Source organism: Anopheles gambiae, chromosome 3 (genome assembly GCF_943734735.2).
Source record: "Anopheles gambiae chromosome 3, idAnoGambNW_F1_1, whole genome shotgun sequence".
In the NCBI taxonomy this organism is placed as follows: Eukaryota; Metazoa; Arthropoda; class Insecta; order Diptera; family Culicidae; genus Anopheles; species Anopheles gambiae.
In genome coordinates this window covers 3644263-3787710 of record NC_064602.1, presented here as the reverse complement: position 1 = coordinate 3787710, position 143448 = coordinate 3644263, and the positions used below count along the sequence as shown (strand labels likewise).

Below are 143448 nucleotides of genomic sequence, written 5' to 3'. Positions count from 1 at the left end.
GCACGGCGGAAATGGCACCTGGTTTTATGTGCGAGCGGGCGCGCACGCGCACAAACACACACACAGCCACACATGCGGGCACCTGGGAAGCTGGAGGGGGGGGGGGGTGTGGTAAGGCAAGGGGAGGAAAAATACGTTGACTCGAAAAAACTGAAGGCCACCGGTTAGACCGGTTGCATGGCTGGTCGGCAGCAGGCTGCCCCGGCTGAGCGCGCTCGATTCGGGCGCTCGGGACTGCTGCCCGAGTGGATTGCCTGCCGTCCGTGCCCCACTGGGGCTGACACTGTGGCCGGCCCCCTCGAGGTAAGAGGACTGAGGGGGGGGGGGGGGGGGGGAGGGACACAAAACACGTTCTTATTAGTAGGAGCGGATTGGTCGTAGTAATGTTGTTTCAAGTTGTTTAAGATGTTGTGTTGTGGCTCGTTTTTTCTCTGCTGCTGCTGCTGCCGCTGCTGCCTTCAATTTGCTCGCGATGTCATCGATGTCGTCGTAGTCGTGGTCGTCGGAGGGGCCTGATAGAACCTGCCCGCGTCACATGATGCTGTATGCCCGCGTGGATAAAGGATGAATTTGCATTGCAGGCCGCCAAGCCAAGCTGCTGGCTAAAGGGCCGCTCGAAGCAGTAAATACCTTTTGGAATAGAAATAAATTGTTAAAAAGGGGAAACAAATTGCTTACCTTGCTGCTCCAATGACATCCAGAAGCCACCGGAGCTGCTGTGGCCCGGTGGCAAGAAATTCCTTGACCGACTCGCGAGGGGGCGCCCGAAGCAACTGCAGCTCTCCGGATTTATGGACCGCTTTCTTGGGTGCGAGCGTGAGGTCGCCTCTTTTCTCTTCTGCCCTATGCAACCAACGCGTACGGAGAGGAGATGCAAATTATAAAATTGAGTATCATGTAACAAGTGGGGTGGTATTTTCACCATTCCCCGTTCCGCACCGGGTCGATCACCGTTCATGTGTTGGGGCGGCTCTGGTCCGTTCTCTGGCGGGACGGGGTAAAAGGGCAGCATTAAAAAGGGCACCAACAGCGACTAGCCGAAGGTGCTTTAGCAGTTGTAGTAGTAGTAGTAGTAGTAGCAGCAGTATTAGTGGCCTCTCCACAGTGAGGTTAGGTTTCGTTTTCTATGCCCGATTCCTAACGATGCAAATCGAAGTTCTCGGCGAGTCGGGTTTTTAGGTTGGAAACTCGAAAAGCAGCTTCCTCTTACCCCAGCAGAGGAGTGGCCCGGTAGCGAGGGGACCAGGTTAAGAAGCAAAAAAAAAATGTTGAAAAATAAATAAAAATAGCAGCGATCGAATCGCCGCAGCCATCGCGGCACAAAACGCGACTCAACCTTGTCGCGCTCGCTCGCGTGTGATTTAAGCCCCGCGGCAGCCGCAGAAGCGGCTTGATCCACCTGTTGCGCAGGTTCGCTGCTTCATCTACATACGAGTCCCCGCTCTTTGGGGTAGAGGTAGAAGCAACAACAACAAAAAAACTCGTCGATGACTGCTTGCTGGTGGTTGCTGCTGGCACACAGTGTGGCAATATCGTATGCTTCCAGCCCGCGATCATGATCATCATCGCAGCTCCACACAACACGACTACCACCACCAGCATCAGCATCGGCGGGGTGAGCTGGCGGTGTGCTCATGATAATCATCATCGTCGTAATCATTTCGATTTTCTTCCTGTCGCTCGGTGGCCGTGGCGGTTTTGGAAGGCTCGCAGCGAAACCGTGTGGGGTGGTTCGGCGGCGACGGCGGCGGACTGTCATCTGCAGGCAAAAGCAGCTCGGCTAAAGCTTGGGCTGCGCGGCACACGGTCTACACGGCAGCCGGAGAGCCTCGCGATGCGGCTCGCAAAGCCCTCCGCTCCCCACCCGGGAGCAGTTCGGTGGAGGGGGGGCTGACGGAGTTTTAAAATAATCACGGATAGATTTAACCAGTAGAGAGTTGAGCGCAGACATAACAGCATGTCGAGACGACTCGGTGCGGGAATTTCGTATTTTTCGGGCCTGAACTAGCCGTTTTCTCTTGCTGTGCAGGGCGTTTTGGAGGGTTCGTGGTTCATTTGTGGTGAGTTTGAAATGAGTAAACAACACAACCCCAGTGTGGGGCTGTAGGGAAGTGATCCACTGATCCCACTACAAAAAGGGATCGAATTACATTCGATGTGTGAACGTGTGCGCTAGATCTAGCTGCTGCTGCTGCTGGTGAAGCAAATCGAACGACTTGCGCTGTGCCCAGTGGCATACGCGACGAACCCGTTTGAGCCGCTTCGCGCTTCGGTGGTGGCAACCGACCAACGTTCTGTTTGTGTGACGCGCAGTACATCGCAAAGAACGCAAGATTCCGCCAGTCGGGTCGGAAACGAGTTTAGAAGTCGGATCCAATCAACCGCACTGAGCTAGCGACGATCGTCCTCGGGGACGGAATTTGAGGTGGTTAGTAAAGGTGTGAAAATAGTGTGAAATCCTGGTGATATTGAACATTGCCTGGGGAGCGATTGCTTAAGAGGTCAACGGTGCTGGGCATCCACAACAGGGGGGAAAAGGGGTGGGATATTTCTTAGCCCGTTGGCCCTGAACGAACGCAACATCGCACTCGCCCAACGGTGCAACAGAATCGCACGTTGCGAGAGGTTAAAAATATAAATAAAATGTACAAAAAGGCATCCGGTGTGGAGGGAGACGCGGGGACACAAGCACGCTCGTACATACCAACTGGCCGTACCAGGAGAGAAAGGAAAATTGTTACAAATTCACCCAGCAGCGCAAAAGTCGGACCGGGCGCGCGCGCGCGCGCCTCCATGCTGCCATCGCCTTGGTGCGCACGGGGTGAAAGTACGTGAAGGTGAGCGACAGGTGAAGAAGAAAGCCGGCGCGGGTGCAAACGGGATGGCGCTACAGGGAAAGAGCTGGTGCGTGCGTGTGAAGGAGTGGGACAGGGAGTTCGCAGTGTGTGTGTGTGTGTTTGCGTGTGGAGCTCGGGCGAATCCGTTCCGAGGCCCGCTCGTTCGCGCGATCGTTTGCGCGGATCGCTGAAGAAGAAAAGCGTTATCGGCTGCGTGTGAAAGGGGGTGAAGGCAACGTCTGTGAATGTATGTGTGTGAATCTGTGTGAGTGGATGGTGAGTGCGTGTGTGAGCAAAAGGCCCCAAACAGCAAGGAAACGTGCAAGGAGCTCAAGGAAGGCAATGGTGGTGAATTAATCGAAGCTATTATAAAAAAAAGATCACGGTGGAGTGAATGTGTGTCTGTGTGAGTGCATGCAAGAGTGTGAAACCAGCATAAGAAAAGGAAAGAGCGAAAAATAGAAGTGAAAAATAGAAGTGAAAGAAAACGTAGTCAAACCGGTGACAAAATGCATCAAAAAAGTGTATCAACACTAGCGAACGAATATGATCGAAGCAGGTGTCGTGGGATGGAATAGATCCTTGAAGCACAGTGTCAACAGAGATTGCCGAGCTAAATGACATACCAAACGTACAGAGTGCCGAGAAGAGGATCCAGGAATTTTGGATGGATCATCTCCATAAAATAACTATTTTTCACTTTCCAAATCTATCATAACCAAACTATCAATTGTAGTCGTTGTTTCAATCATGTCCCTTAGAAAGTGATTCTGACAGTGAAAGCTTAGCCTAGGAGGGCAGACAACTTCAGCCTCTACGGGCTGGTCATCATAAACGCCGGAAGGTCTTTGTGAAAGTATAGAAACGGCCTACAAGGTCACTGTGTGGCGCTTCATCAGCTTGTTTTTTGTGTGTATCCAAACATGAGCTATAGTTACTGTTCCACTCGTCAGACTTGGATGGAACGAGGCTAGAAATATAGGGAAGAAATCAACCCGCTTGGTTGATCGAGTATCGCCTGTTTGGATACCCTGGAGGGAGAATTAACCTGTATTGTATGATGGAAAAGTTCCAAGCTACCTCCTAATCCATGGAAGCGTTTGCAATATTTCCCTTTAACGAATCAAAACTGCCCCCTGGATGATGTCAACCTGAGCAAAACAATGCAAAACACACAAAGCCAGTCTTTAACGATCGTAATTCATTTCTCCCGTCAATCGTGGGCAATGTAGCAACAGCTCGAGACGACGGCAAACGACGACGACGACGAGATGCCTCAGAACGCAGGTGGAAGCCATGGGCGTGCAGCGCTCAGATCAAACTGCTTCGATCCAGCCATTTCTTTGCTATGATTAGTTGCGGTTTGCGTGCAGTCAAGCCTGTTTATAATACAAATGCGCAGAATGTGTGTTTTCCATTCGCGAAACGGCCCGGTTGGCGACGGTTTGCCTACACCCTAACCGCACAACCGAGCGAACGGGTGGCAATGATCGTGCTGCTGGTGACGGTGGAGGACCAGCATTGTCGTACGGGGGTTTGTGGATTTGGTTACGAGATCGATGCCTGGAATGTCACTGTATCCGCTTACATGTCACACTATTTTAGATGCAGCAGAGAGCCTCCGCGAGCTGTGCGCGAGACGGGCGCGGGAGTTTGGTGCAAGAATAGGCTGGTGTGTGAGGAAATAGAGACCGCAGCCGAGTCGAGTGGGTACGAATGTTTGGATTGAAGCTTTACACGACCTCCACCATCCACTGTTTGAACACGATCGTTACATCTGTTTGTTCAAAACGTTCTTTAACAAATGTGTGTGCTGCGGCCACACCGTCCAACTATCTGCCGAAACAGGTTCAATATTGATATTGTAGTTGTCATCCGGAGAGGCGCCAGCAGAGAAAGCTTATTTCTGTCAAGATATCTTGCGAAACGGAAGTTAGAGTGGAGCTCCTGAGTCGATCTCTGTGCTGAATTCTATCATTGAGCCATGTTGGAGTTGTCTAAAGTCTATATGATCAGGCTTTGAGCTCGCTAAAATGGACAAACTATCACGGTGGCGCAAAGAGCTTCTACTTGAACAGCATTACATTGCAGCCTAGGGACGTAAAGTCCCCTACGATAAGTAATCTTTCCAAGAGTGCATGTCAAACAGCTACAGAAAGATATCGCATTAAGATACCTTTCCAACATGTCATTTGGTGGAGGAATTTGTAGAGATCTTTCATTGTTGACATCTCCGATAGCATTACAGCTCGTTCGGGCTGGAGGCTTTCCAATCGCTGGGGTTATTATGGATTCTGTTCATGTTTTGCTGACACTTCGTGCAAACAGTTCCAAACCAGCTATCCGGTCAAGAATGTCCCGGTGTTCATTATTCCGAGCGCACCTCCAGGACAACTCACCAGGAGCAACCTGAAACCTGAAGGGTGGGCTCTGCAGAATCGTGCAGAACGGAAGCTAACGAAACGGCGTTCCAGAAATCCGACCATGCAACCGTGGTCACTGAAACCTGATTGGTGTCCCTGGACCGGTTTCACTGTCCCCGGCCGAGCACTGCCCGGACAACGGCGAGGCACGAGTGCTGGCATATTCTATCACGGGAGGTGCGGGAGGGAGGAGGGGGGGTTGGTTTGGCCCGTGGCGATCCGGTTTCCTTCCCCCTTCCGTGTTGTGGCGGGACGTGCGATCGATTTGAAAATCGGCGTATCGATTGCAGATGTGCACGTCATGGCGCACTGGTGAACCCGACCCCGGCTGTGGGCATCGCACGAGCCCCGGCCACGAGCGTGCCCCAGCGCGAAAGCCATGTGGACACACCGGAGAGAACATAGAGGGGGGAAGAAACGAAAATCAATTAAAAACAAATTTTCCTATAAAAGGAGATAACTCCATTCCAATTAAGAGGAATGTTTTTGCTCACACAAATAAATAAAACATAAGCAAGCGGAAACCAGTCCAGCGCTGTTCGGTCGGGCGAGCCGCATCCAAACGAATTGGATGGAACCTGCGCTTAGGTCTGCCTATTTGTTCCACAGGGGCACCAGATGGGCACCAGGAGGCACACTGGAACCAGCGCCATCGGGCCAGCACGTTTCAAGCGAGGTGAAGAGATAGGGACAAACAGAGAGATCTAGAGAGAGAGAGAGAGATGCTCACACAAATAACAACAACAAAAAAATGGATAAATGTATAAAACGACAACAGCGGCAGATGAAATTAACATTGACATACCCGTCACAGCATCCGTCAACGGGATGGAAGGGGCCGTTTGCATTCCGCCGACGGCAATGGGTCAGCAGCATGCCTCGGTTGCTGCGCTGCTGTGTTTGTTGTGTTTTGCCGGGGCCATTTTCTCGTTTTGTGAACTGCAAAGCAGGACGGAAAGCGGGATCGGGATCCCGTGATCTGCAATTCATTGAGGAACGCGCAATGCGTGTATCAATTAAAGCGTTCCTCGCTTTCCTCGCTGCTCGAGCTTGACGTATTGTTCCCCCGAGTCCAAACACCGGCAACGGTCCCGGACGACGGGACAGGGACAGTCGGTCCGAACCCCCAAAGGGAGAAAGAAACGTGTACCAGGGGCCAGATTGTTTGACGTGCTTGACGTGATCGAACTGATGCTGATGGGATGAGAAGGAGGAGAAGGACACTGTGAGGGGGGACTGCTTTTGCTGACACCGATCGAATGTTCAATGATGGATTCGATTATTATCGACAGACTCTGTGTGCGTGTTTGCCGATCGGAATCTTACCATCAGCTACCGGAAGCGAGCAGGTTTGTGAGGTCGGTCCCAACTACTGATGATGACGATGGAGCAAGGACCCATCGGGCGTCGTTTCGTTCCATTTGCCATCCACCTTTTTTAACTGAGCCCGGATTGTCCGGGCCCGTTTTATGAATGAAATGCACGAAAAAGGCAATGTCCGGTTGCTGGTCAACGGGTATAGCGCGACTTTGTCTTTAGGGCTTGCCGGGATGAATGAGCCTCTTGCAGGATATCAAGAGATTGTATTTTTGAAGCTACAATTATTACGAAACAAAACGAAAGCAGTATCTCTACGTTATAGCTCCTGGAATTATTGTTCAAATTGAATATCTTGATCTTGTTACAATTGTTTGTTGGAAGATCTTCGAATTTCCAATACCGAATCCACTATGTAACATGATAATCCCTAGGCCCAAAATGGGAAACTATCTTCTACTTTTCGAAAGAATGCAGCACACCGCCAGTACCGCACCATACCGTTTCCAAAAAGTCTATTTTCTGTGAAGTCATCGTAGCAGCCAAATACTGGGAAATCGGAGTCAAAACGGCACTGCACTCTCTCTTGCTCACCGTGCTCAAGTGGCGAAAAGGAATGTGTGCGCTTGAAGTAAGGCTTGGCGGGGCCGTCGAGCGATAGGATTGGATGTGGTGCATATGGCAACCGGACCACAGTTCGTGGAATGCCGGCCAGCACAAACTTCTCGAGATGCTCACACACACAATCCTTGGAAAGACTGGCTTGTCTGGGACATTGGACGCATCACCACCCTTCAGGCAGAGAGAGGGAGAGGCAAGCCGATAAGCCATTGAACGGGCTAGCCGGGTCCGGTGACACGGGGTGGTGATGTGGTTTGGGAGAGGCAGGAGGAGGTGATCGTGAAGAGATCTCGAATTACAGCACGGCAAAAAAACTGAACTGCACTGGCCAATCGGTTTATGGTTCTGCGAGATCTACAGCTCAGTTCTGGTTGCGTGCAAAAGGTTGGGAATCGCAGGAACCTTCGAAAGCAATTCTTCGGCTTCGTTTGTTTCGTAGGTTCTGTATGGGCCTGAACCGTTGCTGTGTGTGTTTTTTTTTTTGTGTGTGCTGTTGGCATTTTACAGCCCTCTTCCAGCCGAAAAGCCTGGAGTCAAGCTGTCTGGCAGAGTCTCTGGGACGGGGTTTCGGTTTGGTTGGGATTGTCGAGAAATTCAGCACCTCCCGCCAGCTTCACAAGAGGCATGTGTGCAAAGACCACAGGGATGCCGCTTTTCCACACTTCAGTGTGTGTGTGTGAGAGAGCGAGAGAGGCAGACATGGAAATGTGCAAGCGGGCGTGAGATCTGGCAGACGTCCCTTCTGCCAGGGGCATTACAATCTTATTAGGTCGTCTATTGTCTATTGCGCAGCATCCCTCGGGCGCAGAAGCTTTCCCCCGGGTTCCCGGACAACCCTGCGCAGGCTATCGACAGGCACTGATGCACATCACAGGCTTGGTGCGGCGCATTATCAGCGTTTACGAGTGGGCAAGGGCCTCTCGAGCTGCGGCACCTTTGCTTCCCGAAGATCACGCTCCCATTGTATGGAGTACGGCTGTCCCGGGGCACAGGGTAGATCGCTTCAGTGAGTCCGAGTGTGTTCGGTCTTAGGTGTGTCTATCTGCCTCTATACACCCATTTGACAAGCATCCTTCTGCTACGGTGGCGTTGATTATCGTTCGATCGCTGGGATCGTTCGCTTACGAAAGCAACGAAAGGTGCGCTTCTATTGTTGGGTCGGCCAGTTGGTCAGCCAGCCACAACACAAGCACACACGCACACACAGTGAGACTGGTGGTGCGGTCCGTCCGTATAATTTATTTACATTTAACGAATCATTTGTGAGGCTGTCGGCAGGCGCAGCCCGAACGCAAATGCGCCAACGCGTACAGCATCTCTGTTGGGCTGCTGGGAGCGGTAAGCACGCGTGTGTGTGTGTGTGTGTTGCTTTTTTCGTGCCTTGTGTTCCTTTAATGGGCCGCTCAAGGTTGTGCCGGGGCCGGGGATCGGACCAGACAGCCTGTCGCTGGTCGTGCTGCCGAACCGTCACATCTCGGGTGCTGTGTCTTGTGTCATCGCGCGATGCCGTGTAGCGAAAAAAAAGGGCGCCAACAGTGTGCGTGGGCTATGATGGGCCCTTTCATTTCTTGCTTCTTTCAGAGCCGTCGAGAGGGAAGGAAGGTCTTGGACGGGGAGCTTTTGAGAGACTTTTGAAAGTCGCACGCGCATGCATACGTAAGTGAGCATTTGTGACCCAGGCGCGGGCCAGAAGACACTAGCATAATGGCTTTGCTGCTGGAGAGACGCTTTCGGTGGCCTCAAAAGTAGTCCAAGTTTAAAGATCCAACACTCTTGTGGTGCATAAGTATGTTTATAAAATTTCTCGTTTTTTCACCCTACGAAGGAAGCAATTGAAAGCAAAACGACGTTGTCGCTGATTATCTCCCTTACATAAGAGGCCATTCGAGCATTCATTGAGGTCAGAGAGAGAGAGAGAGAGAGAGAGAGAGAGAGAGAGAGCGAGAGAGAGAGAGAGAGAGAGAGAGAGAGCGAAATTTGAAACTTTCATAATTAAAAGAAATAAGCAAAGGGCACGAACATTATGTTTCTCGATCGCGCAAATAGGTGTTCCACTACACTACAGCGTACGAAACTGTGCGTGTGTCTTGGCGATTGGTAAAACACGGGGCTCAACACAAAAAAGAGCATAAAATTGCTACACATTGGAGAAAAATGTTTACTTTCGTTCGAAGGATTTTTGGGTAATTTCAAACATACGTAGCCGCCAGCCATTGCGCAGGTTGTCGGCTGTCGGGAAGGTTGATTATATATTTAGCCGTCAAGTGCGCAACCATCAACACACACACACACACGTTGGTTGGAATATTTGCACGTTCCGTTTCAGTCGCTCTTTCACTGCGTGCGCCCCCCCGCGTGAGATGTAAAATTGATTGAACTTCTGGGTCGATAATGTCTACCAACACCCGACCTCCTTCCGCTCCCTTTGGCGATTATTGACGATAATGATTGCCGACAAAGGAACGGTGCGCGTTCCGCAACAACAGCGGCAGCGGCCGGACGCGTTCGGCCCAGACGTTCTGGCGGCTCTCGAAAAGATCACAGTCGGCGGTTCGGTTTCGGTCGGCGAACTGACGGATCGGATCGATCGATCGCGAATATCGTGCGAGGTGTCGACTGATGCTGCCCAGCCGATGACCGCGCGAGCATGCGGCCCCTTCCCGCTGCTACATTCGCCCGCAAACGATCGCCACACTGGTATTAATTCCACCAACCAACGCTCCCGGCGTATTTGGCTGGCAGCGAAGTTGTCCTCGGACGGACGCATGGAAAATATCCCTGAACGGGGACAGAGCGGTGGATAAGAGTTTATTATTTTCATTCATTTGCGTATTGGCAGTCACTTTACTTGAAGTCTGCGGTGGACGGTGTGGTGGAATGGGGAGTCTGGGCTTCAAAGTGATGTTGATAGATATCGTAGAATCGCCTCTATCACCTTTTGGACAGGTCGAACCTCAACCCAACAGAGTGCCAGAGTGTCTGGTCATTATGCTCTGCGTACGGCCTTCGGCCGCTTACCGCGAAGGTTGCGTTCCTGGCTCGGGTACGTTCACACGGCTGCTGGGTCCGCTCACTATGAGTGTTGGAAACAACAACACAACATGAAAACAACGTGAACAAAAAAAAAACGCTTTGGTAATAATAAAATACACACTGACCGGTGCGCACAAGACGCAAAGGCGGTCGGCGACGCAGTAATCAAGGAGGCTCAAGGAACGGAGTCATAAAAGCCTGTCAGATAACTCGTTTCGTACTATGCGTGTGTAGGGCAGGAGATGCGGGGAAACATGTTGATTGGGAGCGGTTGCCCCGCGGTCGTAGGTTTGGGGAATCGTCCATCAGCAAACCGTTTTGCTATCAGTGATCGTTAACTCCGGTTGTCCGGTTGTGCGAGGAGGTTACGGACATCGGGGGCTGTAACATGAAACCGATCCACAGTGTTGGGTAACCAGAAGGACGAAGCGCTAAATCATGCCCCGCTCGGGTTTGGAATGATTACAATGTATACCACCGCATGCGAAGCCCTGTTTTGCACATCGAGCCGAAAGTGTTGCTCGGGAGGTATGGGTTGCTGCGAACACACCGAACAGGACGGCATCTTTCCTTGGTGTTAGATTACTGACCTTTCGACGTACGGCGTTAGAATCATTTCCTCGTTGCGATCAACGTTGGTTGCTGACCTCCAGAGCACAGACAAAGTTCAACAGGCTGTTTAGTAAGTGTCATTTGCAAGATTTGGAGGAGTTGATCATGGTGGTCCAACGCAACAACCTTTAGGCAGTTTGGAAGCAGAAGAGATGTCTCTAAAGCTCACCAACGAAGCACATTGCAGTGTAAGGTAAAAATGGCACTGTTTGCCTGCAAAGCAAGAAAACATTCCAATCAAAATAGTTGGGGTTTTACCGAGCTTCTGTTTCTGTGGCTACAGTCGACACCACCACGTAGCAGCTCATTCATGTAGCGGTGGGAAATACCCGCCACCACCGGAAGCTAAACATCCTTTTGGGCTCGGCTGAACGCTTGCGAGAGGTGTGAAAAAATAATAACCTCATTTGGGCTTTGTTTTTCGTCCTAAGCCCGTGTAAAAACAAGAGCACCGATGCTGTCCAGGCAGCGTTCGTTCATTTACGAAGCTGGGGAATTCCCAGAGACCTCAGCGCTGGGCTCGCTATTTTCGCACGTCAGGGTAGAAGCAAGGGGGTAGAAACGGGCTGAACTCTCTTACCCTGGGCCGATCTGTGACGCGCGTTAGCATACAAAACGTAGCAAAGGGCATCTCCTACTCCGAAGCGGTCCAAGCCGAACGCAATCGGGGCCACGCACACGGTAGACGGTGGCCCACATTACACAATCGTAACGCGGTGGAGTGCATCTCTGCACACTCGCGGCAAGCTTTCCAAATGATCGGACTGGCCCGATCGGCAGAGGGCAGAGGGAAGGGGGAAATAAGGAACGTGCTTAGTGTAAACATGGCCTGGCCAGTGCCTGGCGCAGATTGCCGCGTGCGCCGCTCCGGTGATAATTTATTAATTGTTTGATTAAATATAATTCATTCGATCTAAATAACAGATAAATTTCACTTCACAGAGCATCAATCCCGAAGGTGCGCACGGGCCAAGAGCCAGAGCCGCACTTGTCAGAAGTCTGCGTGTCGGGTTCGTTAGCCAGCCGCATTTCCGTTGTTTGCGGAGTGTAATAAATAATTCGGAAGTGAAAATGACATGCAATTGCTTTCCTTTTGCTGTGCGCCTCGGCCTGCCAGCGAGAGGATAGAAAGCACTTCTCTCGTTTTTAGCATGAACCGTTCAAGTGTTGTGCCCCGTGCCATGGACCAGGCAGCGCCACGCAACGCAAAGCGGAACATACCGACAAGGCCAACGGGTGCGTGGATTGAGCGCTCGCGTCAATCAGTCTATCCCGAGCCAACGATCTCTCTAGCGGCAGCCGTTCATCTGCGCGGCCCGGTTCGGCCGCGCGCTCGCGTGCGTGTGTGTTTTGTACCCCCTCTTTGCGTACGACAAGTGCCCGCGACTCGCGTGCTACGTTGCGATGAAGCGGTTTTCTCCCGCGCCCGCGCGGTGTTTACAAATCGTTCTCATAAATATTCTCTCACTCTCCCTTGTGCAAGAGGCCCGCTGCCGGGGCGTGCGAGCGTGCGAGCGCGCGGAACGATCGGCCACAGGGGTGGGGGCGGTTAGATCGGATCGATCGATTGCTCCCGCGAGGGCAGAGATGAAAGTTTACACGCACAGTTTACATAAATCTTCACGATTTGTTGGAGTGTAAATAACTGTTAATGAAAATATGATTTCCTCAATATTTCTTAACCGATCGCCGACTGGCAGTGGCGTGGAAAGGAGTTGCGAGGTTGGTAATGGTGGTGCAGTAGTTCCGTGACGATCCGTGCTACCACTGTGGCAGTGGCAGCACTGTGCTTACAATCTCAAGGATAACCACAAATGACCGAGGCCCCGTATCGACTAGTATCGCGGTATGTGTGTACTACCTCCCAGCGAGTAAGACGATCAAATAGTGTTCTCTGGTGGAAAGACATCGTTTTACAGGAATTCATTTACAATGCAAAGCCAACCTCAAACCAACCAACAAAAAGCATAGTGATCACTTAATTCTCGGTATCATAACAGTCATTTCGAACCATCAAACGTCTGTCAAACGTCTTGATCCTCTCATGTTCGATGCACGCGCTCCTCTCATCCTTATACACGGAGCACGTACGCGGCTGGCCACGCCCACTTGCCGTTCATCGCACGTTCACTCGATCGTCGTTCACGCCGAGAGCTGATCGCACCGCATTCATGCGGCATCGTCTCTCGCGTTCATTCATTCGTGTTCGAGATGCTGTCGCGAGATGTTTAAAATTTGTGAAGCTGCCGCGTGAGTCGAGACGAGGTTTGAATTTTGAGCCGTTTGGAATGCCAGCCAGTGTCCGTGTGTGTGCGCGCGCGAGAGAGATTAGTGAGAGAAGCAATACACATTCTTAATATAACGTCCCGTTTGTCTACTTGATTTTGACCAGTGCACTGGGCAGTGCTAGAAATAGTGCAAACTGATAGTGATGTGCATGCCCGTATCAGAGCGCGAAGTGATCGAAGTGCATTTGTTTAATCTGTAATCTAGAGCAGCGGCCGCCGCAGCAGCAGCAGCGGTAGTAGCAGTAGTGTGTGGTGTTCCTCAAGTGCAGAAAAGAAAACGCAAAACAGCGACAACAAAACATAACAGCAAAAAAAAAAAAGGCGTACAAGTGTATAACTAGCGGCCCAACAAGAGATTGGAATGTAACGGGCACGACCGATTGGAACGCAAATATTTTAACCTTCTTTTTTTTTGCGTGCGCGCGCGCGCTCGCGCCCGATCGAAAGTGCAGCGCGAAGAAGTTGCGCGTGGGCGACGAAAAGTGAACGAGCAACTTTCGTGCAATCCAGCCAGTGGACCGCCAGTGGACAGATTTTGTGATTGCAACCTGCCTGCCGGTGTAGTGAGAAAGGAAGAAAGGAAAAGTGTGCACGAAAGCCGAGCCAACAAGGGTTTTTTTTGTGCTTCTCTCGGGCAGGTAGAGGTCCTTTGGACAAGCAAAGGCAACCAGAGGCCTAGGCAAGTGTGTGAGAGCCGAGCCAAGAGTGTAGAAAATTAAAACAAGAAAATACACAAACACACACACACACATCCATACGGAAACACATTAACACAAACATAAGTATACGCCGTATCGGGAAAGTGCAAGGAAGCGTTTGGGCGCAGGAGGCGAGAGCGAAGCAGAAGCGAAAAAAGGGGCCCGAGCGGCAGGAAACCCGGTTCGACGACGGCGTCCTGTCCTGTGGCTTGGTGAAGTGGTGCAGTGTGTTCGATGTGAAAGTCGAGTGACGCGGTAGCGCAGATTTGAGCGAGGATTTTCGTGAAATAATGCTCGGTGCCGGCGAGTGGCCAGTGAGCAGGAAACATTCAAACGGTCGTCCCGTGCTCGTCACGACGCAGTGTCATCGCGGCCAGCAGGGCCACCAGGACCACCATTGTAGTGAGCAATAGATTGGTTGTGCGAAGCAAGAGAATTAAACCAATTCCTGTGTAAAACGTAAACGAAAACGTTTCAAGGAAGCGTTCCCAAGCAGTGCGTATCCTTTTCAACCGAACGGAACCACATTGGTTGCCTCCCGGGTCCGTTCCGGCGGCTCGGTGTACATGACGCGGGAACGGCTGCGTGCCCATGCGGCTCCGTGTTCCCCTGGCTGCAGCGAAACGCGCGGCCTAGCCAGGCAACGACGGGCCGCAACCGGCACGAGGACACGATCGACAATGATCGGTCGGCAAACAAGTAGAAGGTAAGTGTATTTAGCCAGCAAAGCACAAGTAACATCAGCTTAGGATAACGATAAAAATCACTCACCATCACCACCACAAATGCAACATATTGCGATGGGTCTTAAACAGGGGGGGAATGGAGGAGACATCGAGGGAAGCATAATGCTGACCACGATCACTATCATGCCGAATGGTGCGTTTTGCTGGCAAGTCGGAGAATTTTGAGTACGACCCGACGGAACTCTGCATGCTTAATTGGTGTTGACCCCAGATCATGCACACAACAGGAGGGGTAGGGGTAGGGGAGGGGGGAGAGGACAACCAGACGGGCAACAGGCACATAACTCACCCATTATGAGTGGGCCCGCTCATTTACGTGAGGCCGTGAGAATTAAGCCGCCGATCGTTGGGCCAGCGACATAAATCAGAGCAAATGGAAGGACGTGGTTGACGTGGCTTTATCTGCACGCTCACTATCTACCCCGTTCCCACTACAACAACAGCTACAGCAGCAGCAGCAACAACAACAAAAACAACAGCGACGATGACAACGGGGTCAGCAAAGTGCAGCGATCACTGGTTCGCATATGCAGCACCACCGACACCATCACTTCGGAGTCGGGCAAGACTATGCATGTGAAAACTGCAGTGCAAACATTGTTTTGTTGTTGATTAATTAATTAAATGAGAGCCGAGAGCGGCTTAAAGGTTTGCTGGCAGGACTCTGGGACCTGGGCTGGAATCCTGGGAATTAAGAAACCGAAGGTACAGCGCCATGACAGACTGGCGTCTCAATATTCATGACAAGAACTCTTCTGACGCCTCATTTAATGGCTCACCTGGGGACTGTTAAAAGCCAGTGGCAGGGGTTTTTGGTTTTAGCACCCACCGGGAACGTGTTAGGCAATCAACACATAAAAACCCACACACTTGCGATGCGTTTATGCGTGCAACCTGCACTTTCAGAGGGTTAGAAGGGTCCTGGCGACAACTCGCAGGGCATGATCGCGCTGGCAAACAATGGCAATCCGGGGCGATTCTGTCTGTCTGGAGTGTGTGTGTGTGTGTAAAGTGCACCCTTAGGCACACACACACACACACACAGTGTAAGGGTACACTGGAAGGTGAGATTATAAAAATGGTAGGCGTCCTTTCCGGATCAAACCCCCGATTGTGCTGACAGCACCCGCGACCAGGCCGAGCTTCCTCGGGAGTGAGAAACAGACCCGTGTGCAGGCCGAATCCGCCCCTGTGTGTGTGTGTGTGTGCAGGCCTCGAGAATGCTGACAATTATTATTCAAATGCGATTAACAATTCTGCGTGTTACGTGAGCAGAGGGACACACACGAGGCGTGTGTTGTGGGATTCTGTTGAACGCTCTGGATTTATTTCTTTTTTTTTTTCGTTTGCGCCGATACTATGTGTCCGGGCTAAAAATAGCAAAACCAGTACCAAGACCCCCCCTTCTGTGTAGCCTCTTCTCCCTTTTTTCCCGGCGGCGGATGGATTGGCGCCAGGGCACCACAGCGTTTGGTGATCATGTCTCGTTGTGGGGTTTTTTTTTTACCTTCCCGACCGCAAAGTACACGGCAGAGGCGTTCAGGTGGAAATACAAAGCGTCGAAGGTGGCTGGTCCTGCTGCTGGAATTTGGTGTCGTTTGAAAACTGGAAACTGTTCGCCGAGCCGATCAAAACAGTGCAACTACAGACTCTACCATAGGCCTGGGCTGCTGTTGTGTTGACGCACTTGGCATTGCAGCGCCGTGAGATTAGTTGCAATTTCTTCCTCGCTCGCTGACCTACTTGGGTGGGGTGGGATGAGATCCGCGTGCACGACGCAGCGATAGGGGCGATCATGTGCATGATGTTTTGTGCCCTTAAGCGCCCCCTCCCACGTCGATCGGTCTAGCGAGCGCGTCGAACGAACGCACTCTCCTGTACCTCCGGCCGAGCGAGTGTTGTGGTACACCTACGGGTAAAAGAGGATGGGCGTTGTCGTGCTGTACAGGTGCTCCCCATTGATAAAGGGTATGGAAATTACCAAAAAACCCATCCCTTGCCCGCGTGATCGACATAAATGGACGGCGGGCCGGGGAAAACCCCATCCAGCTAACAGAGAACTGCTGTGTGTGATCGATCGTTCGAGCAATAGGTGTACCTCCCGTAACCAGGGCAGGCCGGGTCCTGCAGGCAACGAAAAACCAAGCCCGGTGCGGAGAAGAAGGTGTGGTAGCGCTCGAGCGCGGTAGCCCAAGGACAGAACGCAAGGGACGCGCACAACACAAATAACGAACACACATTCTTCACTTCTCCGCCCAGTATTGTGAGGAAACAATCGATTTGTTGTCCTCCGGTGCGTAAGCCCCGGGGCCGGCAACGGCAACAACCGGTTGTTGCCCACTCGAGAGTGCACTCGACGGGCCGCAAGGGGTAGTAAAACGCCCCGGGCCCAAAGGGGACCTGCAAAAGGGGATTCTTCCTGTAATCGCCTGCAACCGTCCGTGGGATGGGATGGGACCGTTCCTAGGGAGGGAACGGGAAAGCGAGGGAAGGCGTGCGAAAGCCATTTCTCGGGCGGAGATGCGAAAGAGAGAGAGAGAGAGAGGGAGGGAGGAGGAAGGAAAAAAAGGATCCTTTTGTGAGGACGAATGTATCGAGGAGGCCACTTGAGATTCACAGCTTGTGTCCTTTGTTTCTCATGCACACACACACACACACTGGTACAAGCATTGGGCAAACAGACGAGAACCTCCTTGTCTTGTCACTCCTGAAGAAGAGGTGTCTCTTTCTCACCTTCGAGCCCGCTGCATGATCCTTAGGATCCGTTGGCAGCACCTGACCTGTCAAAGTGTGGGCGACTGGAAGGTGTTTTTGTGCTGGCGAAGCTGTAAAACGTACGAATAGCTGTGCTACTCGAATGCTTCTGCGTACCTCGAACGACCTCGGCCGCTCGAACGGCCGGCTCCGTAAAGCCAACGAAAGAAAACAGGCGTTGGAACTGACACCGGGGAGTTTGCTTTTCGCAAAGGAGGAGAAACAAAAATCAACGCCGCGTGTGTGCCGTTTGCTTCGCGTGCTGATCCAAGCTAGTAGCCGACCAGTGTCGCCACCCGGTCTGGGCCCAATCTGTGACCGCGAATCTAAACTCTCATCTCTTCCGATGCCCCGCACACTCACCCGGGCAGTTCCAAGACACGGCGTTGTTTTTTGAAAACATTTACTTTAATTATCAGCTTCCTCTTGTGTGGCGGGCCTGGAAGCGCAACAAACAAACGTACCACACCACGACACGGTGTCTAGTGGTGACCGTTGACTAATCGCAATAGTTGCAATGTGGCGTTGTCCGGGCGGTTGGTAGATTTATTAGCGAGCAGTACGGCAAGCGATTGTCCCATTCCGGCACCGACCAGCGGGGCCAGCGAACGTGTTGACTGCAAAACATTCCTCTAATACGGTTCCGTTTTCCAATTGCAGACTACTACCAGCGACCATGCACGTATGGTTCTACGTGCTCGCTGTGCTGGCGATATCACACGGTGCAACGCGAGTCGCTAGCACAGACAGCAGCAGTCCAGCCCGAACGAAAGCCGCCAGCCTGCTCCATTCGGATCAATCACACATCAGCCATCCCTTCAATCTGCCTGCGTTACGGCAGGGCTCGGCCGACTCGACACCGCCCGTCACGGACGTCTCGCCGGAACCACGGATAGGTGGGACCGGGGCGCCGGAAGCGGCCAGCATAAAGAGCAGCGAGACGATCGAGTACGAAGAGTATGTGGCCGCTAAGGGTGCGGCGGTAGAGGTAGACCCCGAAGGTCCAGCCGAGGAGCCGGAGCTGGAGAACGAAATCAGTGACAGTGAGCCGGACACGGTGGACACGGTGGTGGTGGAGAGCAGGCCCGATCCTAAAACGCTAGTCGAGATAGAGAAGAACCTTCTGAGCCTGTTCGGGTTCCCCAATCGGCCAAAGATCGACCGGTCCAAGGTGGTGATACCGGAGGCGATGAAGCAGCTGTACGCCCAGATCATGGGCCACGATCTGGTCGACTCCGTCAGCGTACCAAAGGAAGGACTGAACACGCGCAACGCCAACACCGTGCGAAGTTTTACACACGAAGGTACGTACGACGGGGACGTGGGAAAGGGAATAGTAGTACAAGTAGTGCAATATCTAGGAAGCCATTCCGAAGGCTCCACGACAGCAACGACGACGTCAAAAACCGGTACACGGTTGCGCACGACATTAAAGAGTGTTTAGCGCATTGCCACACACACGCACACACACAGACCGATCGGTAACGATCGCTCGGTTAGGAGGCCAAGGGACCTGCTCTTCAAGGAGGTGTCGCAGTGCGACCGGCGCAAACTGGTGGAATCAAGTTGTTTTTATTTTCAATTAATTCCACGTCCTAACACTTGCGGCAAATGCAGCAGTTAATGTTGAGCTATAACGCTGTGCTTACGGACGATTTGAAAGTGGTTCCATTGCAATGTTCAGACACCTTGCCCAGATGACATTAAGGTTTGGGTTATGCAGTTGTAGACATTAGAAATGATAAAAAGGTTAATTATTGGAGAAGGTTTTGGCTAAAGATCACACAACGTGTACTGAAATACAAGAAGCAACCCAGCAAGTACACAGTTCAAATCTTTCCCAAGTTCTTGAATTCAAACCAGGATGTTGGATCGGCCGTACTCGAAAACTAATGACGGCTGGTGCACTTTGATTGCACACTACCTGGAAATGCGATTGCAATAAAGAAGCGATCGCGCGATCGATTGTTTGTGTAATACGGCGGGGGCACAACTTTGTTTACATAATCTCCCCCCGAAAAAACCGATTACCGAGCGCGCGCGCGCCCTCGTAGTATGGCGATCGTTTTGCTACGCATCTCCCCGTGCCAAAGAGCCGTGGAAGATGCTGCATCCGCGTGTCCGGGTGTGGCGTATCGTGCGTAAAATTATCGATAAATTTTGCACACGAGTAAAGCGAACGTAAACGTTCGGTTCGTTTTGCGCCCAGCTGTACGGTTCAAGGAGAGAAGCGTCTATCAACACCCCATTGCGGCAAAGCGAGGTTCCGAGGAGTCCGATATACTAGGTCCGGTTGACCTTTTCACCAACCCGCACTGCTTCCAACTACTTGCGAGATGCTACGGAGTACGGATCCAGTGTTTATGGTAAAATCGGACGAGCGCTGGAGAGAGGGAGTGCTGGGAGTGCGTTACGCAAAGTCGAAATTCTCCGCCAGGCAGCAGCACGCAGCCTTTGCTAGTAGTATCACGCCGCTTGTAAACAAACACCGGACTAGAAATATTAGTTCGCGCAGGGGCGCAGCAGCACAAAGAGCCGTGTTGCGCCGAACGCAATTAAAGTGAGTACCGCCGGGCAGGCGCAATTTTCGGCAAACCGCAAACAAACTCACCCAACACTTACGGAGACGATCGTCTGGGTCTTGGTCTGGATGATGCGTAGTTTGTTGCTTAGGAGAATTTTGACGCAGACTCCAGGGGGATGGTGCTGAAGAGGGTTAGAGTGTTGCTGATTGTCCAAATTCGCTAATGGGTTTGCCAAATCGATTAAAACACACGCTGGCCGCGCACATCCCGCCAGTTTCGGAGAAGTGTTATTGTTTGCCGCGTGTTGCCGGGCCGACTTCAGGATTCTGGTTTTCGTCTGGCAGAAATTAAGCAGTGGGGGATGTTGTTGGACTCGTTTTCGCTTTTAGGGGATGGGAAAGGAGGGGGGGGGGGGTGTTATTTCATGGTGTGAGCTCGTCCAGGTGGTTCATGACAGGTACGGCGGAGTTGTTTATTTATCCTTGCAAAGGGTTGAAGAAATTATGAGTCTCTGTGGCAAACCTGGAGATGGCGGTTTTGGTTGGATTGTATTTACCGTGAAACAAAGTATGGAAATATTGGCCCAGGTCTTGTACTTACCGGGAATGAAAAATATTGGAGGACAATTCAATTAAGTTGATTTAGTTTGATGTTTTACTCTTCTACACTACACACTTGCCACGACACAACAACTCATTTGACTCAACATTTTGATAACTGACGTTTCCTTGTTATGGCTACTTTGATGCATCTTCATCCTGATCGGTCTCATCCTTGCAATGAATTAACGTTCTCTCTCTCTCTTCAACTCTTTCCCTTGCTTACCTACAGAAAGTCACATAGACCAGCGGTTCCAGCATCATCATCGCTTCCGGTTACTGTTCAACGTAACAAGCATCCCGCGAGGCGAGAAGTTGCGTGCAGCGGAACTCACCCTAACCCGCGAGGGCATCGCCCACCGAAGCAGCCGGGCGCAGGCAAGGACACCGGTCCTGTATCAGGTGATGGTGTACGACATCGTGCGGCCCGGCGTCAAAGGCAAGCGCGCCCCGACCTTCCTGCTGGTCGACACGAAAACGCTCGCCATCAACGAGTCCGGCACGGCCAGCTTCGATGTGATGCCGGCCGTCGAGCGGTGGCTAAGGCAGCCGCGCAAAAACCACGGCCTGTTCGTGCAGGTGACGGGCCGGGGCCGTGGACCACCAGGCCATAGCCGCCAGAGGCGCAGCATAGTGCCGGCCGTCCCCGTCCACGAGCACGTCCGGTTGCGACGGAATGCGGCCGAGCGGCACGACAGCTGGGTGCAGAAGCAGCCGCTCCTGTTCACCTACACCGACGACGGGCGGCACAAGCAACGGCCGATCCGGGACGCGATCAGCAGCGCGAACCGGGCCCGGCGTGCCTCGGCCAAGCGCAGCAGCCGGCGGAAAAACGAACTCTGCCAGCGGAAGCCGCTGTACGTCGACTTCAGCGATGTCGGGTGGAACGATTGGATTGTGGCGCCGCCCGGGTACGAGGCGTACTACTGCCAGGGCGACTGCCGGTTCCCGATAGCGGACCATCTGAACACGACGAATCACGCGATCGTGCAGACGCTGGTCAACTCCTACAACCCGACGCTCGCACCGAAGGCGTGCTGCGTGCCGACCCAGCTGTCCTCCATCTCGATGCTGTATCTGAACGAGCAGAACAAGGTGGTGCTGAAGAACTACCAGGACATGACGGTCGTTGGCTGCGGCTGCCGGTGAAGTGTTGAAAGGGAAGACGGGGGGGGGGGGGGGAGTATTGAGGGGAAGGATACGTTTTCTGTGAGAAAACAAGGGGGGAGGGTAGGGGATTGAAACAAAACACGAAATTGGATGACCATAGGAATCGGCAGGGCCGCAACTGTTTTGTTTTATTATTACTTTAAATCTTTGTTTTGTGTATAACGATCGAACGTACTAAGAGCGAAGTGTGTAGAGAGTGTGAGTGAGTTTGTTTTGAGAGAAAAAGGGATCAGATAGGATAGTAGCAATAGTAGCAACGATCAAACTTGTGTACCATAGTGAAAAAAAGTCATGTAGATCAAGCCATAATCAACGTATGCATGCAAAAAATGGGGAAAAAGCAAACAAAATAAAACTAATACAAACAAGAAAGCTCAACTGTTGGGTGAAAAGCGTGTGAGGTGTGTGCGTGTCAAGTGGCACACTATTGTCCGTCCAGATGCGGTACAAGTCTTGTAAGGTGGCTTAGCGAGTTGGTAGGGCTGGGAAACTAGTGCTGTGGCATAGGTGTTAGTGACGGAGACTTCAGCTGAAAAAATGAGAGAAAAGTGAAGGACACAACGCGGGGGGGCTCATCATCTGTACATATTTATTGATAGGAAATGTTAACAGACAGTGAAGGAGGAATGGTTCCTCTCGGAAGCAGAGGACATTCCGAGTGCATGTGCGTGTATAAAGTAACAGGAACTACATAGTGAGATAGCTAGAGTGTTAAACTTACGGCAGCCCGCGAATAAGGGACGGACAACGATTCTGTAAACAGTCGACAGGGACGTGCAAGGCAGGCAAGTGGATGTTGCGTATGTGCTTTCAGTGAAGTCTTGCAGAAATCACGATCACACACACACACACATCTAAACAAGCAGCACTTCCTGCGTCTTGCGCGTCCGTGATGTGCGTACATTTTGTACTAGCAGCTTTTATAAAGTTCCGAAACCGCCGGACAGCTTTCCTGAGTGCGTCCTTACTGCGAAACACTATTACGTTTAGGGCACCGCTACAATGTGTTTGAATATGTTTTTTGTGTGTAAATTTTTGTATATTATTTGCTGTACCTGTGTAAACGGAAGGAAACGTATTTATTTTACGAAAAGCTGAAGCGTGTAATTGAGGAATAAATTTGTAAGGAAATTCAAACCGTAAAAATCGTGTATGTGTGTTTTTGGAGTTGTAATTTCATTTTACAGGTTTGGTTCCAGTGAGTGACTGAAAGAAATTGTGGAAATTGTATTGGAAACTGTACTTCAAATAGATGTTTCAGATCTTGAGGAATACGTTCTACAACATCTTTCATCTTCGAATAGGCTAACTTCTTGTAAAATGTTCAACATCAACCTCATCCCATCCAAGACTCTAGGGAGATATTGAATTCCAGAAGAATAGACATCACCACAAATCTGCTAGAAACCAGCAAATTAAACTTCCTTCACATGATACTTGCTTCAGGGGAAGATCTCTGCAGTTCAGGAGTAGCTTTAATGTCCCGTGGACCATTCGGCCCATGGTTGGGGTTTAGAACCTTAGCTCCTCGCAGTCTCGTGAGGAAAACGGGAATGCATTGCCGGGTTGCGGGCTACACGTACACGGGAATGCACACAAACGGCAGACCACCCAAATGGCTTGATTTTTGCACAAACCCGTAGCAACAAAAAATCCCACCACCGAAAAAAGGGCATCCATCCTCTTGACGCAGTGCCACAGGAAGGCAACGATAGCATATAAAAATACCCAGAGCCACACACACACACGAGCACAGAGAGCATTCAGACATATTTGTGAAAAATGTTCCCTTTGTTTGGATTCCGTTGAACTGGGCAAGGCATCGTGGGCAACCCTCAACGTCAAAGGCCACCTGTGAGCGGCCGGACCCTTCGGTCCTCCGGGCGCTCCTCGGGACGCCCATCATTATGTCCCGCGGGAAGACAAACGCGCCGGGAGGAACAAAACCGCATCGCCCCGGTATCATCTCTCAATCTGCAGTCGGACGGTGGACCACCAGCTCCACGAGAACAATGATTGTAATTTTTGCGATGGGGAAGGTTTTTTTTTGCGGCTGCTCTGGTATGTTCTTGGTTGGCTTTTCGGGAACGGCGGACAAAAAGAGGCAAAGCGATCGCCATTTGTTATGATGATCTTCAAATGGACCTGACACACATCTTTACACACATACAACCACTCATGCTCTTCACTTAGCGCAACCGGATAAACCTTTCTCCCTTTGCCGAAAAGCGTGTACGTGCTGGGAGTCGTTGTTGATGTTTTAATTTCCTTCTCTCGCGGTGTGCCTGTGTCTCCTAAATCCGCCAAATCGTTTCACGATTTGTGTGCCATTGCGCAATGACCCAGTGTGCGCTGGTTGATATTGCTGAAACTCGCACGCAGCCGTGGTGGCGCTTTGCGGATGTTAGACGCGCATACGAATTGCGTGATAAAATTGAACACATTTCAGCCGGGACGGCCAAGCGGCACGTACACTCTCTGGTACGTCAATCGGTTTTCCCTCTACGCGGTACAGTACAAAGAGTGTTTGGATTCCGTTTGCCAAAGCAGAACAGTTTAAGAGCCAATTTAAAGGGTTGTTGTTTTCTATTGACTGGTTCCACACTTTTCCTCCGTCCACTAGCAGCGGCTTGCCCACTGCCACAAAACGGCAACCTCTACTTGGGCAATCGATGTCAGCACGGCGATCTCAGCTTGCGTGCACGCGTTGCACTCTGGTGGGACTAGCGCTAGCTGCCCTTGCCTTTTCCAGGTGTGTATCGTACGCCGCGGAATCTATTAATCGAACAGCAATCAAATGCCCTGAAAGTTGTCTACCGAAGTGGCAAAATGTAATTGTCAGTATGCGCTTAATTACTCTCCGCTGGGCGGGTTGGTCGGCCGACTGGCCGGATTGGAGCTCGCGCGGTTACGCGCGTGCATATCTAATCCACGCCGTGAGCCTGGTTAAGATTGCTCGAGTTTTTCTTTCGTGCGCTCGGGTGCTCTAGCTTGCTGTTCTATAATTAACTCATTAAATGGTGAGGTACTAAAAATAACTGATATTTAAAATTCAAAATTACTGTGATTACAGCAGTGCGGTGCGGTGTTGTTATTTTGTTTTTGCTTTCGGTTCGGCTGCGAGCTAACGCGTGCGTATTATTTATTGATTGCTTCTCGCACATTGAATCCAGCGAGCGAGTGAGATGAGGGGATCGGGAGGATAATCGAGCAGATAAGCGTTTTGCCCGCACAAGCGGGTGCGAAGATCATCGATCACTTACGTACGGTACGCACACACTTGAGGCACACACACATCGATCGATGCTGGTGGCCGGTTGGCCTGGCCTGGAATAACACTGTTTGCACGCCAAATGAATCAGCAAGAGCGTGCCTTGGAGGGTGGCTTATCGGCGGCCTTCCCCGGATGTTGGAAAGTGGATAAGCAAAGTGCTCGGTTGTTGTTTGAATAATTAGGAATGCAGGAATGAACAACACACCTTGGCTGGGGGAGAGTTGAGAGGCAGAAGTTTGCTTATAATCCTGAGATTAGCGGCACAATCGCGAACCGCGTGCGCTCTTGGCAGGATAAATGACGGATTCAGCGGTGAAACGGTTTTGCGACGCGGATCGAGCCGAATGCGATGCGTTGGGCGCTGCACGGTGCGGCGGAACGTGACCCGCGAATGATTGAGACGGTCGGGCGTCTGTTGGGTGGTTGTTTTCGCAAACCGGGTGTGATCGATCGATCGTTCGCGGCCAGCGGTTCGCTTGTTGTGTGCGCTCACACCATCCGACTTGTTACTAGGAGGAAACTATCAGCTGGGTTCGTAATGGCAACGTTTAGCTGGTACGGAAGGATCGAACGCATGCCGATCTGTGTGTGTTTCAGATAGGTACTTTTTCTCAATAGTTGCTGATTATTTGCAATCGAACTTGGAACGGGTGACGCAGATGGCATGTATTTATTGTTATTCTGTGGAACGAGGAGAAACATTGACGTAGGACTTTTAGTTTCTCTTAAAGAGAAAGAAGACGGAATCAATTTGGAATAAAGATCAATTGTAGCACGAGTAATGTATGTTCTGTGGTCATTTGTTGATGTTGGAGGAGGAATGTTGTAAACTTGTTAAGGCATCTGTTGGATCATCTGAAAATTATAAATTCATATCAGCAATATTTTTTGGTAAACTCGTTGAATATGTGTTTGGTAGTTCGAAGATATATCTAAAAGTACATTTTAGAGCTCTTAATAAAAACAAATGAAACAATTTATACTTAACATCAATCGTAGTAATATTCTCAGAATCGTAGATGTGGTGAATATTTACATGTTTCTATTGGAATGATTCAATCTATTGGCTAACGACCTTATCAAAGGATACAAATCATCGATAACTCCTCTCTACAAGCTACAATAACATCAGTCAAATTCAAGCTTATTAAAATTAGGTTGTAAATTACAAGATATCTTCAAAATCCTCACCTAGATCGAGTTTATGGAAATCACTAGCGCTAGACTGCGTAGAAGGCTCTAGAGTTCCTCTAGAGATGTATTCTAGAGTTCTTTACATTCTTGTGGTTGTTGTACTTTTCCAATTCTTCAATATCATACTCTTGAGCAAACGTCCATAGAGATTAAAATAGAGACTCTTCTGTGGGATTCCACAGTCCATTGGCCAATACCACACACGATCTTAAATTGTTTACAGATAGAGATCTTAACTCACCTCCCTGAAGCTGAGCAGAAGGAATGATACAAAACGGGGAAAAATGCGATATCCAGATAAGAACAAAAGGTAACCTCAACACAACAAAAACAACCACAGCAAATGTTTCGTTTAGCGGTGGACCACTGCCCCAATCTGCACATTATACCGGTACTGGGTACAGCGTCCAGGAAGAAATTAATCGTTCCGATCACGCCAACCGCGCGGTGGGGAAAACGCACGCGGGAGCACATCGGGCCAGACGAGGCGCAGGCCAGTACGCCATTCAGTCTAACGATGCAAAACCGGTGGGGCCACCATCGTTGTGTACGGTGTTCGAAAATAACAAGCGCATCCGAGCACACAATGGGAGCCTGCGTTCACCTACCGCCGAAGCAACGCGACTCGCAATCACGCCAGAGTCTCTGCGTGGTCTGCGTCGAACAAGTGCTGGTGGTTCGTGTGCATTTCCTGGGAAATCCTCGTGTACGCGTTTTTTTGTTTGCTTCCTCCTCATCGTGCGCTGAGAATCCTTTGTCAAAAAGAAGACAACGCAGCCAGTGCGGCACATGTTGTGCGTCGTCGTCTTCTTGGCCACACCGACAGCGGAGGGTGGCTTTCGGTGGTGCATATGGTAGCTCACGATCAAAATATCAACGAATCGACATCGATGGAGCGTAATTTTCTGGCCGTCCGTTCTGGTGTAAGACCGTCCAACCTACCCGGCAATGGGTAGGGGAGGGCGCTACAAACTAACCGACCGTATCCTGCAAAAAGAAGGAAAATCGTGGCACTACGAAGCAAGAAAACGACGCAAGAGCGCACCAAACACGAGGCACACCGAACACCAAAACCTATCCAAACACGTTAATAAGATGATGTTATATGTTCTTGTGGATTGCGCGCGTTTTTTTTTTGTTCTTTTCCTGCGGCTTGTTTTCTTGCGCCTTACGCAGACGGGAATTTCTTAGTTTGTTGCACCACCGCCGCTTCTTCTTGAGCGAAATCCTCGCGTCCAGTTCACTTCGGGGCGGTTCCGCACAAGGAAAAATGTTCCACGGGAGGTCCTTTCGCAACGGCCCGGCACCAGCAGCAGCGGCGGTACGGTAATGGGCTCGTAAAGCGGGCGTTTTTTCTTTCCACCAATTTGAGCGAGTGCACTTGCTACGGAATGCACGACGGAGCAGTGAGTCGTGTACCGTGTACGATCGATACAGCGCTTCGGGCTAGGACTTGATGAAGATCGTAAGCGCTGCCGCAGCAGCAGTAGGCAAGTAGGCTTTGAAAGGCTGAAAGGATATGAATATCTAGAGTTTGAAGCAGGTTTCGAAATTGACGCAAAGTATCGAGAGATCACATAGAGATACCGCAACGATGTGGGTTTTCTGTAGCAGTTTCGTATCTGCCATCCTGGCTGCCCCGTGTTCTCATTCTCCTGGGCCATTCAGATAGCCATAAAGATGGACGACAGCGCTCTCCAGTTCGAAGGGGGGAAGTAAAAATAATTTATGATTTATCAACAGCTAAGCGGCGATTGTGGACGAAGAGTTTGAACCGTTTTAAAGAGGGTTAATTTATGCAATAAAAATTACGACCCGCGTGTCCGCGTGGCCGTTTAGTGGCATGGCGCGAGAGTTCGCAGCCATTTTCAACAGGTTTTTAGTACGTACGAACGAGGCAGAAGGCCCGAGTGTCCCGCTGGTTTCGCTGGAGCTCAGAGATGCCATCCTTTCAACGGCGGTGGTCTCCGCGGTTGATGGCTGGTTACTTCAGGATCGATAAATGAGAGGAGAATGAATGAATTGTCTTGAAGAAGTCGAGGAATTATTTACTTGTTTACATACAAAGTGTCATACATTGGAATTTGAACACTGTAGATCACATTTGATTGTTTAAATCTGATCGCTAATTTTAAAATGCAATGCAGCAATTTTCACTTGTTAGGACCTTCATTAAACCTATCAATCTATAAGATCGAGCGCAAACATTTTGTTTGAACAGCACTCCAGTTCCCGTTCCACAAGTCCACGCTCGACTTACGCTGAGCACTTATCGTGGCCACTTACCCAAAAAGGCATGTATTAGGGGCAGATTCGCCCGATAGTGAGCAATCGATTGTGGCGGTGAGTGTGCAAATACCCACTGCCGGCCCAGCGCCATGATTAAATGAGCCGTAGAAAACCCCTCCCGCCGCAAGCAGCAGATGCGCTTGGTCGTCGTCGTTCCCGAGATCCAAAAGTCGGCCCTCTCGTTGTCCCTTCGTCTGCCAACTAATGGATGTGAAACGTGCTGCAGCAGTGGCGGTCCGATTTTATGACGACGTAAAAGAATTCAGAAAATATAGTTATTTTATCGTTACCACCCGCTTGCCCCATGTCGCGCATTCCGCGCTTTGCTGCACCCCGAGGACGTCGTTCTGCTTCCAGCTCGTTTGGCTTTGGCCCGTTTGGTAAGGAACGGAATAAAGGGAAACGGGAATACCCTTTCGATCGAATGGGGCCTGTGCTCTCTTTTCTCGCTCACTCGCTCGCCTCAATCGATCGTAGCGCCGCAGAGAATCGCGCAATACATAAACATACACACACAATAATGGAGCCGCCTGGCGGTCTACCGCTGTGGAGGTTCTTTGATTCCGCGGTGCCTTCTGCTGTGCGGGGTTCGTCGCTTGCGCGGCGCAAGGTGAAATTGGTGTAGAATCGGAGGCTCGTGTTTTGTTTCATCCCGTTTTCGCTTCCTTCTCTCTCCTTCGTGGCGAGAAAGGGGAGAGCGGGGCATGAAAAAAGCTTCCTCGCTGTCTGTCTTGGTGCGGATCGTGCAAGCGAGACCGGTGGATCCACTCCACTTAGTTTGCTGCCTTCTGCTGCTCCTTCCCGTTTTGGCGAAACTGCGTCTCGTCCCCAGCGCGAGTTGTTTGCCCATAGCTCCCGGCAGTCTCCCGTGGTCCTCGTTCGCTTCCACTCGCTGGGCGACCTCACGCGGTTCTTGATCCCTTTTCCGTGCAACCCGTGCAAGGGATGGATGGTTCCTTCTTACCTGCCTCTCTCCCAGCCACCCTTTGCCATTCCCCTCATGCAGCTTGGCGGTGCTCTGGGGGACCGCACATACGCAACGACGATGTTCTCTCTCTCTCTCTCTCTCTTATTCATCAATTCCTCCATGCACCCCCTCACGGCCGGCAAACGGCCACATCATGCATCAGGCGCAGCATTTACCGGTCGGTTCGGTCCGGTCCAGTGTCTGCACGCCCCCTCCCCCTGGTCCATGGGTTGATCGCTCGCTTCATCAAACAAAACGCTGATACAACTTATAATGAGGCATTAAAAATCGTTGTTTTATGTTTCATTTTGCCTTCATCATCCAAATTAGATACTTACAATGTTTTGATTATTCGATTTTATTCGGTTGAAGTGGTTATTCGTTGTTCCTGTGCCGGGCCGTTCGCTTCCCATTCTTTCTTTCCCACACAGAACCATCGGCAAAGGGGAGTGGGGGGCTGGGTGGTTCTTTCTCTTTCTTTTCATTCCTCACTTTTCAACGTGCTTAGTGTGCATGGGGTGCAAGGCAGGGACGAAGGGGGGGATTTGTGTTCGAGCAACGATCGATCTCCGGTCTGGTGATGATTCTATTGCTTCGCTTGCCGCACACATCCAAGCGGCCGCGAAGATCGAGCGCCTCATCGTTGCTTAAGCATACAGAAACACTTCTCCTTTCCTATGTCCTCGGTCCTACCCGCCGTCCGCTCACCCTCAACGCGTCGTCTTTTGTCCCGTGCCGATGCTACCGAAGAGTCATGCCGAGGGCGCCCGACCGATCATCGCGTCCGAGACCAATTCACGGTTTTGATTTAAGTCTCCGTTGGTTTTTTTTTTTGGTTTCCTTGCCCAGCGTGCCGCAGGAGACCAAGCTTTTACGCATTTTTGGTAAAGGGGTTTATGTACCGGGGTGTAGTGTGTTTTTTTTTTGTTTTACGCTCCGAGAACCTTTAACAACCGGAGCTGCCCCCATCTCCTACCCCACTTTGTTTTGGAGCGGACGAGGGACGTCTTTTTGGAAGCCACCTAATTGATCCATCTTGAGCGTGAACAGGAAAGGGCCAGAGGAACGCAACTCGAAGACGATGATCGATCTGCGGCCAAAGGTCCGCTTTTGTTGGGGCTTAATTCTCTTAGTCGTTCAGTGTGTGTGTGTGTGTATGTTTTGTTCTGTGTGTTCCAAAGCCCATCAAAATGGTCCCGTTCAGCCGGAACGCACGAAGCCTATAATTTAATTGAACCTAATCTTCCGCAACTATTCATTGATTAACAACAACAGCAGCAGCACCAGCAGCGACGAGCAACGGCAGCACCCACTCTGGCAGGCTTTCCGCGGCCATTGGAAGGGTTTATTGATTTGATTTTAATTTTAATACCATTATAGGCGGCCTCCCCGGTCGGCTCTCCGCTTCGGGTTGCAGTCCGATTTCGGAAGAGAATGGTTATGCTTCTAGCGACGAGCCAAAACCATTAGAATGATTTGTCTTTTCTTTTCTGCGGTGCGTTCGGTGCGCGTTTGATAGTTCTGCGCGCGGCACAAACGATTTAAGGGGCTTAGGACCCCGCGGACCCCGAACAAAATTGGCCACATTTATAATGATTCGTAAAGCTGCTTTTTTTTGCAGAGCACTCGCATTGATTTCAAAGCCACTCATTGATCGTCGATAATTGATTTCCGGTATCCCAAAAGAAAAAAAAATCGGCCGCACGGGAAAGGCCGCACAGGGGAGTAATGACATGTAAATCGCCAATGATGGTGTCGGCTCTTGATGAGTTAACACACTGGCGAGATGTGTGCCATCGGAGGGACCGACGACTTCGAAGGGTTGGGTTTTAGGTTCTTGGGATGTGTGTGTGTGTTTCGGCTGAAGCTGCTTGCAATTAATGGTTTGATAGTAGGTTGATTTTATTTTGAATTCGGTAATGATACGTTTGATGCGCCTGGAATGTTGATTGCGGGTCAAATGTGTTGTGCTTTCCTGCTTTCGGGTGGGTACGCTTTTCGAGCAGCAGAAGTGTAACGGAACCATTTCATGGCGGTATCAAAACTATACGCTTTAGGTTCGAGGGCTTTGCATTAGAACTAATCAAGGTCTTTTTCTATCGCTTGCTCTACCAGCGAACATCTCTCTGGGTTTAGAGATTGAGCTCTCATAAAGAATATGTCCAATCTTTAATTGCTCCTTACACAGAGGCAAAGCAAATGCTAATAAATCATCAAGTCAACAGTCGAATAACACTGCGCTGGAATGTCTTTCCTCCAGGTTTTTGGAGGGATTGTGGACGCCACCTTGCACTGAAAATCCGAAATGCACATCTTATTTAGGAACTCTGGAAAAGCGTACAGCGTGGCCTGGAGAAGGTGAAGAGATCATAAAACATATAAAGCATGAACCAAGCGATGTACGAAACCAACAAACAGAAAAACCAAACGAAAAGGTAACGTTTACCAGCAACAACATCCGCCACGACGCGATTCGACGGAATCCGAAACATGGGATACTGAGGGGCAAACCGAAGAAAAAAAAAACGGAGGGAAAAACATTGAACAAGTTTTGCTTTTGTAAGTCTTGTGTGTCTCTGCTCGCTACCTTTCCACACTGCCCAGTATCTTTGCCCTGCTTTTTGACGTTATTCGCCATTAATGGACGCGCCTAAGACTCATCCCCGCCAAAAACCCGACCATTTAAGCGAAAATTGCAACGCGCGAAAGGTACAACATCAACAAAAAAACAAACTCCGGGACCGAGCCAGAAACGAGACGACCTGCAACGCTCGACGCGACTCGAGGTTGGAATTTAATTAACTCCTTGTTGTGCAACTGTTTTACGGAATATTTGTCTTGTTCCATCACGCGTTTCTGTAATTAAGCGAATGAATGAAACGGTTCCCCACTCTCCTGGCGTTGGTCAGGGTGTGGATGGGAGGAGTGGATGTTGGAAATGCTGAACATGGCATAGGAGCGTGGCTTTGGTACGCTGTTTACAGATTCCCTGTTCCTGTCACGGTGAACGCCGGATCGAATCATTCGTCGCTAGGGGGGAACGAAGCTTGTGAAATAGAAAATAATTAAAAAACATTATCATTTTGACTAGAGTACCGTGAAGAGATCATGTACCGATAAGGCGGACAACACGTTAAAGTCTTTTGTTTTTCGCTTTCGCTCGGTTATGTGCCACAGTTTGTGTATGTGTGTGTGTTGAATATGCATTAGATGCTTGTCCAAGATGTGCAGCGAAATTGAGCTCCTCGCACAACAGTGCCTTCGGAAAACAGGGGATTAGTGATCCCAAAAACACATCCAATGCCACCCATGGCTGCAGCGAAATGGAGAACTTCACAAATAGAGTTCTCACTTTAAGGCAGCAAAACCGGTCAAACGTAACGCAACCGTACTTGTGTGTGTGGTTGCGTTTGTCGGCATGTGCTGCTAAGCGTGATGCTTACTTACACACTAAGGGCTAAACCGTTTAGCCCACCTCAGGCCCTACAGGAAAAAACACCAACAAGTTCAACCAGAGCGGTCTGTGGAGTGCGGAGGGGGACGCAAGATGCGCAAGATTTCTCCGCGGGACACCCTGGCGGGACAGGAAGTGTGCACACCGCGTGGCCGCGCGTATTTACTCGTCTATGTGTCATTAACACTGTACCGATCTGTCAATAGACTGCAGCCGAGCTTGTTTGACCGAAAAACGCTTCTGGTATTTTTGGCTGCTTTACTTTTTTCTTAACCCTCGCACTCACGGAAAAGGGCTCACACGGGGAATCGGTGGTGGCTATGTATGGAGGTCGGTAAAGCCTTGAGCTAAGCGCTAAGCAGGGCAGGGATCAATATTTGCTCGTCGTGGCAGAGGGCCCACCAAAAACCCGACGAGCGCGCTAAGTGAACGGATTTAAATGTTTCGTGCCCGGTGCAACGAAAGCTGTCTGTTTGTCCACACTGGGTGATCCCGAGTGGAGCGCGGATCTCTCGCTGTGGATTTTGTGGACAGGCAAAACGGTCAAGAAGGGAGGGGAAACACACGATCGACGTCCTGATGTCTCTGGGTGTGTAAGGAATGCGACGATAAGCAAGACACGTTTTTCAAATGTTTAATGGCATCGATCGTGCCAACGGAAAGTGACACATCAAATACTGGACGAGGGAAGCACACTTGAAAATAAAAACGCGAAAAAGAATGCGCTCTCCCGCCCTCGAAATAAATAAAAAAAAGCCAACAGAAAAAAAAGATACCCAATTACCCGCCTGTTCTCGATTAAAACATTTGTTTCACGATGAACACGATGAGATAGTTCCCCGGGGGCTGATGAAAAATGCTCACCAACCGGGGCCATAATGCATACATAAAATTCCTAATCATGCTCTGCCGGGGCCCGCCAGCCTGCACGCCCCGAAGAGGACGGACCCACCAAGAACGCCCTGGTAGAGCGGAACAGGAATGTGCCCGAAATGGGTTGCCCACAGCACCTAGTTTGTCAAACGAAGGGAACGGAACTCGAAGAGGAAGCGGCAGTCGCCATGTCGAACCGTTGTGAATGGCAGCAAATTATGAGGCAGGCTGCTTGTTTGGTACGAGTTTAACAGTTCGGAACTAATTACTTCCCAAAACAAAACGTCTCACTCCCGCGGGGCTTTCGGGAAGTTGGACGGTTCGGGACGCGAGCATGGAGCAAGTTTCGGGTGCATCTGGGTCATTCTTTAAAGCGTAATGAAGTGAATGCAGTTTGGAAATGAAGCAAACGGGACGAGCTCATAAACGCGCGACCTCCAACTGGGCTGCGTAATGGCGCCTTGAGGTAAAAAACTATAAAGCGAATGTCTGCGCATGATGGAGTTTTGAAAAGTTTGGTTTGTTGTGAGTTCATTAAAAAATTGTTAGTTAAAATGTAATAAATAAAATAATTGGCCTGTAAAAGCGAACATTCAATTATATTTGGCATAACCTTGCATTTCCCGTTCTCGAACAAAAGGAAGAATTAAAATCTGCCCCGAAAAACTCCCAACACCACGACCAAGACGATCGTTTATGACTCATCCATGCTGCGATGCTGTGAAAAGGGGAGCGAAGGAAAAGCGGGCGCACCAGCTTTCCAAGGCAAAAGCGCTCAAAGTCCCATGCCCGAACGAACGATCTCTCCTCCAGAGCTCAAAAGTGCATTCCAGCGATAAGAAAATAATGAATGACTTGACAGGGCGAACATATCTTTTCGAGCCCAATCGAGCCGCTCAGGGAGGTGGCGGTGATGGCCGGTGGTAGTGGTGAATGATAAACTTCTTCCCAGGTAGCAAAAGGCACCTTTCCAGCCGCTTGGGCTGATGGTGATCAAATTAAAACAAATTAGAACAGCGTTAAACACAGCCAAGTGACACGACCCTTCCTTCTAGGCTTGATTTGAAAGAATTTGTTGAAACGCGTGTTGCTGTTTGATCGTTTCCCAGCGTTTTCCCTTGGGTTTGATATCGTGTTTAATGGATTGATTTTCGAGAACGATTCGACAGAGATTATTTGATGCGCTAGAAACACATTGCATTCCTTGGGAAAGGTTTGGGAGGAGTATAGTTAGGTAAAGCCTAAATACGAGCTAGTTCTTGTGAGTGATTCAAGGCTTTGGGATCGATATTTGTTTGCCCGTTCGTTTGCGCTGACTCGTGCCTCACGAGCCTGTGGATCTTTCAGACACTAACGATCACTTTCTTAGCCCCCGGTTAACCAGGGCACGATCTTTCCGGACCGCTTTGAGCCGTGCGCGATAAGATGTTCATTAAGCAGCGCATTAACATTTTTCCGCTTCGCTCCCATGAATTCAGCAGGAATTCAAATTCGTCGGATTTTGTGCAGCGATGACAGTTGAAAGCGAACGAGGTGGTCGGTCGGTTTGGCACAATGTCACACACACACAAGCTGGAATGCAACAAAGGGACCATCGAGTGTAGCAGAGCAAAAAAACAACAACATCAACCTACAAGGGAGGTTTTTGCTCACGTTTTTCTGGTACTTGTAACTGTCGCACCCGGGCGACGTCACGCAGCAAGGATCAACGCATTGCGCGCAACGGATTAGTGCGGCGGGCAACGGGCGACGGGCGGGAAGGCCGGCGTTGTCGCTCATTTTAGTATTTTTGTGTGCAGTGTACAAGGGGATAAAATGCCACGAATAAAACGAGCAATGGTCAAGTTCAAAAAAGGGGGGCTCGGGGAGGAAGAGAAGAAGGAAACGGAGAAGGAAAACGCCCCATTTGGCCCACCCATTCGGTGCCCCGAACCGCGCATGATATGAAGGCTCGAGGCCCTGTGAGTTGCTGCCGTTGCCGATGGCGTGCCAATTCCGGGATCTGTGCCGGTGTTCGGGATCAGTGCCCTCCTGCCCTCGTGTCCCACCAGCCCAGCCAGCGCGAGTGCAGATGGGACACTTAAGGTGAGCAATAAATAAACCACACACAATTGAATTGAAATTAAAATTCCATTAATTCCTCTGCGGGTGGTTTAGCCGGCCTCTGTGTGTGTGTGTGTGGACGCGACATTTGCCAATCGGTGATTGCCATTGCTGTCCTTTACCGTGTGTTGTTGTAAGCGATGTTGCTGTACGCCAAGGGCAAGAGCGACGGTACACGGTCCGTCTCCCGGAGGCAGCCCAGGTAAACGGTCAGGCAAGTCGTCAGGTTCCCATTGCTATCGCTACGCATGTCACCACGAAGCATGCGCTCGAAACCGAGAGAAACTAAGTAAAATGAATAGCTTGTCGTTGCCGCAATCGACAGCTTTAATGGGGTGATGAGTGTGTGTGCACTGCGTGTCTTCGCCCCGCGGCGCGACCTTACCCTCCCTGGCGCACCTGCCGGATCGACCGGTACTGCAGCAAACATCGCCCGGCAAACGGGGAAGATCTGCAAAATCGGCGAAAATTTGCAGCACCGGGCTATTGCTGTATGTGCCTGCCACGGCAGACAGCTTGTCACACACAGCACAGCACAACCCCGAGGACACAGAACACACTCCCGTTGGCGTGGCGTTCTCTGGGCCGGGGCCCCTTCTGAGTGCACAATAAATCCATGGGAAATAATAACTCCAAAGCGAAACGCGCCATCTCGACTCGCTGCGATGCGGAATAGCCCGCGTCCGCGTGTGTCCGGTGTATTCTTACCCAACTCAAGGCGAATATGTGCGTGTGGGTGTGTGTGTGTGTGTGTGCTCAGTAATCCGATCGGGCGCTTCGCCTTTCGCCCAGGAAACGATGCAGTGATAGATGGCTTGGTGGAGTATTAGCGCAATTAAGGATTATTTATTATGGGGTGACTTTTGTGTTGTTTTTCTTCCTTCAACCAGTCTGTCAGATGCTGATCCTGACCATCTGCCGTCGTGTGTTTTTGGGAGTGGATAGAAATGTGTACCAGCGAATGGATCACGTCCAGTTTACAAGGCAGCGGTGATGGAAAATTCCACGCCAAATGAAACCAGATGGAAGAATCAAAAGACTGTAAGCGACGAACCCGGGCACATGTTTTTGGAGTACGATAAAATAGTGAATTTTATTACATTAATGGCATTATAACATTAAGATTAGAGAAATTGATAGAATTTTTGGGGATCGATAAACTATAAACGATAACTTTATAAGCAATTTGTTTGTAGAGAGTATAATGTTTTTCAATGTAGTTTCCACCGAATGGCATTCATCGATGGTGGCCTTTGCCCGCTGGTGGAAGCTCCTAATGGACCCTTAAAACACGAAATAAGGTGTCCCGCTGGGCATTGAAAAAAAAAAGAAAGGAAACAGAAGATCCTACATAACGAAAGATAAACGATACAGTGTGAGCGGTGTAGCTGAGCTGGCTACCTGTCAGAAAATCAAATCTCAACCATACTGACTGGACATGATCGCTTTTACTGCTTTACCGCATCCGATAAAAAAAAATCATGCTTTTGCACAACACCAACACACCGACAAAAAAGAAAGAAGAAACATATGAAAAATGTACACACATGTACACGCTGGCAAAGGATAACAGCAGCAGCACAACAACAAACCTACTGAGAAGGTAAAACAAACCCCGAGTGAGCCAACAAGTGAATGAATTATCATCAATTATCTGCGAAAGCTTTGTGCTGTGTGTGCAGCATCATCGGTGGCAGCGGAGGGGTAACACTCCAAAGCGGAAACAATGTTTTGTGTGCCCTTCGGCAAGTTGGCTTATCGCGAAAAACGAAGAAGAAGAAACAAACGACCCGCACGAAACCACCGGTGAATATAAAAATAGCTTTTCAAGCGAGTACAATTCAGTTAATGGCAGCACAACAATCGAATTATTGTGAAGTGCACAAAAGTAATAACATCATCATCATCGCGGCCGCGGTCCCGGCTGGAGCAAAGAGCGCCTGCCTGCCCGCTCGGAATGGATGGGCTGGAGTGTGGGGTGGATCGGCAGGATAGTACGGGCCGCCGCTGGTACAATGTAGGATAATTAAACTTTTTTTTCTTCGATCGTCGCTCTCACCGAACTGCCGGACGGTCTGCCAAGCGTTTCGGTTGATCCCACTGAATGGGGTTCCTGGTGAGTTCATTCTTAAAAATTGTATGATTGATTTTCGGCGCACCGGGTGCTGGAAGGAACGAAAATCGTCCAAATCAAACAAGAACGGCCCCGGGCGCAGGCGGCATGATGGTGCACACCTACAAACGTAATGGGGTTGAGTCGTTTTCTCGATGATTGAATTAACTTAACCAACCGCGCAATCACCAGCCAGGGGTTGCAAGGGTGAAGGAGGAGGTTTATTTCTTCTTTTCTCTGTGATCAATCAATTTGCTTCGCTTCCTTTTGATCGATTGTTGATCGGAACGGATCATAGATCTCGATCACTGGCTGCCACATGGTAGAGCTGTATATATATCTCTCTCTTTCTCTTTGAAATCGATAAGCCTCGATGGCTGAATGTCAATGTTATGGCCAGTTAACTTCGAGAATGAGGCAATTGGACTTCGAAAATGAGCTTCTTTCAGCTCGGAACAGATTATCAGTTAAAAGGTTAGCTCTTTTTAGCAATTTTCCTCTTCACACGCCGCCGCCCCCTCCCCCTCAATCACAACGCAAGCAAAGAGCATAAGCCTTCGTGTCCGAAGTTTTTGGCGTTGTGTTTCTCACACTTGCACTTCTTCGGAGGGACCCCAAAAAAACCCATCTCTTCTCCGGAGAACGGAACCGCTTGAGGTGAGAGGGCGCTTAAAACAAAAAGAATTTTAATTAGATTTGAGCGTTTTGCCTTTGCCGTTTTCCGATGAGTCATGGTGGAAAATGATTTCTCATGGAGCTGAACGTACACTGGCACAAACACACACACACACACATTTGCTGCGATCGACATCAAATTGTATGATTGCCAAGATTTCGGTTCCGTTTCTGGCTGGCAATCGACACTGGGGTGGGAGGTATTTTGGCATTCCAGAACCGAACCCTGGCTCCCACCCTCCCTTTTTGGAGTGGCCCCGAAGTAGCCCCGAGCAGTGAGTGTAGTGAAGTGGCGAAGCCGTTTGAGCGCTTTCGGCGAAGGAATGACAAGAGATAAAGGAGTAAGGCTTGCTGCATCCGTGGTGTGCTCATCCCCGCTTGGAGTGGATGCTTCAGTGGATGGTTTTGGTGCTTTTCCCTTGGCCAACTCCTTCGGGATTCCGAGAAGTAGATTCCGAGGCACAACGCACACACACACACTAGCACTCACACACGCGGATGGCGATTAGAGTGAATGATTGGTAGGAATGAGAGGAGATGACACTTAATATTTCGGAGTGCGGCGTCTCGTCATCGTCGACGATGGCCGGAAACGGTAAAATTGATTGAATTGAATTTGGGAAAAACAATTACCGAAACAATGGTTTGCGGGTAGGTGCAAAAGGTTTGCATCGCCATGGTAGCTGCGTGGTTGAAATGGTTAAAACATGATGTTTTGTTAGCTTCGGAGCTCATTTTGTTTGTGCCGAAATGAAATACCTCAATTTCCGGTCTTTATGTCATATTTTAACAGCTTTAAACTCTTTTCTAAGCTTGGAAAATATTCCCAATTCCTGCATATTTAACCTCCAAAAACACAAAAAGATGCAGTAGACAGCGAACCCCAAACAAACAAACACGGTAGAAAACGGGGAAAACAGCGATAATAAAGTAATTTGAAAAACAAATAATATTTCCCCGAAACTGATTTTCTTCATGCCTTATTAACGTGATGACTATATAGGCATATAACGTGCGCTGCGGTTGGGCCCAGACCATTTCGTGCCGCGCAGTTTGAAAGCGCGGTCGGCAAATACCGTGTCATCATCATGATGCTGCTGCTGCTGCTGCGGCTGCGGCTGCTGCTGATCATCTCTGTGATCCTGTGAGAAGGGTTGAGCGCTTAAATGGTTTCGAACGAGCGAACGAGAAAGGAAACAGAATGCAATGGCGTGCCGGCGCGATCGCGCAACGTTCATTCCCTCCAGAACAAGGCGGACGATCGATCGAACTTCACAGTGTGTGCTGAAATTGAGCCGGACAGGTTAGGGGGGTTTGTGGTGGAAAGTTCCAACATGAATCATAATTCAATCGCAGCCCTGTTCACGTGTGTTAGTGTGTGTGTGGTCAATATTGAATAGGGGGGTAAGAAAAGGTAAGGTATTTCTCCACCGATCGCAAGGGGGGCCTTGCGTTCACTTGTTCCGAGATTACAAAGAACAAACACAGTCTCCTTCTCACTTCCTCTTCTCTCAAGGTGCCTTTTCCCCACAGCACACCAGGGGGGGGCAAGAAAAAATGCGTGAGAAAATTAACAAGATTCTTGTGCGCGCTCGGGCACTCTCGAAAGCTCGGACCGTTTCGGCTCCGCCCTCGAGATGGTCGAGAATTTCATTCAAACGTTCCTCTTCGCTCCCGGCACACATGCGCACAACCAATACATGCAGGCACAAAGGCAGGCAACCGTGGAGCTGGCAGCATCCCACCAGAACGAGCACCGCGTATCCTTTCGCTCGTACACGGTGCTCGTTTCCACGCGGAGCTGTAGGACTCGCTTGCTGCTCTTTGCGCCAAACGGCGTTGGTGGCCACCATCGTCGTGTGTTGCAGCCGTTTATGCTTGCCTTTTGTTTCACCCCAGCGCACCCGGGCTACATAAATAGATATTAATCATCTCTCCCCGCGTGCGCGTCTGTTTGTGTGTGTGTGTGTGTGTGCCGGGGCTACAAAATGTCCGTGCTACACGAACGCCCTCAGCGTGCACAGGGGAACTTGGAGGAAGATCGACCAAGAGACGACGAACCCGGTGGACAGGGGGCAGTGCACGCATTCGAATGCCACCCAAGTCAGTGAAACTGTGGCTCGAGATTCTTTGCTCGCTCTGTCTCGCTCCCTCTACCTACTGGGAGTGTTCTTGTGTTCATCTCGATCGTGTCTGCCCGCTGCCTGTGACTGACATCGACCGAGCGCTTGTCACGGAAATTGGCCATCAGCAATTTTCTCTCTCATCCAGCCCAAAAAATACAAGTAAGGATACGTCAGTGCCTAATCGATCGATGATAGATTTCCGGTCACCCCAAAAATTCCTCTGCCAACAAAAAAAACAACCCCGTTGCAGATGACGTACGAGGGACGTCCTTTGCCGGTGGAAGAAGCGGGACACTCGGCGGGAGAGCACAAAGCCGAGGTCGTGCTGGTGTTCTATTTTCCTAGAACCTTCTAAAACAAAACCCCTGACGGTCCTGTACGAGTCATCTTGTATGATTGCTTTCGATGCCAAACGCCAAAGCAGCCAACGTGTGCTTTTTGATTGCGTCGTTAGGCAACGCCATCATGGCTGCCAAAGTCCAAACCCAAGCCACACTGCAGGCAGGGAGCTCCGGCAGAAGGAAAAGAGCATTTCTTCCTCTTCACAGCCCTCCTCGCGCTTCTTCTCCGGTGGCCGAAAAAGTGACCGAAAGAAGTCGTTCCGACCCGTGTTCCTGAACTTCCTGAGCGCCGCCAACCGACCTGTGTCCGCCCTCTCCAGGGGCGTCCGGGGCGGTAAGATTCCACCGAAATTATAGACCACCGATCGGAGGTAAAAAGGTAGCCTTAATGTGATGGCGAAAACCCTCTTCGAAACGATCGCCCCGAGGGAGAGGCCAGAGTTGCGCTTTTGGTCGCCGTGGTCGTGGACGACGACCGCGTCGTCGCAGCTTTCACGTCCGAAGGTTAATCGAGAGCTACATTTCATCACTTAATTTTTACAAGTTCCGAGAATGGATCTCATTCTGTGCGCTGTGTGCGTCTGTGTGCGTGTGTGGGACAGCGGGAAGAGGGCGGACTCCAGACGGGCCCCGGGATCTCGAGGATATATCGAACGCTGATGCGCTTAATTGGGGTACCCGGGGCGGGCGATCTGACCCACGGGGTTTAGCGTTCTCGTCGGTTGCGTGGTGCGTGGTTATATTAGGGGCCTTCGCCGTCGTCATCGTCGTTGCTGTCTTGCGGTTCGCCCCGCTTCACGCAGCCCTAGGGTGGTTATGATCAGAGCAGCCCGTTCACCTTTTTTTCTGTGTTTTCACCATCGCCGATGCGCCGGCGTTTTATTGCGGCGTTCGATCCATTCTGCTTGGCGCGCTATGCTAGCCACCGCGACGGCAGATGACCGGATCCAGCTAGTCTGTGATGAAACGCCGGCTGTGTGCGCGGCCCGAACCGTTTGTGGTGCGGAAGTTGATAATTCGGGGACGAAATGAGTGTGTGTGAATACATAATGCTGGCCGATGATCGTGCGATGATCACGTTTTTTTTGTTGGTACAGTTTTAAATGCTTCTAGGAAAATGTTTAGAAATGGAATGAAAATGATGTGCAGGCAACTTTGAGTTGAGTTTAGAAAAGGAGTTCCTTACCAACAAAAACAAATCCCATTGAAAATCAATTACTGCACGATCGAACATGTTAAGCTTAAAAGGATCACGCTGAACATAAAATGAGATATCAATTTTAAAGTCGTTAATAAAGCATTCTAATTTATGATCGTGTTTTGCCTTCGTCGGCTCTTTTCAAACACATGCTCCGAAGTTTAGAATACAAGGAATAATACTTCCCTGCTTCCCTGCATCCTTTACAAAACGTGATATCTCATTTTATTGTTAGCTAACAATATCTCATTTGAGTGTCTTTTTTTTTTGGCACACACCTCCACACCCTGCTCCAAGCTCTTGCTCTCGATTAATTTGTTCTCGAGCGAATGTTTCCCTCGACACGCCATAAGATCCATGCCGAAAAACAAAAAAAAAAAAAAAGAACACAAATTCCACCAGTTGCCGCTTCATTTTTCTCCATTTGTACCACCCATGTCAAGCAGGGACTGCAAATAAATCATCTCTCCGCCATAGTATGTGTGTGTGTGCATTTTGTGCTTTTGGATTTACGCCCAAGAACGTACAGCCGATTCCTTTTTGCAAACGAACACAACGACGATGCGCATTCGGGTCGGCTAATTTTGTCGGCCTCCCAGAACCCAGAAAGAGGCAACCCAAAATCCGAACCCAAACGCACAGAACAAGCTGACGGATGCCCCGAAGGAATCGATGGTTGGTTGGAGAACTCCACCGTGGACCACCCTCAACGATATTGGGTTGGGGGGAGGGGACAGGGTGTGTGTTTTTCTCCTCCCCCCGGTAACCGTCGCTCTGTTCTTGTTTCAGCTTAACGATGCGCACGGTATGATTGTTATGGCATGAACACTGTTTGTATAAGCAGCAGCAGCAGCAGCAGCGTTCAAGCAATGGCAGCCGATCCATGGAACGGAATGTCCGCGGAAAGAATTGTTCTTGGTGTGTGGTGCGATGTGGGGGTGGAGTGCATTGAGGGTGGACTGTTTGAAGATCGGGAACCAGCCAACCAATGAAGGTGATCAGTTCCCAGCAGGGCAACTCTCCATTTTCTACCGATGAATCATGGCTGGATGGGAAGCGGGAGAGATGATAGCCTGGGACGTCGATTGGTTTGTGTGGTTTGAGCGAGGAAGAACGCGGAACGCTTCAGATATTGGTCGTCCATTTTTTTAAACTTTTGTTGAAGAAGACTTGGACTTTTTGAACGCAGATCTAGGCTCTTGCGTTTAGTTAGATCATACTGAAATGTAGAAACCCAAACATTGGAATTTTGACCACCTTACTGACTTTTCTATTCCTTTTCAGAACCTGTCAGATGCTCAAAACAATCGGCGTTCAAGCGGAATCGGAACATGCACACACATCTCCGTTAGTGCATCATAAATCTCAACCACTCCAGCGATCGGGCTAGCGTGGGCTATCTTCACCGACCGATCACTCTGTTGCAAACGGATCAAGTAAGCCGTAACTAAGTCCTTGCGCATGGCATGAGCGACAGCAACGTGCTACACACTCGAGCACCGACTTCGACACCTTTCGATTGTGTCCGCCGACCACGCCGACGGACACATTCCTGTTTGCCCGCTGTCTGCCCTCCCCCGCCTTTCCCGATTCCGATAAGCCCTTCCCAAGAGCCAAAAAAAGGATGATCGACCGGCCGACGACGACGGCACCGACGGTCCCGTGACCTGTGGATCAATTTCAAAGGAATGCGAAAACTTCCTGTTACACGGAGCAACGGAGCTTATCAGTTTTTTTTGGGAAGGTTGCGAGAACCCAACAACCGGGCGTGTTCTGGCGGTGTTGCATTTTTCGGCGCGCCCAGCGTGAACCCGACATGTGTCCTGATGGGAGGTTAAGTGAAAACTCATGTAATTGAGTGAGAGATGAGGATGCGCTACAAAACGGTCGAAACGCCGGCTGCCTGTGCGCCCCACACCACGCCATCAGGTTGCAGGTGGTCCGAATGGTGCTTTATTGATGTCTTTCGTTGTGCGTGTGTGTGTGTTTGTGGAAAGTGATCGGAAATAGAAACTCAATTTTCAGACTGCTGCAAATACGCATACAATCCAAAGCCAGACAAATGAGACTGAATTCATAAATATCAATGATCGTTCGCAGATAATGAGGAGGCTAATGTGTTTCCATGGCAGTTTTGGTCCGACTTTCTGCAAAGCCCGCAATGACCCGCTCTTATGCGAGCAGCCGACATGAGCCAGAGGGCAAGGGAAACTGAGAAAAAGCAGCACATCATCCTGTCCTCTGGTAGGACAAGCAGAACGCCAGCAATCAATCTTGAACCAATCGAACCGTTCGCCATCGCAACCTCAGGTTTTGGTACCGGTGCGGGAAGTATGAGGACCGACACGATTAGCTCTGGAGATCTTGGCTGGCCGGAACGTTTGTGGCCCCTTTTTTCTACCACAGCACAAAGTCGGTGCTCCGAGCGGGACCATTGCGGCTTATCTTGCCGGTCGCATCGGCGCAAAAGCGGAAAAAATACGAAACAAAGTCACTCATCCTCATTTCCTTTCGCCACTCTTTGACTTTGAGCCATCCTCGGCCGGCCTGTGAGGGGTGATCCTCGATCTTTAGATTATCCTTCGCATTCGCTCTCCCACACACACACACACGCACCGAAAGACACACAAACTGATTCCATTTCGGTTCCTGCTCTCAAGCGCCCGATAAGCTGTCCCGAAACACACGGCCAATTGACGTATCCTGGGGTATAATTTACTCTATCTTCTCGTTCTTTCTCTGCTTTCCCTCGTTGCCCTGGCCCTGCAGCCCAACGCCAGGGGATCGGACGCTCATTCATGGCTAACGCCACCTCCTTAGCGACCTTTTCTGCAACCTTTCCTTGTGTATGTTCCTGCCATACCAGCACTCCGGACGAATCGATCGTTAAGGGCTACAGCAGAATATAGCTAATAATAAATTAAGTGTATCGAACACACACACACACACACACACACGCGCACATCAGCACAGAGGGTTGCAGGTTGCAGGGAATTGATATTTTTATAGATCCTTCGCCCGTGGTGCCCCTTTGTGTATGGGTTGTGTTGTGTGCCGTTTTGTTGCCGCCGAGTACCGACTACCGGCCGGGCTTTGCGCACGACCCTTTGAAGCCTCTTCGCCTGGTATTTTTCCTGCTGCTGTGTGTGCGGTCATGTGCGGACCTCTGATGGTGCGCGGAGCGCCATTCGATTAAACACTCGCCGGCAAACACACCGGATGTGGCTCAGGAGAGGGTCCTTTGCAAGGCATTCTAGTGCGTACGTACACACTGGCTAAGGCCTATGAGGCAGGTGCGAAGAAGCAGGGAGCGTCAAATTGGAAGATAATTTTCGTTTGTGACGGGCGTGAGTCATCCGAGTAAGGCGCACACAGACACACGAACAAGCCCATGATCGTGGTTGGTGGGAAAGGGCAGCATTATCTTCGGCTTTGGGCTTTGGTTGCTTCCGCTATCGCAAATGTTTTCCTAGAACTTACTTGCATTCCAGCCGATTTTGTTTGAAGATGTCGGACTAGGTTCTCCGAGGTGTTCCAGAATGGTAGGTAACATGCTAGGTTAGGTGTAAGAATGAAGGAATTGGAGAGGGATAGCAGGTTAGGATCTAGACTAGCAACAGAATGATCATGAGCATGAGCGTTTAGACTTCGAACATCAAATATTTTCTAGATCATGTCGAATTCTTGATCAATAACTAAACACAGACGAAATTCATATATTGGTTTTAAGTTCTTTAAGGCATTTCAATAGACGGAATAACCTAGCATATTAGGTATAAGGAGCAAAGAAATCAGAACAAGATATCACCATGAACAGAATAATAAGTCTAGGATATAAACTAGTAATTCTTAGACATAGATATTTCAATCTTATGTAGATCAAGTTCAATGATGCTAGTCCTTATGTCTTTACTTAGCCTTGCTCAAAGGATGGATACTCGCCTCTACCTTTAAATAGCTTTCCAACATTTTTGATGACCAATTCCAATCCTTCGCTCAACAACGTCACGAATCATCTCACAATGCCCTCCCCGATCGATGACAATTCAATTGATCACATCATCAGACATCTCACGCGGCAGTACGTACCGCAATAAACTGCACCAAATGACTGTAATTACTGTGCACCCAGACTCGCATCAATCATTGCGAAAATTGAGTCATTACTGGGCGTCAGGCGTTGGAGCTCGGACATTCCCATAGTCAACCGCGCACACATCTCCCCTCACTTTCGTCTCTTCGTCGCTCGTCCCACACGATCGATTGATCGCGTCAGGTTAGTGGCTCGATGGCTTAATTTTGCAAATTGCTGTCAATACAATGTTCACACCTTTCAGCAGTTGTCCGGTGTGATTGTGTGTACTTTATTCGACGAGTAGCCCGCGGCCCGGGAGCAGGACGCATTGCAATCCCTTTATAAGGCTTCAGCAAGGCGCCTTCCCGGTGGTACGCTTCCTTATTGGTGTCCGCCGCTGCTCGTGCAACGCGGAGTGGTGATGACTCCAAGCGGTACCGAGCGGTGTGGGCTCTCCAAGCGCCTGCGCGAAGTTGCCCTCCGTTTTTGGGTATAACAGCTACTGCTGCTGCTCGTTGTCGCTATCAGATCGCATGCATCAATTGTGCCCGGGCCTTCCCTTTTTGGATCGTCAGGGCAGGGCTCGGTTCTTGCCGGACTCCGGATCGGGCCCCCGGACGCTCCAATTCTGTCTTTCCTGTCCAGTGAGCGGGGGAGAGAGAGAGAAGGTGCGGCCCAACACCTTTTCTTGTCCGATCCGGACCACATATTGCCATCGCTGGCATCGGTTTGGAGTGATTTCGTTTTCAATTAAACCGCAAAACAGGCAAGCAGGGAGCTTTTTTGTGTTGTTCCCCACACATCGCACACCACGAAGGAAGGAGCGGCAAGGGTGAGTTTTATTTATCTGTATCTTCGGTACTTCTTTATGCTCCCGTTTTGTTTCCCACTCACGTTACCGATTTGGGCACGTAAAACACATAAACACACACACACAGGCAGTCAGTACTTCTTCTGGTGGGCCCTTGATCGGTCGGTACTTATGTTCAATTATCACACCACATTCGTTGCGCCAAATTTGGCAGAACAAATCAATTTGATTACATTACGGAGCGGAACGGAAACGGTACGGCGATCGGCAAAAGGGGTTGTAGTGTTGCGTGTTGCCGGATAATTTGCACTCTTCCCATTTCCATCACATCGGCACCGCATTGGCAACGATTGGCGTGTGATTTATAGAGTGCGCGGGTGCTTTCGCTTCGCTGCTTCGGCCTCTTAATGATGGGATCGTAGCGAGGCGGCCGGAAGGGGGCGAGGATTATTGGATTTTGTTGCTCTTAAGTGGCACTGCTCGTGCAGCGTATTAAAAGCTCCGTGTAAGGATCTGTACAAAGAGGCAACCAAACTGTAGGATTGTTTTACTACATTGTAGCATGGGAGTGTATCGTTTTATAGCAAGCTGTGTGTGTGTGTGTGAATAATGGTGCTCATTAGGTTATGAAGTTGAGATTCTTTGCGGGGGAGCTTTGCGCCATAAACGGTGGAATGGTAGGTTTGATTTATTGCGATAAAGTAAGACACCGCTTGAAAAGTTGGTGAAGTTTTATTATCAACTACATTGAGGCTTTCTTATATTTTGTTCTAGAATATTTGGGTGATGTCTTACCGACATCTTACACAAAATCAATGTCAATTCTTGGGATTTTAGACTTGGAAAGCTGCCTAAAGCTGTCTATAGTTTTTTTTAGGTGTATCATGCTCTTCATGGTATCATGCGTATCCTGAACAGTAATTAATTTACGAAGTATATCAACACTGTTGTGATCTTTAGAGCTATAGGATATTTGTAGTGGTTCTTGAGTTCTAGAGTTACCATGCTTTAATAACTTAAATGATGCATCTTCAGATCTTACAGCAGACTTCGCGTCCTGGAGATACGATACCAAGATAGCAAGTCTTATCTATCGACTATAGGACGATTCAAGGTTTTGTCTTTGCAATTAACTGTTCAAGCAGACGGTTAGATAGTATTCTGGGTAGAAACTACATCCCCAACTAAGACTTATTTCACAACATCAATTTGAACTATATACAGAAGAACTCCTCACACTGAATCAGGCATACATTTCAAGAAATTTTTCGTTTGATTGAAAACTTTTCCATGTAATTGAATTGATAGTATCAGAATGTGGCTTTGCTTGTAATTTCGAAAACGCGTGCAATACTGTTGCGGAAGCGCAAACAGGATCTGCCATTCCATTGCGCAACAACCACTTGTGATTGCGTGGCGTGAACCACATGCACTCGCGCCACCGCATCTAGTAGGCTGCCACTGCAACGCATTAGCATCTTTCAACGCACGCCGGCAAAAGCTTAATTTGTTGTCGCATGCTTTTCGTCGCAGTGTGCATCCCGCTGCGTCACTGGACGTCGAGTGGCGAAGGTGTCTTTGCGAAAGAAATTCCACGAATTCCTCATCAGTGAGATAATTAGCGAAATCAAAGCCGCGGGCCCGGCGGTTTGTTTGTTTGTTTGCTGTGGTTTGTTTTATGTTTTGCCTTTTTGGCTCCCTCTCTCGCGTACGGGAAGCTCGATCGCTTTGTGTCAACACCACCGCGCGGTGGTGGCCGCCGATTGATTGGTTTGCACCGAGCAGGCTTGAAGATGCGCACCGTGCAAATGACATTAAAACGTGTGTGTGTGCGTCTTGATAAGACAGCGTGCTGAAGTTCGCGGAAGCTGGGAATCGGTTTTGGTTGTGCATCCGCAGATAGTAGGGTCACGCCATCTTTATTGAGCGTTGCGTGCGGTGTTGCCCGTTGTCGCCATTACTGAGGGAGTGTGGTTAAAGGCTTGGCCTAGAGGTCAAAAACAACACGCCGCATCTCCCCGTACACAACACCGGGCAGGGGAAACACTAGACAAAATGTCGCCGTAAAATTGTCTGATGTATTGCCATCCATTCACGTCATCCGCGTGGCTCCTTCCAGCCTTCGTCGTCTCCCACCTGCCATGCAAAATCAATAAAACGGGGCAAAACAAGCGCTTTGAAAGCAATCTCTTCCCTTTCTCACATGCGCATTCACAGCTTGTATCTGTGCGTGTGTGTGTGCGTGTGTGCCGTTTGTGTCAGCATCATCGGGCAATCAATTTATTTACCAATTAACAGGCCGCGGCGGCCGCGAACGGTTGTTCTGCAGAATCCACTTTGAATTCGAAATGAGGCACTGGGGCCTCGATCGCCCCGAACGACTAATCATCGCAATGTCACGCGGAAGTGGGTGGTGAAGGGATCGATCCTCAGTTGGGTAGGGATTAAGGTGATCTTGACACGTACGATCACTTTGGTTTGATTGAGTTAGAGGTAAGTGATCATTACAAGTTGTAATATTAAACCACATAAAAGCATTGCATTGAAATATCAAATTTCACGAACGAAAAATGCCCATTTTTAGAAGCTCATTTCCTACACAACTCAAGAAAGACAACTCACACACACACACCGGCCACAATAACACCACTCCCGACCGTTGGCATGCAGAACAGGTTTTTATCATTCGCAGTTAGCAGCATCCAGCACGAGTGACTCCTCCCGGTCTGGCTCGGTCTCTCGCGCGCCCAGTTGGGTTCGAAATTCGCCAACAAAACGGCCCAACCCCCTGTCCACCTGTGGTGTGTGTGTGTGTGTGTGTGTGGGAAGACACAACGGGTGCACACGTCCCTCCGGAGCACGAAGCGCTTGGGGATGTATTTGAATTGTAAATAAAAACCGATATGTTTGTTTTCTAATTTAAACGACAACGTGAAAATACGGTTCCCCGTTTCTTGGTCTGTGAGGGAGTGGGTTGATGGGGTGGCTTTTCGAGATGCCTTTCGCACAAGTCACCTCTCGGTCACGAACAGGTGGGGGGAATAAGCAACAGGAATGTCGCGGCGATCAACCAAGAAAAGAACCAATGGGAAACACAACCACAAACTGCGCTATTTGCGTTCATTCTGTCGAGGTCGAAAGCGGTGCCTCGGCACTTTTTGTGCGGTTTTCGATGGTTTCGAGCATGACGATGATGGGGATGATCGTGGCAGTGCGCAATCAATGGCACAAGTACAAGAAATGCTTGTAACAACACGCCCGGGTACAACCAGGGTGAAGCTTACCCCCACGAAACGTATTCCAACGCAACGAAGGGAAGCACTTACAAAAATACAGAAACATCTTCTCCCTATCTCTCTCTTCATCCTTCCCTCTCTAACGCAAATGTATCCAGTTTTGTAGCACATAGAACACAGACTCGCCGCTGGGTGGAAATGGTGGTGGTGGCGGTGGCCGGTGGTGTTGAAATGTGCGCCTGATTGAAGATTTATTGAAAATGCTAATTTTGCACTTAAAACTAACGATCCGTTGGGTTGGCGGAGGCGGAGCGGCAGCGGCGAGTCTTGAGCTCGCAGGGAAGAAATGATTTGCCGTTGCTTGTTAAAATCTAACATTTTAATGGGTGATTGTATAAGATATGTAAATATTGTCTTGTTCATTTGCCGAACACACAGTGCCGAACACACGGAGGGGGTGAAATGGGGTGGTGGACAAAGCCACCCCCTCGCTGCCGAGCATCGCCAGACAACGTGGAGACCGGGCGCACACACACACACAGACGAACGAGAGTGAGGTTCGTTCCCGGTGTGTATGCGCGCGCGCGGATTAGGTCGCGGATTTGTGTTGTGTGAAGGTTTTTTTTTTTGCTGTAGTTGCCCATATTCATATATGTGCAGGTGCAGAGACGTCGAGGCGTTTTTTTTCTCACCGACGAATGGCAAGGATCATTGGGGAGATGGGTTGGAAACGCGATAGGGGTTGATAGAATCGCATGTGGATAAATCGGTATTTGTCTTTCTGATGTAGCGACATTATGCACCTTCTCGGTGGAGCCTGTTTTGCCGAACAACAAGTCACGGTGCCAACGTGATGCGAATCGGTTAGCAGATGGCCTGAATATTGAAATTGGAGCTCCCACGGCAAGCTGTACGGGGGATGCTAAGGAGTGCTGACAGAAGAAGACTTTGTTCACACAGTCCTGCAGCTACAATTGTGAGCAAAGTAATATCATACGAAAGAATAATATTAATTTAGCAATTTATTGCGCTGTGGATGAGGTCATACGATATTCCTAAATATCTAACGAAAATACGATTTTAAATTGCCTGTACAAAATGTCACCCAACTGCAATAACGGCCTATTTCAATGTGTAATGCGTATTGCCTATGTTTTGGATACTTCACAATGAAATGCTTGCATACCTTCAGGTGAGTCTCACTTTCCAAGAGATTATGCAAACTGCAGCACATATTTTCGTCAAACTTTATGCACTTCAAAAGGTATGCAAAACACAGTACAAATATCCGTTCAGTTTTCTGTATCCTAAGAGATATGCAATTTGCAGTACAACACTTCGTCAAGCTTCGAGTACGCTGAAAGGTATGCAATAAGCAGTACATGGTTTCGTTAAATATTTCACACACGGGTTGTTATGCAATCCGCAGCACACTGTTCTAAATTATCTTCAACGTCTACCAGTATGCAATACGCATCTCAGCAAAAATGGGGAAAATATGCAACTGGTATAAAATATAGCGCCCGATGCTTATGCAATATATGTTAAAAAGCTTTTAGCTTCACATCTTGTCCCAAACGAAGCTTTCGCTTGCTTTCTCTTTCGCGGATCGGTTTTTTTTTGTCAAACACTTGTTCGTTTCAGAATTTAGAATGTTCAGCTACGGAAGGATAATTAGCAATTTGGAAATAAAGTTCCCTAATGAAACAAACTACGGATAATTTAAAAATTTCTTTAAAAGTCAACAAATTTAAGCTTTTTCAATGACAAATTGTTTCGCGAAATATGACATAAAACTCAATTCCGTTATCACTCCAGCAACAGCCAAATAAACAAAAGGCAACATTCGACCAACCAACCAACATCCCTTTCGCCCGTCGTCGTATGCAAATTTCACTTAATTTGATTTCCTTGTAAATGGCCACTAAATCAACGGCAGCCAAACGGGACGCGCACAGCTTTCGATGTGAAGCTGCGCACGATGCATCGAATATTAATGAATTTTTAATAAGTTAATTTTTGCTTCCGATGCATCCTCGAACGCTTCGCGCATCGTCCTCTCGGTCCCGGGCGACGCGCAAACCGTGGCAATAAATTAAAAATTAAATTACATTTTAATAAAAAATAAATTTACAAAATTCACAGCCCACTTGATGCACCGGTTCACTGAGGGGGGGGGGGGGGGGGATTTAAAGTGCTGCTTCGCTTCCAGCAATAATGGGTTGCATGGAAAGGGGAAATACCAATGGTTGCCATGATTGATCGTTTGCGTAACTCGGTACACTCCTTTTGCTTCCTCGGTGCTTGGGACATACCAAAGGCAAACGCTTTCCTATGTACAATGTAACCTGGCAAGGGACGCTTCTCAAGCAATAATAACAAGATGTATTTTTATGCTTCTGATCGAAGGGGTTTACCTTTCCGAGCGCTAATCGTATCTAATGCGAAAATTGTTAATCAAGATTAACATACATTGTAGTGTAGTGTGTGAAAGGCACCCGGTTCAACATGGCTTCCGATCCTTGTTGAAAGATTAGCCACCCATTAGAGCATCTAATTCACCCGAAAACCCCTAATCGAAACATCATCGGGTCAACCAGCGGGATCAATCGACCAGCGGGCAAAATCAACCAACCAACACACAACGCCCATTTTCATCCTTGCAAAGTTCGATTCGTTTCGTTGTGTGCGAGTGCGGCCCGATACGACCATAGCCACCAATTGGCGCGGTATCGAATGGCTTGTTATTATCCTAACTGTAACTAATGGCAAATGTCCTGTCCGAGTGGTGCGGCATCGTCTGCCGCGCGCAAGCAAACAAACGGTAATTTACGCGAGCTTCGGTTCGATTCGTTAGCTCAGGTGCACAGCACCAGAAAGGGAGCAGGAAGCATTTGGTGATAGACACGTGGCGTGGTGCGTATTGACCGTTTGACCCTTTTTATTCCGATCGAACGATCCGCGGCGCAAACGTTTCGATGTGTGCAGTGTAGATGACCTTTTGATCCCTTTTGCGGGGCTTTTTGTATGGTCGAAAAGGATACCGGTGAGTGATAAATTGCAACAGCAAGCGGTGTACACGATCGCCAGAGGTGTTGGTGAAAGTGAAACAAGCTTGGATGAACTTTGCATACAAATAATAAATGGTTTATTGATAAATTTTTCCAAAAAAACGGCTGAGTTACAAAGTAGCACAGTGTCACCTCAAAACCGGATGAGATCACATCGCATCGATCATCTCGCCGGGTGGCCTTGAACTGTTGACAGAACAAGATTATCATTACAGTGAGCATATAAATTAAATTGACACAAAAAAAAAACAACCCAAAGACCCTCATCCACAGCTGTTTCGCGTGAAAAATGGGCGTTCAATCGATCGAAATAAAGGGTTCAATTTCGCCCGTTTTAATTCAACACCTTCCAACACGTGGCTTTCCGCGCGCAATCCGCAATGCGCGCTCGCTCTTTGTTCTGCGCAACGCTGTTACGCGCAAAGCGACACGTGCCAGCTGCTCCCGGCAGGCATGGAAAAAGGCAGTCGCTGGATTATTCGTTGTTTTTGTGTAGCTTTAATGTGAAAAAGCAACTCACACAAACATCTGTTCCGCTTTTTTGTGTTTACTGTTGGATCCAATCCATCCCAAAGGATGTAATCTAATTGGAATTTTATTGGAGCTGTTTCGGTACATTCCTGTTGGAATCAAAATGGGAATGTACAGCCCAAGAAAAAGAAAAAAACGTGTGTGCACCCTCCACGTGTGAGGTGACTAATTGTACAGCATTACTTCACACATCAAAAATCACTTAGCGTCGTTCCAGCCGATCCACAAGGCAACCAAAGGGACCAAAATCAATCATTATCATTACGGGCGCGCATCAAGAACCTTATGGCTTTGGGGCATATTTGTGACAAACTTCCGAACATGTTGTCCCGTTGCGCTTACCCCGTGTTTTTTCCTCCCCCTTTCGTTTCTCGGCTGACTGATGTCGTATGCAAATTCCGACGACGACGTTGTCTGCCTGTCTGTTTTTGGAGATGCCCGCGGGTCGTATTTGCCTCGGCTAGTTGACAAGGCTGTGCTCGATTTGTGCAAAGGTGTGCACATAGTGTGTGAAGTCCTAAAAGCATGCAATTTATTACGTGTTTATCGGTGAGGAAGGATAGGGAGAAGTGTTTGTGTGTGTGTGTGTGTGTGTTGATTATTATCAATTTTTGTGGTGAAGAGAGTAAGCCTGTAATAATCAATAAGGTGACATGCTCGCCTGTAAACTGTCATTTACATATGGTTTTACAAAGTTACAGCAAAAAAGGAAGTTAAAAGTCTTCTCTTTAGCTGACTTTTCTACCTCATTTTAACCTTCTTCCGCTTTAAAGCGCACTTCTTCCAGCGATTGCAATAAAAAGGGAATTAATCAATCCCACAATTACACCGCCCCCCCTTGCCAGGGCAGCTTCAATTGATACGCAAATCACAGGATGTATTAGTCTTCTCTCCCCGGCTCCGCAACGCGACGGAAATAATTTAAGATTATTTAATTTGTTTACTTTGTATCCAGACGCCACACACATCCCGAGGGGCTCTAGAGTGGGGCTCCGGTCCGTTCGGGCTGCATTCCTTGCAGCATAAAATCACATTCAACTCCCTCCCTTTTGACTACCACGGCCACAGACGCACCACAGACGGCGTACGTGCAGGCGTCATCATTGCGAGCAGTAAAAATGGCCAAATCGTAACCTCGAGCTAACGAGCTCGGGACGACGAGCAACGCCCGAATGGAATGGACAGAGAGCATGTCCACCCTCTCTCTCTCTCTTCCACTTCTTCTTCCAACCGAGACGATATCGACAAATGCTCGTCCTCGCTTTTACTACCGACAATTGCCCCGTTGACGATCCATAACGATAACATATTGAACATGAATAAATTTGAAAAACAAACAAAAATCATTCGCGGTTTTGCCTGATTATTTACTGCCTCCACTGGCGTACTCTCGCTCGCGCCCTCGCACACACACACGCGCTCGTTGCGTACCCATTTTGGTGAGGCGCATTGTACATTGCGCACCCGCGCTACTCGCGCTACAGCGGTGCGCAAATGGGGAGTCCTTGCGGAAAGGCGTCGTAAAATCCGTTGCCCAACTGCCCAGCTGCCGGAGCATTTTCCAAGCCCTCGACGGGGCCAGCCAGGGCCAGTGGTGGTTTCGTTCTCTCTCTCTCTCTCTCTCTCTCTCTCTCACACACTCTTTCTCTCCTTCTTGCTTCTTGCAGACAACGATGATGACGCCTTCGGGATGCTGCCGGCGTTGCACTCTGGAGCGTTTGCAAAAGGTGAGCTCGCGCGCGCGAGCGATCGGACACATGCACACACACATGCACACAAACACACAGACAGTGTGTGAATAATAAATGATCGTAAAAGTGAAATATGCGTTATTGCAAATTGGATTTTCTGTTCCTCTTTGTAAACAAATTAATGAACTTTTTTTTTGTTCGTTGTATCGATTATATTTTGCATATTTTCGTTGCAGACCAATTTCCAGCCACTGCATGGGGGTGAGAAGAGAGAAAAGAAGGGAGTGCCTTATGGTGGTAGCTTTTAGGTGTTCGGGTTGGTGGTGGATTAAGGCAAAAGGCGGAGGGCTGAAGCGTAGTGAAGTGAATTAGTGGCAAAATGAACGCATCATGCGCAATGGAACGGAATTTCGGTGCGTGGAAATGCGCAATTTGAAATTGAAATGAAATCGTTGCGGGATTTGCGAGCTGAGCGGGAATAAATAAGCCGCAATTGGGCGCTTCATGCTTCAGCGCCACTACCGGGCGTGTGTTGTGGCAGGGGGGGAAGAGGGGATAGGACGGATAAGGACAAGCAATTACAGGAGAAGTATAAGGTAGGGGGTTTCCTTTAGGAGTTAACTTTTTAGGGATCCTTGACGTCTACGCATCGCCAACACAAACCTTTTTATCATACAAGGAATCATTTAAGCATAGTCGTTGGAATGTAAGCTAATGTAAGTGCAGCGTAATACAATCGAAATCATGGCGAATTCGCTTTCAGGAAGTTGCTATTTGTTAAAATTATTGCTGCATTTGCATTTTTCTTTGATTGCCATTCGATAACCACGAATCACTATCGTTTGCAACGATTCTGGTGAAACTTAACAGTCATAAAACAGCTCATTATATGTTGCCACAGGGTAAAAGAAGTCCTATTTAATCTTGATTTGACAGCTAAAGAATCCAAAGTTTCATACAAACACTTTAGCAGCCATAACTTCCTATCTGCCAATCTCCATAGAAATCTCCATCCATCATGGCTACCAACATCAGAGCTAAGAACCCATCTGTAGTGTATCCAGTTACCTAGCATAAAATCTGAATCTGGTTGCCTCATATTAATGTAATCTTAACAATTTGTTCGATTACCAAATGTCAATAAAGTAGACTTGTAAATTCTTCATAAATTATACTTTCATCGTACGAATTAGAGATGATCAAACAAACTGGATAGCTCTTCAGTCTTGGATAGTTTCGCGGAATCCGCTACTAATGTAGTGCCGTCCTATATCTATGTATATAAACGTCACGTATTAAGGTCAGTTAGGACACAAATTTAGGTCTGTATTAAGCACTTTACACGCTTAATCGGTTTGGGGCGGTCCCGTGGTACAGTCGTCAACTCGAACGACTCAAAAACATGCCCAACAAGGGTTCAAGCCTAGAATGGACCGTGCTCCCGTAGCAAGGATTGACTATCCGGCTGCGTGGTAATGAATAAAGTCTCGAAAGCCTGCATAGGCCGGCATGTCTGCGTAGGACGTTACGCCAAATAGAAGAAGAAGAAGAAGAAGAAGACACGCTTGATCATCTGGTTTCATACGTGTGACTTACTCAGTCCATTGTAGGACACCGCACGTCATGTTACAGGTGTTACAGGTATAATATAGACCAAGGTTTTTGCCTTGTTCTATATTATAAATATGAGGTTCATAAGTTTATCTCACAGACATTAATATGTGTATTGCGACTACAATTTAGGTTTTTTGGAATTACTAAAATGATGAGATAGCAGCTTTCAGGATAAGCTTTGCACCTTCAGATGATCGTTTTTCCCCAGAACAATCCACATTAATGATGTATCGAATGGATTCAAAGGTGTAGTCATCCTTTCCAAACATCTCTATGATATAGTGTAACGAGAATAACCTACAACGTATCCTTCCTCTGAGTTTTATGTACTTAAAAATGGACCCTAAAGTCTTTCACACACTTAACAACCGTGAGTGCTCGCATTACAAGAAATGTTTAAAACTTGCATTCCTCCCATTGATTGTCTGACTGCCGAAACCAAATAGCCCCCCTCCCCCCTTCCAATCGCTTCGTTTCGTTCGCTCATTACACTCGATACTAATAAGAGCAGACCGCTCCAAAAGCTACCTTCAGCCGTTTCAGTGCTCCACGCGCAAAAAAAACGCAATTTCACTCTCAATCAATCATTCGTCATCAGGCTCGTTGCTCGTGGTTTTTGGGGTCGTGTTTTATTATTATTTTTCCCTCCCTCCCCCCGGGGGTACCTCACCATTTGGCATTGGAGTGAAACAAATACAATTAAGAAAACTACAAAAAACACCCTTACGATGCATTCCTCGGTGCTGCTGCTGCCCGATGGTGTTGCAAATGCAGCCGCACAGAGTTCGTCATGCATCAAGGTGCATTTCGTCGAGCGCGGGTCCATCCTCCGGCACCACCGCTGGCCGCCATCGCTGCTGATGAATATTGCTATTTCATTCCGCGCTGCGGTAGGCAATTTAGAATGTAATAAATTGAAGTTCATTTATAACCGCGTCCGATAAATGCCATTCCGTGTGCCGTAAGCCACCAACCAGCCAGCACCATCGCGAGGGAGGGGGCGAAGGAATGAGGGGCGAAATTCGTCAAACGGTCGACTTCCTTATCTTTGCCAGCCAGGTGAAGAAAAACAAGGACTTGGTGCGTGGAGCGGGAATGGGAGGGATTAGCAGCGGATACCGCAGGGCGCAGGGCACGGAAGGGGAAAGGCAACACAGGGGGAGGTTGGTTTCGAAGGATCACGCTTCCCTTTTTCTCACAAGCTTCAATCATTATCGGCTGCTAAATTCAATTTGTTAGCATTGCAGTTGATGGGTCGTTCGGGACTCGGGCCCCGTGCTCGCGATGCAGAATTGACCGTTTCGTCCTGCTCCCCTTTCCCTCACCCCTTCTCCCCACCGGATGACGAAAGGAATTCCCATATTTCTTCTGAAGGACCGTTGAAAGGGATGGCGGCGGTGGGAGCAGCGCCGTTTAGCTTGATTGCCGGTAATGGATTTCTGTGTCGATGCAGTTCTGTGGACACTCCAGCGTCTGTGTGTGTGTTTGTGGATCGTGAAATTAAGCGAACGAAATAAAACACACAACAGTCGCGTCGACGCATCGTGTGACGCGGTTCATGGGGCGCAGTGGGAAGGGAGCAGCAGGTTTGACGCTGGCCCTGCTTTACGAGGATTGCATCGATAAATTTCCATACTAAATTAAACATGTTTTCTTTGGTGTGGTATGCATATTTTCTCGGTTATAGTTTTATTGTGGCCCGTTGTCATATTTTCACCCCAAGGGTTGTGGTGGTGTAGTGGGAAAAAGGGGTACTTTTTTACGATTTTACGTCGTAATGGACGTTTAACGATGGTTCGGATGGTGTGTTTCGGAACGTTCCATTAAACGGCCATAAGGAACAGGCCCGGGATGTAACTCGGTGAACGCGATGATGATGGAAATGGTGTTCCCACCGAAAGGTTGGGAGGGAAGAAAATGGGCAAGCGTTAATTACTGGAGCTTCTTGAGAGGGTTAGTGCAGTTGGAAAGGGTATGCAACATGAAGGAGCGAACGGTTATGTTTGAAGAGGCTCTTAGTCATGTATGGAAATGACAGGTGAACTATTGCACGATTGCGGAACGAATGTAACATTTTCTAACGGTCAAGCGGAATGGAAAATGTCAATTTAAGGTACAACATGTAGAAAAGATATCATACTACATTGATCATATAATTTTTATTTATTCAAAACATTCAAAGAAAAGCACCAAATACGACACAAAACATTTAACTGCTAATTAATGATGATCACATAACTCACCCATTTGCGTCTGACTCATCTGCCTTCTGAATTAATTCGTTTCTATGTCCAGAAAGCACTGTCCTGTGCCTTCCCCCACCCGGAAACGAAGCCCAACGTGTCCCATAAATCATGCCACAAACGACCCCGGATAATGTTTGTTTTTGCCCGTTTTAGCTCATAACGATCAGCCCAAAATTTACATCTCTTTAGTGTGCACATCGCCCCAAAACCAGACCACAGCTACGAAGCTACCAATAAATCTCCAAACAATTGTGATCGGTAAAAAAGCAATCAATCGAAGTCCAACGCCAAAACATGGTCCGCAAAAGGCCCAGTTTTAACACACCCGCAACACGCTCAGAATACCACAGGCACGAAGCTCGCTGTCCCGCTGTGATAAGTGCGTGTCATCCGGCACAGGACCGTGGTGGACCGTGTGGTGGGTTTCGGGAGGCCACCAGGCATGCCACCTATACGCGCGCCCTTTTCTCAGTGAGCAGTCAGTTCGTGTTACAGCAAACAGCGTTGGAGTCGATTTTTCGGTAACACCGTCGGATGACATTCCACACCTCATTTAACACCCAACTAGAGTCTATTAAAAGTCATCGGTAAGACGATTTAGTATTATTGATGGCTTTCTGTGATCTTCTGCTTCACCCTTCCCCCCCCGGGTCGGGTTCGTTAAGCTCGATCGGCCAGTTCGTCGCTTGCTCGAGCATCGATGTCACTCTGAGGCTTCTTTGAGGCTGCGAATATGGGGACGATTTTGATTGTATAATTTTATGAATTTTGTTATGCTAAGCATACCGGCCCCCGGCTGGAGTGGACCAATGGAATCGGTGAAATAAATCCTGTCCCCCTCTCAACGTCCTCTCCCCCTCCCTGCCTAACCCCGCAGTATACGGGAAAGCGGGAGTCACTCTCGATTAAAAAGCTTTTGTGTGACCGAACGAGTTCGAGATCGATCGCGGCCGCAGCCGCGCGTTGTTTCGTTTGTCCCGTGTAAACCCCACGCTATGATTGAATTAAATACTGCCGTTGACGAATAAAACCTGTGTCCTGTCCTTGGGTTTGGTGCTCCGAGTTCTAGCCCCAGCCTCCACAATAGAAGAGCACACAGCCCCCCCCCAGTACAATCTCCTCGTACCGGCTTAACGACTCCATCTCGCCGATCATTATTCGAATAATAATTTCTGTGTCTATCTAATTTCCTAAAATATCATAAATTATATTTTTATTATTTAATTTTATGTTCCGTTTCATAAAAAGTAAATAAATTTTTATTTTATTAGCTCTCACGGCTACAAATGATCGGCCGCCCCGATCGATGACGACGGTTTCACGGTCCGGCATGGCACGGTTTGGAGCCAGATTTCCCATCCTTCTCTCTTTCTCTCTTTCTCTCTCTCTCTCTCTCTCTCTCTCTTTTCCTCTTCCTCTGCTTCCACCTTCCATCTGCCGCCTCGTACGCCGCCTTTTGAACCTTTCTCCGACGGTTCACGGCAAGGGGTCCACCATTTAATCGCGCAATCTAATTTGATCCCAAAACCGTGCGGCCACGGCTGCGGCTGCTTTACGTCGGGCTTGCCCGCCGTTGTTCGTCTGGGTTGTTTTGCTCTATCGGGTCCTCTATCGGGTCTCCTATGATCGCGTTCGCAGCGCCCGCAGGCGAGCTTGCGTTTGTCAAAACACGTGAAAACAAATGTACCAAGCGGAGCGGCGGATGCGGCGATCTTCTCTTCCCCCGTTTCTTTTTTTGGTAGAGCCCTGACGCGACAGTGTATGGTCGTTTTATTAAAACATAAATTTTCATTAGATTGTTCCTAAGCGAAAGGTGAAAAATGGTTAATATGAAATTAGTGCGCACTGTTAATTTTAATGCGTTTGTCGGTCTCAGAGGCATCTCGTTGAAACAAGGATGCTCTCGTGCTGATTACAAGGACAGTCATAAAATTAAATTATTACTTTTTGCTCGCAAACACTCTGCGCTGCTGCGGTCGGTGGAATCGGTTAGCCGAAAGATGTATTGCAAAACCGCTTGTTTGATGGTTGATTGAAATCGTGATCGTTCGGCGGTGGGGGGAAGATTGGCATTTTGGCGAAGGAAGAGCAAGAGCTTCGCTGAAGCTAATTAAAATATGTTTTGATGAGCCGTCTCCCGAAAAGGTTTACCTTTTCCCTGGAAAACCATTCATCAATGGGGAATTGGGGGAAACCAAATTAATCATAAAACGCTCTAATTGCTCAAATTTATTATTTCAACAAATATTTTGAGCTCCGTTTTCCCATGATGGATGGATTTAGGTTTGTGCAGCTCAACAAGGAGCTCGACGGAGCGCCTGTTGGCCTTGGACCGCAAACCTAGTTTTGGCTGAGCTTGGGAAGAATTGAAGAATGTCGAAAACGAGACAACGATTAATATCTATTGATGAACTCGGCCGTTGATGGTTCGTATGGCGCGACTTGGCGTGGCGTGCCGGACTGGTGTGAACAGTTTTGGTGGTCCGGATGTACCGCTGTACCACGGATGTAGTTCAATTCATTAGCGATGATTATGGGGAATGTCAGGAGAACGAGAAGGTCATTAATTACTGTTCTAGCAGGTTGAGTTTAATATTTTCTCATGCTCTATTCGCTTTAAGCACACTTTCCTTAACATGAACTACATTGTCTCACTCTCGCTCGATCCACTCGATCAAGTGCAATTGGAAGTGAGCTTGTTAAAAGTACATTAACCATTATCATCGAATGATCGGAGAGGGATATGAAACTGGTTCCTCCATATCACAACAGTCCATTTCGGTGTCCTTTCATTGCACCAGCGAGCAGAGGAACAGCAGATACCAGCACCGAAACTCCCTCGGTGCTCGGAGCGAGCAAAGGCATTTAATAACTTTAATGAAATTAAATCCACCGCCTGCCGGGGTGTACGGGGCTTAGCGCATTCTTGTAGTTAAAAACCGATAATAATAACTCCACGCAACGGGTCCAAATTTATCGACATCTCGCAATAACGACTTTGTATGCATTGATGTGTTGGTGCGAGTTGGGCTCGGGCTAGAACCCGCAGCCTCGCGCGTTGCGCAGTTTGTTACGTACTGCGGCCGCCTCGATCAAGCGCTCGTAAAACTCGAGATTCCTCACTGGGGACACATGGGTTTTTATTTGTGTGTGTGGGGTTCTAAATCTCTGTCCGCTTTTTTAATCATATTTCCATATTTTCCCTCCGTCTCAAATCGAATCGCGCTTTTATGAAGCATTAAAAAGGCAAAGCAAATCCTTCGCTCCGCTTGGGTGTGTGTGTGTGTGCTCGCGCGCGCAGTGATTTAAGGAGGGAATAAAACCCGAAACGCTCTCTTCCACGCTGTTTACTCTCCTTTTATCCGCTGAAACTGTTGCTCTGAGTGTTTTTTTATGTATGTGTGTAGTTGATGAGTAAAGTTTCCTGGTGCGTGAGACTCAAAGTCCATGATTCCCAAGGACTGTGCTTGATGGTTGATGGGTCCACGAATCATGCCACGTATTGTGCCAACTCGTAAACCTGTGGGGCTGTGCCGAACACTGCAGCGGAACGGATGGACACGAGCGAGGGAGGAAGAGTAAAAGAAATTAAAACAAAATTAAATGTATTTCTCTTAATATGCTTGCCATAAACCCGTATTTAGGAGTGTGATTTACGGCAACGCTCAGCAGGTACACTTCCGTCGTGCGGTTGAGCTGATTTTGCTGGAGCTAAGTTCGGGTTTGGGGAGGGGGGTCCGCGAGAATGGCGATGCTCACGATCCACGAACTGTTACGAACTGGCGATCGTGAAATCAATATTTGCTATAAAATTTCATTCTTCAACAGTGTATTAAGTAAAAATTGAATTGATATGCTAGAATTTAGAATCGCTAGGTCGTAATAGTTAAAAAAACTTAATTGAACATTCCAATGATCTCTTCGTTCCTATTTGACATACACACAAATACCGAATATTCATCCATCTAATCTCATTTGTAACACTTTCCATCATAGTTTCTTCTTTTCTGTTTCCCAGCACATCACAGCATCAAGCAACAACCGAAAGGAGAAGCATTTCTGCCAGCATCGGCACAACAACATTCCACAGCCCCTAATGTGCAACGTCTAACGAAGTATGCTGGAACATTTGTTTATAATTAATTTTTTGACAGCTCCATGACTCCACTGTCTCGGGCGATCGGGTATGACAGGGACGGCAATGGTTGGACTGGTGGTATGGAAACATATTCCGGACCAACCGTTGCGCTTGTTATGTTGCATGAAACACGGCGCCCTCCCGACGTCGTCCCGGGTTCGTCGCCTGAAGCTCGTTGAAAGTTCAGCACAGCTTCTGCTGGCTTCCGCTACGCTTGTTAAGGAAAACATATAAATCCTTAAGAAACGCCTCAAACCGCTCCGTCTCTTTCTTTTTCTCGTGTGCTCCCGCTCGCTCTCTCTCTCTCTCTCTCTCTCTCTCTCTCTCCCTGTATCTGCGCAGACGTGCAGCGTGAGCGAAAATCGTGAGGTAGATGTCGACGGGTTTTAATTGATTTTAATGATAATTGTCTGAAATCTCAACAGCGTAGCTGCTTTTGTCTGCTCGCCACTCCCGCGCACTCCGCGGGCGTCAAGAAGGGGCTGTGTGTGTTTATGATTTATGAATCGAGAATGATTCCATCGGTCTGTTTCGATTCGGCGCGCTCGGCTCGGCTACAAATCTATGGCACAATGTATGTGAACGCGTTCAACTCTAGCTCAAGCACAGGCGTACATGTCTCTTCCGTGTTGCTATTAAACCGATCCTTCATGCCACTTCTGCGTCGGGTTTGATTCAATGATTGAACGCGCACAAGGGAAGCCGAGGAGCTGGAGCACGGAGGCTGGCCAGCATTAATTATGACGGTGGAAAATGGCAATCACGTATTATTGTTTTTGAAAAGTCACCCACCCACCGAAAACGCGCGCGCCACGCAAGGAAGCGCGATAGGACGTCAGCATGAAAAACGCTTCCTTGTGGAGCGATTGGGATGGATCTTGAAGAAATTCAATTAAGGGGTTAACCTTTTTTCGAGGATGGAGGGGGGGGGGGGTATCTGCGTGCCGTCCGGGGACCTTAACGATACAAGCGCAATATTTCTTTTTAATTGAATAACGTCCCCATTTTTCCTGGCTCGTTGTGGTCGGTTTCTTGTGCTTCTCGCGAAGGTTGTGCTGCTTTGCTTTTCATTAGAGCAAATGGAAACCCAGAGTCTGGGATGGACAGACGGACGGACGGACGGGCACAGAGGAAAAGTGTCAGCACCTCATCGACGCGGACTCAAAATTTGACATAACCCAGTGGCTGGAGGTTTCCAGAAATTCAATTAAAATGCTGCCCCTCGGGGCGATGCTGGGGAGCCGATTTGCTTGTTTAATTTACTGTTAATGGTCAGCATTAATCAACCGGGGCGAGTGGAGAATGGTTCGTGGTGGAGGGTTTGCTGCTTCATTTAACAAATAAGTTATCGTTTTCGGATACTCATTCAAGTACGCTTTCAGTAAGAAAAAACAGACACACACTCGGACTTGTGTTATACTTTTTTGTTTCTTTAAATAGTTTATTTTTTCAGCAATCAAAAACAACTTACCACTACTGTCCAACCAAATACGCGTACGCGCGTGATATTTCAATCTATTTACAATCTTTCTCGGAGTAAAAAAGGATGATAATAATAGTACGGCGCGCATTGGCTAACTGGCTACAATAAAAGCTAAGCACTGCTACTGCACTGGTACACTTTGTGGTCGTGTTCGATCGTCGACGATCGGCTCATCACGCTTTTATGTACACTTTTTAAGTACTCTCCATTACGCTTGCTTTTTCTACTATGCTTAATGCACTCAAATTGAGCTTTCTACTGCTACTGACACTATCGCGTAGGGTCTTGAAGTTAAGTAAGGAATTAAAGTATCAACACTTTTAGGTAAAGTACTATAAAACTAGAGCCAATTTGCTTTGTACACCATTCCACCTCTTCAAATTAGGGATCTTGTTTTCGTTTTTTATCTTCTTGTGCTGTGATTTATATGATTCTGCTAAAAGAGGAATTTGTATTTCAACCTTGAGTCCTTGAAACCGTCGTATTTTCGGGCTCCATTAATTAAGAAACTTTTGATTCGCTCTGCAACGATGAGTCCATCAGCAAAGGCATTTTTAGAATGAAAATGAAAATTAACTCCCCTGCCAGCCCACACTCTCCTGGGTTCCTATTTCGTGTGCCAGATTGCTTCCGGGCAGTCGGCCATCCCGAGCGCATCAGTGCGGAAAACCAGAAGCTGTTCCCCGGTTACCTCCATCTTTCAAGAAGACTCCATCTTTCATTAACGTTTCTGCCCTGCATCCCGGGTCCGAATCGCGCTCCATTCGGGATGCCCACTGCCGAATCGCATGGTGATAATGGTTATAATCATAACGTTGCGAATGCGAAAAATACGCTATCAAAAGACCGGCGGCAGCAGCGGTTGGCATTAAAACGTAAATGATTCGGCAGCGGAAGGTTTTTGGGTACTGGCGGAGTGGATTTCGTGGAGTGGAGTTTAGGAGTTTCATTCATGGACACGCTCGACTCGCCGACTCAGTCGGTGACGTGTCTAGATGACGTTTCATTGAAATCGAACTGGCTGGAAGGTCCCGAAATGTGTTGTGTAATTTGCGGCAATTTACAACGTTCGCTCACGGACACAGAAAGTGACCACTGTGCTGTTGACGTTTGTCACGCTAGCACGATGGCACGCAGCAATACAGAAGCCGTATCGCCCTCGGGGTGAGCGAGCGCCGGATTCCCTCTACTTCCCGGGAAACGAGTAATTATAGGAGTGTCTTACGAGAAATCTTGCCCAAAACGGGCAGGGAAGGAAGGTTGTATCATACGAGAAAGCGAGTTTTGATTGTCGGGGATCGGGTGTTCGGGAGGGAAGCCTGCCCGAAGACTTAATTTGGACCGTGCCACCCGATGCGTGTTTGCTGGTGGACCCCATTCCCCGTTCCAATTTGATTAATTGAGTGTCCTAATGATGTCGACCAGTGTTTGGCCGAAATGCAGGCCGGATCGGGTTGGAATGCATCGCTTATTCTATTGAGTACAGAGTTTCCAGGTTTGATTCTATTGCTTCTAGCTGTGTGGCTCGCGATCACTTACGATCGGCTTACTTTAAGTACAAAACAACTACACGTGATCTTTGTGCGTCTGCTCGCCCGGTGGGTTTAGTGCTGTTTTGCCTAGCTTAAGATATCACTGTGTCCGTTCTGGCGGAGCATCTCCAACCGCAGCTCGTGCTCCCGGGCCTTCAGCCTCAGCGCGGCGATCGACGAACTGCGCCGGTCGGCCTGCGGTGGTGACGCCGACCCCGGCGGTGGCTGCGGTGGAGCCGGCAGTGCGGCCTGAGGAACTGGCACGACGGGCGGCAGGGCGGTCGGCGAGATGGGCGGTGAGGCGGGCGACGTAGGCACCTGGGAACCGGGCGGCGGCGGTGGCGGTATGCCCGGCGGTCCCGGTGGCATATAGTCCACCCCGGACGTCGGTGGCTTCGAGGGCATGGCGGGGGGCGCTCGCTGGGCCGCGGAAATGTTCGCCAGCAGCGTCTGGAAGGAGGCGGACGGGGTGTAGAACGTACCGACGCCCGGTGGCAGCAGCGGTGGCGGTGGCGCTCTGCAAAATTCGTCAACGAAGGAAGATAACGGTGAGACACTTTGAACGGGAGAGAACGGGGGAATGAGAGAAGAAAATTTGGATCAGTGTTCGTCGGTAAGGGTAAAGGGTTCCGGGCGGAGAAGCGGACTCCGTGGATACTTACCGGTGGAACTGGTTGAAGTAGGCGGACGGCAGCATGTGACTGCCACCGAGCGATGGATAGCGGAACGCGGCCAAACTCGCCGCATCGAACGGTTTGCGCAGGTTGAAGCCAAGATGGCTGAACGGGTTCGGCGGCAGCGACGGGGCGACGACGGTCGCCGACGGGACCTGGCCCGCGCTCGCCAGGTACGGATTGTACGGATGTCCCTGCGGTCCAACCTTTTCCTGTTTGCGCCATTTTGCCCGCCGGTTCTGGAACCAAACCTGCAAAAGAGGGAAGAAAGACACAACACAGCGGAAGCGGTTAAAAGATGAGGCAAAATTGAATTACGCCAAATTACTACTCTCTTCTACGCAGAGGATGCTACACGCTTTCTGGGACAGGCCGGGCGCAAAGAGCGCACGCAATTTAAAGTAGGAAATCGTGCGCAACATTCGCAACAAACACGGGACTGGCGGTGGTTCTGCCCGACAGGGCCGCCATTAAGGAATTATCGTACAAACACTCGACAATCGTGGCACACAGAGACACACCGAGAGAGAGAGAGAGAAAGAGACTGTGAGCATTCGAATTGCGGACAAATCGAAAGACATACACAAACACAACATTTAGCGTGATGATAATTTAATAAAAGTCCGCAGCGCAAGCAAAAGGGATCGATGATTCACGGGGGATGAAGATGACGACTCGGTCCGGTACGAATGGTCGACGCTTCGAGATGCCACAAACGTGCCTCGGCCGTACTTTTCAATTACTTTAATGTCGTTCCCAGAATCGAACGGAATGGGCACTCTGGTGCATTTTTCGTGTCGCTGCTCGCCACGGTCACCACCTCGGGAGGGGTACGGTACCACGGTCTGTCTCTGTGTGCTTTTTTGATGCTTTGTTTTGTTTTTGTTTTTTTTGGGGCAATGCAATGGGGAGTTTATAATTTTGCGTCCGGAAACCATTTCTGGAACCGAGAAGGAGACCCGTTGCAGCAGGGAATAACAATGATCATATGCTACGGGGTTTGCACTGCACGCGATGATTATTCGATGATGGATTGGAAACCCTCCCGCCAAAACAGCAAAAAAAGGGAGACAAAAGCGACCTTCAGCATTGGATTTGGGATTGCATAAAAGACGAAATGGAGAAAATCACATTCACTTTGTGGATCGATACGGACCAACAAAAGGGCACAAACCAAAAGCCTCCAAGAAGAACCTTAACTTGGAGGGACATTTAAGGAAGACTCACGATTTTATTGGGTTAATTAAAGTGAAAACATCTCAACAATCGAAACCCTAAATTTCTTAAAAGATTCGGTAGAGTTATAAAACCTTCATGAGCAACTCATTCACTCTCGCTCTCTTAAAAACGAAGATCATTATCTCCATGGTGATGGCGTTGGTCACACTCCAAGGAAAGTGCTTCTTTTAGCATAAAGCAACCGAACAGCAAGCTGCTACAAGACCTGAGCTGTGGAAGCGTCTGGACAGGCTAGAATCTACTACTTTGTTGAAAGACCCTCTTTAAGATTCATTAAACAACGATAAAAAGCCTCAGCGTAAGTGTCCGCGCTCCATCAGGAAGCGCGTTCACTCGTTACCCGAGCGCAAATGACTCCCGGCGATGGTCGTTCTCGGTAAGAGGTCAGTCATATCTTTACTGGCGGTTGTGGTGGTGGTGATGGTAGTGCGCCTGGTAATTGACGTTCCTTCGCATTCAGGTGCCTTCAGGGCCTGGCAGCTGATTGGTGCAATTAACACGGTCGCCCCACCGGAGCCCTGGGAAAACTCGACTCGTACCGAGCGCGTGCGTCCTCAAACCGGTACGACGGCGTGTCCCAAAGTCCTTGCACTCCCTATCGGTGTGCCAAACTTTGCCCTCGAGTGGCTGCGCGAGGGAGTATCCAATTTACCACATCCTGATTTATGGTCCGTAAACACTTAAAACCAATATTATCATTATTGAATTCACATTCGCGCAAAGCCCTTGTAGCGTTCTCTCAACTAGCACCACGACCACGGAGAACGAAGGCGAAGGAATATCTGTATATAGGTATGCTCACTTTTATGTAAACACACTCTCACGCAGCGGGAGACTTGGTGTTGCAGTGGAGCACAAACCGCAAACGAGGATGGTGATGATGGCGTTGTTTTTCTCACCCCCCAAAAGCCAAAAGCAAGCAACAATGGCGACCGTCCGGCACAGCGACGCCTTCCAGCGCCTTTATGCACACGCAAGCGTGGGCAGCCGGACCGAGGGACCGAGGCTACAATTTGTGCCCAGCAATCGCTTGTTTATGGCTTCTTTTGGGGTGTACTTGTTGGTCGGCTGGTTAACTACTTGCAATAATTTTCCCCATTTTGAAACAGCACACACACACACACACGGACTCAAACAGAATGTGTTTATTTCTTTTCGCAAGGCAATTAGAAGGTGACACACGGGACAGTAAGTGTGGTACATGGGCCTCATTTGCACTCGAAATGAATGAGTTCTTCCGGGCGCGTCATTAGCTCCGAAAAATATCTTCCCCATTTTCGCCGCTCGGGGTGTGAATGGAATTCCCGCGCAGCTGCGTTGCATTCCCGGGTGTGTGTGTGTGTGTGTGTGTGTATTTGTCGTTGGCGATTTACAAATCAATTAATATTGCATATACGAGAGCCCCGTGCGCGGTCGGTTTTCACAGCTCGCCAGTCCCTAGATAAGAATCTAACGCAACGCACATCTTGTCGGCGGCCGATTAGCGGAGTGATACTGGGAATTTCGACCCCGAAGCTCGAATGCGGGGACTCGTTAGCAATAATTTTGAGGCTCGTTTTTTTTTCGTACCGGACCGGCTATGGGGCACCGGTCGCAAACGTGACCTGCATACAAGCGACTCTCGAAACCTCGAAAGAGACGCCGAACCCCCGAATCGAGTGCAACAGGTGATTAGCGGATCCATGGACATCGTTAGTCGGCCTGTGAGACCGACACACACACACACGCGCGCGCTCGAAGACCTGTGCAGAGGAAAAAAGGAAAAGGAAACAAAAAGGCCCAAACATCCTGGGCCAGCCAGCCAGCCAACCAGCCAGTCAGTGGACTCCCGGGGTGAATTAGATTAACAAAAGCACCATGCTGCGCTCAAAACACATAATTTTTATCGTTCCTCACACCGTGTGCCCTCTCTCTCTCGCTCTCTCCCTTTGTGGGACGTTTTCGATTTCATCCACCGAGCTTGTGTTTCGAGTTTGTGTGTGAGTGGTTCCATACAAACGGCACACACGTCGAGGCTCGATTTCTTTTGCGCCAGTAAAGACAATTCTTCGATCAATCGGCATTTTCGGCCGAAAGACGACGAACCCGACGGAGCAGGGAGAGGAGCATGGGGAGAGAATGCGACTCATAAATACATAATCGAAACTAATTCTCGCTCTATTCTTCCCCATTGTTTATGATGCGCGGCGCATCCGCCACCACCGGTGGAATGATATTCGGCATTCTTTTTGTCTTTCCGAGCTTCTGCCCACGGCGCACCGGATCGGTTTACATAAAGACGCCCGACCCGGCGTCCTGCTCGCGGAAAACCAATTACCCAGCCATACGGTGTGGAAGAAGGACTCCACGGCTCGAAAGAGCGCTTTGGTGGGTAATAACTTTAGCTACGCACGCTTAAAGTAATTCTCTGGATTGATTTTAAATTATTGATCGCCTTGCGATCGTCCGCTGTGTCCCCTTCGGGCCGCTGTTTCGGACGGGCTAATCGGGTTGTAAAGTATGCCGTTTCGGGGCGCCTATTAGCGGTTTATTTGCTCTGGGGCTGCTCGCTGTTGTGGAAGGTTGATTGCGAGCGCCGACAAACACGAGCTTCATGTTGGTTTAGCCGCAATTTGTCATCGAAATTGATTTTGGAGCTCGGCTAAGGTGATCATGTGGCCGATCTTCGTGAAGATTATGAACGAATCTCTCGCCCGTGCGTGTGTTCCAGACAAGAAAAAGGCAAAGGCATTCCTATTTTACAGGTTTAAGCACAATCAACCAGGTTTGAAATCCAGAATTCCAGAACAAAATATGGTTTTATCAGCATTTCATCAAACGTCAGCATGAATCCATCAATCACTCAGTCCAGCAACACTGTCTTCTCAAACTCCGTATAGCCTGAGAATGGGATAAGATCTTACTTTCAAGTCCCAACTCCCCAATCTGCAGCGAACAGTATTTGGGAGTTTCATTTGTTTAACTAAATGCGTATCTGTCAGCGCCACTCAAGCGAGACGTAAGGCCTCCAGTCGCACAACAAACGGCCCTCCAAAACACTCACACACGGCTCATTGAGTCGTTTACAGCCCACAGCACAAACGATCAAATGTTTACGATAAATAATGATATAAATTTGATTAGAACCTCTACCAGGGTGGTCCCCTTGGTGGCTGTGGGAAGAAGCAAAGGTCTAAACGTGATGCGTCTGAACCCTGCCCAACGTAGAGCTCGTACTTCGCACTCTGACACCGTTCCTACCGCCTGATTAGCAACGCTTTTCACGATGGCCCACCCCGATTACGATCGTGAGATGTTTGTTTCCGAGCTGTCTTCCAACTGGCGTCATCGGATTGATAGGACCGTGACCGAAAGGTTCGTTTCAGTAAAGCGTTTATGTCACTGTCTTGTGTGCAAATGAGTGTGTGTGTGTTTGCCTACAACTGATTCGAATGGAAATCCTGGTGGCTCTCCCGTTGCGAACACTCTTCCCCCTACACAAAAAAAAACATTCAGACAAGTAGCGTGAAAGCTTCAGTTTGCCCTTACTAGCACGATCGTGTTGCTTTTTTCCCCCCATGAGAGCCTTCCGTCCGACAGCGGAGGCGATTAATATCATGAGCAAACATTAAGCGCTTGTAATGGAACCATTAACGCGGTCCGATTCTGTAACGCGATGCGCGAGAGGTCGTGAGCAGAGATTCCGCCCCAACGCACGGCCTAATGAAGGCACGGATGGAGTGAATGGGCGCGATCGCCGAGATGAGTTGCACTGCACGCGTGCTGTCAAAACGTTTTCCCAATCCAAAGTGCGAAGCTGTCACGTTTGGCGAAATGCGAAAGTGGTATGAACCGTCTCCCGGGGTGATTAAGCTTGTTTGGGAGTGAATTTGTATAACGACCTCGCATACTTCACCACCTTTATCTTGTTCATCTCGGGCAACAACAGAAACTGCAACCACAAAACATGTATTTGTTACGCTTTCGGTCCAGAGCTGTATAACCAACACATACATACAATCCGCCCAATTCCAGGGTCGCTTGCCACGATCACACAGCAAGATCACGATCGGGAAGATGATGAAAACAGCAGGTTAGGTGCGCCATCGAGACGAAGATGCCCCTGCAGACATATAATTTAGTATTATTAGATTAGACCGTAATTAATGAGTGATAATGTTACCACCTACGTGATTTCCGGTCGAGCGGCGGTGGAATTCGTCTCGGCGACTTGGACGAACCGTACCTGCAGGCGACGGAGGCTTCTCTCAGTGGAGAGTAATTAGCAGGAAGCCGAATGTTGTGGGATTCGGCGATTGCCTTCAAACGTTCATGTCCGTGTTTGTTGCTCTCGCTCGGCAAGAAGGGAAATGATACACTGCCACAAAACCAGATCCAAACCGATCCCCTCGAGTGTTTACAATTAGAGATAATTTATCCGGCAAACTCCACCTTCGCAAATCGGAGTTGCTTTTGTGCTAAAATGGCCGTACATTTACCCACTTTTTGAGCGTTGCAATTCTTTGATACTTTGAGACATTTGATACCCATAAACGCACTCCCAGGACATGATTGAAGCTTCTTCTTATGCAACCGGACAGCGACGGTGTCTCATCGGTCAAAACAAAACGTTTCGCCCATAAACCCCATCCACCGGCCAGTGCAGGCGTGTCGAAATTGAACCGCTTGGTAGCCGTGGCAAAGTGGCTCGTGTCACCGATAAACGTGTTTAGTGTCATCTTATCGAACATCCAAATCTTGTCGTGTGGTTCGTAGAATCTCGGCAACTCAGTGCCGCCGACTGGCGCCCGGATTGAAAAGAGGCACATGCGGCGATAAGAAAAGAACCTGCTTGCCCTCTCCAGCCAGCGGTTCTGTCCGTTTCCGTTTTGGGTTCCATCTTTACCGCTCGATCGTCTGTGTCTGACTGTCCGTGGGTCCCACCTGTGTCCTGTCCCTTGTGTGCGCACGGAGTGTCTGAGCGCTTTCGCCTCGCCGCCGATGTTCCGGAACTTGTAACCCTCGGATTCTTGATTGCTTTCCGATCTCCCCTCGATAGCCACGATGTCATGTCAGACCGTGGGATTTTATGTCGCAAGCTGTCTCATCGCTGGATCAGATGCAGTCGAGGGAAGCAAGGGAGATGTAGCAGGGCCCAGAAGATAGCAAGTGTGTGAGATTCTGCTCCAATTGGATGATGATCACGTTTCCAATCATGATTATTAGGTTCCAGTCGAGGCAATCTGCTCGATCGATGCTCGATCGACGGTGTGCAAGGGACTGTCACAGATCTTTGTACTGTGGCTAACATTATCCACAGCCAACCACTTCACAATCAACGCAAAACAACATCGTTTACATTCTAACATGAGTGGCTAACAAAACAACAATTCGGCAAATGAAACCATTTGAGGATGCCTTACATTCCACCGCTATCTTAAATACTCTGACGCCACGCTCTATCTGTCTGGAGTCGCTGGAGCAACAGAAGTCGCCCCGGAGCCTCTTTATCTATACTCGCTATAAATCTGCACAGACTAGCAGCTTCCACATTCACCGCTGTTTGGTCGTCTTTACGATGTGAAATAATTAAATTTTCAGTTTTGATAAATGTGGCTCTCCCGCATGTCGTAGCTCCCAGACTTGCGGATTACTTTCTTGCGCGGCGACTGCTCTCGGTTGCGATCGGCCAGCGCTCTTTAGCGATGCGCACTGGAGCATCTTGAGCCGTGCCGAACGATCGCGCTCCCAAATACCCATTTATGTGCTGTCGTGCAACGAAAAAACTGTCCAAAATTCAGGGATAGCCGACTCGAGTAGTGCTGGTTCGGTTCTGACAGCTGATATGCGGTTGATACGCGTCGGAAGGCGTCGATCGCAGGCCCTCGAGTGCCGCGGTTGGATGCGAAGGAACGAACGAAAGAACGCGGGGAGAAGCGATCCGCGCCAACGGTGATGGCGTGGAGGGAACAGATTATCGTTAATTAAATATGCAAATATTTGACCCTCGCAAGATTAAATTAAGAGCATCGTTTGGCTTCGCCGGCCCCGTTGAGGTAGATCGGTGCCGACGGAGCGAAAAGTGGAGAGAAGCGAGACCAAACAGCAGAAACAAAAAAAAACAAACGACGACGACTAAAATCCTCAATGCCGCCGCCCGATTTGATTGTGCGCGGTCGCGCTGGGAGTGGACCACACCTCGCCGCCATCGCCGTCGTCGTCATCATCATCATCATCACCCTCGGCCCAATCGATTAGGACCGAAATTTATATGAACGACGGTAATTAAACTGTCAAAATAATTTAGAAAATTAATCAAAAAAACTGAAACGAAAAATTAGGTCTTGGACGACAACGCCGACAACGTCCTCCTGTGTGTGGCGCGACAGGAGAGAGTGTGGGAAGGAATGGTGGCTGAGTGGCTTGTTATATTCCTGGGCGAGCTGGCAGGGTGGATCGTGTGTGTGCTTGTGGAACAGAAAAAATGGTCACAATAATTTGCTCACGCCATAGTTGTTTGCTAACCAGCAACAACAGAAACAGAAACAGCGAGGCGCACACACAAACACACACAACACACTCGAAGAAAAATAATTTTATTTGTTGCTACATATTATAGAGCGTGAGTGTGTGTGTGTGTGGGGAGTAAAAAAAAGTGGGCAAAACATGAAACATAAATTATACTTTTTCACGAGCAAAAATCAAGAACGGGAACGCGGCTCAGATCGGATTGTAGCGGCAAGGCGGCAACGGTAATGGCGTTCCGGGGGCCGCGGGAAACGGTCATTTATATTCCGGGCCGGGGTGTTAACCGGCCAAATTTGGGGCCTATATTATGGTTCGGGCTTGGCGGGAGTTTTTCATTTAAATTGAACAGCAAGTTAAAAATACGCATCTCGCCAAGCACGAAGAAAGAGTTTCACAAAAAAGTGGTCATCCCCCACCCTTTTGATTCAGCTGGTTAGTATCGATCGCGCGACGGCAGGAAGAAACAAAACGACTTAAACGACGACGGAGACGACAACGCATCTAACGAATAGCCTTAAATCCTATTACGTGCTAAGAGGGACCTTTATGAAAACCCGATGCCGGCTGGGTCCGAATGAATTACAGTGACAAATGAGAGATTAACGAGTTGTTTCCTGAGTCACGTTGAAAGGTTATGTTAGTAGGGTGGGGTCGAGAGTAAGGTGGGATCGATTTTGGGTGGTTTTTTATACAACAGCTTCATACGACATTGACTTGAGTTGGAAAGTGAGTAGTGGCTGATTACTCCAAGCGACGATTAAACGGTATTTTTGAGTGTAAAGTTAACGATCCTCTTCGATCTATTTCTCAAGCAAACACATCTAGCACAACGCTTACCGCCGCTAGTCTTTCCGCAAGAACAACGTGCCAGATGGGGCATGTTCTTGGAAAAAAAAATACAGTTACTAGACCTTGCAGCAGCGCTGCCCTATTTCAATGCACGAGCGGCACATGTGCGAGGTCGGTGGTCACAATGGCCGGGTCACAACTTCCGCCCTTTCGATCGCTACATATAAGGTGCTGCACATCCGTTATCTTCAACTTGTGCAGCAAAAACGTCCATGTAAGACGCAGGCGCAGAACAACAGGCACACAGTTCCATTCCGCACTTTTTCGCTATTATTAGCGAAACCCCTCCTCGTCTGCTTGCAATTTGCATCGGAATCGAATCAATCAAATGTTCTGCATCATTTATTGGCTTAATGTGATATGATTATTTCTGCGCCCATGCGTAGCAACTGTATTGCCCTTGCGACCCTCCAAGTGCGGAGGGTTACACCACAATGGCCATTTTTACCCGAAATAAAGCAACACGAGCGATTGCATGAAATTGTTGCTTTGGTGTGTAGCTATCTGCCGGCCAAGCCAAAACAAAACTGATTTCACAATACGGGACGGGATTCGAAATTTAATTAAACCTCTCTTTAAATGTACTACCGAGGCACAATCCGGGTGTCCTTCAATTAAATTCATTAGTAGATCGAGTGAATGTGGACGGCGCTTTTGCTCTCATTTCCATTCCAAAATTCATTCCAAAAGCCAAAATGCCCATTTTTGAATTGCTTTCAAAATAAAGCACACAGGCAGCAGCAGACGAGGGAAATAAAAAACCCTCTCAACATAACCCACCATTCACTCCGCGTGTACGATTGCAGAATTACAGGACGGTGGGTCCCGATTGTTCCCACCCATCTGCCTCCTTCCCGATCACAGTACGATCAGCGCAGTTATGGACAGCATTTATGCTGAAACTGTTTGATTTCTCGCAACGTTATCATTTCCAATTCGAGCAATAATTGAACGATTCCCATCCGGTGGACGGCAGCTACCGGAGTTTGACCGTCCGCCGCAGTAAGGACCCCTATGTTATTTCTGCCGGATAAATGAAACGTTTAGAGAGATGGAACTGCCTGCCTGCCTGCCTGCCTGCTTGCCAAAAGCAAACGAATCCAAATTAAAGATAAACATTAACATATCGGCCCAATCACACTCTCTCTAGCCAATTTGCGTGAATGCCATTTGAGATCCCACCTCTGGAGGCTGGGGCCTGGGCCCGTCTTCCCACCACGGCTAAATGATTGTGTATGATTATATGCAATAAAATTAATTAGCAAACTATGGCGAGAGAGCGCAAACGCTGCCCTGCGATCGACGGGCCCCGGCCTAAAGGTGCGGAATTGCATGAAAAACTTCCAAATGGATGGGTTTGGGGTGCAGTTATTCTCGGTATGAATTTATGCAAATATCGGGCAGCGGGAAGGAGGCAAAGCGGTCTGGCAAATGGTGCGGTAAGCTAGTGAGGGCACACAAACAATCCCTGTTGCTCTTGCCCGGGATTGCATGCTCGTCCTGGTTCGTGCTCGTCGGTGCCATCGTCCGATGCCGATTGCAATGATATGCCCGCGGGATAAATTCGTGAGACCTGCTAATAACGATCTGCGGGCGCTCACTTTTCCTCTCTTTCGGGCGCTTCCGTTCGCCTCTTTTTTTATTCCTCCTCTTAAACATGAAGGAGACAGGCAGTAACTACCGGTTTTCCGACCTCAACACCTAAACTATCTCCCCCTTGTGTGTGTGTGAGTGTGGAGGGCGGGACACTGCCCACCAGCAACAGATCCCTCCGAGCCACGCCAATAACAGAGATTTGTCTAATAGAAAAATCGTGATTATCCTCGTAACGGGCTGTAAATTGTGCCGTTGTACAGTGTGTTTGTGGGGCTTTGATATGCTGCCATGAAATGGGTAAATCGTGAAATTGATAGCCCGCCCGGCACGAGGTGATGAGTGGGTACGGGATTGCGAAATTTCACAGTCCGTAATGGATAAGAACAAAACCCCGTCGGACCCGTCGGGAGGGGCCAAGCCTTTGCTGGCAAACAATCCACCCAAATGGGCTTTTGAATGTGCACTGTTTAAGGTTGTTTGTTCTCATCACCAACTACCGAACGGGGAGCCATTTTGGAATACAAGAATTGACCCTTTGCGCGTGAGGCAAACAAATGTCTTACTGCATGCGTTTATCTTCCTGCCAAGGTACATCATAATTCTTTTTATGTTTCGTTTACCTAATGGACGATAATTTCGGCCACCCTTAAGGAACACAGTACGCATTCGAAAAAAGGGCTTTCAGCTTCGAACAGGACCTCCTAAGGGCGGTATGCTCCATGCTTTGTCCCGTGCGCTGTCTTCCGTTATCCTGTTTCCTTGGGAAGACCGCCCAATCGCCCTCTGGCTAGATTAGCTAATTATCCTTAATTTCAAATGGCCTCGTTTAGTGACTACGCACACACACACATACACACTCATCGTTCCTTTTGCGTGTATGTTTCAGTCACCCGTAGGCTCATATCTATTTGCATAAATTAGGCCGCGCGATAAAAAGGAAACTAAAATTCAATTATACCATTTATTCCGCGGCACTAGGATATCGGCGGCCCAACACAACTAGCCACTAGCCTCCGCTCCCATCAGGTGGGGTAAGGTGTAAAATCATCGTCATAAAAAACAACTAATTAAAGCAATAAATTTCCGGACCAACGTTTCCCTTTTGCCTGACTGCATTCCACCCCACCCTTTTGTCCGTGTTCGCTCGCCACTCGCGACACAAATGCGTTGACTTGGCTCAACAACAAAAAAGCAACAGCACCCACCACTGGCCGGACCCTGCCGGACCGATTGGCCATTAGACGATATTATATCCATTAAATATTCCTTCACATGCACATTGCGAACAAGGCGGGGAAAATGGCTGCCCTGTCACCAGTCTAACACACACATACACAGCGAGCCGCAAAAAGTAACACCGGTAGGGTTGGTTAATCGTAGGTGACATTGCTTCAATTTAGTCCGTAATTAAATCAATCTAAATTTATCGCTCGACCACCTCTAGCAGCAGCGGAGACCACTCCCAGGAGCAGCTGCCTGGTCCGGTTGCTCTGTTACCACCAACCTGACCAGCAATGGGGCAACAATTATGGACACTTTTTCCATTCATCCACCCCCGTTTCCTTCCTGCGGTCCCCGTACGTGCCACAGTACACGATTTGCTCGAGATTCATTTCCCGCTTTATATACACTACTGGACGGTGGGGCCGAGCTAACACAACAACGATGTTTGCCAACACACAGCAGCGACAAATTAAGGCCGCTCACGAACACTACCAGCCACCAGACACTAGCACGGACCGCTGCGTATCCATGTTTGATGCGTGATTCAACATGCCGTGCCGTGGTGCGTCGTGATTCCATTGCTCCATTCGCTCAATCCAGCCCACCGAGCGACGGATGCGATGCATTAAAGATAAACGGCTTCGCCAGCCGGCCTCCCATTCCCGTTTCAACCCGCACTCCCTGCCCCCAGGCAGACTGCAGAAGGAAAACGGAATTAAGCCAACACCAACACACAACGGCGAGACCTCCTCGGGGGCCCGAGACCGGCGAGGCTCCAATCCAATTGGTCCGGGTGTGCCGTATGAAATTGCGTCGATTTATGTACCTATGCTACACGGCTTCCCGGCCCTGTGTGTGTGTGTGTGTGGTTCACTCCACCCATCGGCCACAGTCGGGAAGGGGAAACGCACTAGCCCCGGCCAGTGTGCCATGTACGCTGCACCCACTCCCTGTGGCTTTTCTCTGTAGCGGGGGCTTGTGTATCCAGCCCTCTCTCTCTCACACACACTCTCTAGCTGTATGTGTGTGTGTGTGTGTCCCGTGATCGAACGCAAACATGCATACGTGTGCACCAACCAGCAGCATAATAAATATGCTAATGAACGTGTTTATGCGCGCGAAGCATGTGGTTGCGGTTGAATGGTGGGACGGCGAATGCGTCGATCGACGATAATCTGTTTGTTTAACTAACCAGCGATTGGAGTTTTCCCTTGTCGCCGTGCCGTTGCCGTGCCGTGTCCGTGAGGGAGAGCAAACGCAATCGATGGCGGTTTTAGCGCGAAACGGACAAAGCAGAACCAAAAGCAATCGAACCGCGTATCCTTGTCGCCAGTGGGAGCGGATGGTTGGGCGTTTCAGCTTATAGCAATTTTTCATAAATTATACAAAAGAGTTTATGAGTGTTTTGAGAAATAAATAAGAGCTTTAAAGAACATTGTTTCAAGTAAATTTATGTTTTGTTTCCTTAAGCCACTCCAGAAGATGCAACTATTTACTCAAACTATGTCAATCGCAACTCTATTTTACTATCCATACATATCTTTTTTCCCTCTGCTTTCCCAACAATCAGCCCACAAGGCTCCCGAAACGCAAACTAATTTAATTTGCTTCCCCTCTTAACAAACCAATTGGTAGGAAAGTTGTCGGCTAATGATGTTGCGTGATTGCGCTTCCGTGCGCGTGAACCCAGCAGCCGACGATGTGTTGTCGCTGCAGCCATGCTTTGATTGGCAGAAACAAAAAAGGTGCCGAGTGGTGGCGCGAGAGGAGAAAAAAAGCTGAAACAACCTTTCTCAAATTCAGTGTTGCCTTTAGTTGTTTTGCATCAACATAAACTAAATAAAGAAACACTCACTCACGCCACAACATTTCTCACTCGTATGGATTCAGATAGAAAAAAGGGCATTGAAACAGAAAAAATAAATGAGGGGAGCCGGAGATGTTCTCAAGTTACGTTTTTTTTCTCTCCTCTGGACGCTTGCTTGCGTTTTGGACTGTTTTTCCGGTTGCGCCTAGCCACACTTCCTAGAACGAGCGCAGTCAAACGCAATGGTAGACATCATTATGACTCACCTGTATCCGAGCCTCGGTGAGCCCTATTTTCATCGCTAGCTCTTCCCTGGAAAGAAATTAAGAACGAAACAAAATGGGAAATTATATTAGCGATGGGAGTTATGTTTGCTTTTGCTGCATTCGTAACCCCACGAGCGATTGGAGCCCATTTTAGAAATAGCGTTAAGAAAAAAAAAGCGAATTTTTCGGATGTTTAACCTAGAAAGAACGGTTCCACGGTGCAACAAAACCACATGCTAATAACCTGCATTCCACCGCAACACCCCAAGGAGCTGCGCGGCACGGCAAAAGTGCAGCGATGATCGATAAGCGATGTGAGTAATTAAATTTTAATCAATATGCAAATTGTATTATGTTTTATGCAAATGCTGGCCGTGCTCGTCGCATCCTTTAGCCGCAGCGGCTGGGCATAGCGGCAGTTTATTATTTGTCGTGTCGTGTTGTAGCCATTTGTAGCCACCACTCACACACACGCCAGTCCGTCCGACAAACGAACCGGGCACGAACCCGAATGGAGCGACTAATAACGTTTTAAAAGGATTCCGGGGCGTTTCCTGATGACATTGTGGACCCAGTACAGTGGACCATTGCTCTGTGGTTGGGCGGTTGAAGAGATGATTATCGATAAGTCCATGTTTATTTATTATGTTGTATGCGACCTTTTCGGTCGTTGGAGAACGGCTAGGAGCCAAGCCAGCTCCCCCGATCCGTCAGTCAGTCTCTCGTCAAGCGTTATGATTAATTATGAGTACAACTGCCACGCGGTCTGTTAATGAGTCTGCGCCATGCCGCAAACATAACCCAAAGCCAGCCAACACACAGACGAGCACATACTGCCCAACGGATTGTATGTTTAACTTAAATTAAATTTAAACTCCTTTTCTGGTGCAGCAATTCCTACTTTTCGGCTCCAATAAATTGACAAGCGAACGGCACAAAAGCTCGACAGCCCCTTTTTCGATAATGCACTACTTGTGATGACACGGCGAACAGATCAACGTTTGTCTGTAGCTACAACGATAATTAATGTCAAAATGTCAACCGTGCTTATGAGGCTGCTCAATTAGCTGCGCGGTAACTGGCGCACATTGTGCCCCGGTCGGCCGCGATGGTTTGCCATGCAGCGCAAAACATGTTATCAGTGAATATTTTAAAACTCTACACACGCACCACTAATAATTGCCCCGTTCTTCTGCCAATGGAAGAGATATGATTTTATAATTCATATTAATTAAAATGTATGTACATTTTAATCTTGCGTGTGTGTGTTTGCGTCCTTCTACTGGTGCATGTGGTGGTTTGTGTTTTTGAATAGTAAAAAAAAGAACAACAAAACATTCCATTCGTTCAGACGAGCTTTATACTTGCGATCACGCCAACCCATCGCCAAATGATACAGTTTTCATCGTCGGCTTAGCAGTTTGCTTTCCGGGAGGCAGATGGGAGGGGGGGGCACATACACGGTGACAATGCGGTATCAGAAACAGCATGTTGGCAGCATGGTGCAGCAAACAAGCAGGGAAGCAAGGGAGCTTCTAGTCCAGAAGGGAGCAGGCTGTGCGGTGGTGCATAATTTGGTGCATTTCGCACCCGAGCATGAAATTATAATGCCATGCAAAACTTTTAAAGCACACACTCTCCGGTCGGTTCGTTTGTGAGTGTGTGTGTATGTGTGTGTATGGGTGGGAACGGGTGCAAGGAAATGGTACGGTGTGGCACCTGTTATTATTGTTAGTGAATTACTACTATGCAATGCCGCCCGAACACGAAACGGTACCGAGCGATGCCAAACTGGGGTGACTTGATGCACATTTGACACACACACACACACAAGCACGTACCGGTGCAATTGTGAGCACTGTGACCAAAGTGTTTGGTGGTAATGCTGAAGGGTAATGAAATGTTGATTAAATAATTGTCGTGGTCAAACACGGTGACGCTCGTGGTGGTGTCGTGGTCGTTTCCATCCTCCTCACCAGATTGCTATTTGTTTTGTACAAAGAGCAATAATTGGGTCCCATTACGTTGTCACTCACCGAAACGCGCGAAGTGATTGCAGTGATTGCAAAGTTACCGAGAGGTGAAGCAATAATTATGAGCAGAATCTAAACGTAATGCCGACGGGAAAACGCACCAAGCCTAGCGAGCAGGCCAAACGCTTTTTTTCAAAAACTCACTGTGAGATTGAGAACTCCCAACATGAAATCCCAAACATGCAAAACCACTCACCTCGTAAACACATCGGGATAGTGCGTGCGCGAGAACGCTTTCTCCAGCTCCTCCAGCTGAAAGCTCGTGAAGGTCGTCCGGTACCGGCGCTGCTTCCGCTTCGGCGCAAAATCGTCCCCGCCGTCGTCGCTGTGCGGATCGGACAGTGGGCTGTTCGGGTCGCCCCCGCTGCTCCCCATCAGTTGGCCGGTGCTAGCGCTGCGCTCCAGTGGGCTGCCCTGCGGTGGCCGCGCCTCATGGGGTTCGATATCCTCCAGCCGGCTGCCCTCGTCCGATATGCCCATTGGTCGACTGGGCTGATCTAGGTTCGCAAGCCGTGCGATGTTGTAAATTTTGAACCGGTATTACGCGCTCGCACCGTTGCGCGAGCGAGGCCTGTTTTTCTACACACACACACACACGCACGCACACGCGTTCAATTGCAGCAAATGGGATGGTGCTGGCCGATTGCGATCCTGTAAAGAGTAGAGAAACACAGCAAAATGTAATGAAAGAGTTGTTTTACCATTTTTTTTTATCTTATGAAAAAACCAAATCCCAAAAGCTCCAGCACGGGTACACCGGATGCCGGTTGGCATGAAAAAAAGGGAAGCTCAGGATAATGAGCATTAATTTTGCTAAATTTAATCAAATGATCGAAAACTTCATTTACAAGATAAACGATATGCGGTTTTTTTCTGTGTTGTACGGCGCGGGAAAGATTACAGACCGTTCGAGGGCCGACCCGGGGTGAGCGAAGGTAGGCTCTTACGCGTAATAAATGGATAAAATTGCCGGGTCCTGTACACACCCGGAAACCCGCCCGGGCTCATCGCGACTGATTGAAGTCGTTTCATGCTGATATGAGTTTAAGCGCTACCTATAAGCGATTTTTCTTTGTATTATGTTTTTCTTTCTCACTTTCGGAAGCAGCAGATCATTTATCACACCTCAGAGCACTTCGATGTACGTTATTATTGGGAGGAAAAAGGTTCATGTTATTGAATCGAGGTCGACTATTAACATGTTGGAGTCCTTTTTTTCATACCTTCGGATTTAATTGGAATTAAAACCCCCATGCAGTATAAATCCACGCTGCAAGTACGTTAAAAAACGCTACAATTTGCAACGAAAATTGTTAACTCGTCTACCGTGGAGTTTTCTCGTTCGCCCACTCGAGTTGTCAACTCCATCGATCGAAGGTGCTAGTGCCGATCGAGCCGGCGCACAACAAGTTAATTTTCTTTATGACCATAAGCTGTTTGCTCACTGCGGTGAGCACTTACGCTTGCGGATGCGGTTTTGATCTGCCACCCTGCCCTGCACTCCCTGGCAAATGCATTCCATCGTTCACCCAAGCCATACTCCAGCACTTGGGTAAGGTGTCCACGACGGAGACGTTGACGGGGACAGCAAAAAAAAAACAAAACGTCAATGAAACGCACTGGCAAAGGTACGGAGAAGGAATTCGCGCAAGGGCATTACAATTGGCATGCAACACGAGATGAATCTTTAAACAGTCAGACGCATCACGGGCAGGTAGTAGTGGGAAATCGATACCAAACAGGCTCATCTTCAAACTGCGAAAACAGCAACGATGCGGGGCAGAAAGATACAACAAAAAAACCGTATCAGCCAACCATTACGTCGTCCGCTGGAGGAAACACTTTTTTGTCCGGGTTACAACTCTATTTACCAATCATCCTTTATTGGATAGTCACAATCGAGCGCTGATCGATCGGGTCCGCGTAATGCCCACGGAAAACCACCGCCGATGCACTGCAAGGGAAATGTTCCTGCCCGTATGTGTGTGTGTGTGTGTGTGTAGGTCGTTACGAGAAGAGAAAGATAAAGAAACGGTGCAAAACATGCTCCCCGCAAGCCCGATCGCGTTGTGTTAAATGAGGAAAAATGGCTTGCGGACAGCGGACAGAAGTAGCGAGCAGACGTACAGCCACAAAAACTACCAACTTCGCGTAACAACAGTTCCCTAGAAGCGCCCGCCCGTACTTGTCAGTGCGCAGAGTGCAGTGTACGAGAAAGGATGCAGCGCAATTGAAATTACCGTGAAGATCGTTCTTACGCCCCATCGGCAGAACGAATCTCGAGCCCTACAGTTCATTTACAGACTTAATTATTTATGGAGTGTAGCAGTAATTGATGCTACCAACTGTAGAGTGGGCTAGTTTTTCTTCGCTGCCGGGTAGAAGGAAGAGCCGCTGTTTTTCTTCTATGGAAACCCCCTCTGCCATCTGCCAACTGCCTCAACCCTTCTGGTGTTGTTTTTCTACCACAAGCACCTTTTTCCCCCTTGGGATGTTTGAGATCGTACAGCACAGCTTCGATCGGGTTCGAACTTCGGTTTTGCTATAAAAGGATGGTTAAACTTTCTGGACCGATCGTTCGATGACCAAATGCTTTGGCGATGCACGTTAATTGCCACTCGCCAGGCAAGGGATCAATTCCCTTCAAGGTCACAAGGTCCAGCGCGGTACGCATCATAGAACATGATTTCACTTAAGTGCGGAGAGACTTCCTTGCCTCAAAACTTCCCGCCCGTCACTCAACAAGCTCTCGGTAGGAAAATGGTGCAAGCGCCAAAATGCATGTTTTTCCCTAAACTTCCCCCTCTTTGCTACGAAACGTATGCATGCGAACAAGTGTGAAACCAAATGATTATCATAATTGCGTTGATAATAATGATTATATTTATTAATATTGCGATTATGTTTGCTTCCTTCTCGTGCATCGGTTGGAAATCTCTTATCGGGCTCGTATCGTGCGATGAAACGAGATAGGCTCCGAGACGTGGGGGAAAATGGTTTCTCTTCTTTGTTTTTCCACCATCAACCCAAGAAGCCGCTTGAAATCGATTTTATTTAATAATGAAAATTAAATACTAATAATCATAATTTTCCGTAACGAACGTCATTAAAATGGATATTGAATTTTCGTACACCGGCTATCGATTCTCATCTCTGTGGGGACTCTCCACATCTGTGGTTGTAAGTAACGTTATAGGTTCTTGTATCGGGCGTTTGATACGGGCTACAACAAATTGCTCTCCAGGGCTGTTGTTGTGTTAATCGAATTTACTTTAATTTGCCAAGAGTGGAGACAGAGATAGAGAGAGAGAGAGTGTGTGTGTACAATTTGATGAAAATATTTCGAAATATACACACTGATCAAACAACACACATTCCACAACTGTATGAAGGATTAATTGATGCACTGACTACTTCAGCCCGTCAACAATGTCCAGCCGACATGCTCTCGATCCGTTCGATTTTATTTCTTAATTAAATCACTCCACTAGACAGGAACAGCATGCCTTCCGCACTCCGCTCCTGCTGCCTTCCAGCCTAAACCGAAGTGTTGCGTTCATTAGCTGTACATACATAAACTGAAAGCCGTGCCAATCCATCTTACAGCTTCAACGGCAACCTTGACCAGATTTTTTTATCGATCCGCTATCTTGTATTTGTTTTCTACTGGCTCCGGTTGCAGGTCCGCAAATGGGGTTTATTGAATCGGTCGAACGGATTGGATAAGATAAGTGCCATGTATGAATGCATGTCCGGTCAGCGAAGAGGTCATAAAATTGACCCTTTAAAGGCAATGGAATTTGCTAGCGAATGAAAGTGAGCTAACATGTTTTGTACTTCAGTGTTGAGGCTATTTCATTATATAAGCTTTTTTCGAGTTATCATACAAAAAGGTTTCAAATTGACAAGGTAGCGGTTCGGTGCGGTCAACAAACCATCGCTCATACAGCGAGTGATAATTTTAACGGACGCACCTTTTCCATTAACATCGTAATGCCTCTTAAGCGGAAACTTCATGAAACTTAAAGCCCGAAGGAAAAAACAACAGTTTTTTTCACGAAATTAAAGTTAAGTTATCGAAGAAATCGATCAGTGCAGTTGCAGCTCTCTCACCAATCTCACCGCAGCTCAGGGCGCGCCCGCGGGTTCGCTTCGTCGGCAAAGATGTGAGCGCGTGCGATCCCGAACACTCCCGCGTACGCACCAAAGACGCAAAGGGAACAGCCGAAGTGAGGAACTACATCTTGTTTATGAATTTTTAATTAAAATAAATTAACAAGATCACCGTTTGTCCTGCACGTCCTCGGCCCTCTCTCTATCTCGTTCCCAAGCTGCGCAGTATGCTGGTCCACTTGCGGATGCGCTTGCACGCCGATCATCACTGCTTCGTACGATCGTTTTTCATTCATTTTCACAGGATCTACGGCAACGCAATCGCAATTCCACAGCGAAACCCACCCCATCCGCGTGAGCCACCGAACGAGCCCAAACAAATTTAAAGGGGTGTGGAAAAAGTTTAATAACATTTAACTAGAACCGATAAAATCGGGCTCGGGCTGCTTTTTTGCCTGCCCCATACTTGTTCGAAATGCGAAACAAGACGTGGCGCAGATTTCTCAGCAAGTAACAGGCCTGGCCCGTTCGTGGCCTTTTGGAGGTCTTTTTTGTGCGTGTGTTTCTGCTGCTGCTCGTCTTGCTGTTTGAACGGAACCGTTGTGCTGTTATCGATAATTAAAAATTGAAGTATCATTATTGCTGCGCGCACTTCTGCGCAACGCATCGCACAGGACGAATGAACGCAGGAAAGCTTCTCCTTCTTGGGCGAGGATTGTTATGTCTGCTTCATCACGATAAGTTAGCGTTTAAAAAATGAGCAGAATACCGAATAGTATGGGATTTTAAGTTCTTCCCCCTTTTTCTCGTCTCAGTAGCCACATTTCCTTCTGCCTTTATGGGCTTTCTTTGTGCCGCAGCTACCTTAAGCGCACGGTAGGAGGTAATGAAATTAGTAATGCCGGACATTTCATATTACTTGCCGATAATCTTGCAATGGGTCCAGTTCCAGTGTCCTTGGCAAGCAAAGCATGGCTTCTTATGTGTTATAGAATCTCATCGTATGATTCATTTATGAGACAACATGCGCGAATTGTTCTACGTACCGGGTGCAAAATAACTCACTGTAAGCAGCCTCGATCGGTGGAATGCAACTTGAGTTAATGTAATTATTTCACTCACTTTTCTCGATTTTCTTGTTAAGATCAATATGGCATGATGAAGTTGCTAGCGAGGAAATAAGCCTTCAAAAGCACAAATCGAATCATGTTACGCCCGTAAATTGCTGCAGTACGCCCTCCGAGGGCACGGGAACCAATAGAGTTTAATATTTTATTCATTTACTAACTGCACTGCTTCCAGAGTTGATCGCTTCCAGATCGATCACGGGCACCTCAGCCCTCAGACAGCGTAAAGTGTGAACAAGCGATACAGAAGAGAGAAATAAAATTAGCCACAAGCAAGCGAGCAAAAACGCAATCGATAAAGTTTTGCCCCCAGGCAGCTCGTCGAACGAGAAGAAACAATCAAACGATGAAGCTCAATTAGACGGTAAGTGACGAACCCGCTTTTACACGGGCACACGACGCTGCATACGCACACGCTGAGTATTTTCATTTCAATGTTGTTCAAACTATTCCACTTCAAGCCAACTAATTCCAGGCCGATTATTTAGTGATTATGACGATTGACATTTGCTGCGAGATTCCTGGTGCGACTTCCTTACTGTCACTTCAGCGTAGTTAATAGAGTAGCATAAAAAATGAGTTTCTGTATTTTACAGAAACAAGTCGTATCGTATCATTATTTCATTACTAGCATGCCTCAACGTCCCATGCCTAAGTCAAGTACAACACCAACCACTTTGGTGCAAGGATGTCCGTCCCAACGGTGTGCTGGCATGTGCTGGCACGCTCTATCTGCGCAGTTATTTGCTCGGTAAATCTACCAAACCGTGCGATACACGGCATGTGGAATGTACGCTACCTGACAGTAGTCCATCAGCATCCTCTCGATCGATCGATCGGACGAGCTGCGCAGGTTGCCGGCTATTTCGAGCGAATGCAGCGTAAGCAGCGGAGCACGTGAAGGATTTCGTTGGACTCTTTTTTGCTGTTTTGCTATCGTCCTGCTGCGTGTATTGGTTGCACATGGCATGCGCATCTTAAGTTGAGGCGGGTATCGCCATACACCGAGACGCGAGTCGCGGCTGACAATGTGATTTTCCTGCATCGGGGAGCGAGATTCCGATGCGTACGATTCCGCTGCCAGTACGATACGTTTACGGCGTCCCGTGTCCCGTGGGGCCAATCTTGTCCGTTTTGCGAAATAGTTGCTGCACCCCAAATCCGTAACGCAGCGCAGTGGAGCGCGTTTTCGAAACTGCACTTGCAACTGAAACCGGATTGTCTGGCTGTCGCGAGAGAGCGAAAGGGAGCGATTTGATCGATCTATACTGCTTTGCCTGGGCTGTGTTTATTTACCCATATTTATAACACTCTAAGGACGTGGCACTAACGTAACAAATAGCTGCACACACTTGCAGAAAAGTCCAATCAACGAAAGCATTTGGCCCGCAACAAACCTTTTACAACTCCATCGCATGCAGGTCATCGTATTGGAGAAGGTTTTTATTCGTGCCAGCTTCTAGCTCACACCCCGAGGCAGAGGTTTCGTCTCGCGTTAAATCGGCAAAACGGCTTCCGCAAGCAAAATTACCCAACTACCATTACACATTACCCTGCCGCGAATGTGAATGAATGCACTCCTGACACCTCTTGAGACGAATGAGGCCAGACCGCGGGTGACAATGCACTTCCCATTGTGACCCACTTCAATCGACGAGTCACGCTCACCGGCTCAACAGCAGCAGCACCATTCATTATCGTCTTCCGTCGTCGATTTTTGCTGTTGTTCGTGTGCATGTGCAAGTGTGAAGTTAGGTTATTTTGCGCCTCTCTTTTTAATGAACCGATGTCCTTCGTTGTAACGTACGCCTACCTCCGTCGTTGGCAGCTACTGGCTAGGATTCTCATTTCCTTAATCATCGTCACGCGGCGATTGCCACGGATCAAACGACTAACGACTACATTTTACCGATCTATTCACCTGCTCGAGTGTAACAACAACACCAGCAACAGCAACAAAAAAACATGCACATGAATTTCCATCTCAATAAATCTAAATTCAAATTAACAATTATTTGTAGCCTTCTCGGCCGGCCAACCATCGCGCCAACCACTCGCACAATCCACCATACAAGGTGCAACGAGCCGTTGCACAATGAGTTGCATTTTTGCAACCATAAGTGAGATTCTCACCACACAATCCACCATCCGGTCGCTATTAGCCGCTATTGCACACACTCTAACGGATTGGCCGTAGCGGCACGGTATGTGTTTGTGTGTGTGTGAGTGTGTCTGTTGACGTGAGAGAGTGTTGGCGCAAAAAAAGCCTTGTGTCATGTAATTTAATTAATTGTGATTTAATTTTTCCCTCCACGAGATTGTTGTTGATTCCAAAAGGTGAATCATTCCAGCAGCAGGCGGGCGGAGCCGAGACGGGGATTAATCGAGCGGCGATGACGGTGATGGAACCGCGTCGCCGTGGCACAAATGCACGGCCGACCTGCACGGCACAATGCAATGGTCATCCGGTCGCCGGAGCCAGACACCCAGATGAAATGAACTTGTTAAATGTGCCTTCCGACCGGTCCGGAACGTAGGGTTGATGATGGTTAATGTCATAAATTCCGCTCATAACGTGAAATTGGAATTCCACCGTTGGGGTTTTTTTTATTTGCAACAGACGACAATTGGGTGTGTGCATCGGTCGCTAGATTACATTTAAACCGTACAATACAGACTGTCGTAATTCAATTGGAATAATGACGTTTTATTGAAGCTGATATCAAATTTGCAACCAATCAAATGCGAGAGATTAATCAATGTTCGCTGTAACTTCACGAACTGTAATAGAGCTTAATTAGCACCATTAACAAGTTGCTGTACAAAGGAAGAAAGCTTCCTTTATGGACAAACGAATAGCTCGCTTTTTATGGTAACCGATTTCTATGACCCTTTTGGACAGTTCCAGGCTGTGCAAACTCTCCAGAACGCAGCAGTTTGATTGAAAGTAATTGTGATCAACCATGGTGTGACATTCTGCGACGTAGTTTCGTCTGTCAATCTGTCACTACCGCACACCACTTACACGCATCTTGTCTTCTGCACGCGGAAACGGAAGAAACACTTCATTGCAGATGACATTATTGTTATCCCTTTGCACGAGTCGTCGGACGATCGATGAGCGAAGCAAAAGAAAAACACATCCCAACGACGCACAGTAATGCGACAAGTCATCGCGTCGTACATCGGACAATGACGGCGATGATTAAAATCACGCTAATGATGGTCACACTGGGCTGTAAAAGCCTGATTGAATTTTCCAATTCCGCTGCTGCTACGTGCTAGACACACGCCGCACAGACACACCAAAAATGGGAAAAAACGTCAATCGCGAGCGTCCTCTGTCGTCGTCATCATCCTCTCATCTGGTCTGGTTTGCCAATCAACCAAGTACTCGTATCGCTTGTCCGTCCACGATCAGCTGATGACGTCGAGCACAAATTAATTAATTTAATCATAGCATACACAAAATATGTTCCCTTTTGCCGATCGTTACGAAGGCAGTTTCTTGCGGTGTTGCAATGAGGTGCGCTTCAACTTCGAAAGGACCTGATTAGATTACTTAGTGCTGACGGTGCTGACCTTCCGGGCGCTGCGCACGCTGCAGAGTGACTGTCAGTAATTAGTACGGCAAACATTGTATCCGCTCACAACGAGCTCAAGATCGCGACCGCGTGCCCGTCCGTCCACGCTCACCTTCACCCGGGACCCGTGCGCGCCAGTGAAGGTGGGCTGAATAATTCAATTTTCAGCCAATTGAGCTGAGCCGTCGTAAATCATTCGATTTGCATCGAACGTCGATCGTCGGATCCGGCCAGCGTTTGAGCCTGCTCGATGTCACACACCGCTGATCGACGTCTAGCAGCGCAGATGGGAACGCTGGCGCGCGAGAACCCGCCCGAGAACGCTAATAGTAATCACGGTGCTAATCTTGATGGAAAATTTATGATTGCTAATCAAGAAATTGTGTGAGCCATTTTTATGAGTTTGTTTAGCGTTCGTGAGTGGCGATCGTGGTTCTGTTATCGGGCCTTTCTCGTTCTCCCTCTCGCGTTGCCGCGGCAGGTGATAATGTGGGTTCTTGTCGTGGTCCCTTGTTACGGACGGCGAAAGTCCGGGCGATGCGAGTGGGTGCGATAGGCGACATCAACTCCGAATGGAATGTCCGTCACCTCCGATCAGAGGGATTGTTCTGGCGGAGACGAGACGAGAGCTCGTAAATTGGCTTGATTTATGCTGATGAAAATTGAATTTGTCCCTCGCTCTTGAGCGACCGTAATGCCGATGAATCAACTCGGGGCGTGGGAGACTTCCCCAGCTGATTTGATGTATTGAAAGCGCCTGTTGGTTGTGGTGGTATAAATAAGCCGTTAGGTTAATTTAGTGGGTTGTATGTGTGTATGATTTTAATTAGAACATGTTTGAAAGATAAGATGATTAAGCTTATCTGCTCGTTAACATGTAAGTGGCATCTACGTCCGTTAATTTCTACCATCATGATGATCCTCCCCGAGGATCCATTATGATGTTAATCTTCATAAACATGAAATAGAGAAGCCTTGAAGGAAGCAGCTCCCCACATTCTCTAGGTACTAATTTAGTGTAATTTTCCCTGTTTTTTTCGTTGTTGTTGTTTAATTTCAGATCTTCCGCGCGTGATACAACTACTAAACGAAACGCAAACTATTCGCTTCCCCCAAAGGCAAAAGGCGCACAACATCTCTGTGCGAATGATCAACAGAACTAAAAGCAACATTAGTTACGTAGTCCAACCACGTACCACCGCTGCATCGAATAAAATACAGCGACTAGTTTGCCTTTTTACGATTCCTAATTATAGCGTTTAACCGATCGGACTCGCAAAATGATCATCAGCAGTTGAGCATATTCAAGGTTTCCGCTGAAAAAAAAACAATACCCCTTTCATGCGCAAAAACTTTCTCTGAGCACCCCGTACAGGTGGTGGTGCGATCGTTCTGCTGCATTACAAATAGAGTCTTTTGTGAATTGTGTAATGTTCCGAATGTGGTCAAACGAATGTTTACGATGATGAGTGGCCAGCGAACAACACCGAAATAAATACCGCCTATAATTGTGTTTATTTGACACATGAACATTTGCTAGCCCATTGTGTGTGTGGCATGGTAGCATGCGAGGTAGATTCGTCATCTGATAGATCCATGCGGTTGGAGCGTGTCTTCTTGCTCCACCGCCGGCCTTCGTTTATCCCTCCATAAACACACTGCGATAAGAAAGCTGCATCGCGTAAGATGGATATCATATCCCGTGCAACATGACAGCAACACAATGTTCACCGAAAGCCTCAAGCCCTCCTGTTCCTGTTCTTTCGGAACCCTCTCCCGGCTCCCCTCTACTCCACTGCAATGAAGCATTATTATCGGCCTATGCCCTGTTTCCACTGCTTCTGATCCGCCGGGGTGCGATCTCAGGGCAGTCGGCAAAACACAACCGATAATAACATTGGCTCCATCGGAGCCTCCGAGTTTGGTGTGTGGATTTCGCGACCTAACACGCACACCGGGGCCCCAGGTTCTGTGGTATTGGTGCACTGATGGATCGGTGTTTGCGCAGCGATGCAGCGGACGAGCGAACCTGCCTTCCTAGCTACCACCAGTGGTGCAGTTAATGTTGAATGTTAATTTAATTAGTTTTCAATATTCGCATACGCACGGAGCACTTGGCTGGAGGGAAGCGGACCGCACCGAGAGCGAGAGCGGCAACAAATATCATCGATGTGTTACAATGCGATGCCGTTTGCGCGTTTCCTGCAGCACTGCTGCTCCGCGAGTTGGAAGGGAACGCACCTTAATTACCACTGATTACAGGCTTAAGCCGTATGGTCGGGCTGAACGATGACGACGCTCTGCCAGGCTGCATCACGCTCACCCATATCCCGTAGGATAACGATATCCGATGGCAAAAAAAAGGCGAAGCAATTGAAATGTTTCCTGTAACCTGCCCCCTCAAATGCAACTGCGTTGGCTCAGGATCGAACTAACTAACTAAGCACTGCCTCCAGCAAATCCTTCCGATAGAAAGTACGCAACCGTGTGTCTCTAACACGATCCGCATACCGTCTGCTGGTGTAAGTTCGAAGTCGTGCAACTAATTGATAAGAAACTGGACTAATTGAGGATGCCTCGGGAGGGAGGCGTCTTCTCAAATATTTTGACGAGTCTACCATTTGCCTCTTTCTGAGCTACTTAAACTCTAACCATAATCCACTGACGCATGAGAGAAAGTGCTACAATGTTGCCTTGCACTGGCACTTACCACAACTGTTCGGGTAATCGCAGGCGATCGTAAATTAAAATGAATAGCTGTCACATTCAATTACACCTAACCTGCGACCATGCGATTCCGGTTGCGCGTTCCCGTCGCTCCGTCCGACGGCATGCACCTTCATCTCAATCATCCAGTGGGTCGTCGTTTTTTTCCTTTGCTCCACCACTTCCCCGAACGCTGGCTGCTCGGGATCACTTTGTGGTGCAATTGCTTTTTGCGAACGTCCGGCGAACGTTCCGGGGCCCGGGATGACTTATCCCGAGGGTCGTGCATGTGCATTTTCCATTACTCGCGTCCGTCGGATGGGGGATCACCTGTCCAAACGGTCGAGCGTCGGTCAATTTGTGAATCTTCTCATTCCTGCCTCGTTACGGACACGTTGCTTCGCACGCAATGCGATATGTTTGCTGCAGTTTTCCGACCGGCGAAGGCTTGGAAGATAACTCTCATATGTATCTTTCCGCACAAGTCGGGGCGAGAAACACTCCAAAGCATAATCATATTAAAGAAATAGCAAAAAGTTTAAATTGGTATTATAGAGCGTTTTAATTTAATATATTTGACACTTCCAGACTCATTCCCACTCCCATCTGGGTGGATTTGCAACAACAAATTGCACTCTTCACTGGCTACCGAAACCGGACGGAATGACTAAAAACACACATTAACAAACCATCCGTCCGTCCATACCATGCTGCTGCTCAATGCACTCACCCAGGCTTTATAATTACCTTTATTAGACCAACCTGCAAAAGGGTGCGTGGACGACTGCCATCGCTCCAGGGCAAACAATGCTCCGACCGGCACCGGCACAGGAAGCCAAAACCAAAACAGGCCAAACACACACTCGCACACTCGGCTCGGCATTGTGGAATGCGCATCGAAATTGTGTTACTTAGTTGCAGTTTAAACGCACGATGCTAATGACAGAACGAGATCAGTTTAACGAAAGGGAAATACACACTCGGGCAGATGAATCGGGTAAGGTTTTCTCGCCTGCCCGTATTTGTTCAGCAGGCTGTGGCGAAAGGCAATAAATATGCTCTGCGCACTGCGCAAAGAGCACCGTAACGATCGCAACCTTTTCGGCTGCGCATAATTTCGCCGTCCGCCGCCGCACAATCCACTCCCAGTTGGACGAGTTTTGTTGTTGTTGGCCATTCACACAGCTGTTATGTTTGCTTTGCTTGCGGTGGTGAATGGGGTTTTGTTTTTTTACTGAAAGCAACAGAAGGGCTTGTTCCTCTCAACAGCAAACAGTGATCAGTGCAGGTAGACAAGTGATTTATGAGACAAAGAAATGCTGTTACAGTCTACCACTTTTCCCCGGCTCTGCTTCTCCACGCGTCATAGACGTGAATTCATAATAATGTTATCCCGTCTGCTTATGATTAAGGAGTACCAGACCGCCCGGCTTGATAATAAAATATCTCCTTTTTTATCACCACAGCAATACGTAGCGGAGCAGACTGAGTTGAGAACTTCCGCGCAACCCATGGCAACCGGCGTTTGAGGTTTCATTAAACATTTCTTTCATTTCATATCGCAACCCACACACAAAGCATAAGAGAACGAGCCCGAGCTATCAAACGGAAATTGCAAATTACCGTTTACACAATTACGTATGCGGGTCATGGTTACAAGCTCACGGTAATTCCTGTCCCTCCCATTGGGGAGTTTTTTCTTCTTGGTCTCGTAGATGAGCTGCTGCACCTAGCCCTCGGGTTCCAGGAAGGGCAGGAAGGACTCATTACATCCCACTCACCGGGCGCAGGGCAGCCAGCAATCTCACTTTCAATCAGCACTTACCGCACCCCGTGTGCGCAAAAATTCTCATTAACGAGTGTAATAAAACAACAGCAGCGGAGGAAGAAAAAAACGGGAGCAAATTGAGCGGCATATCTCGGACATCCTCGGGTCTAAGCTTTGGATGATGTAGAAGCCTGAGCAATCGCGATGCGTCAGCGTGTGTGTGTGTGTGTCTTCTCCACCATGCCGGTTGCCGGTATACAATTTTCTTGCATAAACACGTTGAATTAGTAATTAAAACCCGGCAACAGCAGCAACAACAACAAAAACCAACGTCGAACCGACTCCAACTCAACCTCTTTTACAACCGATCATTACACCGTGGAAAGGATTTTTTGCTGCCAACTTTTCCTTCACTGCCAACATTTGGCGCCAAGCGCGAGGACGATGCAACAAGTGCGTTAGACCAAACGGAAACAAGATCATCAGCGGCAACTCCATCGCCAACACCAGACCACGGAACGCGTGCGATTGATGTTGCCAATTAAATGATTCGTACTGCTCGCGGAAATTGCTTATTCAAACACCCCTTTTTCCGAGGCACAGCTTGAGCTCTTTCAGCGGTCGCAAACTAATGTCTCAATTGAACAGCGTTGGTTCAAGAATGAAATTGATTAAAATTCACCTAAAGTCATCTCAGCAATGCACCAACGCATCGTTCGCTCAACTAAATTACAAACAAATTGCACGAATTCTTGCACCCAGCAGCAGTCAGTCTAGCGGTCGGTTGTGTCCTGCGGGGTAGGTATTTTTGGTGAATTAATCGAGCCCCAAATTTTCCAGACGTTGGCATGCCGGTCGTCTCACGTGAGAAGCGCCCGATCGGTCAGTTGACAAACACAAACAAGCGTGGCTGTTGGTTCATCTTTGCCTCGCCATTCTTTCTCAATCCAATCCACCTATCTCGGAGAGACACGGGTTTATCTGGTGGTCAAAAGGCAACGAAACAACCACGAAAACTGACGACACACGACATCGTCAAGCGACATCCATCAGAAGAAACAAGTCAACAAAAAAACGTTACCCCAAAAGGGTGTGATGAGACGAAACGAGCCGCTGGCCAAAAAGACATGTGTTCCATTTTGTGCTGATTCGATTTTAACTGTTTGTTTGTTGTTTCAGTTTTACGACACGATGGCGAAAGGGCATCGCCGTGCCGTGCGGTGTGCCGGACCCGTATTTACAACCCAGGGTCGTTACGGTTCCGCGCCGGGACAAAATGTTCAATTTTTAATCACTCAATTTAGATGCTTGTGGGCGATACATTAATGCCACCCTGCGGGATGCCGTGCACCGATGCCGATTGATTGACGCTGGTTGCCTCACAAAACCGTTCATTTTTGCGATTGAATAAGGAGCAAACAAGGCTGCTCACCAACAGCGATCCTGCAAACCACATCGGTGCTTGTTTTTTTACTCCTTCAGGCTGTTTGCTGCAGCCCACTTTATTGATTTTCGATTTTGGCGTCCGTCCCCAACCCAGGACCAGGTCGATGCGATCGAAACTAACTCATTGAACCAGTACGCTCGCCAGTGACTTGGTGGAGGTATACACAAAACATAAAACCAATAAACAGCATCATCATGGTGGCGCAAAAAATAAAGAAATACTGCTTGATCGCGGGCCAACTCTCTTCCAGAAACGGGGGAGAGAAGATTAATCATCGCCCAGCAGATATCGCTGACCACGCTGAGGCACGGCGCGGGCAATGGCGCGACTTCACGTATCAGTTTGATCGTTATTTTTACGCATTCGTTACGCGCGATCGTGATCGATACGCGGGGCCGACGGTTTTGCAATCTGGTGGCTTTAATGATCTACATGTTTTTCACTCTGTACTCGCAGCACCGGTAAAACTAATTAAACTTTTATCGCCAAACCATTGCAATCTTTCCGCTGGCAAATGAGGGTGATCTCGTTTGCCTGCTGTCCTACTCGCTCTCTCTCTCTTTCTTTCCAGATCCCTCTCCTTTTTCTGATCCACCGCCCCGAAGTGTGTTAAAAAATAAAACACTCCAATACGCCCGAGGCACTCGGCGCCTTGTCAAATTATCGCCACATTTATGTCACTCCTTCGGGACGTCGGATTCGGTCGCAGTCCCGAAACAAATCGTCAAGATCGCTCCACTCGATCACCCGGCCTTGTCAAAGCCAATCGCTATAATTTTGTTAATCATATTTCTTGCTCTCTTGCTTGCTCTCTCTCTCTCTCTCCTTCGCTTTGCTGCATTGTCATGCCGTCATAATGTCAAACAAGTTTCTTCCATTTGTTTCTTGCGAATGCATCTGCCCTTCTGGCTGCCAAGCCGATGCAGTAACAAATTAATCACGCCGATACGAGCAGCAAGCGCGCGAGCAGTTGAGCTTTATTGCAAGTCGCGCGTCTAAGCAATGGGACAGGAACGCGTCGGCGTGTTTGCGTTTCATTTCACATATGACGTCCAATTGCAACGGTGCTCGCGCACACACACACACACCAAGTGCAGCTTGCGCGACCAGATCAATGACAATTTGTACCTGCACATTCGGTGCTGGTGGCATTAATTGCACCCGACAGTTCGCTCTCTCGAGCAGTGCGAGCGCACTTTCCGGTCTGAGGCAACGGCTGTCTTATTCTTCGCTTAGACAGCCTGCCTTGGATGGGTCCCCGGGCCCCGAGAGGGGGAGACGTGATGCATTTATTATCACACAAGTTTGTAAAGCATAAAGACACTACATTCCCAGCCCTGGGCTGACGCCAGCAAATAGTGTGCTAAATTGTAGTTAAATTGTTACAATCGGACCCCTAATTGCTGTGCCCTTGGCAAACGACGCTTCTTCCTCAATTATCTTTACCCACACACACACACAGATACTCAAACACATTGAAGGTTTTTCATGAAACAATCGATCTGGAAGACGGGTCGGAGCACATACAAAAGGGCGACACGACTAGCCGGGCTGATGTCGCTTTTGGGGTGAAGCGATCGTTTTAGATGCGCAGTTTCTAAACGGTACAAACTCGACACAGTGTGGTGGGTAATTAATTACACGGCCCTTCCCTCGCTCGGTCCCTGAGATACATGCAAGCATGATGCCGTTTCCTGCTCCATTCCATAACGATAGTATTTGCCTTCTTCCTGGGCGCCTGGGCCTGCGTTAATTCAATTTTAATAATCTAATAATAATTAGCCCGCGCAAAAGGGCAACTACCAGCACCCAGCGCGGCCTGCGCTCGGCAACACGCACACAATACTTGCGCAATTACAGTGAGCGCGTTTAATTTGCCCACCTTCAGGGAAACGGCTTGCCGTCGCGTCACCGTCACCACCGAGTGGCGGCAGAGCGAGCGAGCGAGCGGGCGAGAGAAAGAGAGAAAAACAAAGTTTATTCATTTTTTGTTTCATTATCTATGATAACGATACGCGTGCATTCGATGCGTGTACAAGATTTCCGTCATTCCTGCACGAAAACAAAAGACCCGCATCGTCTAGACCCTGGGCGTAAGCAGAATGCACGCGAAACGCGAAAGACTTCAATACGCGGGCAGCAGCAAACCCTTCGTCACTTTTTTTCTGTTTGCAAACAGCAATTAGAAAGAATGCACTGTCGATGATGTTTACAATAAGCACGTCATATTTTATTTGATTAAGTTATGTTTTTGAAAAACAAAGTGTCACTAATGCCCTCCTGCTGTTGCGTAATGGCCATTTTCGAAAGTAAATTGCTCGCCCTTCCGGTCCGGATTCGTATCAAACCACAATCAGTCAGCTTAACGGGGAACCAATTCCAATTACCCCAATTCCTCAGGCACTTTGTTTCTATACTATTCCCGGAATTACCATCAGCTCAAATCTAATCTCGTGAACAAGACCCCTACGTGCGTCCCGTCACACTATCGCCCCGCAGTTCCGAGAATGTTGCGGGACAGCTGAAGCCGACATCGACGACCGATCACACAGCCCTCCGGCGCTGCACGCTGTACAGGTGGCTTTCGCACACGATCCCACTTGACAGCTCGAAGCCGTTAATTATTTTGTCGCTAAAACGAGCCAATTCAAATGATAATTAATAAACTGCAACGTGGGACACTGTCACTGCGCCGAACGGCCTCGCGCTGTGTCGCGTTGGAAGCGCCTCGGGCGGTAGAATGCTGTTCCGTTTGCGGCTACAATATCCGAGCTCTCATCACATTAGATGCTCAGTACGCAACCGCCTATCAATGTGACCCCGTGGTGCCGGTGTGGATGCTGGGGCGGCACACGGTTTACAGACGAAACATTGCGTGTATTAGTCAATATTTATTCAATTTCATCCCCAGCTGATGGCGAACTGATGTAATTATATAATGAGCTAATTGATCGTGCTCAATTATAGGCTCTAGTCAAACGGCTCTCCGGCAGCGGACAAGTGACCGGACCGGGTAGTACACGAGTTTAAAGTGTTGCTCATATTTGTCTCAACTCCCCGGTCTCAGCGAACTTTGTTCTTGCGTTACTTTTCTGTCGCTTCGTTGCTCGCACCGTGTGATTTGTTTTCCACGACAAGAGCATTCGTTTGTACGGCACATTCCATTCCTGAGGCACAAATGCCATTCCCAGGCGATGAGTGTTTTACATGAAAATCTACCTCAACCTTTACTCTAATTATCTTTCACTTCCAGCTTCCTTGCGCATGTAGGTAAATGTGACTACCGGTGACTGTTAAGCAGACAAAAGCCTCAAATACTAGCACAAAGACGCTAGACCATCTGTGTGTTACTTTCTCGTGCATAGTCTAATGAGCAAACCCACTGCCTTAGGAGTGGGAAAGCTATGCTCCATTTTTGCACTTTCCCACAGTTTGGATGTGTTGCCTATTGCGCAAGTCACTCGCGCTGAACAGGTGGACCTCTGCTTTGGTGGAAAACCGGGTGCAATAGAACTGTTTTACTCAAACGCTACCACTCCGGTACGTGATGAAAATTTGTAATTTTTTGCGTTACAACTTGGCGGCTCCGCGACTCAAGTTGTCAAAGAAAATTAATGACTAAATCGGTTTGGGCTTTTACCGTGCCCGAGGGTGCTCGCACAACTATTGCTCATCGATTGACAGCGACAATAATTGATGTTAAGGTGCCTTCTATAGATGTCTTGCAGCCTGCTCCCACGGAATCCCACGTCTGGAGGTACGTGATGGCACTGCCGATTGGAGCAGCTCATGTACTGCAAACGGCCATACGACCCGATCGATCGCGCCGGATCATTCTTAAATTAGTTAGCCCGGTTAGTTTTAATGAAAATTAAAACCAATTTAATTGTAATTTCTTCATCAATCCAAACAACTCGAAATATTTCCACTCTCCCGTTCATGGCCCTCTTCCACCCGGCCAGCAGCCTGGCCAGCCGCCCGACCAGCGCACCTTTCATCGCCCTTTTGCGCGATCACGCGATCCGCGCGTACGCGCATACAAAGTTTCGCCGTCCGAAACGGGAGATCATCACATTCCGAGTGCCCCTTTCCAAGTGCCGTGTGTCTCCCAAAATGCCTCCTGCGATCGTGGCGCGCTGTTTACGGAAGCCGCGGTGGAAGCGGCCACTGTCTCCGATTACGGCCAAGTGTGGTACCATTAATTTATACCATCACTAATTGAGATAAAAACATTTGTCGATCGATAAATAAGTATTTCTCCCGTTTCGTTCTATCCAGACTTCTTCCTTTCACTCTCTTTCGCTCGGTCCGCACGGGATGGTTCGTGTTCGAATGATGCCCGGTTTTTGTCTTATCTTGCCTCTGGTTCGTGTTACATTTTTCTGCTGCGTTTTTTCCCCTCCTCTCCACACAATGCAGCGCGCTGCTCCATTTCGTCCGCACGTTCTTGGGCTGCCCAGCAGCCTCAAATGGTACGAGCTTGCTCAGGTTGCTCGTTCTTCACAAACACACAAGTTCGCGTTGCTCGCTGCAGACAAGTCTCCGCGCGGTTCCTCCTGCTCGCTCGAGCCAAAGAGCTGAACGAGCGTACGGCCACGCCGCTCGCACAGACGCACAAAGTTCCGATTATAACATTTTAATGCAATTTAATGTATGATTATTTCATTTCCACCGATTCCGCGGCCTATTCCACGCCGCTCTTGGCATCGCCCGGCACCGGCACCAGCGAGGCTTTCGTTTCGCAAAAAGAGTGATCGGTCCCGTGTGCCCGAGTGTCAGCGTCGTGTTTGATTGCGAAACCACCACCGTGGAATGTGGTCGACGCATTTGTGTTCTTCATTTTTGGTAATTGCCAACCGCGTGCAACCGCGATCGCGACGGGGCAAAACGACGAAAGGAGGAACAGAGAGAACGAGCGAGTGAGAGATCGGGCGAGATGAGATGGATGGCTATCAGGTTACAGCGGTACGATCTGCCCATCCCGCACGGCCGAGTGCCCCCGGGGTGTTGATTATGGCTCGATTTAAACGCACCGGAGGCAACTTTTTCGCTCTACTGTTTGCCGGACACACATCCTTGACCGGCACGTCCGCGGGCTGGATGAGGATTGGAAAGCATTGCGCACTGCCCAAATTAGGGGATGACATTTTTCCGCGCTGTTGTCGGGAAAACGGATGCAATGAAATAGCACAACAACAACTGGACAAAAAACAACTGAAAAATGTTGCTGCTAACCTTACAGCAGCCGTGTGTGTGTGTGCGTTGTGGAGCTAATGAGTGGTCAAAACGGAAAAGGACTTCTCCGCCAAAAGGTTCAATCATTCTTGCAAAGGGTTGGGAAAGGACAAGGAGTGCATTCAATGCCGCAATGGTGAATCATTTAATTTAATTAAACGCACTCCACGTACTGAGTGGTAACTGTTTCCCGGTATCGAATGGCCAGGAAAGGTGCAATGGGATGAAAATATAATTTAATAAGCTCTTTACTACCGGCAGCTTCCTTTGTTTGAGGCATCCAAGGTGCAATTAAGTTTGGCATAGTTTTGAAAGCATTTCGGAATTGTTTCGCTTCGTGGATTCGGCGACACAGCAGAACGATCCAATAAGGCCAGATTGTAATTAAGCAATTTCAGGTCGAGCAATGTTGTGGCCAGAGAAATATATTTTTTAGAGTAATTAAAACTGCGTCCTAAGAATGCCAACTAAGTAACGGATGCTGATGTAGGAATAAAACTTAAATAGAAAATTCAAACAACACCTCCATATGCCACTCGTTAACAACGACCCAATGCTGCACATTAAAGCGAACGGCAGCGAGATCGGTTTTGCATATTATCAATGCGTCTGATCGCACACACACACACACACACTCGCCAATACACACTGGCTCGACTGACGCGCCATCAATCGTTCCCAATCGATCAAGATTGCCTATTGGTCGATAACGCCACATCTAATTAGCCCGACAGCGTCGTTACGTTGCGCGCCGAGCGAGATTGCTGCATCCATAATCTTTATTCAATTAGCCCGGCATCGGCAACAGGGGTGCAGCAGGTGCCGTACGGCCATTGTTGGTTCTATTAAACATTCGTCAAGTACCTCTGCGGGGGTGGTGGTAAGCGGATGGGTGGGTACTGTGGTCACTGTGCACGCTTTCACGCTTCCACGCATCAGGTTCACGCATCAGGTTTGTTCTCGCTTGCCGCACATAGGGGGAGAGCAATTTCAAACGGAAACCACACACACACACACACACACACACACACACACACACACACACACATACTCGCCACATGCAGTGCGATCTAGATAATCTAGCACAAATGATAATGCATTTGCGTTTTTTTGCTAATGATTTCGCCGCTGTTGCGATGCATGCCGTTGTCGCACTACGCTCTGCCTGGGCGTCCGGCAATGGTGTTAAAGTGTTTGCTAACAATGCAAAACAAATGCATAATACGCGCTCGTTCGCTCTCCGTTTCGTGTCGTTAAATTAGTGAACGGAAAGCGAGGAGAAGGGGGGGGGGGGAGCGAAAAATATAATTTCTTTTATCATCGACTAATAAAAGCTTACACAGGGTTGCTATCGCCGCCCTCGCAGCCGTCGCCATCGAACGCTTACTGGGAACTGTAAAAGTGAGCAATTTGCATTCTTTCTCCCCCTTCGGTTTAATTTTCATTAATTATGTTCACCTTAATTGCGAGTGGCTCTCGCACTGCGTTCGCTACAAATCGCTCACAAATGCAGTTTTGCCTGCGCAGGTGCTTGGTCGTTGGTGAGCGGCGGCCACACAAAAGCCCGAACGATTGCGCGTTCATTATTTGTTTCGATTGCGATCGAAACAAAGTTAGCTTTGAAGATGAAGCTACATACAAATATGAGCGTGGCGCGTGAGCAGGCTGGCAGTGCTGCAGCGAGAAAGAGTGCGCAAGGCAAGGCATTACATTTGGAGCGACTTGCACCGGAAAATGGCAGTCGAGTGTCAATAATTGATATTAAGATTGGCTGGCAAATGGCAAACTCGAGCACGGTGTCGATCTGGCCCCTGAGCATAGCGAGCACCTTTTGCCGCCTGCAATACTAATTACCTTGCCAATTACACCTTCTCCCCACCTTCGTCTCTGATTAGCCACTAAGTTCATTTAATCCCAGGATTTACACTCGATCGCCGGAGCGCTAGAGTGAGTGGAAACCCACCGTGAATGTCTTTCTTCCCGCGTCCTACATACCGCCTGACCGCACCGAAGGGGTTTGCGCAAATGCAAATGAAATGGAAACGAAACCGAATGCAACAACAACAACAACAACAAAAACAGGGAAAAATAAATAAATGCATGTACTTCATGAGCAAAATTAGCAATCGTTAAAAACAAATATTAATATTTATGAAGGAAGCGAGTCGGCGTTGGCGAATCATATGATGAGCGCTAGGAACGATGCTGATGATGGTGATTCGCAGAAACTACTGCCTAATAAAACTAACAAGCACACTTGGAGCAATCGAGAGACTTGGCGTTGAACGCCTCGGACCGCCACCGACGGTGAAATCCCTCAACGCAAAACACGCATTCAATTAAAACACTACAAATTGTTGCTCATCAGCGATTTGGTACAGTGGTGCACGTTACACGAACGCCCGACATTCCCAACCGAACTGGATGCTTGGTGGAATTGGCGTGAAATTATTGTGTGCCTAATTGCACAAACGATTGCAAACCAGTTACATTGTTGCCACTGTTGCCCTTGATGAGTGTGGAAACATATTTCCAAAATTCTAACCTTGTTTGCATTAGTTTCTTCCCAAAACAAGCAACAGCAACTGGCTTTCCATGTTTAGCAAGACGTTGGTCCACCTTTTAGTAATTCAAATATAGACAACGAATCGTGATGGATGGCAATAAACAAGCTCAAGTCGAGCCATCCCAAAAACATGTCCACACTGAGAGCCATACACTGCAACGCTCATCGGAAGCGACAACCGAAACCGAACAAATGAATCTAATTACAAGCCACATCGGTGTATGTGGTCGCCGACCGGCTGCAGCAGTCACACAGCCGCGCACTATCTGCGCCTTACACACTATCATCAGTACACATTTGTTCCGCTAGAGTACGCTTCACGCGCCTTTGCATGGCGGAACTACACGAGGATGCACTTATCACACAGAACGCCGCGCCATGCCCGCTCACTGTCACTGCTACTTTTTTCTGTGCATGTGTAGGCTCATCCTCAAAGTAGCTTTTTTATTTCCATTTCGTTTACCTTTTTACGCTGCATAACGCTGCTCGTTCATCGTTCGTAAAATTTGCCAGCAATAAAGATAAATTTTCGGCTTTTTGACCAACTTATCTTGTTGTTTCCTCTCTCTCTCTCTCTCTCTCTCTCTCTCTCTCTCTCTCTCTCTCTCTTTCTCGAAGTCTTCTGTGTGATGTCTGTGAGTGGACGGCGCTCTTCACGGAAAGTATGTCAAGAATGTGCTTCCTCTGTGAAACGAATCTACCGGCGTTTCCGACCAGCGCACCGAACCGACGGAAGAGAAGCAAGACACAACACGTCCCAGACGGTCATCGACGTCCTCGGGGATACGGTCACGTTCCGCGGTTGTTTTGCGGGATGTATTAATTCCACTCGCTTTATTTTCCCAGCTTTATTACGTGTTAGCGTTAATTCGTTCTGATGCAGTTTCCGACATGTTTGATGCATTCCGCCGCGTCGTCTTCCAGCAGCGGAAAACGCGAAGAGCAGTGGAGCGACACTTTTTTTTGTAAACGCAAGCATAGAAAACATGATTAATTTCTCTTTGTCTTTTGACCGATGAATTGATCTTGTCTGGTGCAACATTAATACGCACACCGCTTTGAGGAGTTCAAGCGAGAAAAGTAACTCTTTAAGTATTCGCGACAATGTTTCAAATCGGCTTGATTTGATTGAACTCGTTTCACAATTTATTGCCTTTACCGGTCGCATTGAATCGTAATGTGCCGGGTAGCGCGAGGTGAAAAATGAATGAAAAAACCTTTCCTATCAGTCCGAGGCTAACACACCACACCACCTCCATCATCCGGTTAGGCTGCACCTTCAGTAGGCTCGAGTCACTCTAACAAGAGCATCATTACCTTTCTTAATAACACTTCGTTTGACGCGAATGACTAATTTCTGATGTAAAATAATGCATCTATCGAACGGGTGCCGCCGCATTGAGTACGAGAGCGCTCAGTGGGCTCGTTAGCCTCTCGTATGCGACTATAAAACCCACACCACGATCCGGTTGCACCTTTCCGTAGGCAAATATCAACGCGGTGCACTTTGGAGTGATAGATGACTTAATTGCAATTTATTTTACCCTGCGCGTTGGCCGGTACAGCCCAGTACTGCCTACCGCGTGCACATGGTGCTCTCTTCCGTGGAAGAGGAAGAAAAGTGTGTATGCTTACACCACCTAGCCTGCCACCTAACAGTCGAACAGCGCTGTAATTAATGATGGCTTAATTATAAATTCAGATTCGGGCCACCTTCATGCTTCATACCAGTGTGACTGCTTAATGAGCGCAAAACGAGACCCAAAGAACAAAGAAACAGATGCTTGGCTTCCCGATTACGGTGATACAGCCGCTAGTAGCATAAGTTTTCAATTCTCCTCCTTCACTCAATGGGACATTTATATTTTAATCATGCTAGTTTTGGAACATGAAAGATACAATTTTCAAACAAATTGCCTACATTCCCCCGTAAATGGCCAAACTTGTGATTTATTCACTCATTGTTTATGACACACGTTTCCATGACAGCGATGATGTACGAACAAATTTAACGGATCATAAACCTCTTTTCAAAAAAGCTTTACCTTTTCAATCGTACTCTTGCAACGACGATGACATTGAGATAAACATTAATCTTGTTTATCTTGATTATTTGCTTTATTTATTGCAAATAAATTCTATCTTGTCTTCAAAGCTCGTTCCGTTTTCGCTGCCCATTAGCAAATCATTAAAGTGTTTTTTAAAATCTCTTAAGATTTTAAATCTGTTTAGAGAATCTTGTTGTCTCGTTCAACGTTACATGTTTTATCTACAGAATCAATTACTGTTTAAACCTAACAAACTGATAGCCTTCTCATAACAACCAAACACATAAATATGCTCCGTTGAGCAGCTCTTTTAACATCCTCCCGTCGCTCGTCCAAACACCATCCAACTTCACCCACTCAGCTCGATCTGCAAACCACTCGGCGCGTGATACATAAGTGTCGAGGTCGTAGTTCACAACGGCCGCACACTGCTGCACAATAAATCATTCCGCCGACATATTTATTGTAAGAAACCATACCATCCAAAACAAGCACAGAACACAGCCCAGGAAGACATCGCCACCGCTCATTGTGCGCAACCGAAGTAGCGCGCGAGTCTGCATGCGCGGTTGCGGGTTTGTTTGTGAACAATATCGCAAAAGCTTCTCCGTTACTCTTTCGCATCCGTCTGCGCATGGTTTGGCTCGTACGGACGGTAACGGACGGATCATCGCAGCGGGAGGGCACCGTTTCAGTTGTTTTGTTAATAAATTTTCACTTTTCCAAGCCAGAGCCCAGGGAAGCAACGCCGAGGGAGTGTTTGTAAGAAGCCACTTATTTGTCAGAAAGCATAAAGTATGAACACAAATTATTCGCATGAGATGAGGTTTTGCGTTGATTGGATGTTTCGATTTTTCATTGTTTGCGCTTGCCCGTTTGGTTAAATGATGTCCTAAGGCACACAGCATCGAATGACATCCCCCTTCACTGTACATGATTCATGTAAATCTTTATTATTTGGCTAACAGTACAAGCCATCGCTGGAGTGTGGAAAGCCTAGGAACTATGCAAGAATGAGGCAAACAACAACCACAAAACTTTACGATAACAGTTTCAAAATTAAAAGCGCCCATTTTTCATCGTTCCGCTTCTAGCGAGGCATTCGGGGCGAGATCCTGTTCAGTTAGTTTGGTTGGTGTCTTACATTCTAGTCTCTGTTTCGCCTTCCAACCGTGTGACTCATCAGTCTACGACGACTCTCGTGACTCTCATCGGTACGGAACTGACTGCAATAGCTCCCTCCAAAGATAAAGCGCAAAGCGGCTTTACATTCAAAAGTGTTTCGTTGGCGCTATGCCCTTGGTTCATACCGATAGCGGGGTAAGTAATTCGAAGCGCAAAGCATTAGAATAATCATAATGAACTTTGGCGTTTATCTTAATGCTATTTTTGATGAAAGTCACGGTGACTAAGACTAAGGATGAGTAACAGCTGGATACCAAACAGACCATTAGTCTATTGTTTGGAGTGCCATTCGTAGAAACACCCCAGTCGTGGATGCGGTACTCGGGCGTTGGCATGCTTTATCATCTTTATAAACTTAATTTAAAACACAATTAACATCAAATCAGCTTTCACTGATACGTTTACTGTCTTATTAAGTATTTGTAGTTTGTCATAACGGATGCTTTGTATTTATTTGTAGAGCAAAATGGACAACAAAAAAGGTATTCAAGAAACGCTTTCGACGTCATCAATGCTTAGGTATTTCTGAATCGATCCAATCACACAAAAAACCTCTCTCATTACGAACGCGTGCAGGTCAAGATCCCTGTCATCGTTAGTTAGTCCCTAGTTTTTACCTTCTGCAGACTTTTGACCTTCCAAACTACCTGACACCGTTGGTCCCGTGCCGTGTGCCTAACAATCTTCATCGCGAGATCCTACAAAACCGTAACATTTCGCTCTGATCTCCCGAACGTTCCGATTTGCCCATCATTAGAGACCCTCAAAACAAAGAGAAATCATACGAGGCACCATTACTGCTACATCTGCCGTCTCATGTTAATTTCGACGAATTTTCGACAAGCCACAGCGATCGGTGGTAATTAATCATCCTCCGAATGGTTTCGTAGCCACCGCAACCGCAACCGCACTCACCCTAAGCCCATGTTCACGCGCGTGCATCGCAATTCTTTGGGTTTCGGGTCATTTGCCATTTGCCAACAAGACACACTTTGAATCATCTTCGCAAAGCTTCTCTACCTGGTCTCTACTTCCAAAACCGGTTCTTCCCAAAGATATTGATTCCAAATCTGGGTGATTTGCCCTCGATTTGAAATATTTCGCACATCGAACACCGTAAGCCCACATGGGACGAAACGGAGCAGACCAGAAATTGGGTAAATAAATCATAGCTGTGAACTATCAACTCATCGCTCCCTTTTTGTATTACAGGCTAGGTTCTAACCTTACAAAACTACCATCTTCCATCAGCGAAGAAAACATTAACCGAAAATTAATAGGATAATTGTTTCAATCGTCAAAATAATAACTGAATGATAAATGATGCTCTGCTCTGCATGAAGCGCGGGTTTCTCAAGATCCCAAAAAAAAGTTGCTGAGCTGTGCTGGTTGAGCTGGTAACTGGAATCGGATTTTGAACCTTCGCTGGCAAGGAAGTATGGGCGATGCGACATGCTTAGCTTTCGTTGAACAAGACAACGAAACGACTGATGTATCCTCTCTCACGGATGATCGTCTCCTATGGGATCTTTGTTTTTGCTCTCATGATCACCTCCTACGGTTGTGCAATCCCAGCCGGTAATCTATCTCGCCACTTCTCATCGATTACCCCGCATCCGGTGTAGATAAATTAGTTTGCCTAATTGAATTTAGTGTTTCTCAACCCTTTTCTCAGCCCGTTACTCTGGTTCGTTCCGCTCCCGGTTCGACCGAGCGTTCACATCAAGCAACATTGTAAGCAGGACCCCTTGGTGGTCAGCCTTAATGCCTCAAACTCAAGCCTACCGATCCATCTTGCTAGGGGTGCTGATTTGTTTGGGCCTAATTCGAGCGGCAAACCGTAACCCAGCACTGAACTATCGTGTTTCCGATGATGATCCCTGCCGTTTGCGATAATCAGAATTAATGAGCAATTTATATTTTGTTAGCTCGTATTTTCTAGGATTTCGTTGATGTATTTTCAATCGCTCGGAGATGATTCTTGCCCAAAGAAAAGCACACCACATTGATTGATTAAATTTACTGGACCTTAAATCAACCGAAATGGCGCCATTCCGTGATGAAAACTCGACTCATCCGACTGCCAGGTCCATAATGTCGGAACCCCTGTGGTGAGACACTGATCAAGCGGTTTTGAGAGCAGAGCATGAATGCTAGTTTAACGAAGTGTTAACGAAGTTTAGGCGTTCACTAGTTGCTGTCGCCTGGCAGACAAACTCACCTGTTTTATAGCACCCGTGATGACAAATTCAATCTCAACCTTCACAACAATGATTGAATTGACAATAAACGCGTCATTTCCAATTCGGAGATAAATTCTAGGTTTAATTACAGCACATTAAACATTCAATCAAAAGCCTTTGTTTTACGAAAGCAAGAAAACTCCAACCACGATAATGCATATCAATGATGTTTTAGAACATACCTGTAAGAAAAGAGTAGAAAACAGTTAAAATCGATTGAAAAAATACATCATATTACAAAAACAAACAGACACAAACATTCTCATCCATGCCAAGCATACGTCTTATGAGCCTTTATATTCTTCACTTGTCCAAACAACAATTATAATCCTTCTTTTGTGCAGTATCATGATAGAGCTTGTTCAATAAAAGGTATTCGAACAAGATATTTAAACATCGACCCTTAAACCTACGAAAAAAAAATATTGTAACCGGACAGAGATAAGAAATAAAACCTCATTTCTCACGCACCTTCCTGATGCGAGTGAGGATCCTTTGCATGATTGGATTAAACACAATCAACTAGAACATCCTCTGCTCGTATTTTTTATTTCTTCTGCAGCATTTCACGATCTCGTTCCATTAGATTTCTTTTTCCTTGTTTACAGTGGAGTCGGTTCGATTTCATTGTACTGGTTCATCTTCATATCTGGTGATTATGAGCCCTACTTTAAGAACCGATTTAATATCTGTTTACTTTCTCCTCCTCTGATCAATCAACATTATTTGATTTCGTTTCATACCTGTGCAATCGAAAGAGTTGAAAGATTCCAAGGCGAGTTACATACCCAACATTGCCTAAAATCTTGATGTAGCTTACACAAAGAACATGGCTGGCTAAATATGTTTCACAAGGTGAAGCAGTCGACGAAGAAAAAAAACATGCTCCGCGCATTTAATCGCCCTCCCGTTCCGGTCATTAGTTTGAGCCAGACCCAACAGCGATACATCATTTATCAATCACCCTGTATTGACAGCTGCAATTGCATCTGTTTTCTTAGCTTTATTTTATGCCTGGCCGAGCTGGGTCAGAGCACGTACAAACACACACGCTACTGCTGTACGTCTTCGCAAGCTTAACTTTAGACTAAGTTTTTTTGGTATGGTTCAGTGGAACAAGAGAAAAAAAAAACAGTAAAAGCAGTTAAGATAGCAAACGTGATGAAGAAACTGATGCGAACTGCCGGCGTCAGAATGGAACGAATAGCGCAAACACACAATCAACAAACACTTCCGACGGAGAGCTTAACCCTCGGGTCGAAATTATTTTTTCTTCTTCCCCTGCAATTATGCTGAGGGTGTCCATGAAAATAGATAGAGTTTTATTTTTGCAAAAAAAACGGCTTCTTACCTACGATTGCAATTATACGCGTTGAATGTTAATAGTCAATTTATTGACCCAAAAAACAACAACCCTACGATATAAAAGATAGCCCCTAAAACTGCAACTGCAAAAAGGACGTCTCGGTGCAGTGTCTTTGGCACCAAACAGCGTTCGATGGTTTGGTTTGGTTGGTTAAGTTTCCGATGTCTTGCCGGTGAATGCAGTTTGACCTGTCAATTATCGATATTTTGGACAACCACCGTGTTGGGATCGCTGTGCGGCCATGGATTGCACTTGCGAGGCGTAGAAGCTCTGCCAAAACGGAGCAGGGCAAGGCTGAGGATCGAATCGCAAATGAAAAGCAATAAACAACGCCACCAAAATGCAATCAGGATGCATCGTAGGATTGTCGCTCGGAAGCGCAATGAGTCCTTCGCAATAAAAAAAGAGCGCTTCCACAATGCTTCCTTGAAGCTCAAGAAACTCGAGTACCCCTTCTGCAAGACGGTGCTACCCATTCCAACTGACGCCCGATATCGACCCCACTCGCTGGGTGCATATAGCACGCTTGCAGGAGCCATTGTCAAGCTGTCCGATATTGCTCTTTGGACAGTTCTAAGGAGCGCTTGAATTTAAACTCATTATTTTCAGCGACACAACATTGACGTGTTCGAACCGACTTTTAATGCAATAGTCGTAGCTGCACTGAGAGATGAATGCACTAGGGGAAGTGCATTCTTATTAGGTGTTAATTTGGAGGTGGTGCAGTTCGTTTGAATGAACGATTTGACCTTTTGCGCTATTTTCCTGTCAAACGTCAAGCGCCTCCTAAAGAAATAACAAACCCATCCGGCCGGGACACCAACACTGCAGACAAATTGCAGACAATGCAACCAATAACACGATGTCTTGCTGCTGCAGCTGTAGCTATGTTTGTACGCTCACAATATCACAATTTTCGCACCTTTTTTCCGTTCTACCAGACGTAAAACTCGCTCGACACTCAGCGGTTGGACAATGTATAAATGGCACGATTTATCGATTACTATAATCTAATAACCGTCCAGGAAGCTGACTCTCAAGCAGACAAGGCGTCTTTTTCATGCCCTCAATGCTGGCCATGTCGTAGCTGCCGTCAACTAGCAATAACCAGTTTGCTCGATACTTCCAACATGTCTCCAACATGCCCCCTTGGAACACGCGCTAATCCTAAACGATTGCGTTTAGCCGGCGCCCACGGTACGCGTCGGTATATCAGCATTGTCAGTATTTCTACGCCCTATCAGCGCTGTCACTGCGTGTAGTTACCTGCAATTGGACGCGTTAAAACACTCTCTTGTGCAGCGACATTACGCGTACACTTCCATTCCCGTGTTCGCTCGATCAAACTAGTTCTAGGCTCTCTAGGCTTCACCATCCGAACCACTTACAAGCCCGAAAGTTTCGTATGGACCTTAATCCTGCTCACGCAGCAAACCGCACATAAAGCTGGAGCAGCTTCTCCCTACACTAATCTTGCCACTCTGGTGCGTGTATAATTAGATTCCAATTGCATGCTACCAATCGGTGGCTGGCTGAGTGGAAAAACCGGGCCCAAAAAGTTGCTCCTCCATCCGTTCGTCCGTCCGTGTGCCCGGTGTGCATCTGCTGACGCTTTCGTAATGCATTGTTGCGAATACGGCAGGGATGCTGCACTGCACAAGGGACAGGGAAGAAATGGAGATGAAAAAACGACAATCGCCGATGGACGGCTTGCAGCTCCGTCACGACTTAACCGTCACCATGCCGGGGACATCAGCTCAGCTAGTCGTCCAATAAATAAAACAGTGCTACTTCATTATCAAACTTTATAATGCCTCTTAAAACGCATTTAAATTAATTTGCGTTATCTTTGCGACCATATTAACTACATTATGTGTATTCTACGCTGTTTGCTGCAGTGTTTTCGTTGTGTTTCGGGTTCTCTGTGAGCTCCTTGAAATACAATTCCGGAGTGTCCTTTGTCGGTGTGACAGTTTCTCCGTTTGTGCAACCTGCGCTACTGCACTTTGCTGTTTTTTTGGTTGTTTTGCCGCTGCAAAAAAAAAAACCTCCCAAAATTCAACAGCACGCTTGTCCTACATTTCGAGCCGCCGCGTTTATCGAAAGTGTTTTGTCGTCGAACGAAAATCAATTTCATCGAATTGCTAACCTCACCGAGAAGGACCAGGGACCAGCGGGACCCCTCCCGAGATGGGGAGAAAAGGTCTTAATCCTAAAAATGCACCGCAAATACTCACACTCTCGACGGGTTTGGCCTGGAGGCACTTTTGCACTACCCACCTATCTAAATTTCACGCTCTTTGCTGCACCGTACCAACCATTTCGACGATCCTCGCGACGTACATTAAGGGATATACGAGAGTATTGCGGACCCCAACGGTTCTGCTTTAATTGACGATTACCTTTTTAACTACTCTTTTTAAGCCTCACGAAGTAGTCGCGATTGCATTCAATGCTTAAGAGATCACCTTCGGGGTCGGGCCCATTAAAAAGATACTGCAACGCATAACGATTAGTCGGGATCTTTGGTGCGTGGTGCGCCGAAGGTGCTCCCAAGGTGCTAAAGGTCGGGATGTTTATTTTTGCTCGCTGCTTCGCTCAATTGCAGTACACATTCGCGCGCAGAGCTAATTGCAATCATGTTTTATTTCGGGGTCATTAATTATGGATTTTTACTTCAAATATTAAGTGTTTGCGCAAGTCATTAAAGCGGAGTGATCTAAAATAAATCTATCTTTTTTTTATATAATTTACATAGTTGTGCAATTTTAAAACCTTATATGTTTACAATGACACTGAACAAAGTTCAGCTAACTTCAGCAAGCCTACCTCACAGACACCGGACTTTAGTTTTTATTTCATTTCCATGCCATCCCCCATCAACCAACCGATACGACAATATCGCTCACCTTAAGTCAATAATGCTGGGGCAATAACAATATTTGGCGCCATTCGTATTATCGGAAGCGAGGAATGGCTCCAGCTCGGTCCGCAAACAAGCGCTAGCGCTGGCCCGATCCCTTTCCAAAAGCGCATGCGCCTCGGACCACGCACCGCCACACAAAAGGAGGCACCGTCAAACGCCGTCAAAGCATTCCTCAATACCGTCCGCTGCTTAAGCCTATGGAGAAGCGTCTTTTTTTCCTGTTCCTTTTTCGGTTTGCATTTGAAATGCTTGCTCTTCCTTTCGGTGGCCTGCTTCCAGGCCAGGCCAACAGATGCGTAGGGTAGTCGGCGGTCGGCGTCGGAAAAGGTCATCGGTGGCATTTAATTGGAAGGCGTTTTCGAGATTTCGGCGCGCCGCTCCTCGTCCCGAGCGCTTGCTGGAAGTGGAAGACGATCGTTCTCCACCAGAAACAGAAACCAAAAACAAATTCCAATGTTGTTTTACGACAACTGAACATCTTGTAAATAGTTCCGAAAATGTTTTTTTTTTCTCCCCTCCCCAAAACTGGCAGATAAGCTTCGGAGGGTGAGGATGCGTTCCCCGAGTGGAGGAGAGTAGGAATGCCGCTGGAGGACGGATGACTCACCCTCGAGTAGAGGTGATCGTGTACAGTGCGTTGTTTGAGACCGTGTGCTTCGATGAAAAGCAACGACGAGCCGGTAATGCTTCACTTCCGCTGCAGTTGTGGCGCGTAGCAATCGGTGACCAGCTGGTCCGAACGTCGTCTGGCAGTCATCGAGGGCACAAGTGTTCTGAAGGCCCAGGTTTTGGAAGCATTAGACGACAACATGTGAACAATTTGTCTACAATAGTTAATTGTTTTCTGCTTCCCAGTCCGATTCCCGATTTGCCCCAGTAATTGCCCCATGTTTTTTTTTCTAATATGCAAGAACACACAGGAACAGGGTTCCGAATGACAGTTAAATTTATTTAATTTCGCATTCAAAAAATGGCTCCTTTTCTTTGTTCTAAAACTGCAAACGCTTCGTTTGCAGGGTGATTGGATCATTTCATTAACAAATCGATAAATCATGCCCCCAAAACACCACCCGCAAAACAACCCATTCAGCGCGCTGCACGCACACAATCGAGCAGCGAAACATTCCCGCTACCCCGGGGCCCGCATCGTCCTGCCAAACGAAGCGTTTACTCCCTCACGCTATATCGCCCACGAAACAAGCACCCACAACCACAGAACTACACAAAGAAGTACAAAGTTCCAAATCTAATTATAGCGAAGCACTCGTTCTGTCCATCGTAATTCGTTTGGGCCACCTTCTAGCCCACCGCGACCCGCCACGTTCCGTTCTGCGTGTTACCCTGCGTGCCTGTTTGGCCGTCCCTGGAACACAGCTGGAACACCTGGAAGCGCCACCACCACGGTGAGGGAGGGTTTTTTTTGGAGCAGGTGCCGCTCTAAATTCACCACGATCCCGAGTAAGCCTGCCAAGTGCGAATGTGACGACGCGAAGATGGCAAACAACCTTTTTGCCCTCCGACACGCTTCTCCTTCGTACCCTTTGCTCATTTCAATTCGATTCGCGATTTCACGGATCTACTGAAACGGGGCAGAGGGGGACTGAAATTGGTATGTGGGAAGGGGCTCCAAAAATGGACTCTTCAATTTCCCAAACGCCTGCAACACACACACACACAAAGGCCAAACCGTTTAAGCGGCATCATTTACTCTTTGCGCCCGGCATTGTTAGAAGCTCGCACGCGGCAAAGGCAAAGGTTGGGTAAACAAAACCGATTAAATGAGTCGCTCTCGGTGCGCGGACTCGGTTTTTTTGTCGGTTGGTTGAAGCAATTATTTGCTCGTTTCTATTAACTCTAGATATCAACTAAATTGGATGCTTTCGGTGAAAGTTATCCTGCCGTTTCGGTTTGGTCGCCTGAAGCGTGCAGAATTCGTTTCGGAATAAACAAAACCCGGCCAGCGACGTGCAACTAACATCGATCGGTTACGCGCCCCGTGTCCGTCGGCGGCCTCGTCAGGCCGCATGGTCCCGTTTGATATTGTGTCTATTAAAATTTAATTCACATGTTCGTACGCAACAAAGGGCACAGGCACAAAGTGAAGGACTCCTCGCGTAAGAGAGCTTAAAGGGATCACCTTCGTGCAACTCATCGTGCGGTTACGATGGGATGTTTTTATTCTATTGTGGCTGTGAAAATCAACATACTTTGCTGGGCTGATGGCGTGAAACCGTGGCATCCGTGTGGCACCGGAGTGTGGATGTGAAGCTTTCCCATTTTATCAATAAAACGGTTTGTCATTCAATCGGTCCAGCCACTCAGCCCGTCCTGAGACTGATGGGCTCGTTGTGCGCCAATTGCCTGGCTCGGTGGATGGAGATGGATGGTGTGTGTGTGTGGGTGTGTGCAGGCACAAACACACACACACACACACACCGAAACATACTCAACCCGTCAGGAATAAGTATCCGCTCAAACTACATCCGCTTCAAATTCACGCTGACAACGGACGTGCCGAAGCGCGTCAAGAGTGGAGAGAGACCCCTTGCAACACTCCACCCTTTCGGTGGGCACCTGGAACACTAGGAAGGCGGTGTGAAAATTGATTAAACAATATTGCCAGCCCCGTGGCTACACTTCCGCTCGCTCCCGGGGCAACCAACCAACCAATCGGCAACCCCTAAAATATGCCGTTTACCGTTGAGCCGTTTGAAAAACTCACTTCCGTTCTGTGCGTTTTATGGATGGAGACGGTTGATGCATGAGCTGCAAGTGTTGGCAGCTTTTGCTAAATTCGATTTGATTTTAAATTTTATTATATTCATTAGGGGCCCCTTTTTGGGTGGTTAGGCCGCCAAGCATAGAGCATGCACGATCGACTGTAATTGAGAAGGCCATGTTGATGGAGCTGCACAGTGCTTGTATGGTGTACGGCGGCGTCAACGTTCGACACACAATTGACAGCAAAGCAGGCCAGTTTTCACGACATTTCAGCATTTGCTACAAAATCGTTTTGATGTATTTGATTGATAGAGCTGCTCTGACTGCTGCATGCGGGGTTTAAATTCAATAACGTATTACATTAACACGATTATCAAGTTGACACTTTATAAATTTCAATACTGATACTCCTCTTGAAAAGCCTCGTGTCGACTAAAGTGCTAAAGAAACACCACGTTCGCCTCCGTAACGAGCGCGATTTGCATTCGATTTCTCGCGCTGTAAATGTCAACAGCGTGATGAGCGGAAATAAAAAGATGGCGATGAAGGTGAGGGTGCCATTGAGCAAAGCTTCCAACTGTATGTGTGTGTGTGTGTTTCTGTGTGTGGGAAGAAGGCCCGCGAACTAATGATCGAACCATCCATTCGTTCCATTCCATCGGACATCGTAATCAATGATGTGTGTAATTGTATTTCGGTTCCTGGAAACCGGATTCTGAAGGAGAGCAGGGGAGCAAGAGGGGGGGGGGGGGATCTCGAACCGAAGCACATGGCACGGTGGCAGTTCGTGGTTCGCCCGGCGGGTGCTTGTCGACGGTTTGCCAGCCAAAACAATGACATCTATTTCGAATCGATTCCGAATGCGACAAACAGGAGACAAATGAAGGGGGGGGGGGGGGCTGTAAAAAAGAATAACATTCCATTTAGTTTTTTTTTCTTTTTACCTACACTGCCTAATGCTTCTGTAATGTATTATCACATACGCTCAAACAATAGGTACGAGAACACAATTACACCAGCCGAGCCTTTATCTTGTTCTCATTTCCGAACGCAATATTAGTCTTTTCAATCGCTTCTGTTGTTGTTGTTGTTGAAAATTTGTTTCCACTCAAGCAAATATTTAAATTCAATTATCACACGCACACTGACGTTAGCTTACGCTACCAGCACCACATCGATCCTTTCAACCAACGCAAAGAACACCTTCAGCTGAGTATGGACAAGTTTTTATTAATGTAATTACGATAACACACCATAATTGAGTCAGAATCTAATTCGCAACAAAAAAAAACAACAACACTCCACACAACACGAACACATGCGATCAAACGCAAAAGGGCAGGAAAACGCAACAATAATATATCGCGGCTTTATCTAACAGCTGTAGTGACGAGTTTCGTTAACACTTGGGAAACAACAGCATTATCCAGCGTGAGTGTGCACATGCACTTGACCCGCAACAGACAGCAAAGGTGTCGAAGGGAGAGAGCGAGAGAGTGTGAAAGAGGGGAGTTGCAAGGAGAACAGATGCACGCCCGTAAGCAGGATACGTGCAATTGCAACGTCTGCAAACAAACTGATTTTCTAACCCCTGCTTGTCGAAGTTCAGAGTGCAAATGTGCTCGGGGAAAGGTAAAACAAAGGAACACCGGGTCCTTGCAATTACCCTTGTCGAGCCAATTTTAACACCCGCTTCCTCCTGTTTCCTGGTGTGCTCGTACACCAAGAAGGACTGTACTCGCTCTATCGGCAGTCGGTGTGTAATATATTCTATTGAACCGGGCCATTCGGGGGAGGCAGGAGAGTTGCTTCCGCTTCCTTTTTCACGCTTGCCACGGGAGCCAACGGTACAAGGTGAGGAAAATTCAAATTATCCAATTGTTATCGTTATTGTAGGCATGCGAACCCCTTACTGTGGCTGTGCCAAACAGGGTGGGAGGGTTGGCTTCCCGTCAGGCATGAAGGTGTTTTTGTAAATTTAATTTTGTTTAGCTCCATTGCCCCTGGCGAGACCTTTCCACCATCGACAAGAGTGATGGGATGGTGTGAAGAGGTGCTTTGAACACGGTTGGGGAAAGTTGAGCCACAAGTACAAGTAACGATTTTATAACAAATATTGAGTAGTTCGTAAATCGTAATGAGTCAATTTATCTGATAACTGATAACACACTCGTTTGTTAGCTTTTATTTGCAAAGTCAACAACTGAAGCTTGCACAAATATTGCAACGATCACTGATACTTTTATAGCATTCCCACACTCATCACTTAGTAAAGCCCTCTTACTCTTACTAAACCGCTCGATTCAGTTAGCTTTGTCTATTTTATAGGCAGACGAGATAAGATAATTTCCTCAAACACTCATCATTCTAAACACTATCGAAGTAAGCAGTGCACCATAACGTTACTGCACCTTTTTCTATAGGAACATGTATGATGTCACAGAGACACCGTGACGTCATAGCCGGACTCTAGTGCCCTTCCCTATCATATAAGCCTATTGCAGGTTTTGGCTCTTATCGGAGTTAATGAAATAATCTGATTGGATAAATGTTTACACCTTCAGCGATAAGATCGTTTCCGTCACGCAAAACAAAACAAAAATCAGAAACACTGCAGTGCCGTATCGAAGAAATCGGATAACACGCGTTGATAGGGTTTACCGCTTGTATATCTGCAAACCAATATCAGGTCGTTTTAAATTTGGAAGCATTATTTAATCATACACGGTTGCACCGTTCCTACTACACTGTGAGGAGCAGCAGGCAGCAAGCCATCCGCCCAGTGCAGGTGAAGTGCAGTGTGCAGCGCAACCCGCTTTGACATATAATCCGCTTACCTGTTGGGTTTTTTATTGCACAAATCCAATCAATAGCTGCACCGTTTGCAATCCTCTTCCGAAATCATAATTTTCCACTGCTTGCGCAAAGGTTGTGTTTTTCGAGCAGCGTGTCTTACATGATCGACCGTTAGGTTTTTGCAGATGATCGCTTCCACCGCACGGTCGCTGCAGCTTAATGCAACCGAGAGAATAACGATTCAATTTATTGGCAACTTTGGGGTGTAAATCTTAATTGGCGGTATAAAAACTTGATCTTTACTGCCGCGGGTCTGGGGTCGCTGGTGCTCTTCACTTACGCCTCAAACGTACTGTTGAAATTGGCTTAATGTTTGTTAAATAATCGCTAAATATATGGGAAGCATTTCAAGGGGAGAAATAAAAACCATCCTCATCTTCGATCAATAGTGTAAGAGAATTTCGGAAGAGATAATTTACTTTGAGCAAAAACTTTCAACTAAGCTGATTAAAGCCTCTCATTTAAAAAAAGAAGCGAAAATCAAAGCGCATCGCTAAATGCGACGCAAAACATCAAGTTTCCGTCCCACACTCGACACTCGAAGCGTGTCAATCACACAGGCACACACAGGACAGGCGACCGATGGAGCGAGATCAATTAAATCGGTCAGCATTCCTGTTCCTAACTTAATTACCTATCGCAAACGTACACACACACGCGGGCATTGGTACCTTTACGCGCAGGAAGATAAACGAAATAACTTTCTGAGTTGCAGTGTACCCTGCTTCTCAGGCTTTTACCCTTTAAAACTCAATTCATTTATGTAGTCGCTTCATTTCGATCCGGCCTTTTTTGTGTCTGTTTGTCTGCCAATGTTTGGATCGTTCATTGCTCAATCGGTACCCCGATTGCCCAGGAAATGGGCACAAAAACAATTAAACTAATTGTCAAACGTTTCCTGTAATTAACCGATTGGAGGAATGGGCCAGGTTTAATTTCAAGCGTGCGTTGTTGTATTTTTTTTTTAAACAAATCGTTCATTCCTTGTTTACAATCAACATCGCACTTGCAATTTAGACCGGAGTGAAAAGCGACAATGCTTTACGAGCTGTGAAAGACTGTCAATACGGTTCTTTCCAAACGAGGTATTTGTGTAAGTAATATTCATTTAATTACTTACAAATTGCACTTTCATAAAACTTGCCCAACATTTGCGTGCTTTACTGCGTGATAATGTTGTTATCAGTATCTGCACTGCCAACCACAATCACTTACACTGTGTAAACAGCGTTGACAGGTGCAAGGTGTAATGCATTGTTTGTGTAGCACTGCACACACACCCATCGCTCGCTGCACCTTAAATGCACTTTTTACATCGATCGCCATGTGGCGCTTACCCCCGTTTCCATCCAAACAAATGCTGTACATGCACAGTAAAAAAGGAGGAAAAGATAGAGAACAATTAAAATAGCATTACCTCGCGCTCAAGCGACACGACAAAAAAAACCGATTCATATTCCATCGATGATCGCTTATCGCACTCAAAGACGGGCTTTTCTATTATAATTGACATTATCTTCAATTAGTGCATCGCGATAAGACACCGGGACAGTGCGCACGTTCCCCATTTAGCCCAGTCCCCGTCCCCTGCCCTCTCCGCAAACAAACACACATGGGAGTGACATGGTCCAAGCAGGGCAGCTCTTGTCATCGATATGTGTGTCAACACGGTCGATGATTGATACATTCTGCTTCCCTCGGTTGATCCGATGATTAACCTCCATTAGCCTCAACAAAACCGATGATGTGCAGCCGTGTCTTGGGGCGCTTGGCAGAATGATCGCTAAACACACACACAAACGCACACACGCCCGTGTTTTATGGTTTATCAGCACCTCATCGTTTAGCAGTTTAATCCATCACACCGTAATGTCTGCAAGATTGGGGTAACCGATTTGTCTGCTGCCAATCCCTATTTCTCGCTCGCGGGGCCACTGACCCACAGCGACACGCACCATTGTACTGTTGATCGATCGATCGATACTGGCTGGTGTCACTGTCTGGATGTTGAGCTTTGAGAGTTTGATTTTGCCAGCGATAATTTATCGCTCCACTAAGCTTAATCACAAATCGGTGCTCGACCAATACTCGATTGGGCAACAATCACGGCCAGCGGGCGCAAAACAATTAGACATCATCGATCTGGAAGGGAATGCGGTACGGCCTCCTCCAGATGGGCTGCCACAATTGACCATCGCCACGAGATATCTCTCCTTAACCTTCGCGAGCCGGTGTGAGGATTTAATCGATAAATTGGATTTTAATCGAGCCCCAAACAAAATACAATTAAGCCTCGTCACCCGGGACAACGATGGGAATTTACGCGTGATTAGCAATCGGATTGAGCGAAATTGATGAACAACATTGGGCGTTGATTAAGAGCAAATTGACTTTTTTAGCTTCGATTAGTTTAATTCCCGTTGCAGGGGTAATTGTGACCTTACAATGGTGTTTAATGCAGAGGCAAATAGGTAATTGTGATAGGAAGATTGATAGATTATTGAGCAAATAGAGATTCCCATAAGCACCATTCTATCACATAATTATGTTTGAAATGGTTTGTTTCAACAACACTCCAGTATTGATTATATTTTCAGTACCTCATATATTAGACACAAGCTTCCATTGATTTTTATCTCCAATCTGATCGCCACGCTTCACATTCCATCTTCAACAGCAAAAAACTTACAAGCTCAATAATAACATAAAAGAAATAACTGCACGCGTCACAATCGCCATCCATAAGAACCGATGCTCCTCATCGATGGTCGAAAACACCCCCATCAACCAGAACGCTGGTTTTTCGTCAGCACAGCCAAAAATTTACCGTTTTGTACCACCAGCTTCGGTACAGAAAAGGGCTTTTAATTTAATTACAAATCGAAGGGACCCGCGCTCATCACATCCTTACCACTGTGCATCCTTCGCCCAGTGCTGCGTGTGCAGCTGCATCCACCAACCCAAGTCCCTCGAGCGTACCCATTCCGCCGTGCTCGCGATCGCTTGTTAACGGTTCAAATTAGGCCGTTGTTTCGCTGTTCGTTCGATTGCGTGATAACCGCCCTCCCGCCTCCCGATTTGGAAAGCACACCCGCGGCGCCCCGTGTCGTGTTCAACTCGCCCCCCCCCCCCCTCCCCTCTGTTGTCTTATCGATGCGGAGGCACTGTTGTACGATGCTCCCGAAGTTAAACGTTAATTTGATTAAGCGATACCGCATGTTTTCCCCTGCCGCGTGGCGTTGCTCTGTGCGCTGTGTCCGCAACATGCAGCGCAAAAACGCAACTACCGTCGATGCTCCCGTTTCTGGGCGGGGGAGACGACCTAGGAGCGGAGGATGGCGGTCGAATCGGAAAACAGATCAAAGTTGTAAGCTGTCAAAAACGGTGCTCGTACAGTGCTTTCCACTTTCGGCGTCCCGAGCGGCGAATCTCGTACGCACAGCGGCCGCCGCCGTATCAATCTAGCTGCCACCGTCTATCAGTCGCAAGCAACCATCCCTCCCACCCATTCCATTCAATCAAACCGAACCGAACGTTGTGCACTGCACAGCGAACGAGGAGTAGCAAGAAGAAGCACTTCTCATTACTGAGTGGGTGTTGTAAATTAAGCAAACAAACTGCGATCCCGCGATACCGAGCCGGCGGTTCGCTACTGCGCACGGTCTGCCATGCTTGAATGCTTCTCTTCGTCCGTCCGTCCGTCCGGGTGTTGGTGAATTTATTGCTAATTGAGTTAGGAGTTGTGAGGGGGTAATGTTGTTACAGAAGCTTCTATAAAGTGCACAGGTAAGGTATAAGAATACTTGGCAGTGGGTAATAGAACTACTAAGCATGTATGGGTTAGCTTCGAACTTGGAGTGTTGAAGTGTTTTGCGAATCTTGCTGGATAACACTATAATTGCGTTGTTTGCAGATTTATCGCACCACGATAGCACTCCAATTGCATTGCATGATCCATGAATCATAAATTTTGTATCTAAATCTTGTGCAAACAGTGCACATCCCTATTTACCTGCCGCATTCAATCAAACTCCTCGTGTTGCCTTTAATCCAAAGCTCTCGCTGCTCGAAAGCTCACCAGCAAAGATTCGATCACAGCCGCCGCCGCCGCCACCGTCATCCCAACTACAGCGCCAGCACCATGAAAGGTGGCCTCGGGCAGTGGTAGCTGGTAGTGGTGGTAATTAATTAGTCGACCCCGTGTTTACAAGCTCATTAAGGACAAAACTTTATGGCCCTTGCTGACGCGATACTGTTGCGCTTCTGTCTTACGCCCCCGAACCGGTTGCGCCCGCCAAACTTCAGACGTCACGTTGCGGAAAGTCTATCTCAATGCTCTGGCCACCACTACACACCACCATCCCCACCATTCACCCAGCAACCTTCCCATTCAAGCTCCCATACCGTGCTCGGTAAACAAAATGGCCCCCAAACAAACAAACGTGGCGTACGCTGGGGGGAAGCTACCGCGAGCCTGCGCTTGCTACGATGTACAGGATAGTTACATTGGAGAAAAGCAGTGTTGTCAGTGTATGTGTGTTTGTGTGCGTATAATAAAGCTAGTCAGTTTTCGTTTATGTTTAATTAGAGTTTATTGTTTAGATGCCCTTTGGAGTTGCTTCATGCTTCGAAACTCCTAACATGCAATAGAAACGTGGAAGAACATGGAGAAAAGCTCACTGACTGAATTAATGTAAATAACTCCACGTTTCTTTGGATTAAAACTTATACTTTCGTCGCAATAATAAACTACACTTTATATCACTGTCCGACATCTTCGCCCACACTTACCATATACTCACTCAAGTGTGCCTGTGCTTATGTGCTGCCATACCGCACCCGTGAATGGCTATTCAAATATGTTCATTTTCTTTGACGGACATTTGACACGCAACGGCGCCGTCAGGTTTAGTGAAGCTAGGGGTTTTTTTTCTTTATTTAAATTAAATCGTAGCAAATTAAGAGCTGCTTACATGGAAACTGGCCCATAGCACGAACGCAACCGCGGTCAAATGCCCCAACCGCGATGGTGGTGGTGGTGTTAAATTTTAAAACTAGTTTCAAGAACTTTTCGAGACAAGCTGAGCGGCGCTGCTAAGAGGACAGAATGTCACGTATTAAAACGCTGCAAAGCTATCGACTTACTTTTTCAATTTATTTTCAGCAAATGAATACAGCTTTATTATGCAAACTAAGTCCTGCTAAGGTATCTCAAATTCCATTAGTCAAATCCTTTCTAATGAGTGCCGTATTAGAATACGATATTTAGCTCCAAAAAAGGTTTAGCTGCCCGCTGAAGCGACTCCTCAACTGGTGTAGGTGCTGGTTAGAAATTAATTTTGTTTTTCACCAGAAGCCTCACTCTCTAGATTTTAAAAGGGGGGGCGAAGGGAAGCTTTTTGGAGCTAATGCTAGCGCAACAAATAAAACACTTGCTTGTTATGTGCTTATCAACATATCACAAAAGACCTCCATAGTTTATGTTAAACTTTCCAGCCATGACATGCACACACACACACACACACGCACACATAACAGCACACCAAATGTCTTCATTGTCAAAAGCTGACGATGATTGAATGTTTTAAATTTACATCACAAGCTCACCTGGCGGTGGTGGTGGTGATGTTGGTATTTGTGCCTAGAAAAACAAACACCAAATCCATTTTACATGAAAACGTTATGTTCCGCCATCGCGAAGCGATCCAACAAAGAAATGGTTCGCCGGTTGATGGTTCGTTGATTTCACGCCATCCCCGCCGCCCCATTGCTGGTGGCCGGACGGACCCGTTGGCCGGCGCTGGCTGGGGTCCCATCAATCAAGCACCGTGTCAAAACTAGCCAACGCTCAGCCATTTTATGATCGTCATTAGGCTAATTCCTTGTTTTTCCGGGCAGCAAACATCCTGCCCCCGTTGGGAAGCGTCGGAAAAGCGTTACACAGCGCGCGAGAGCTTTTTTTGCTGTTGTTTGCTGTGCTGACGGCAAGGGATCTAAAATTGAAATGTGATCATTAAGTGTTTGCCTACTGTGCGCGACTCAGATGATAGGTAGAGCTAACTGGCTGGCTGGATAATTAGTTGGGTGGAACTGGACAATTAGTTTTATTTCTTTTACAAACAAAGGTCCTCAATAGTTTATGCATCGATAAAAAGTACAGGAAAATATGGTTTCGTGAGTTGAAAATGAAAAACAAAAAACGTTTCGTGTAAGCAACAAAACACATTCGTTCAATCGATGGCTTTTATATGATTTCAGGTTGATGCAGATACTCCTATCAAACTAATCTACCTTTCCGTTCTAATTGAATTCAACTAAATATGTTCAACCCCTCCTGATTGCGCTGACAAGCATGTGCAAACGTTTTACCCTTTGGCAGCTTCTAATGTGCTACAATTTAATTTCAAAATAAAGCTCCAATCTGAATCCACTGCGGTGCATCGCGTGTCTGTCAAAATGCTAAACAACGTATCTGCATCGCTGTACAATCTAATAACGTTCCCTATCTGCAGCATTAGCTGCATACGGCGCAAGGAATGAGTGCCTAAAATATCACATTTCAAAACAATTATTTCCAATTTTGAATAGAAACAAATTGTGCTTTCGATTTCTATTTTCAAAGCAGAATCATTCTTCCCACAGAGCTGCATTGCCAAATATAACGAAACAAGCACACAAAAGACACAACTTTTCCAACAGGGCTGCTTTTTCTGGACTTCTGAAATGCCTTTTCGAGCAGAATTATCCACAAACGGTCCGAACCAATTGAACCAATCATCATCCGCTGTCGACTGCCACTGCCATCGCTCGGGGGATTTGCAGTTCTCGAAAAAAAAAACGCACCAACTGGTTTGCGGTTGGCTGACCGGCCACTTGTGATTAAGGAAATTGCGTAATTGGAAGGATTTCCTGGGCTGATTAACTCGTTTGCCAGCCCGGACACAAACGCTAACCGCAGCCGGGACACCAAACTTTAAGAAAACCCACTGATCCCTGATGTTAAGCTGCTCGGCTCGCTTCCCGCGCCACGACCTGGGTGAGAATGGTTTCATTGGCATAGCAAAACGACTCGTTCGTTCTTACCTCGATTGCTGAAGCGACAAACTGGAACGTTTTGCTGCTACTTCAAACCTGCTGCTGGCTGGAATCCTGCGGGCTTGCAAGCGGCCGATAATTGTGCACAATTTCCTATCAAATGGCGTATCGGTTTTTGTGTTTGAGTGGCCGCTGTGTTTTTTTCTTCTGTTTCTTCTTTTTCTTCCTTTCGGCTGTTAGCGATAAGACTCGAAGCCTCCTCTCTCTCTCTCTCTCTCTCGCCGAGCGACTAATTGCGGCTAATTGAAAAAGCGGAGCACCGAGCCTGAGTGGATTGGAAAATATTTGCCCACAATATGTATATTTCTAGCACAGTTGCATAATTCACTCAAGCTCGCCCAATCCATACTTCACAGCACACTTGCCAACCGCACCTAGATGCACCTACACACACTGCACAGAGTAGAGCTATAGACACACAAACACACACACGTGAATATACACACAGGGTCACATACGCGAGGATACAGTGCGGTGCACGGATTGTTAATTGAACGCGAACGAGAGCAACGTTAATTTTAACACTTCACAATCTCGCTCCTTGACGCGTCGTTCGAACGCGGGGTACGCTCGTAACACTTCACCGGTGGGGTCTGAAGCTGAACACCGCTATTGCCGATACTGCACCGAGGAGCCCTGGAATGCACTTCACTCTGCAAGCAAGTCCGCGCGTGGGGTGCAAATTCAATTATCTATCAGTTTGCATTTGGTTTATTTCTTGCTCGTTCCTTCGTTGTGTTTAATGCAGCTAACAAACCGTTGCTCGGCTGTTACCTTTTGATCTTGTTGTTGACGTTTCTCAGCTGGGAGGTGATAATTCTACGATTTTCTAGCATACCAGCGTCACCAGACCTATTTTCTTCTGCCTATCCTTACACAGGCAGTGCTTTGTCAAGTAGTTTCCTTCGCGTTTCTCATACAATCACTTTTTGGTACTATTTTTGAACCTCTTAAATTGTAGAACCACTTCAAATGTAACCACTTTAGTATGATGAACGCGCTCATTCATCACCCGACGGTCAATTTGTGCACACCTTGCAGGCCAACGCGTGTCCGTCGCGAGCGCAAACCGAACCACAGCACGAACGATCGATGCGAGCGTAAACAAACGAATGAGCACGCGAACGACCCAACACTCCACGCAAAGCGAACGTACAACGGATACTGAACCAACGTGGAGCGGCAAACGTGCTATGAAAACTGATTCCAAGGTGCACGGGGCTGGAGATAAGTGCCCAACAAAAGCTTGTTACAGGGCTCTTCCGTATGGTGCTGTAAGGGAGGAAGTGTTCTAGCCTATTTTATGTTCAAATTATACTTGTTACTTACTTTAACTTAAATTAATGCCTTCAATGTCAAATCTTGATTAGTTTCAATAGTTTTTAATCGTTATTTAATCCAAATTAAACACTTTTCAAACTACAACTACAAAGCAACGAGCCCTGCATACATCACGCAACACGCAAGCTCCGCCTTGCTTCCACCATTGCGCCGCGCACACTATTGCAAAACGAACGCCATACTACACGCACACTATCGCATCTTCCCGCTTCAGCAGGGGCGGAGCCGTCGGCCTTATCCAATCAGCTTCGTTACCGTGGGGGGATGCAAAAGTTTCCCCTGTTTTCTACACACCCGAAAGGCCAATTAATTTTCCCTCACACACATCACACACATTTGATCGATTCCGAACGAAACAAACAAATTTGTGACAAATTGTGGTTAAAAATGGCTTCTTGCACTGTCTGTGCCAACAAATCATGCGTCAATCATTCATTCTAATGTGCTCGGAGGAGTGCTTCGGTGCACCTAAATCTGTGTTGAAAAACGTACCATGTGGATGGGAATTGAAATTGAATGTTGATGCATATGTGGACCGATTGAAATTGAATAGCAGATTTACGAAGTTTTGCAAGATGATTTGGATGAAAATTCGTTGCAAATTGCACGTAAAGCTGTTTTAGTCGTATTTCTCTTTCAAATCTAATCTAAAGGTTACCTGAAATTGATATAACAATGCAATAATTCGCACTGTTACACAAACCGACAGTCACGCCATTATTAAGTATAAAGTGCAATAAAACAACTCCCCCTAACGCCATCATACCACCAAAATAAGCATTAATGAGGTTTTAATTATTTTCTTTCTCCCCCCAATGTCAAACAGCCCATTCGCACGTGCTCAGTTCCCGAAATCATGCCTTTAAATCATTGGACAATATTCATCGGGCCTTTTGGGCTGTTTGCCCGTTTTGATCCGTCGTTTTTTATTACTGCGCTAGATTAATTACCCTCTAGTTAATGTCAACTGCATGCTTAAGCTTATTGCGTGCTTTTGATACTTTGCCACATGATAATTACCGCTCAGGTCCGCGTTTTATGACGATCATAAAGGTTGACAGCTCAGATGATGTCAACCGTGGCGATTACAGATTTTCCGCAACGAAATAGCTTTTATTTCGGAATAAATTCACAAAACCACAAACATTGCCTTCCCCTAAGCCGACTCTTCAAAGCTGGCCAATGTAATTCAGGCGTATGATTAATAGCTTTTGGCTTTACTTTATTAAAGCAGAAGCGTTGATGGTCCCACCCACCCGCTCGTTATCATTCCAAACTCAACCATTCCTTGCCCTTACACCGGGCCACGCAATGACCTTTTTCTTTCGTTTCGTTTTTTCCTCCAATCATGATCTAAGATCACAATCAATACCAAACGGATTTTGCCGCAAATTGGCCGTAGTCCACCGAGGGGTCATTGCTGGATGTCAAAGATATTAATGAGCCTGATAATGAAATTTGTACCTCAAGTCTGCTATAGCTTGATTATAGAGCTGCTCTAGGGTGACCTAAACTTTGAGTTGAATTTGAGGACCGGCTTATCGGTCCAAACAATCTTAATATCATTTTAATTGAATGAGAACTAATAAGTGCTCATCAAACCGGGGAAAAGCAAAGGTCATTCAGAAAATGGCTAAAACAATTGAATTCATTATGAGCACATTTTTTCGCTCTCTTGTTAATGGTTTCAACAGTTTGATTCGTTAGGTTTAGAATAATATAACGCGTTATTTTTGGAGCTCCGTTTTCACCCATAAATGTGTCACAGTAAATGGCTTCAAAATGGTTGGATCATTCCACGCCAACGAAATCACAAGTTTGCGTGGGCAATTTATACCTGTACAAGCGCTTAATGTCAAGCTTTTGGGGGGAAATAAACTTAACCTCACAGTACAAGATAAACGACCACACAGAAGAAAAATCGTTGAATATTCCAGCGACGAGTCGTAAACCACACACACACATACGAAACAAAATAATATATTTAATACGTTTACTGATGGCGGACCGTGTACATCGTGTATGAGAATCAAAATTTCATTTCATTTTTTTTATTAAAATTGACACGTTTTTAACTAATCATTAGGTCGTTTCGTCTCTGCATGAATACAGAGAACTGTTTCATCTCTTCCTTTTTGTCCTTAAAAACACACCTCTTTCTTGTGTGAACCAAAGCATACTAACAACAGCATCGTTTATTTACAGACAACCATCGAATGATATTGCACCTATTCCACAGGGCTGATACTGGCGCCGTCCTAACAGCAGGATGCATCCCCGAAAAAAAAACACCCTTTGCCAACACTCCTCAGAACCGTGAGCCGTATCGAATCAATGCTTGAGGTACCGACCGTCCCGAGCAACTACAAGAAGCGCCCGGTACAGCTCTTAATATAATTTAGATTAAAATTTGATTCGCTTTCCCTTCGCCCCTAAACCAATCAAATCATCATTCTAAAACATCGATATGTTTCTCAGCCACCACCGTCGGAGCCACGGAAGAAGACTCGAAGATCGAAGGAAACGCTAAAGCTTATCTGATCAGAACACGGTACCTTCTACCCGCCTGGCTCCTGCTTAGCGATCATTAGCGCAATGACGCAGCGTCTCACAAGATTTTCGGGAGCCGTGTCAGTATTTATACTCTCAACGTAGCACACTGTATTCCCCTAACCTAAATCAAACCATTTGTAAGCGAATCTGACGCTTTGAAAGGCACGGTATTGAGGAGTTGGAAATTTAACATACATACGCTCGTGCAACAGGGGCAACGATCTTCCCAAGCGGGGCATCCTTTTGGCCCGAGCCAAAGCATCTAATAATCCAATAAATTAACGATCAATCTGCGCACAGTCATGCAAACAATGGCGTCTCGTTTACGGCTGACTTTTGGATGTTAAGTAGCGTAGGTTTGAATCTGTTTGAGAAACAGATGCAAGAGCTGTTTTCAACTGTTGAGTTAATTTTATGATAACTTCTTATCATTTTCACAATTTTGCACTTGAAATCTATTACATTAAAGCTCTCTACCGACTCAAATTCACACTTACAAGTGCTAGAAATCCAAACAAAAAGCTCTTACATTCTTTCGAAGAGCCAGATGTATGAACACTTGATCACTGTAAACCTCTTGTTTCGTACGCTTTACACAGCGCTTTCGATACAGCCAGACATTCAAATTTTCTCTTTTAATTACCCTCATATACTGCTCCAGAATCGATTATGTAGAGGCTGCCCCATCGGTCCCCTCCTTTTCTCCCAATACACTCAATCTAATTCCCCAACATGAGATGCAAAAAATCTCATTCGATCCGCTTCGAACTTTTGTTTGCTTTTGGACCAGCACAGTGCAGCGGTGTTAGTGTGGTAAAAACGACAGTATCGAGAAGAAGGAAAGTAAAGAGGGGGAAGTAAATCCAATTAACATTATCTTATAATCTAATCAAAACAAAGCCCGGAGATTCAACGCTAAAAGAGGGGGGATAGAGGAAAACACACAAACACACACACACTCTCTCGTCCATCCCACCAATCGACAAGTCATTCGAAAAACGGGGGCAAGTCTTCCAGCTTCCCCCTTTACACCGACAAAACGGTCACCAGAAGGAAAGGTCGGTAAGAGAACAAACTTACAAACTCCTCCCAATGGCAGCGAGCACTACTGCCGAATTGATTACTCCCCACCGTGTAGTAGGTACGTACGGGAAGCCTTCGACACAAAGGATGCTTGCGGGAAGAAAACGAAGACAAACGCTAAACAGGCGGAATACAATCTCCGAAACGATTAAGCGTACGAAAAATCTAATAAAACCGAAATCTAATGTCTATCAAATCGCTTTAATGTGGTTTCGCTCGGCAGCGGTACAGTGGCAATGAGAGAAGGGGGCAATCAATCGATCGGGGTCGATCGTACGACGGCTACTGTTTTGAGGGCTTTGTTCAAACACAAACTGCCAATCCTTGCGTCCTGCATGGAAGAGGTAAGGAGGGGAGGGGGCTACGTTATGGTGGATTAAACCAGCAGCCCCCGGGCAGTTGGGGCCATTGTGGCGTGAATAAATAATAGAGCGGATTGGTAAATTAAAAAATTCCACCGCCAAATTAATTGCCCTCCAAGAATGGCGGGCCAGCAGCGAATGGACAGTTTGCCCAGTGGTTAGAAGAAGGCGGAGAGGGGGAGGGGGGCAAACTGGCCTCACGTTGAAACCAGCGCGACAGGCGTAGCAAAGTAGCCCGTTTGCTATCATTTGTCTTTCCCTTTTTTTCCTGCTTGGGTTTTGCTGCCGTTGATTTAGGCCTTCGGTTATGACATATCTTTGCTTTGATTAGCTTGTAATTTTATTCGCCTTAATTTAACGGACATTGCTCAGACTGCTACCGTAGCTGAAAGCTGCTCCAGCTTCACGGGGAAAAGTAAAAGCTACAAGTTGTATTACGTCGATCATTTTAATTATGAAAGGATAAAGTTGAGTCGAGACTCCACACAACGTATTCCGCAGAACATTAGAAGGAATGGCTGCAAAAGCATACATTATTTTCTTCTGACAACACTTTAAACACTTTTCACAAGATGATTTTTTCCTCTTTTACCTCCCAAAATGTCACCGAAACTTCGTTAATATAGCACATTATTTTGAGCGATTCATGATCGACCATAAAATGCACTCGACACGTTCACGTTTCTCGCCCCGTTCGCCATGTTCTTGGGGTCCTTTGCATCTCGATTCCGCTTCAGCTCCGAGACGCGTGGGCAGGCTCGGTACGATTAAAACTATTAAAATGCCATTAACCGTACGTCAACCATAGTGTCATCGTTCTGGTTCGAGAGCCCCCGTTGGTGTGAATATTCGTTTAAGTTTATGCGTTTCTTCGTGTGGTTGCACCATAATCCACCAAATAAAAGGAGGAATAAACCACGACTGGACGCCCAAAAACACATCCTACAGCTCTCTGTAGGTCTGGCAAAAGGGGTTATAAAATTAATCAATTCGTCACCAGTTTGTTCGAGGTCTGCAGTGCAGATATAAAATTTGTACCGGATGTACAACCCGTATGGGAAACGCTTTACGAGCCAGTTATAAACAATCCTCTTTGTGCGAATGAACCCACAACAGCCTGATTGAATTCAAATTCATTTCTTAAATCATTTAACGTAATGAATCTCTTCAAACAGTGCATTTCCTTCGCAAGCCTGTACTTACATTAAACACAACCATTAGAGCTTTAACCATTAGATCTGTTCACAACCACAGCCCATCACGAACATTGCTGCTACTACCGCTCTACCCGCTGGACAATTAACTAGCCAACAACTGGCAGCTTCAACCAGCGGGCAGCATCCAGCATTCCCTCCCTCCTCTCGCCCCTTCTCACTAACCGAAGCAAATCTCTACACTCGGCGCAATTACTCCGAACAATGGATAACCATATCCTTTCATGTTCACATAAAACATTATCATTTAGCCCGTTCAATCGCTTCCTTTCGTTAAATGGTTTGCTTTTGTTCGAGCTGAAGCCTGAGATGCGATCGGCACATTACGAACGGCAAACGGCAGGGGGGCTTTCGAAATTAGTTTTGCTTCTACAGCCAAACCGGACCGAACAAACCGATCGTTCCATTACCGGTTCATGAATTATACGTGCATAATTTCACATTCGTTCGCGGTTTTCTTCCTTCCTATTCAGCATAATGCACGGTGGTAGGCAGGCAGTTTGTGTGTGTTTTGGAAAGGATTTCGCGATGCAAAGAAGGTTTTCATTTACTGCGAGATGCAAATACTGTTTGATCAATGAAATATTGAGAGCGATCCTCAACTCAATTCCTGTCCACAAGAGGTATTACGAAACGTTTATCTTGCACACGAGCTGCTCTGGACTGTAGATGTACCATCTGTTACAATTACAGTTTTGTTTTCCAAACTCAACCATTAATCTCGAGCACAATCAGAGCTTGCTGGAGCTACTTTAGTTGTAAGGAAAGCCAGACATGGATATAACACACACACACACAACACATAACAATTGACCGCTCCAACAGCTGTCTCGGGGTATAAGTGGATTAGCAAAACAAATATTGCGGTTGCTAAAGACACATTTGGTTCCGGTTTGATTTTTTTTTACCAGGGTACAGTTAAATTGTATCAATTATGGTAATTTGCACCATATTGCAAGAAGGAAGTGAAGTCGAAGGAAAAGGTCTTTTTGGGGGTTTTTGTCTGATTATCGTTGAAGTCATATGTGCCATTATCTTGTAAGCAACGATTTCTTTGTAAACGGATACTGATTCGCATGACTGTTCTTCGTCTAGGTATTTTTATTTACATATTCTCACTCAAAAAATTGATGCGTGGCATTGAATCTACTACATTGAACCCGTACACCAACGCCTTGTATGGAAACGAAACCATTATCTAAGCATCTAAACACACCATCACCCAAATCGAATAACACCTCGTACCTACCCACCCTAGAAACAATGTCTGCTACACCTGGAAGGTTAAATTATGGAGCAATAATTTATGAATTTACCTTTCCAGTTCAATTGCTTCAGCCAGTCCCGACCCCTACCGCATTCTATATACGTTCCCCTTCTGCTCGATTAACGATGACAGATGAATGTGGTCGGAGGTACGCCAAAAACCACTGCCAGCCACTTAACCCATTTGAGGTCGATCGTACGAACGAGATCATTACGAGATCGCAAACATGGCCCTGTGGGGTGCACACATACACACACACACCCCAATCTAGAGCAACAAAACACACACACAATTCCCGCATAGCGGAAATAAACGGCCATCAGCTCCGGTTCCAGGTTGCACGGTGGGGTATGGTAATGGCGTACGGCACGTCCCGGCCGCAAACAAGATGAAAATCACTTATCGATGTTTTATTGCGAACGTTTGCCCAGTTGATCGTGTCGAGCAAACGAGTGTTCGCTAGCGCTCGGGAAATTTGATTATTTATCAAAACAAATGACGGAATTATCGCTCATTACCCCGATCGTCCGCTGATTGACCACGTCCACCACCGGGTACGTGGATCTCGTTTTGGCTAAATCGATTGCGGCGGGCCAGGTGAGAAACCGAATGCAATCTTCGTGCTCCTCTCATCTCTCGTCTAGATTTCCTTGCCGGAGATGAAAATGGGATGATCAAGGTACGGATTGAAGGAACAAAAAAATAAAAACAACCAACATCTCTTATTGATTCCAGTGACGCCTGAGGTGTACGCTGATGTACAACGAGAAGCTCGCTGGTAGATTCTTGTCTACTCGTTTTCCTTCCTTGTTGCCCCTTCCGAGCACGATCGATCGAAATCCAATGCCCTCCGACCAGAAGTTTGCACGAAGAAAAACGATCGTACTGATCTTCCAGCTAAGGGAAAATCAATTACGTGAGTTATGACAAGCGCACGATCCGGGAGGAAAGCAACAGCTCCCTCGCACACACTCTCGCGATCTCTGCCCCAAAAACAGCCCAATACGCGCCTTGCGACTTGCTTGCCGATGCGGACGACCCAAATGCAAATATGAAAATATTGTGATCAGCTTCATCAGCACAGAATCCCATTAAAGAGCCACCCATCAACGGCGCCCCCCTACGGTGTGAAAGTATAATCGATTTTTCGGTGCTTCGGACGGATTTCATGTTCTACCTTCTCTCTCTGGACGGCGTTCACGCTCGGGTCGTCGTGCGCATGATAAATGATGAATGCGCCCCATTAGGATTAATAAATGTCAAACTTCTCCTTTCCACCGGGAGGACTAGTGCGGGCATGCCAGCCCATCCACGAGCACTCCCATATGCACGGAGACACTGCTGTCAGCACGCCCGCCCGCTACTCGCGCCCGGAAAGGACGCGCTTTTCCACCGGTCGCGTACGCGGTGATCGCGGGGTGAAGATAATTTCCATATCGCTTTACTGTCCGCTGATCGGGAGACTCCGTTTTTGGGGTCGATTTCATGCGCCTGGCATCGTTTTTTTTAGATCGCAGGCTCGTTAACATACAACAACAGCAACGCGCCCGTGAAGGGGTTGAATTCCTAATCAAACACACGTGTTAACGAACGGGGCATGTCCAGTGGTTGTATGTGCGCGCGCGCGCTCGCGATCGCTGTCGGTGATGATGGCTGCCCGCTTGCTCCAAAGAGCACGTCATGCTGACGGGGTTAAAGCATTAGTCCAGCTTGGACCGGAATGAATGCGAATGAAATTCGAAAGTCATGCCCCATCACACACTCGTCCACGGGCTCACTCTTTGCCGTTTGCTTTCTTTAGGACGAAGCTTTCTTTCAGGACAATGTTTCGAAGGAATGTGTGAAATTTAAACTCCACTTAGCTAGATATTTGTTTGTTTTACAGCTCTACCAGATGATCAGACACGACCAGAGTCGTTCAAAATGGCGCGCTCGCGGAAGAAACTGTGGCCCACCCGGCACGATTTTGTTCCTTCTGTGTCGCTTGGTTCAAATTGCGCAATTGACTGTTTATAATTACAGTTTTGCTCCCTCTTGCGCTTACATCATAACAGCGCTCTGTCCACTAATCAACTGCTGCCCACCCGATTGTTTATTATGTGGCTTAAAATCGATCGACAACTCACACACACACACAAAACAAACAACCAACAAAAGGCGGCTCGCCGGCCTTTTAAACTGTACCCAGCACCCGGTTCGATATCTCATACCGCTCCGACCACGACCACCGGGCATTACTCATTTCCGTAATGATTTAATTTGGCCACCCGGAATCATAAGATCCACGCGTACCAAGTGGCACTGTGGCGGCCCTTTTGGTGACCGTTTGAGCCGGGGGGAAATATCAAAAGAAAGTCGGCATGACCTCTTGCGGTGTCTTTCGACCGTTCCGGATTGTGCCGAAAAGAGGAAGTGCACTATAATTGCCGAGGTGCCGAATCCAAAGGGGGCAATTCGGGGGAGGTGGGAAGCTAAACGGATTCTCCCACCCTCTGCCCGATCTCCTTCACGGCGCCGACAAAGCGGGATCGGCCGACTGTGAAGCACCTTAGATCTCGTGATCTCGTGTGGACGACCTTTCTTCCGACAAAAAAAAAAAACGATGGTATTGGCTTTCATGCTTTTTCCCTTTGTTTTTGGCTGCGCTTCCGGTAAGGGTTCCAATTATGTTGGACACTCCTATCTCGGGGCTGCGCTGCCCTGCTGCTGTGGTTCGTGTGCAGCATCTGGTTTAGGTTCGATTTGGAGAGTTTATTGACACGGCAAGGACTTGAGCAAGTCGTTGTAGCCAGATGGTCTTGGCGTAGTATTAGTAAAATGCAACTGGAGCTGGCAAATGACACATTTTGCAAAGGTAGCGTTTTAAACAGAAGGATCTTTAATAATAACGGGATCTTTTGTCCCCAAAATAAGGTCATTCAACTTAACCAACGAAATTTTGTTAGGAGTTTTTGAGTGTGTGATGTTGAAGTGTGCAATCCGTACACATGCATATCATTCAAACTCATAATTTTCTTTTCCAAATGGCTTTTTTGTCTCCTTGTGTTAATAAAAGATCGAAACCAGACTTGAACTAATTTTCCTCATCAAACTAACGCATAAAAATAGACAAGCCGATCGAATCTTGCATGCTTCTCATCGCAAACACACATTCATCAATTAGCTTATGAAAAGCAGTTAGTACTAGCTCGTGGAATGCATGAAATCAATCGCCTGCCAAACGTTGTTTTCGAGACTAATAACGCTTAAAACACAAATCCACACCCATTATAAAGGCAGCTCATTTCACGGCTCGCGCGCGGTGGGCAGTAGTGTTGGCCATGTCTGCTCGCGTTGGCAATCCTTACCATATTGCCCGCGCTCTGTTGCATTCATTGTTCACACACACAAACACATTCCTCTTTTGTTCACACATCGAAAGCACAATTTCACGACTCACGCCCGCTCCCTCGGCTTTCCCATTTAGTGCAGGAATGCAGGAATGCCTATTTAACGCTTCAGTCGTTAGATTTGTGGGGATCTTTGATCGAAGCTGTGGATTTTGTTTGTTCACAATTGGTCACAATGCTGTGTGAATAGAGCAATGCGTTTAAGTGAGCTGAGAAAGGGAACGATCGGCAAGGCACGATCATGTCTGGACGCGCGCAACGTGATGAAAGATCCGTGTCTGATCCATTGGCGTTAAACATGCTCTTTTTGGCCTGTTCAACCAAAAGCGATACCATCATAACAATCAAATCAATCATGAGTGTTTGAGTGCTAAAAGTTGAGCACATTTTCCTGTTTTTTTTTGTAGATTTGATTGAACGGAATCAATTACACATCAAAACCTTAGTTGGGTTTAACAACTGTAGACACAGGAAGCTTGTTGATTGTTTCGTATTTTTCAATTTTTTAACGTTTTTTTGAAGCTTCCTTTAACTCATCAACCACTGCGTCTTGTGTCCTTAACATTAATTTAAAATAACAAAATAATAACGATCGGAAACAATCACCGTTGCAATTGGTGAATGCACTGCACCGACCAAGGTTAATTTGTTTCCACTTTTCAAGTTTGCCATTTTAATGTACTATCGGAGCACACTTCATTACAGCGTGATTTTACGTAGCAAACAAATCCACTTTTCCCCTTCACGCGAGGGAGAAAAACTCGCCGCTTAAATTGTTCTTATCTCGGCCCACAAATTGGCTGGAAAGAAACCGTTTTTCTTCTAGGGTGAAGTTAATTTGCCTGTGAGAGACAGAAGGCAATGTGTGAGGGTAAAAAAAACCCTTCAACATTTTCCCAACTAACGAACCCACTTGCAGCCGCAGTACGGTGGTGCAGCTAATCCACCAAATCTTGTAACGATGGGGCAGAGAGATGTCAGCCTTTTTTTTACTCACTGTCTTCTCACACCCCCCTTTGGGACGGTCAGATTCCGAGCAGAAGTAGCAGCAAAAAAACCCACAGCCCCACCATAACAGGCTGTTAACACGCTCGTAATGCAGTTCATTTACTTCCGTTCCCGGGAAACGATCATGCCAAAGGCACCCGCCGGCTTCCCTTTGGACGGCTTAATTTGGACACAAAAGTCTGTACATTTGCTTTGCGCCGCTGTGATGCAGTGAGCGATGGAGAAACCCTTGAATCATCGTAATCAAATGCATTAAACTCATTAGCGGAACGTGAGGTTTTTGTTTTTGCTTGGGTGGTGCTTTGCGTGAGGATCTAATTTGTTGATTGACAAACGTACATGATGGTATACATCACGAGTTGTGCGAGTGTGTTTGAGATATGCTCAAGGTATTTTCAGGGTAATATTAATATTTTGCCTAGTAAAAGCTCGTTTCAGGGCTGCAAAGTCCATCATTAATTTCAATCACAACCGTCTAGGCATTGATTTTCCAATTTAAATTTACCACAACATGATCTCCTTCTAGGAATTAAACTACCAGGAATTAATCCTTACGTTACCGCCAGTTACATGAGGCACTAACCCGAAAACAACAAGCACACACTTAAGCCTCAATGCCCTGGGTCAAGAAGTGCAGCCTGTTTTGCAGCCTGCAGGCAAAACCTGTCCCTCCACCCATCTCAGATGACCCTCACTACCTCTTCAACCTCTCCGGTCGCCGTCAAGATCACGCTCAACCCCGCGATCATTAATCTTTCCAACACCTTGACAGCACAAACTTTCGAAACAATGTTGAGCTGATGGTTTGGCCGGGGAAAGGCAACCTACATGAAGAGGGAGGCGCACCCATTCGCAAAGCTCAGTCACTTTTCCGATCGTTAATTCAGCGGCCCCCGTACAGCCCGATCAATTTTCTAATTAAACCAGCTTCTGTTCGTCAGCATCACATCGAGGCACACTGATAATAGTGCGCGTTTCGCTAACGATGGTCGTCCCGTGGCACGGCCACCGGATCGAAGCACAAAGCAAACATCCCGGACCGGGCTGTATGTGTGTGTTTGTGTGTGTTTTTTTTTTTCTAATTCATCTTTTAATTAGATCCATCCCGGGCTTTTCCTTCGCTTGATCTCATTAAACGGTCCCGGCGATGTCCGGACCGGCAAAGACCGGCAGCCGGAGCGATCGCGTCGGTCCCGGGGCCTCTGTGTAATCGAAAGCCCAAATATTTAAATTAGAAACATCACCTCTCCGTCCCCTACCCCTGCCCAAACTGCCGGTGCACCGATTGAGATGAAATACCACTTTTTAATTGCTTTAATGATTCGATTGATCCGGCGTTACGAATGAACGACCAAATATGACGCGAACGCTGGTAGCGCGAGCTGGTTGCTTCTCATGCGCCATTCTTCGTTGCTGTTGTTTGCAGAGCATGATTTTCCGTTTTTTTTTTCTCTCGCTGCGCTTTCTTCGATGCGCAAACCTGCTTCCTGGCACTCTTTCCGCTTAAACTGTGCCTACCCTTCTTCTGTGTACAGTTTTGCACGTGGTGTACGTTGTTGCTGAGCGAGCGCGCGCGTTGAGCGAAAAGTTCGCTTTATCACGCTTCGGTTAGCGATTGATTCAAAGAATATGATTAACGAATAGCTAATTATTGAACAAACGCCGAACAGGCGTTTTTGATTATTATCTCGTGGAGGGGCGAGGGCCTTTCTTCAATGCAGAAAGCTTATATTCTTTCCTCAAACCCGGGAGCCCCTTTTCAGGTGATAAGCGATACAAAGTGAGCTACAAAAGAATGGGGATAGAAAATTACATGAATCTAACAAATAAGCCTTGGTCTACACGGCTTCTTCTTGTCATCCTGTGGGTATTCTTTCACATTTTCTCATAATTAAAAAGACATCTTTGACTTCGTCGCACCATAAAAAATCAGTACAAGTATTCTTCCCACTCGGTAGGGAAGGCTAGGCTAGAGTAGGCTTCATGTAAATAAGTCCTTTCGAGCGATGGCGCCCTCAACCCTCCCGTCCCGGTGCCTCAGCTCAGCAAAAACCCCCACAAAAAAGTGATTATTTTGAAATTAGCCCGAAAACCCCGAACCGAACGTTTTATTTTGCATGCTCAAATTAAGTCACCCCACCGAGCACAAAATCACATCAAGTGGTGCCGGCACCGGCAGCGCCACAGGTTATTGGGTTAGAAAAAGGGGAACCCAATTTGTCAACTTATCAGCCCGATCAGAAAGCCCGCAAGCCCCCGAAAGCTCACCACCGAAAGCGCGCGCACCGAAACAAAGAAATTCGCTCGCTTTTGTATTGCTTTTCCCTCGCCCAAAAGGCCCCACAAAAATCTGACATCGTAGCGCGCCCTCCGCGGCCTCCGCGTCTAATTATATTACAAGCGAACGATTAAATAATAATTTGTTTCCTGTTGACATTTCGGGACACCCTGGCAATGCCGCTGGGCGCACGCACACTCGTCACATGACCCGAGCACGGGAAGCACGGCGAACGCAATTAGGCGACCTCATTATTTCGATGGCCCATGGATCAATTTCAGCTGTAACCATGGCTAATGACTTTTGATTACGATAGTTCGGTCCTAGGCGGGAGAGGGAAACGTTCTTGCAAAGTTTGGGGCTTGTGGCGGGGTTTTCTTTGTTGCGATAGCGGTCAACAGCCGATGAGCAAACATGCCGGCCACCGAGCCGGCCGCATAATTAATGGCTCTCGTGGAAAAGTCAACTCGGTCCACGCCGATGAGACATTTGACGCCACCGGTTGGAGCTTAATTACAGCGCTCCAGATTGGTTTTTCCTTCGACCCCGGCCACCAACGGGCTTTTCCGTGCAGTACCGGCCAGCCGTTGTTCACAGCGGCATCGACAATCCCTCCCCCCCCCCCCCCAACCAAACGGATGAGCTCTGGCCCGGATGGACATATGATTAAAATATCAATTTCCGATATTAGAACACAGCGGCCCGGGCGGTTGGCATGGCGGCAATCAGGCTTACTTCGATCCATGCTCCCCACCACTATACCCAGCAATTACATGCTTCCACCTCATTTAATAGAAGCAATTACCAGCCGGTGGGGGGAGCCTCCAGCCCGCTAACTGCAATAGTGATGGGCGAAACTTGGGAAAACTATTACTACTAGCCGCACGGAACAAAGCCCGATGGCCCGATGGGTGGGAAAACTGTGCCGGTTCTCACATTCTACTTTGTCAAATCTCATTTCGAGCGGCTTAAGCGGGATAGTCGGCGTGTGATTGGTCACTTTCTAGTGAGTAAAAGGAGGGAATCATATGCGAGGGAGCTGGGGCAGATCGGGATGTGTCTTGTGTTAGGGAAATTCAAATTACGCTATTGTTTTTGCATAATATGTATATAA

General features: G+C 47.7%; 2 protein-coding genes across 4 annotated transcripts; one reads left to right on the top strand and one right to left on the bottom strand.

Moving 5' to 3' along the window:
• The first annotated feature begins 1910 nt into the window (after nt 1–1910).
• Nucleotides 1911–22769, top strand: LOC1277962 (protein decapentaplegic). 2 transcript variants are annotated; one of them, XM_061656500.1, is made up of 4 exons: nt 1911–2060; nt 13236–14535; nt 17990–18633; nt 20686–22769. In XM_061656500.1, the coding sequence occupies exons 2-4, from the start codon at nt 14396–14398 to the stop codon at nt 21600–21602; spliced, it is 1701 nt and encodes a 566-aa protein (XP_061512484.1). In that variant the 5' UTR covers nt 1911–2060; nt 13236–14395; the 3' UTR covers nt 21603–22769. The 2 variants fall into 2 exon arrangements, with proteins under 2 accessions (XP_061512484.1, XP_061512485.1); XM_061656501.1 differs by having other exon boundaries at nt 1919–2060; nt 13337–14535.
• Nucleotides 22770–65052: 42283 nt separating this feature from the next.
• Nucleotides 65053–129039, bottom strand: LOC1277963 (homeobox protein aristaless). Of its 2 annotated transcripts, none has more exons than XM_061656491.1 (5): nt 127828–129039; nt 83050–83504; nt 80821–80866; nt 67321–67583; nt 65053–67175 (listed from the first exon to the last, which is right to left on the bottom strand). In XM_061656491.1, exons 2-5 carry the CDS (start codon nt 83331–83333, stop codon nt 66746–66748), a joined length of 1023 nt encoding a protein of 340 aa, XP_061512475.1. In that variant the 5' UTR covers nt 83334–83504; nt 127828–129039; the 3' UTR covers nt 65053–66745. The 2 variants fall into 2 exon arrangements, with proteins under 2 accessions (XP_061512475.1, XP_061512474.1); XM_061656490.1 differs by having other exon boundaries at nt 65053–67214; nt 127828–129038.
• Nucleotides 129040–143448: the final 14409 nt, after the last annotated feature.

Coding starts and splice junctions, on each gene's coding strand:
- LOC1277963 (XM_061656490.1), bottom strand. CDS start 83,333: ATGGGCATATCGGACGAGGGCAGCCGGCTGGAGGATATCGAACCCCAT. Junction 80,867..83,049: donor TATCCCGATGTGTTTACGAG/GTGAGTGGTTTT, acceptor ATTTCTTTCCAG/GGAAGAGCTAGCGATGAAAA. Junction 67,584..80,820: donor TCACCGAGGCTCGGATACAG/GTGAGTCATAAT, acceptor CCTCTTTTGCAG/GTTTGGTTCCAGAACCGGCG.
- LOC1277962 (XM_061656500.1), top strand. CDS start 14,396: ATGACGCGGGAACGGCTGCGTGCCCATGCGGCTCCGTGTTCCCCTGGC. Junction 14,536..17,989: donor GGTCGGCAAACAAGTAGAAG/GTAAGTGTATTT, acceptor TTCCAATTGCAG/ACTACTACCAGCGACCATGC. Junction 18,634..20,685: donor GCGAAGTTTTACACACGAAG/GTACGTACGACG, acceptor GCTTACCTACAG/AAAGTCACATAGACCAGCGG.